This window comes from Nicotiana tabacum, chromosome 6 (genome assembly GCF_000715075.1).
Source record: "Nicotiana tabacum cultivar K326 chromosome 6, ASM71507v2, whole genome shotgun sequence".
NCBI lineage: Eukaryota > Viridiplantae > Streptophyta > Magnoliopsida > Solanales > Solanaceae > Nicotiana > Nicotiana tabacum.
The window spans coordinates 115999721-116143899 of record NC_134085.1 but is presented as its reverse complement, the minus strand read 5'-3'; the positions used below and the strand labels follow the sequence as shown (position 1 = coordinate 116143899).

Sequence of the window (144179 nt, the reverse complement as noted above, 5' to 3'; positions counted from 1 at the left end):
TTACACTACTGTGCTCAATCTATGTGAAATATTCTTTGTGTGACGAGTCAGGGAAGTCGCTTAGTGAAGTTAGCCCTCTGTAGAGTGTGGTTTGATTGCTCAGGGACGAGCAATGGTTTAAGTGTGGGGTGTTGATAGTAGGCTATAACTATGTAGTTTAGCTACTATTTACGCTCTAACTTAGCTGCACTTTATTGATATTTGAATGTTAAATAATAACAAATTGCTCTAATTAAGAACTTTATCCTTTGCAGGAGCAATTCCGGATTATGAGGACGTTAAAGAGTATTTTGGAGTTAATATGGAGCATTGAAGGCCAATCGAAGGTTAGCGCGCATAAAAAGAAGAAAGAAAATGAAGGCAGAAACTCCTCCAGGTGTGCTGTCAATCCGCGGACGCACACGTCAGGCAGAACACTGGGCAAAATGTGCGGTCAATCCGCGGTTGATCGGTGGCCGCACACGGGGTTCCGAAAAAAAAATAGCCCAAGGCCAATTTTGTAATTCCAAAGGTGACTAAACTTGACCTATATGAAGCCTAACTCGCCTAAAAGAGGGAGACTTGTTTTTAGAAGAACGTTGGAGGCAAGAACACAAAAAGGAGCAAGATGGAGAATCATCTACGTGTTTTTCATCATCTTCTTCTTAATTCTATTGTTGGTTATGACTTTTTATATTGTAATCTTATCTAGTAGTACGAGTAGCTAACCCATCATCTAGGGTTGATGGAACCAATTGTTGGATGAAGTCTTGATTACGTTTTAATATAATTGAGCCGTTTTTACTCTATAATTGTTCAACTATGTGTTGTCTTGTGATTAATTGAAGGGCCCTTGATTAATCGTGTCTAGTTATCTTGTGTTGCTTGAGAAAGAACACTTTATTAGATTGTTGTTGAACAACGCCACTTTCGGGTACGTTAAGATATTAATTAGTTGAATTTAAAAGCGGGGTTAGAGATAACGAAGCTTTGGTGTGATATTTATGAGTTGTACAAATTGTCAACTAGAGTAGTTCGAGAGAATGCTTCTAGCAAATTATCGTAATTGATCGAGATATAATTACGGTAAACAAGAACTCATCATCTTTATAGAGTGTTACGACAAGATTATAGCTAACGTGTTAGGAATTAATCCGACAATTGGGGAAATCAATAACCCTAGATCCTTTTACCACTGAATCCAACTTCACTATTACTTATTGATAACTTTATTGCCATCTTTCCTTAGTTAAATAATTTCTGTTAATTTTCAAATAAAATCTTGCATCTGAAAATTGTCTGAGCTTATCATTAGCCTTACTAAAGTGTAGTAAATAGGTTAGTTCCTATAGGATTCGACTCCGAACTCTTGAACCGGATTATATTTGCAGCGACCGCTTAGTCCTTTTTATAAGGCGAAGTTGGGCATGATCAGACAACTAGAAAGTGATCATGGACACTCTGGTACAACACGGGTCGATTATTGAGGATTTGGCCAAAGAAGTGAAGAAGATGAGGAAGTTCCAGGCAAGCAAGAAGCCAGTTGGCAAGCTCAGGAAGGAGGTGACCAGACTTGCGACGGCTAGGGATCTACCTTTTGATATGCTACTTGAACCGGATTATATTTACAGCGACCGCTTAGTCCTTTTTATAAGGCGCAGTTAGGCGTGATCAAAGAACCAGAAGAAGATCATGAACACTCTAGTACAACACATGTCGGTTATTGAGGAGTTGGCTAAAGAAGTGAAGAAGATGAGGAAGTCCCAAGCAAGAAAGAAGTCGGTTGACAAGCTCAAGAACGATGTGACCATACTTGCAACGGCTGGGGATGTACCTTTTGATATGCTACTTGAACCACACCACCCCGTCCTAGATCCACTTGTACTATCTGCATTGGTTGCACCAGCTTGACAGCCTGAGGAGCAAAACCTTATTGCCGACACTGCTGAGGTAGTATGTGCGATGTTTACCACGCCCGCCACGCCAAGATATGATGATGATGAGATACACTTGGCTGAACCAACGGGTGATGATGTTGCTGGGGGAACTGAGATGTCCAAGGATCCTTAGGGAGTTTTCTTCACCCTTGTCTGGCCCCCTTTTTCTCGCAAAATCGGGTTTTGACATTTTTGGGCAACTCTTTTCTGAGAGGGTAAGGAATTGGAATTGGAAGAGTCGCCACCGAACGGATTAAGGTACATTAGGGCACCTACAATAGATAACTCGTACAACCAGTTTACATCACCAGAGATCGGGTAAGGGCTCGAAATTACCTTAAGGGGAAGGTGTTAGGCACCCCTCGAGGTCTACAATGGTGGGTCCCGTAAGCAAATTAGTCTAAAAGGAGAGAAAGCAATTTGGACAAATACAATATTTAATTTATACTAAATAGGGGTATAGAGGATGGTCCTAAGTTTTTTAGCCTATAGGATCATTCCATGCAATACTTTGTAACTCCCTCAAGTCGGGGTGTTACTCATAGCAAAGAGCATGGGCTATCATCTCCTTACTACCCAATTACTATCTTTAAGTTGTTACTTAAGCGTTCTAGTAGTTTCTAGATTGTCCTTATGCGTGCTCTACACGTCCCTTACGTATGGCCCTAGAGGTATTAGGACCTCCATTTTGGATAGTTCTAGACCAATCCTGTATTATTTAAAAATGTGAAATCTAGATGACAAACAAAAAAAAGTAGGACTTTCAGATAAAGAACAAGTATGGGGTCATATTGACCTCAACACATAGGCAACAAAAGCACACAATTGAATCAGCAAACTCTATTAACTTTGGAATCCTATAGGCAGGATGTCTATGTGAGAAAATAGTGTGTAAAAGGCAATTTTATTAAGGCTAGCATTAAGACCTATTTGTTTGCCTACTGATTTTATTCAGCATAAATCTGGGCACTTCAGGCAGTAATATGTCACAATTATAAATCCAGAATCATTATTAAGGCCTACAGATACATTGCCTAAGTGATTGACAATAGCGATTGAATTCAGAATCTGTTAACAGAATCTTATATGCATGATTTCTATGAGCTTATTAATTACAGACCAATAGACATGGTTTCTGGGTGTAGCACTGATTTAAACTCATAAAGATAGATTTTATTTCCTATAGACATGCTTTCTAATTGCTGAACTGACTTAAATCCTATAGGCATGATATCTATTGATTTAAATCCTATAGGCATGATTTCTAGGTTTGAAATTGATTTTAGTCCTATAAGCATGATATCTATTGCTGGATTGATTTAAACCTTAAAGGCGTAATATCTATTGATTGTGTATGGGCGGAAATTAAACAAATTTGCCAGGAATGACAGTTAATTCAAACAACCAGATCCTATAGGCATGCTTGCTAATGCACCTTTGCTGAAAACATGTATAGATCCTATTAACATGATTTCTAATGTGCATAATTGAACGAATGTCCAATAAGCAGGATCTCTAGTATGCAAATACAGAATCGAAATGATCATGAAAGTCCTTAGGCAAGATTTCTAAACACAGTATAGTACTCACACAGTTCAATCAACATAATTAAATCCTATAGGCAGGATTTCTACCCAATTTTAACAAAATATATAAGAAACCCCCCCTCCAGCTTTACTAAATATCCCCAAATCTATTATTACATAGTTATTACATACCAGAATAACTGAATGAAATACATAAAGTTATTAGTACATTATAGGGAGCCTTCATAAGCCCAAATAAACCTGGGAACCAAGCCTTTCCACATAACAGCTTAGAAGCATAGCAATGATTCATCCGCAATACATTAAACCCAGGCTTCCAGTGTGTCAAAATTCCCAAAGAGCCTCAAGGACCCCGGGCAATGCTCACAAAAGAACCACACATTCAGCAAAGAGTTCATAAAAGATTGGAAAAAATTAGTTCCCCAGTGTGTCAGAGTTCAAATGAGTCTCAAGGACCCTAGGCAGTACTCACACTAGGGTGGTTGAGAACCTAAGGGACTAAGAGAATATAAAGAGGGAAGGTCTAGGTTTTTAAAATATAGTTGGATTTTAGAAGAAACTGGATTCAGAACATAGAATTATTGGTGGAACTGCATCAAGGAAACATACAAAATTCATGTTTAAACACATAGTTCAAATAGGTTGAAGCCTAGTTGAGTTGAATACTTATGCTAATATTCAAACAGTCATGATTTAATCATAACAACAATTAGGAAGAAACATTTGAGTTAAACAAACAAGACATGTGAGTTAAGTAACAAGCTAACTGATTACATCTTTATAGTGCAAAGTTCAGAATGGGTAGATGATTAATAAACAGTGCATGAAACAGATTAAACCTTAGGCTAACCCATGAGAGGATTCATGTTATTCAAAGCTAATTAGTCCTAGGTTAATAGTGTCACTAAATGGAATCACACAATCAGGTGAAGGACAGAATCATTCTGAGAATTGCAACATGCTAGTCAAGAAAAACATAGAGAATGGAATTTGCAAAGGTTAGGGCATACCAGTTAAGTGAGGAAGCAAGTAAGTATACCACAGCAATGGGGTTCCAGAATAATTTTGGCCTTGGCTTTCAGCAGACCAAAATTAAGAGATACTTAGCACAGAAATCAAAACAAGAGGGCAAGAGAGAGCTTAAGCTTTTGTTAGTGAGAATCAGAGAGTTCGGGCCTTGTTTAGAGGGAATGGGAAGGGGTTTAAATAGTACCCAATGAAACAGACAAATAAGGTAATAAGTCAATCATACATAAACAAGGAATGAAAATAATTCCACAATCAATTTAAGTCGGCTCCAATCAATTAACAGAACATAATAACATAAAATCAGACGGCTATTACTAACAATTAGGAAGGGTATTATACAGAATCATTCGATATTCAAAATGCCGGATCAAATAAGGTAGGGAGTAATGAGAACAGGTTAATCGAAAAAATAAGGGAATATCAGTACCATACAAAAACGAAGGACTGGAATTTCAGTAAAGATTTCACAAACCCTAATTTGGGGTAAATAAAATTAGTCAGCAATCAACGACAAAGTTAAGGACAAATAAACTAAAATATTAAGAGAAATAATTAAATAATCGAAACCCTAGAAAAATAGGTAGAAATACAAAGACATATAGACGGAAATAATTAGGGTAAGTGAAATCAATTAAAAGTAATAAAGGAACAATAATAGATACACAGAGATGAAACAACAGATTTGGTTCGTTTTCTTTGAAAATTAAAACCCTAATTTTAGGGTAAATGAAATCGGTCAGAAATAGAAATTATAAAAATTATAAACGTAGAGATAGATATACTGGAACATCAAAAGGAAAAATACAAAAGAATAAAGAATCATTTTAGATCTGGAAACATCTAAACCCTAATTTTAGGGTAAGTAAAAATCAACAAAATTAACCAAAGGAAAGCTATAATAAAGATGCACAGAATATATATACGGAAAAATTAAAGGAAAATAAATAGAGAAACTATAATATATTTTGAAAAGATTCGAACCCTAGCTTTAGGGTGAATGAAAAATCAAACCAAATCTTAAAGATTCACACCAAAAGACGAAGAATGAACATAGATGAAAAAGGATAAAGGTTCGAACCAGATTTGGTCCGGAATAAGGAAAATCGGCTTGCCATGTTAGGCAAGCAATTATGTTATGCCATAAACGAGTAACCAACAACGAGAAAGGATCAATAAGGTAAGAAAATCCCCGATTGATTCCATATCTGGATGGAATCGAAAGGGGTTAAGGGTGACGACACTGGGGTTTTGAGAGGAGAAGATGAGAGGGAGTGTATAGAGACGGCGGGTGGGGTGAAATGATTAGGGTTTAGATGGGTTAGGTTAATTTAAAAGGGTTAGGGTGATGTGGACCGTTGATCTTAGAAATCAACGGTCCTGATTAAAGGGATTTCTGGGTCGGGTGGTTTAATTGGGTAGGGGTAATTGAGTATTGGGCTGGTGTATATAATTGGTCTAGGTCCAAAATTAATTAGAAAGGGGCTAGATTTTAAATACCCAATTAAATTAGTAAAATAATTTGTAAAAATAATTAATAAATAATAAAAATGTCATTTGTGCATGAAAATAATTTAAAATACTTACTTAACATTATAAAAATATAAAAAGTCATTTTCTATATAGATAATATAATTATGCATATATATGGGCTATTATTGCAAAATGTGCAATTATAGCCTTAAAATGCAAATGTAATTATGAAAAAGGCAATAAAAATATTTAAGAACTATATGGATATAAATGATGAATTTAGATGATTAAATCATCATAAAAATAATATGAAGGATAATTATTGAATATATGTATAATAAAAAATGCAGAAATAAATGGATTTAAAGCCTTTAAAATTATAGAAAAATTGTAAAACACTTGGGGATGTTTGTAAATGTAATAATAATGTAGCACTATTTTGAAGATATATATGCATATTTAAAATATATGAGGGAAAAATTGGGTATCAATAGTTGTCCCTCTTTACCCGAGAAGGATGAAAGAGTTGTCGGGTAAAGAAATGATGATCGATTTTGACCGAATGGGGTGTGTTGAAAAAATATAGTCCGCACCCTAGTCTCTGAGGTGCCTACATATCCCTAGTTTTACAAGAATCAGACCATGTGTAGTTCTATATCCAACGGTGAATGAAACCGATGGAATTGTTATAGGAATGGTTATGTTTTGGAAAGGGTTCCTTTTGGGAAGGATAGTATCAGATGGGTTTATGTGGAGTTATGAATGTGAATCTGAAGCGTAACGGATGTATCATAGGGCAGATATCTAAACGGTCATAGAGTAAAGGCGAGTAATTGATGGGAATTGGTTACGTTTGAAATAACGGCAAGGTATAAATGGTATGAGCAGAAATCGGAGCGAAAGTTGCTCCCGTTTTAAGAACGGTTACTTCCTGGATTACCTACAAAACTTAAAAACACACCGTATGCAAGTATATAGATTATTGCAAGAATTTTAAGCATGATAAAAATTCCCTTTGGACCATGAAGGTTGTCTTTGGACAATGAGGATGTCGTCCTTAGACCATGACGTCCCAGGCCATCAATCATGAGATAAGGGATTCACCGACCATGAAATGATGTTCTCGGTCCATGAGAATGGTGCCTCTGAGCCATGACGCCTTTGAATAATGATGTGCAGTATTGAGAGATCCTCAGGCCATGACATAGTGTCTTCAGGCTATGAGGATAATGCCTTCGGATTATGATGCCTTTGGACAAGTTGGCTATACATCAGCCTATGAAGTGCAGAGACATGATACCAAAGGTAATAACAAGGCAAAGCTTAGCCTCATGCAGAGTTTGGGGGCAGAGCTTAGCCTTGATAGAAGAAGATAATGCAAAGTTTAGAATAGAGCAACACTTATGCAGAGGGAGACAATGCTTAGTCTCATGAGAAGGCATTGCTTAGCCTTATGCAAATAGGGAGGCAGGGCTTAGTCTCATACAAAGAAAAGGCAATGCTTAGCCTTATGCAAATATAGAGGCATGGCTTAGCCTCATGCAAGGTTTGAGATAGGGCTTAGTCTCATGCAAAGAGAAGGCAATGCTTAGCCTTATGCAGTGGACAAATAGCAAATAGGAGCAGAAGCTGGAGATATGTTTGTGCTTGGCGGTCCGATTGTTATGAAGGTAATGATTTTAAGGCGCATGTACTTGTGGTTATTCCTTGTCCCTGCACTCAAACAAAAATCGTGAATTTTGTGGGGAGGTTGGTTCGTGCCTTTGTCTGCTTGTTTTGCTTTGCTTTGCTTTGGAGACCCTGTTCGAGTTACCCTGGGTAACACCTGGCGGCCATAGAAATAAAGTTTTTGAAAATATGCACTTATTGATGGAATAAAATCATTTTATAAAACATAGTGGTGTATAATATCAAGTAAATTAGATGAATTAATGACTGTGACACTTTTAGAGACATTGCAGCTTCTTTGAGTTAGAATTTTGAGGGTCCTCCTCAAAATTTTGCCCCATCCTTCGGTTGTTCTGTATGTAATGAAGTTTGTTGGATCTGCTCCAAAATTTTGAGAATCCTTCTCAAAATTCTGCTCCAGTTACTTAACCGATTACTGACTGTCTTGCATATGATGACGTCGGCTGGACTTGCTCCGGAATTTTGAGGGTCCTTCTCAAAATTCTGCCCCAGTTTTTGGTTTTGGGAAAATGAAGATTTTATTAAGATGTGACCGAACCCACAGGGCGGCCTACGTATACCCTCTTAAATGGGAATCAGGTCAAGCATAGTTTAGTTTACATCAGATGAAGGAATGTAAACAATCTAAACATAGTATCTCTTGACTGCGTCTGAATTGATAGGTTTTGGCCAGACTTCTCCATCCATATCTACAAGTATGAGTGCTCCTCCTATTAGTACCCTATGAGCCGTGTAAGGACATTCCCAGTTAGGTGAAAATTTCCCTTTGGCTTCATCTTGATATGGGAAGATTCGCCTCAGCACCAACTGCCTCGGTGTGAATTGTCTAGATTTGACCCTTTTGTTGAAATCTCTGGACATTCTGTTCTGATAAAGCTGACCATGACATACTGCATTCATCTTTTTTCCATCTATGAGGGCTAACTGCTCATAGCGGCTCCTTTCCATTCTGCATCACTGAATTCGACTTCTTGTATGATCCTTAAATAAGGAATTTCTACCTTGGTGGGAATGACAGCTTCGGTACAATAAACTAGCAGATAGTGAGTTTCCCCGATTGATGTGCGAACTGTGGTACGGTACCCCAATAGGGCAAAGTGTAACTTCTCGTGCCATTGGTTGTGATTTTCTATCATTTCCCTGAGTATCTTTTTGATGTTCTTATTGGCAGCTTCCACGGCTCCGTTCATTTGAAGCATGTATGTCGTGGATTTTTTGTGCTTGATTTTGAAGGTTTCACACGTGAATTTCATCAGATCACTATTGATGTTGGCGGCATTATCAGTGATGATGGACTCGGGAACCCCAAAACGACAAACAATACGATCCCTAATAAAATCTACGATGAATTTCTTGGTTACAACTTTGTAAGATGCAGATTCAACCCATTTAGTGAAATAGTTAATGGCCACTAAAATGAACTGGTGCCCGTTAGAGGCATTGGGCTCGATTGGGCCAATGATATCTATTCCCCAGGCAGCAAAAGGCCAAGGTGAGCTTGTTGCATTAAGCCCGTTTGGCGGCACTCGTATCATATCTGCATGTATTTGGCATTGGTAGCATTTCTGAACATATTGTATGCAGTCTGTCTCCATGGTCATCCAAAAGTATCCGACCCTGAGTATCTTCTTGGCCAAGATAAAGTCGTTCATATGTGGGCTGCAGGTTCCGAAATGTCTTCTCGAGCAATTTGGAAGCCTCTTTGGCGTCAACACACCTTAATAGTCCTTGATCAGATGTTCTTCTATACAAAATTCCTCCGTTTTGGAATAAGTGATTGGACAACCTCCATAGTGTGTGTTTCTGAGTATGGTTTGCCTATTCTAGGTACTCTCCTTTTGCCAAGTACTCTTTGATGTCGTGGAACCAAGGTTTTCCATCCGTTTCTTCTTCAACATGAGCGTAGTATGCTGGCTGATTATGGATCCTCACCAAAATGGGATCGATGAAATTCTTGTCTAGATGTTGTATCATTGATGACAAAGTGGCCAGTGCATCTGCGAACTCGTTCTGGACTCTTAGAACTTGTTTGAATTCTATCTTTGTGAACGTCTTCATCAATTCTTGCACATGATACAAGTGTGGTAGTATCGTGGTATTTTTCGTAGCCCATTTTCCTTGAACCTGATGTACCAGAAGATCTGAATTACCAATTACCAGCAACTCTTGTATATTTATATCGATGGCCAAATTGATCCCTATGATGCAAGCCTCATATTCTGCCATGTTGTTAGTACATGGGAACCTAATCTTTGCGGATATCGGATAATGTTGACCGATCTCTGACACCAAAATCGCTCCAATACTCACTCCTTTGAAGTTTGCAGCTCCATCGAAGAACATTCTCCAACCATCATAGGCTTCAGCAATGTCCTCTCCTACAAATGACACTTCTTCGTCAGGAAAATACATTTTTAGTTGTTCGTATTCTCCTCCCATAAGGTTTTCAGCAAGATGGTCTGCTAACGCTTGTCCTTTGACTGCCTTCTGAGTTACATAGATGATATCGAACTCACTTAATAATATCTGCCATTTGGCTAACTTCCCGGTAGGCATAGGCTTCTGAAAGATGTACTTCAGAGTTTCCATTCTTGATATGAGGTATGTGGTATAGGCACAGAAGTAATGCCTCAATTTCTGAGTTGTCCATGTCAAAGCACAGCAAGTGCGTTTTAGCAGAGAGTACCGTGCTTCTAAGGTGTGAACTTCTTACTCAAGTAATATATGACTTGCTCCTTTCTTCCTGGCTCGTCATGTTGTCCCAAAACACAGCCGAAAGCCCCGTCTAATATGGACAAATAGAGTAGCAAAGGTCTCATAGGTTCTGACGGGACTAGGACTGGTGGCGTGGACAGGTATTCCTTAATTTTGTCAAAAGCCCTTTGACAATCTTCAGTCCACCTGGTTTCAGCATCCTTCCTCAACATTTTGAAGATGGGTTCACATATTACTGTGGACTGTGCTATGAAGCGGCTGATGTAGTTGAGGCATCCTAGGAAGCTCATCACATCCCTTTTGCTCTTTGGTGATGGTAACTCTTGGATAGCTTTAACTTTTGATGGGTCCAACTCGATTCCTCAGCAGTTGGCGATGAATCCTAACAATTTTCCTGCAGGAACCCCAAATGCACATTTTGCGGGGTTCAGTTTTAAATTGTACCTCCGTAGCCTGTCAAAGAACTTCCTCAAGTCTGCTATATGATCTGTGGCCCTCTTGGATTTGATGATGATGTCGTCAACATATACCTCTATTTCCTTGTGTATCATATCATGGAAGATGGTCGCGATGGCTCTCATATAGGTGGACCCAGCATTCTTTAGACCGAATGGCATCATTTTGTAGCAGTACACTCCCCATGGTGTAATGAAGGCTATTTTTTCTGTGTCTTCTTCGTCCATCCAAATTTGATGATAACTCACGAAGTACTACAAAGGATTGGAGTTCATGTTTGGCGCAATTATCGATCAGAATATGTATATTTGGCAGTGGGAAATCATCCTTGGAACTCGCTCTGTTTAAATCCTGATAGTCAACACACACCCTGACTTTCCCATCTTTCTTTGAAACAGGTACGATGTTGGCTAACTAGGTTGGGTACTCAACTAACCTGAGGACTTTGGCTTTGATATGCTTAGTGACTTCTTCCTTGATTTTTAGACTCATGTCTGGTTTGAACTTTCTAAGTTTCTGCTTCACCGACGGACACATTGGATTGGTAGGCAACTTATGAGCCACTATGGATGTGCTCAGGCCAGTCATGTCATCATATGACCATGCAAAAATATCCTCATATTCTTTCAACAAACGAGTGTATTCTTCCTTCTCTAACGGTGATAGATGAATACTTATTCGAGTCTCTTTGATGGTTTCAAAATCTCCCAAATTGATTGCCTTGGTTTCATCCAGGTTGGACTTAGGTTTGTTCTCAAAATTCTCAACTTCTCTGATAACTTCCTCAGGTATTTCATCCTCTTCTTTTGAGTCACTATCCTTATGTTGCATTGTCTCATTACATGTCACAGTTGTTGGTTCATCTAGGTAAGAAATGGTAATATTGTAGAGGAAAAATGTAAAAGATAATAATAATACTAAATAACAATGCATTAATTAAATTTTGAAAACATCCAAAACAGGTACAGCTCGATGACTCGAGCAATTATTTTGAAACAAATTGCGTCTTTAAAACAAAATACTAGAAATATCTTAAGTGCCTAAAATGGCTATTAAAAACAAGTTAGGCTAATTGCCAAGCTACCCAGGAACTCAACGGTCTGAGAACAACTCCCTTCTCCACGGTCTGAATGGTAAGGCCTTCTTCCTCCTCCTCCTCCTCAATTATCACATTGCAATCCATATCCTCGTCTTCTAGAAACAAGTTCCTTAGCCCAGCCAAAGCTTCTTCCTCCGCAGATCCATATTGTGTCGGCCTGGTGAAATGTCTGACTTAGGTGTTGCACTGGCTGCTCGAGAGGGTAATAGGGACCATGCCATGGAGGCAACCAATCATCATATTCTTGCCATGTATACTGATATCCGAGCCCGAAAGTTCTGCCATGATGTTTCAACTGTATCGGTTAGGTAATACCCTGGAGGTTCTTCCCAAGACCTTTGCTAGGTTCATACCCTGACCATGCCAATATGCTTTCTATTTTGCTACTCCGCCACTTATCTTTCTCAATTGCGTTGACACGCTCAATGTGGTGATAAGTTTCTCCACCCAGCTTTCTTCTATTCTCGACAACCAGGACAGTTTGACTGGTGTAAATGGGATTGCTTCCATCTCCGTAAATAATTACCTCCTGATGGTTCCATTCGAATTCACGGCCTGGTGTAGCGTAGAAGCCACAGCTCCAGCGGCATGTATCCAAGGTCGTCCTAGTAGAAGACTGTACATAGAAGATATATCTAATACTTGAAACTCAACATCGAACCAAGTCGGGCCCATCTGCAAACAAAGGTTAATTTCCCCAATCGTGGCCCTTTGAGACCCGTCAAATGTCTTCACATTCATACTCCCTACTCGTATCTCATGTAAATCTTTACCCAAACATTTCAGAGTAGTCAATGGAGAAATGTTGAGGCTTGAACCCCCATCTATTAAGACTCTGGAAATGAATTTATCCTCAAACAGTAATGTGATGTGCAGTGCCCTATTGTGACTTAATCCTTTAGGTGGTAGTTCACCTTCATGGAAGGTGATCTTGTGACTTTCCAGTACTTGCCCTACCGTGTTGGCCATCTCTCCACTGGTGATGTTGTTGAGCACAGAAGCTTCATTCAACACCTTCATCAAAGCATTCCTATGTGCCTCAAAATTTTGTAGCAGCGACAGGATGGATATCTGGATGGGAGTCTTGTTCAGATGATCAACGACAGAGTATTCTCTTGCCTATACTTTCCTCTAGAGATCATCTGGACCGGTTTCAATGACGGGTTGTTTGGTAGCAGTTTCCTTGTTTGTTCCTCCCAAATTTTCGGGTGTATAGATCCTTCCAGTTCTGGTCATTCCATGTGCGGTGCTAGATTCTTCCATATTTACTTTTCCCTTTCTCCTAGCTTCGGCAACGTAATCCCAGGGTATGGCGTTGGACTTGAAAGGAGGTGTGGGTGCTACTGTCACAGTGAAGGGTGTGGATACTTCCACTTCAAATAGAGCTGGTGTAGTCGCAGGTGCTGTTACTTTAATTTCAAATGGGACTGATGCGGACACTTCAACTTTGACTGGTAGTTGTATCTATACCACAATAGGAGTGAGTGTGACTATAGGTTTAGGGTCATCACCTCCCAGAATAAGCCCAATAAACCCCTCAGGATCCCATTCTTCATAAGTTTCTATCACATTTACTCCTTCACCCTTATGATCTGAGAGGGGATTGTTGCGGACATTGGTACGGCTTCCTTTGCTTGTATGACTTTGGTATCAATCAGGGTTTGAATCTTGTCTTTTAGAGTGCAACATTCATCAATAGTATGTCCTTTCATACCAGAATGGTACGCACATATTTTGTTTGGGTTGACCCATTGGGAGGAGTTTTCCATGGCAATAGCAGGAATGTGGGTGACATATCCGGTAGCCTTCAGCCTTTCATATAGCTGGTCGATGAGCTCAGCAATAGGGGTGTATTAATTGGGTGGCCTGCGATCAAAATTGGGTATGTGTTTTTGATAGTTTTGATAGGTTGGAGGTGAATGGTAATAGGCTGGCTGGGTGTTATAAGTGTGATAGGCGGTAGCGGGTTGAGAATATCTGGGAGGTAAAGGTTGGTATGTGGGTGGAGACGTTTGGTATGTGAGTGGAGATTTTGGACCTTGGGCCACCATTACTGTATCTACTTCTTTTTTCTTTAATATACCCCTGAATATAATGCTTTGTTTGTGGCCTACAATGCCTCGAAATTGGTTACCATCCCACTCTTGATTCCTTATTCAATACTTTCTCCGAGTTTTACGATGTCAGAGAACTTGTGATTTTCGATGACCATTAACCTTTCATAGTATTGTGGATCCTGGGCCCTGACAAAGAATTTGTTCATTTGCCCTTCCTTTAGTGCCGACTTGACTTTTGCAGCTTCTAACCTCCATCGAGTAGCATACTTGCGGAAAGTCTCCGTTGGTTTCTTCTTTAGATTTTGTATGTAGAAGAAATCCGGTGCATTCTCTGTGTTAAACCTGAATTGATCCATGAAGTCCGATGCTATGCTTACCCAATTGACCCATTTCTTGGGATTTTGACTTATGTACCAAGATAGGGCATCTCCAGTGAGACTCCTCATGAACAGCTTCATGTGAATCCTTTCATCTTTGCCAACTCCCATGAGCTTATCACAGTATGTTTCCAAATGCACATTCGGGTCACCCGTTCTGTCAAACATCTCGAACTTAGGCGGTTTGTAACCCTTCGGTAGTTCCACATCTGGCTGAATGCACAGATCCTCATAATTCAGATTTTCAATTCTTTTACCTCCTTCAACACCCTGGACTCGGCTTGTGAGCTTCTTGAGCTCCTATGCCATGTTCTTAATGAGTAGGTCCTTCTCGGCATATTCTGGAGTGTATGAGATTGGCTGAGTAGAGTAAGGTAAGGTTTTCACATATATGGGATTGTTTTGGTGGGTGTCAGGGATTGGAGTGTAGTGGTGATCATTAGTTGAATTTTATGGATCATGGATAGGTTGTGGGATATTCTGAGGAGTATGGTAAGTGGTTTTTGGGTATTAGATAAGAGGATGTTGGTGTTGAGGAGGAGTGGGTATTGGGGGAGGATTGGGATTTTGGGGAGGTGTTGTGTATTGATGGAGTGTGAGAGGATTTTGTGGACGTTGGTTTGGTATGTTCTGAGGAGGTACTGGGTTTTGAGCATTTTGTTGGTTAACGTCTGGGACGTTTATGGTGAGGTAGAGGTTTGTCACGTTGCGGACCTGCTCAAGTTTCCCTTGTAATTCGAGTATTTTCTGTTCCAACCGTAGGACCAAATTATTCTGGGCCGAAGTACTCCGGTCGTCTGAAGTTTCAACATTTTCCACGTGTGCAACATTTCCTTTTCGGAGACCACTCATATCATCCATCTTAGCCTTTACCTTGCTTTTAGGATCACTTAGAGGAGGAGGAGGACCTCTAGATCTGGTGTGATATGTTGACGATGCCAGTATGTACGAACCAACCTTAGGGGATGGGAATAATCAAAATTAAAAAAAGGAAAAAAGGTAAACAAGTTAGTAAGGATTCCGAGAAGCATTTGCAATATTTAAACACATATTGCGGGAATGTAAATTTTCATCCTAATTTGGGGGACCTCGTTGTGCCCAAGGTAGGCCTGGCGACAAGTAGATTTGGAGAGATTTAATACTAATAAATGCCTCATTTCATTAATGTAATCAATAAGACAAACCTAAAAACAACGATAAATAAACGAGTTACTAATGGCATCTGCCTTATTACATTTGAATTCCAAAATGACTCAAAACAGATAAACCTAATCTACTTGGTCCCGGAGGGACCTTCCCCATATTTGTCCCTCTTGGCTCCATCAATCAGATTCCCTATGTCGTGCATGTCCAGCAGCAGGTATGCCCTTGCTAGGTGTCCTCCTTCGTTGTCCTCTGCATTCTGACAGTCTACGACCCTTTTCCTCATCTTCCCTTCCAATTCCATTAGACCTTGCTCCAAATATTCCAACCTTTTTGTCGACCTTGTAGCCATTTCCTTCCACTCATTAAGTGATTCAATGTCTAGTTTGTGTTGTTCCAAATGCTTGGCTTCGGACTCAAGGTCTCTTTTACGCAGCCTCTCGTACTTCATTTGTGCTTCAGCGACCTCATCAATGACTCTGTTTCCTCGACCAATCACTGGCTCGACCATTCCTGCTATGTCATCTTCTAACCATGATGGGTAGAAGTACACATGACCGATGTGATATCGATCTGGCTCGATGGTATCCTTTTCCATGATAATATTCAAATGCCACATATGCTAGGCCTCACATTTGTATGGAATGGTGTCATCCTAAAAATCTGCTCTATAATGACTCATTTTGGAGACTTGTGGTATGACTTGTTTTCTACCAGCTTGTCTCATGACCCTGATAGGAAAATAGGGATGTATTCACCTTAACCCAATCAATGCCAAGTGTGGGACATCCCTGGATCTGATGATGAATTCATTAGTAGGGAACCACTCGAACATCTAGTAAACCTGGTCCTCGGTCAAATTGCTAAAAAACTGTGCCCATTCTATAGCATTCTCTGGTTGTGCAAATCTATCGGGGATAAAGGTCATTCTTTTGGGATGGTGGAAAACTATGTGATCATTCCATGGTCTCCATGGAAACTCTTAGCGGTATTGACCCCTCTGAAGATGTTCTAACAACCAAATCTGTAGTAGCAAGTTGCAACCCTCAAAATATTTGAACCCTTTCTTGCAATGATCCAAATCCCGGTATATGTCTACTACAATCATCGGAATAATAATATAGGTTTGTCCCTCGATCCCCTCCATTAAAGCTTTGGTTACCATGGCCAACCTGGTGTGAATTCTGTCCTTTTGGCTTGGAAACACTATCATACCGAAAAAGCAGATGATGAATACAAAAACTCTACGGTGAGTCCAACCTAGAGAAGTGATGGAGGAAGTCGAAGGGTATGTAGGACTTTTTTAAGCACTCCAAGTCATCATTCTTTCTTAGACCTATCATCTTCAGAAATCCCATAGTAGTACGGTTTTCCGGTACTAGTAAGCCGGGACTATCCCATGGTAATCCAGTGAATCCTCCTATTTCCTCTAAAAGATGAGTCATTTCTATGTTTCCAAAATGGAATACAACTCTTTCTTCATCCCAGAACACAGTAGCAACCTTGATCAACATGTTGTTTGGTTGGATGTCCAATAAGGAAGGTAAATTTCCAAGAACCCTTTTCACGTGATTTTTATCGCTCGGCGAAATGTTTTCCTACTAATCTAACAACAACGGTGGCATACTTCGGACCATACCGAACCTGGAAACTTCGTGCCTCATTTTCTGCAAAAATAAATAGAGTTAGACCCTTGCCCCTTCCGGGTTCGACTACTTACACATTAACGATTAGCATGTCGACATTTATCTCTCCAAATAATGCACATATCGTGGTTACGCCCGTTGGGATTATGGAAATCCCGGTGGACTTTGGACAAGACTTTCTTAGAGGGTTATTATGCGGACACCATATTAACCCATGCTAGGTTTGATCATGATGCATGTATAGTTATTATCAGAGTAAGGTTTCTATAGAAGTTTAGACTGGTACCCTCAAGCGGACAACTTGAGAGGGAAAGGCACAGAACCGTCGACTGCACCGCTGATCAACTAGTTTTACCGCAAATAAGCCTTTCCAAATTTAAAGGGTGATTTTAGGAAGATCGCGGACACTCATCAAGCACCGCCATAGTATTAGTACGCACGAGTGGAATATAATGTTGAGCATGAAGGTATGCAATAAGAAATAACATGTTTCCAAGTACTTGCACAATGATAGAATACAAAATTTAATAATTGTAAAGACATTTAAGAAAGGAAAACAAGGAGACAAGTCAGTTTCCACAGTAAAAAGTGATAAACAGGGAAGAAAAATCATAAATGAATGAGGATAGGCAAATAAATTCACATAGAGTGGGAAGGGGAAGTGGTGTGCAAGTATTAACGGAATAATAAAGACATACTTAGAGACTAATTCACAAACAAGTTCATTATGGTAAGAGCCTGAAGATTTCCTCAGCAGAACCGTCATACTGTCGCGCCCATTTTTCTCGCGCAATCGGGTTTCGACATTTCTAGGACAATTCTTTTCTAAGAGGGTAGGGAATTGGAATTAGAAGAGTCGTCACCTAAGGGATTAAGGTGCGTTAGGGCACCTAGAGTAGATAACTCATACAACCAGTTTACATTACCAGAGATCGGGTAAGGGCTCGAAATTACCTTGAGGGGAAGGTGTTAGACACCCCTCAAGGTCCACAACAGTGGGTCCCAGCCGAACTTAATTTAAGCGAATTAGTCTAAAAGGAGATAAACCAATTTGGACAAATACAATATTTAATTTATATTAAATAGGGGTATAAAGGGTGGTTCTATGTTTTTTAGCCTATAGGATCATTCCATGCAATACTTTCTAACTCCCTTAAGTCGGGGTGTTACTCATAGCATTAGCGCATGGACTATCATCTCCTTACTACCCAATTACTATTTTTAAGTTGTTACTTAAGCATTATAGTAGTTTCTAGCTCGTTCCTTATGCGTGCACTACATGTCCCTTACCTATGACCTTGGAGGTATTAGGACCTCTATTTGGGATAATTCTAGACCAATCCTATTTTACTTTAAAATGTGAAATCTAGGCGACAAACAAAAACAAGTAGGACTTTCAGATAAAGAACAAGTATGGGATCACATTGACCTCCACACATAGGCAACAAAAGCACGCAATTGAATCATCAAACTCTATTAACTTTGGAATCTTATAGACAGGATGTCTATGTGAGAAAATAGAGTGTAAAAGGCAGTTTTATTAATGCTAGCATTAAGACCTATTGTTTGCCTACTGATTTTATTCAGCATGAATTTGGGCACTTCAGGCAGTAATATGTCACAATTATAAACCCAGAATCGTTATTAAGGCCTACAAATATGTTACCTAAGTGATTGACAATAGCGATTGAATTCAGAATCGGTTAACAGAATCCTATAGGCATGATTTCTCCGAGCTTATTAATTACATACCAATAGGCATGGTTTTTGGGTGTAGTAATGATTTAAACTCATAAAGATAGATTTTATTTCATATAGACATGCTTTCTAATTGCTAAATTGACTTAAATCATATAGGCATGATATATATTGATTTAAACCCTATAGGCATGATTTCTAGGTTTGAAATTAATTTTAGTCCTATAGGCATGATATCTATTGCTGGATTGATTTAAACTCTATAGGCTTGATATCTATTGATTGTGTATGGGCAGAAATTAAACAAATTTGCAAGGAAGGACAATTAATTCAATCAATCAGATCCTATAGGCATGCTTGCTAATGCACCTTTGCTGAAAACATGTATAAATCCTATCAACATGATTTCTAATGTACAGAATTGAACGAATGTCCTATAAGCAGGATCTCTACTATGAAAATACAGAATCGAAATGATCATGAAGGTCCTATAGGCAGGATTTCTAAACACAGTATAGTACTCACACAGTTCAATCAGCATAATTAAATTCTATAGGTAGGATTTCTATCCAGTTTTAACAAAAGATATAAGAACCCCCCCCGCCCAGCTTTACTAAATATCTCCAAATCTGTTATTACATAGTTATTACATACCAGAATAGCTGAATGAATTACATAAAGGTATCAGTACACTATAGGGAGCCGTCAATAGGCCCAAATAAACCTGTGGAACCAGGCCTTCCCACATAACAGCTTTGAAGTATAGCAGTGATTCATCCACAGCACATTAAACCCAGGCTTCCAATGTGTCAAAGTTCCCAAAGAGCCTCAGGGACACCGTGCAATTCCCACACCAGAACCACACATTTAGCAAAGAGTTCATAAAAGATTGGAAAAAACCAGCCCCCCAGTGTATCAGAGTTCAAAGGAGTCTCAAGGAATCTAGGCAGTGCTCATACTGGGGTGGTTAAGAACCTAAGGGACTAAGAGTATATAAAGAAAGAAGGTCCAGGTTTTTAAAAGATAATTACATTTTAGAAGAAACCGGATCTAGAACATAAAATTATAGGCAGAACTACATCAAGGAAACATACAAAATTCATGCTTAAACACATAGTTCAAATAGGTTGAAGCCTAGTTAAGTTAAATACTTATGCTAGTATTCAAACAGTCATGGTTTAATCACAACAACAATTAGGCAGAAACATTTGAGTTAAACAAACAAGACATGTGACTTAAGTAACAAGCTAACTGATTACATGTTTATTGTGCAAAGTTCAGAACAGGTAGATGATTAAGAAACAGTGCATGAAACAAATTAAACCTTAGGCTAACCCATGAGAGGATTCATATTATTCAAAGCTAATTAGTCCTAGGTTAATAGTGTCACTAAATGGAATCACACAATCAGGTGAAGGACAGAATCATGCTGAGAATTGAAATAGGTTAGTCAAGCAAAACATAGAGAATGAAATTTGCAAATGTTAGGGCATACCAGTTAAGTGAGAAAGCAAGTAATTATACCACAGCAATGAGTAATTTTGGTCTTGGCTTTCAGCCGGCCAAAATTAAGAGATACTTAGCACAAAAATCAGAACAAAAGAGCAAGAGAGAGCTTAAGCTTTTTTAGAGAGAATCAGAAAGTTCGGGCCTAGTTTAGAGGGAATGGAGAAAGGGTTTAAATAGTACCCAATGAAACAGACAAATAAGGTAATAAGTTAATCATACATAAACAAGGAATGAAAATAATTCCACAATCAATTTAAGTTGGCTTCAATCAATTAACAGAACATAATAACATAAAATCAAGCAGGTATTACTGACAATTAGGAAGGGTATTATACAGAATCATTCGATATTCAAAATGTCAGATCAAATAAGGTAGGGAGTAATGAGAATAGGTAAATCGAACAAAATAAGAAAATATCAGCACCATACAAGAAACGAAGGACTGGAATTTCAGTAAAGATTTCAAAAACCCTAATTTGGGGTAAATAAAATTAGTCAGCAATCAACGCCAGAGTTAAGAACAAATAGACAAAAACATTAAGAGAAATAATTAAATAATCAAAACCCTAGAAAAATAGGTAGAAATACAAAGACATATAGACAGAAATAATTAGGGTAAGTGAAATCAATCAGAAGTAATAAAGCAAATATAATAGATACACAAAGATGAAACAACAGATTTGGTTCGATTTCTTTGAAAATCAAAACCCTAATTTTAGGATAAATGAAATCGGTCAAAATAGAAATTATAAACACAGAGATAGATATACTGGAACATTAAAGAAAAAATACAAAAGAATATCAAATCATTTTAGATCTGGAAAGATCTAAACCTTAATTTTAGGGTAAGTAAAAATCAACATAAATAACCAAAGGAAAGCTATAATAAAGATGCACAGAATAGATATACGAAAACATTAAAGGAAAATAAATAGAGGAACTATAACAGATTTTAAAAAGATTCAAACCCTAACTTTAGGGTAAATGAAAAATCGATCCAAATCTCACAGATTCACACCAAAATATGAAGAATGAACATAGATGAAAAAGGATGAAGGTTCGAACCAGATTTGGTCCGGAATATGGAAAATCGGCTTGCCATATTAGGCAAGCAATTATGTTATGCCATAAACGAGTAACCAACAACGAGAAAGGATCAATAAGGTAAGAAAATCCCCGATTGATTCCATATATGGTTGGAATCGAAAGGGGTTAAGGGTGAAGACGCTAGGGTTTTGAGAGGAAAAGATGAGCTGGAGTGTATAGAGACGACGGGTGGGGTGAAATGATTAGGGTTTAGATAGGTTAGGTTAATTTAAAAGGGTTGGGGTGATGTGGACCATTGATCTTAGAAATCAACTCTCTTGATTAAAGGGGTTTCTGGGTCGGGTAGTTTAATTGGGTAGGGGTAATTAGGTATTGGGTTGGTGTATATAATTGGGCTAGGTCCGAAATTAATTAGAAAGAGGCTAGATTTTAAATATCCAATTAAATCAGTAAAATAATTTGAAAAAATAATTAATAAATAATAAAAATGTCATTTGTGCAGGAAAATGATTTAAAATAATTACTTAACATTATAAAAATATAAAAAAGTCATTTTCTGTATAGATAATATAATTATGCATATATATGGGCTATTATTGCAAAATGTGTAACTCTAGCCTTAAAAATGCAAATGTAATTATGAAAAATGTAATTAAAATATTTAAGCACTATATGGGCATAAATGATGAATTTAGATGATTAAATCATCATAAAAATAATATAAGGGATAATTATGGGATATTTATATAATAAAAATACATAAATAAATGGATTTAAAGCCTTTAAAATTATAGAAAAATTATAAAACACTTGGGCATGTTTCTAAATCTAATAATAATATATGTGCACTATTTTGAAGATATATATATATATATGCATATTTAAAATATATGATGGAAAAATTGGGTATCAACAACCCTCTCTCCTTTCACTCTTATTTTGTTAAGCATTGGGGACAATGTTTACTTTTATTCGGGGGAGGGGGTGTGTGGAGTTTATTTGATTTAATTGTCACATTTTGGATATATTTGGACTGTAATAATTGGATGATTCTATTACTTTCTTATTTTTAGTTTATCTATCCTTTTTTTTTCGAAAACAGGAAATATTTTATATAATACTATTAAAGATAAGTACAAGGGGGTGTCCTTGACGGACTATGATCTTGATTAACCTGGAGAGAACTAGTTGCTAGGGTACTATCTACTAAGTTAAGGCTTGCATGAGAATGTAGTAGAGTTGAGTTGGATGATACATCAACATTGGTACTAGTACTAGTTATAGTAGTAGTGGCAGAAATATCAAAAAGTACAAAATCCTTCAGCGATTTTGGAATTTGCAAAAACGTGGCTGAAAATTTGACATTGTCTTGGGTTGATGTTTGCTTTGCGAGTTCGTGTGCCACTTGGTTGCCTTCACGGTAGATGTGTTGGATTGGTGGATTCCCCAACTTCCTCATACAGTACCTACAATCAAAGATAATATTAGTGTGAGGATTATATGTATCTGAGTCTAGGAGATCAATGATGTTGGTATTGTCTGTTTCAATCACAAGGTGTGTCCAATTATTTTCCATAGCTAATTGAAGTCCATGTTTTAGAGCATGGAGTTCCATGGCAATCGGGGCAGGGCCCATTATGGCCTTACTATAACTAAGAATCCATTGTCTTTGGGCGTCTCTGAAGATCCCTCCAATACCACCTATTGAGTATTTATTATGGAAAGAGCCATCAATATTTAGTTTAACGTGATTAGCAGGAGAGGGATGCCAGCGAGCACTGGAATACGAACTATTATGGGGGCTGATTGCACAGTGCTTGTATTCTAGGGCTCGTGCGTAGACGAGATGACTGGAGAGGATGTTGTTGTTACAGTTGAAGATATTGTTATTCTGGTATTCCATAAAAACTAAAGAGCAAATGGAAGGAACTCTTCCCAGGTTAAGGAGAGATTAGGGATAGGGTGGGAAGTCTGTCTTAAGGTAGTGAGCCAGTGTATGTTGATATTGAGGGTGTTAGTGTTAAGGCCAATAGTACTCCAGAAGTGAGTTGCATATGGGCAGTAAAGGAAGAGATGGGTGATAGTCTCCTCTCCTTGAAGACAAAGAGAACAAATAGGGTCGATTTGCATACCAATATGGTTGAGGTATGATTTTGCTGGGAGTTTGTTGCGCATGCATTTCCATAGGAAGTGTTTGATTTTTGTTAAGGTATTGAGCTTTCATATCCAATCAAAGGAAGGAGGAGTTGTTTGAGAGCATTCATGGTGAAGAAGGGACATGATTAATTTTGTGGAAAAATTTCCATTAGAGGTCAAAAACCAATAGGGACAGTTAGTGAATTTGTTATTAAGAGAGAGATTTGTGGATAGTATAAGATTACTGATTTCCTAGGGTAAATCAAAGGAGAGATTGGATAGATCCCAGTTGTAATTATTGCACACCTCGCTGATTTTCTTGTGAGTGTCGTGAGGAGATAATGGCCCAGAATTCATACTGCGTAGTGATTGATTATTAGGAATCCAAATGGAATCCCATAAATCTACACATGTGCCATTACCAACATTCCAAGCAATTCCTTTTGGGCAAAGATTCCAACCAGAAAGAATGTTACGCCAAATAAAGAAAAAAAAATTCACATTGGTGCGGTTACTATATTTGCCAATTAGGATGCTAGCCCATAGTTTAGAGGGATGTGTGAATAAACGCCATGCAAAGCTGGCTAGGAGAGAAAGGTTTTTATGAGAGGATTTGTGAATTCCTAGACCTCTTTTATCTTTTGGTAAAGTGACTGTGTCCCATTTAACATAATGAATTTTTCTTGATTGAGTGGTGGATCCCCAAAGGAAGTCTCTTTGAATTTTATCGAGACGTTTATGAATAGTTAGAGGTAGGAGGAAGTATGTCATGGAATGATTTGGAAGAGCGTTAAGGGTTGTTTTAATTAGGGTGGCTCTTCCAGCCAAATAAAGGAAGTTAGTTTTCCAATTTGCAAGGCGATTGTTCAAATTATCGATAAGGTAATGGAAGTCAGAATTCTTAGGGCGGCGATTAAGAATGGGGAAACTAAGGTACTTCCCAAAGTTATCACTAGTGGTAATGTTCAAAATAGAAGTGACAATGTTTTTTGAGGTTTGATTGCAATTTTTTGAGCAGATGATTTTTGACTTAAGATAATTAATTTTTTGCACTGGAAATTGGCTAAGATAGATAGGCAGTGATGAATAGAATGAATAGATTTTTCATTAGCTTCTGCCATCAAAGTGAGATCATCGACAAAGAATAGATGAGAGAGAGGGGGGTAGAGGGGCTCAATTTGATGGGGTCCCAAAGTGCAATGCCTACTTGGTAATTTATATAGGTGGAGAGGATTTCCATGATCAATATGAATATGTATGGGAACATAGGATCTCATTGTCTAATCCCCCTAGAAGGGTGAAAGAATTTAGTCTTAGAGCCATTTACTGAGACAACAATTTTTAATGTAGAAATACAAGTTATAATTAGTTTAGTGATCTTTGGAGGGAATTTAAAGAAATTGAGGGCTCTATATATGAAAGACCATTCCATACGATCAAAGGCTTTTTCTAGATCTATTTTAACCAGGATCTTTCCTTTAGTGCCTTTGATTTTTTGGAAGTGATTGATGATTTCCTGAATAATAATGGCATTATCACTAGCTCGTCTACCTTTCAGGAAGCTTGATTGGAAGAGACTAATGAGTTTGCCTAGGAATTGTTTAATTCTATTGGCAATAATCTTGGTGATTATTTTGTAGATGGTATTATATAATCCAATAGGTCTGAAATTTTTGAGGTCATTAGCATTTGGAATTTTGGGAATAAGACATAAGTAGGTGTGATTAATAACTTCTAGGAATTATTGATTGTCGAAGACTTTGTGACAGAAGTCAAGGATTGGTATCTTAATAAGGTTCCAAAATTTTTGGTAAAAGAAAGCGTGAATGCCATCCTGTCCGGGTGCCTAAAAGGGTTTCATGGACCAAACAACTTTAATGATCTCTTGGTCTTGAAGGGGACTATCTAAGGATGAGAGATCTATGTGAGTAGTGGATAATGGATGGTAGGTGGTGTCTTTGAGGCTTGTAAACTGGTGGTCAATTTGGAATAGATTTTCAAAATAAGTAGCCGCATGGTCAATGATGCGGTCATGACTAGTGACCCAAGTACCATCTTCGTCCTTAAAGTAGTTAATTCTATTGGTACGCCTTCAATTTATGACACTAATATGGAAGAATTTAGTAGTAGCATCACCTTGGTTTAACCAATTAATACGCGACCTAAGCTTCCAATGTTCTTCTTCTAATCTAAGCAGATTATTATAATCATTGAGGAGATTAATTTTGAGGTTCTTAAGGAAGTGGCTAGTGGGGTAGTGGGGTGAACTTTGAATACCATTGATTCTGGCCAGAAGGATCTTTTTATTAGAAATTACATCGCCAAAAGTGTTACTAGCCCAGATTTTTGTTTGTTCCCTAAACTTATTAAGACCCTCAATAAAGTTATTACACTGCCAACTATCTTGGACGATATTGCCAAAATTTGGATGGGAACACCAGTAGGTTTCTAACTTAAAATCCTTGTGGGAATTTCTCCTAGAAATGTTATTGAGATTGATGAGGAGGGGGTTGTGGTCTGAATAAATTCAAGGCAGATGGGTGACACTAGTATTAGGGTATTTTTCTAGCCAGAGGTTGTTGCTAAAACACCTATATAAGCATTCAAGAATAAGGCCAGAACTTCTACATCTAAGATTGGACCAAGTGTATTTGGGGCCTTTAAAACCTAAGTCAATGAGATTGCAATGATTGATACACGAAAGAAAAGAGGAAACCCTAGCATGGTTAATCGTTCTACCCCCCCCCCCCATTTTTCATATTGAGAGAGGATATCATTGAAATCCCCACCCAGGAACCAACTACCCTTATACGAGTTAGCAATGGTTTTAAGACTATTCCAAAGAGTAAGGCGATTATTAAAAACAGTACTAGCATACACTATACTAAAAGGCTAAGGTTCATGGTTAGGAAATACCTTAAGCATTGTGTGGATCTCCTAGTTAGAACACAAAATTTGGGACATGTTGATGATGCTGTTATCCCAGAGAATAGCAATCCCTCCAGATTTCCCCTGAGCTGGGACTTCAAACATGTTGGAGAAGTTGAAGCTATCCTTAAGAGGAAGATGGGAAGACGTTCTTGTTTCCAAGAGGGCTACCATGCAGGGGTGATGGTTATCAATAAGATCCCTAAAATTATGGCGGAAGTCATCATTATTTTTTCCCTAATATTCCATATCACGAAACTAGTGGCTCTATTCATTAGAAACTGATTGGAAGGGGTTTGAAGAGAGTACTGACTCATCTAAGGGGGTATAGTGTTCCCATTCAGGGATGGGCTCAGAATTACTGCAAAATTCCTTACTGTTACATTTTGTGGGGCCTGATGTCCAAGGAGCATTTGTAGAGAACTATTGAACATCTGCAAATGTATTTGCTGTCCTCTAGGGCTTGGAAGAGCATGACCTTGGCTTCTTTGAGGTTTGAAATCTCTGTGAATAATGTTATTTCTAGAGGTGGGATTGGCTCCACTCGATCTCCCATCTCTTGCTCTTCTTGTTCTAGCTCGTTGGGATGGTGGAGATGCTGGGCCTGATGCATATCCATCGAGATTGGGAATTGTTGGGGTATGGGTTGCCATGCATAGAGTAGTGGAGTTAAACTGATCATCTCATGTGGTGTGTGGAATGGAGTTGATAAAGAAGATCTGTGTTGCTTAGAGGATTGAAATGAGGAAGGAGGTGTCATTGGGCTTGCATGTTCTGCATTAGGGCTGGTGCCAGTGCTGGGGCTATGGGGTCTAGTACATTGGCCAACCAAAGATGGTTCACATAGTTGGACATGGCTAGATTCATACCCTCCGTGATGAGTTGAGCAAGGACTTGGGGATTTTGTAGAACAACTAGGGTATCCTGGTTGTTGATGTTCAAGGAAAGGAATATTGCCTGGCCCTGAAAGCCTTGTTCTATCCACGAGGATGGTTGGTGTTCTTGTGGGAGGGATGTAGTGATGAACATAGGAGGTGGTTGTTGTGGGTGAGGGGGTGGAGGAAATGCCATTCTCCTCAGTAAGCTTTGGGAAACTGTTGGTGAAAGTGGGGAGAGGTGTGTTCTCCGATAGAGATGTAGGAATTGGAGAATAGGCATTGGAAGGTTCTAAATAAATAGATGGAGAATTTGAAGAGTTGGGGTTGTGCATGCAATCTAATGAGTGCAAATCTTTATCTTGAGATTTGATTTGCATGGCTGGCATGGTTGTTTGGGAAGACAGATGAACGGGGATTGGTTGAGTGCCATGCATGGCCACTTGGCAAAGGGGTTGTGCCAAGTGTATGGAGTCTTTATGTAAGTTTTGCCCACTGACTTCATGCATGGGTGGGGGCATAATTAATTTATAGAGTATTAGATAAGGTAGGATTAGTAGACGGTTTAGGGTTTGGCGTAGGGTTGGCATCTGTAGTGCCACGTGTCGATTCACTAGAGGCTGGCTCTTTTGGGTTCTTCGATGGTAACGGAAGGAGAGAGGTAGGCGTATCAGCGTTTCTAATGGTATCAAGTTCCATACCATCAGAGGAATCCAAATTCATGGAATTAGGATCATCCTGAGATGGGACGCGAATTTATTCATGGTAAGAATAGAATTAGTAGAGGTGTTATTTTTGTTAGAAATACTTAAACCTTTAGTGGGGGAAATACTGGGGATATACACTTGGGAGTTAATTTCTGGAGATGGATCAGAATAAGAACTAGAAGTAGCCAAACCTTTAGATTTGTACATAAACTTTTAGGTGTTAAGGTACTTACCTGTTGAAGCATCGAAAAGTTTGACATTGATACCTGTTTTCGATGTGTTTAATACCTCTGGGAGGGAGTTTTGTTTGGTTATCTTCTGTTTGGGTGCTCCTTTTACTTTTCTTTTTGCAAATGATATTGTGTGCCATTGATTCTGCGTAGTAGCTGATAAATCAGTCTCTCCCGTTCCTTGTTCTTCTTGTGCAATTAATATATGGGCTCTGTGGGTGCATCTTTGGCTTGTGTGTCCAAGTCTTCCACAGAGCTTACAGAGGAAGTTTTCCCTTCATAGATAAGTTGTTGCATATCGCCCTCTGAGTGTGGAGCTTGTACATGCATCTACCCTGAGTAGCTTTCCAATGGTATTTCCTATTTTGCTTAGGTTGATTGAGTCGTAGAATTCAGTAGGAAGCTGGGGTAGTCTTACCCATACTGCTGAGTGTATCTGCGTTGCTTTACTAGCCACAAAGTTAGGTTCCCAGCATCTAACTGATAAATAATGTCCGTTTATGAACCAGGGGCCATTTTTTAGAACCTTAGTCATATTTTCCTTCTCTGTGAACTTGACTATAAAGTAGTCTGAACCCAGGTCGATAAGCGGGAATTTTTTAGATGGTTTACATAGCTCTGTGATTTTTTATTGAACGTAATGATGGATAACTCGTTTGCCCAGTAACTTGATTATGAGTGAAAATTTCCATGGGGAGTACATTCTATCCGTATCAGCATTAGACACAGTGATGCGTTTAAATTGTTGAAGATCTAAAGGTGGAGGGGTGTCTAATGCCATGGAGTCTGAAAAAGGTATTGACATATCGGCTAAAGTGGTAAGGCTATTCAAGTTCTGGATAGATTCTTCCATAAATGCTTGAGGGGTTGGGATTGGGGAGTTAATATGTATGGATACTAGGTTGTTTTCCCCTCCATCTTGGGTTAGGAGTTTGTCTTTGAACGAGAGAATTATTGAAGGAGAAGCAGGTGAATTAATGTCAGGTTTTTTTTAGGGATTTGATTAGTGGAGTTAATGGGATCATAGGTTGGGTTGGGAATAGTAGTGGACATGGAGAAACGTAGGTGGTTGAAGATTGGGGAGAGGGAAGGTTTAGAGAGAAGCATGAATTTCTCTTACTAGCACGAGATTCGCATATTTGTATATGTAGTTTATCTATCTTTAGTAGTTATTGTTCATTGGCTTCTTTATTTTTCCACTTTAGTTCTTGTTTTGTTAGTAGCTTCTTTTTATGCTTTCGTAGATAATAAGCCTTTGATTTTCTTAATGTCACGGTTCTTTTCACATGTTTTTGTGTGAACTGGGTGACTCGTCCCAACGATGGATGATGTGACAACTTTCTTAAGGGAATGAGTCCGTTTTTGTGTTTAGGTAATAATAATAGTAGTAGTAATGAATAAAAGGCCTAATCAAGTCATTCTCATAAAAGAGTTGCTTCATTTGGTACCAACGCATTTAACTACGTACTTATGATTTGAAACAAGGTTTTTGAAAGAAAATAGCTCTAGTTAGTAACTTTGAGACTCTTGAGTTGACTTCAATAATCATCGAGTGGTTTATTGGATCATAATGATATTTAACTTCAGTGTGGTTGTTGTAGGCTCTCGACTCTATCCTCTTTCACGGTCTCGTTGCGTGAGGGGTGAGGTAATTTGTTGCTAGTCCAAGTATCCGTGCGAATGGTATAGAACTTGCCCCGAATGTGCTTCAAGGCGAAATTCTAAGTTTTGCTTGGTTTGAGAAATGATTGTAGGCTTTTCTTGGCCCGTTTGAGCTTCCTATTGCCAACCAATGTCGTTATCCCTAGTCAGCCTCCTTTGATCCTCTAGCCTTTCTCATTTGATAACCATGTTATAAGTCTCTACCCGTTTTGTCGTGATCCTCTCTTTACAGCCGGACCTTCATTAATACTCTTGTGAAATAAGTGGCTTAAGTCATAAGTTTGGAGGGAGAGTTGAGGAATTTGAAAGAGGTATCAAGGCACAAAAAGAGAAAAGAAATAATCTCTATGAAAAGAGAAGGCAAGAAAAGAAAAAGAACAAAAAGAAAAATACAAAAAAAATAAGTGGAAAGGTTGATGGATTAAAAAAGAGGTAATGATCCCTAACATGAGCATTGAGGGAGAAAAAGAATGAAATGAACAAGAAAAAGTGATGTCAAGTCTCTCCAGCCCCCAATAAAAAGAGAATGCTTGGTAATTGTGAGCCAAGAAATGAAAGTGTGGAGTGCTTAAGGAAAGGTGTAACCACTTATCCATACAGTATCCTAACCTAATCCAAAAGCCTTCATTACGACCCGAAAGAAATCCTACTTGATTTCGAACCGAATGAGCTTATATTACTGGTGATCTACATAAGGGGCAAGCCTATGGTACTTTAAGTCGTACTTATGACATTCTCTTGTGAGAGAAGAGTGAACCTTTCATGAATCTTAAGATTTAGTGCTAACGTTTGAAGTGAGATTGGCAAATGGAAGGTAGAGGAGGAAGAGTTTGGAGTCCACTATGATCTACATGATAGAACAAGAGTCATTGATGAGTAAAGTCAATTCTTGAAGCTCAAATGTCATACTAGGGTATATGTGCATGATACTTGACTTGTCACTTTGTTGATAAACCATGAGTAATTATTGGTCCCAACTGAGTATGGATGGCTTACCATTGACTCCCTGAAATGACCTTTCACTTTGAGGAGGTGGGAACTAATCTATTTGCTTGAGGATAAGCAAAGACTTAAGTTTGGGGGAGTTGATAAGTATGGATTTTGACCACTTATTAACATCTTTTTACTTTTATTTTAGTCCGAAAATGTTGATTTATGTTCCCAAAACTAATGAAAGTATGAAAATTGCAGGAATGTTGGAGATTTGGGATCTCATGAAGAAATTTGACTCAAAAAGGAGTATTCCAACTCACAAAGCAAGAAGGGGCGCAACAGACTAGAAGTGCGGTCCGCAGAAGCAAGTGCAGACCACAGATTTCTGTCTACGGTCGCAGACCTGATGTAGAAGCCAGAAGTAATTGAAGAAGAAGTGTGGATGACACACAATATGTGTCGCCGCAAAACATGGTGGCACTGACAAGAATTTAAAAAGTTCAGAGAGTGTGAAAATGACCAAGATTGAAGCCTTTCCTGAAGTGTGGACCGCACATGAATTATGCGGCTGCAGAAGTTGAATTGCAGTCGCAGATCAAATTGTGCGGCTGTAGAATCTATCCACATGCAGACTTAAGTAATATGCAGACCACACATGGAATTGTGCGGCCGTAGAACCTCCCGAAGAGTATTTTTTGTCAGCGAATTTTGGGTTGTAGCTGTTATAGTTTACCATTTTGGGTAATTGTGATTAATTTGGGACAAAAACATCATAGTTTATCATTTTAATTTTATATTATGGGTTTAATTAGTATTTCTTCTTTGTTTTCTTTATTTTTTACTATGAATAGCTAGACATTTACTAGGGTTGTGATCCAACCCTAGTGTGTAAACCTTATGAGTATTTAATTTAATGCTTGTTTATGATTGGGTGTTTGTTATTTATCCTTATTCATGTTTTAATTTTAGAATTAATAGTTGCAAACATTTATTCATGCTTTTTTGACTTGGTCTTTACTTGAGAAAGAGGGACATAGTCTAGGAAAACTTGGCTAACAAAAAAATAGGCTAGTTAAGGATTTGACTAGCCTAATTAAAGGGTTTGAAATAGAGATAGAGAAAATCCGACTTGAGTTCATATCAACTATTTAGCTTGATACCCACTTGGGATTGAGAAAGCCAAATTGGCAAAAATCACTCTAAGATCGAGAGGTATTGAGTGGGTAACTTAGAGTTGAGAGCTCTAATACACCTCGATCAATAAAACAAGTGTTAACGTAATTAACCAATTAGGCGAACACCTTGGCGAAGGTTACATCCCTAGGCTTTTTACCTATTTAAAACAACCAAAAATAATTAGTCAATTTCTAATTTTATTTCTCTAATTGAGCATTAATAGTGTAGTTTATAGAAGTAATTTGCAAAATCAACTTGATTGGAAGTGCATTTAAGATGTTTCGCCTTCACGCATCAAGTATACACTCTAACGCCCATTGTTAGCTCCCTGAGGAAATCAAACCCGACTTATAATTAGGTACTATTCTTCCAACTATGTATTCCACTCATTGTTGAGTGTGGATATGGAGTGGATCACCCTTTCAAACCATCAAGAAGAATAAGACAAGGTGACCCTATGTCTCCTTCTTTTTTCGTCATGTGTATGGAACGACTTTGTAGGCTAATTGATGAAGCTGTTCAGAATAAGAAGTGGTGTGAAATCAGCATCAACAGGTCTGGACCAAATATCTCTCATTTTTTCTTTGCTAATGACCTAACTTTATTTGCCAGAACTGACCAAAAAAATTGCTCTACAATTATCAACACTTTAAACTCTTTTAATCAGGCTTCAGGCGAAAAAATTAACCTCACAAAGTCAAGAGTCTTCTTCTCTGCTAATTGCCAACCCCACCAGATGGAGGCTAACTCTAGCAGCTTATCCATCCAAGCTTCATCCACCTTTGAAAAATATTTGGGATTCCCTATCTTCCATAAAAGGCTAGTTAATAGTGACTTCTAATTCATCATTGATAACATGCACTCCAAACTGGCTGGTTGGAAAACAAATTTTCTAAACATGTCTGGAGGAACTACCCTAGCAAAAGTCTCTCTGAATAGCATACCAAGCCATATCATGCAATTCATCAAGATCCCCTAAAAAATCACAAAGGAAATTGATAAAATTCAGAGGAACTTCATCTGGGATACTATACCCAACAAGAAGAAAATGCACCTAGTAGGCTGGGATACTTTTACCAAGACTAAAAATCAGGGAGGGCTAGGAATACAAAGAGCAGAGTTTAAAAACAAAGCTATTCACTCGAGCCTTGCATGGAGACTCTTCCATAACACTTCCTCTCTATGAGCAAAGACCCTGATTGCCAAGCACTATAATTGGAACCACCCCTCCTAGAAACCCAAAAAAAAAAAGCCAAATCATTTATAAGAGAAGAAATATAATTGGCTGAAAAACATGTAGGAAAGCCATTAGATGGGTGGTGTACAAAGGAGATAGAGTCAGCTTCATAAATGACTCATGGATCACCGATCACCCACCAATCAGGAGCATAATTGAGGGTCCTCTCACCCAAATTGACTTTTCAGTCAAAGTAGCTACCATCTATAATACTGGAGCTTGGGACGCCTCTTCCATATCCTTGAGCATCCTTCCTAACATCAGAGACCTTCTCTCAACTACTTTCATTCCATCCAATCCCATTAATGAGGACAAGATGATCTGGGGCAACACTAGCAATGGCCTCTTCAACATTAAATCAGCTTATAACCTCATTGCTAACATAGCTCCCCGGAAGGTGGAAGAGGATAACAATAGCTACATGCGGATCTGGAATTGAAGGTCCCTAACAAGATCAAAACCTTTATATGGCTCCTATACCATGGAAGGCTTCCTACATGGGCTTATCTTCACAAAATTGGGGTTCATTGTAACCCAATGTGATGTTTCTACAATAATGCTTTTGAGACCTCTGCTCACATATTCTTTGAGTGCCCTAATGCAAAATTATTCTAGCAACTAGCTAACCTCAAAAAGCACCACAATAGCCCAAACTCAGCCCCTTACATTCACTAGTAGGTCCTGGTCTAGAACTTGGTCAACCCTTAGAGGAAAACCATTCAACAACATTCTTAATTGGGAAGACCTCTTTCCCTTTAGCTTCTGGTAGCTCTGGATTACTAGGAATAATAACCTCTTCAACAACAAAAAGGATAGTGTCCCTGCTTCTGTTGTTTTGGCTAAGGCAACTGAGTATATCACTATCTCAGTTAACCAAACACCCATAAAAGAGAAGACCATCTGGGTCAAATGGGTTCCCCTGTTAACATGCCATTACAAGCTCAACATCGACGGGCAGCTATAGGGAATCCTGGGAAGGGGGGTGTGGGAGGAGTCTTCAAAAATTCCAGCGGCAACTAGGTGTGAGCACGTGATTTTTGCCTTACGAAAAACTACTCCAAAATAAATCAAAAAAATAAATTAAATTTCTTTTACTGTGCAATTTTTGAATTTGCATGATGTTTGTTAAATATTTGTCTTATATCCGTAAATGTTTACTTTGTCATAACAAAATGAAAATAAAAATAAAAATATATGTTGCATGCATATCTAGGATTTGATTATGCATTTAATAATTGATTCAAAAAATAAAATCACAAAAATATGTGTCTGTTCTAGTTTTAATATTTCAATGTGTGATTAATGTGTTGTCTATGTATTAATAGGTAATTTATCTTTGTAAGGGTAATTTTATTTTTATAATTTTTAGGAATTTAACAATTAGGAATTTAATTAGAAAATAAAAGAATGGGAAATGATAAAAAAACGGACCTGGGCCAAAGATTTTTTTAAAAACAAAAATCAAGCCCAATCACGCAAAGAACTCGGTCCATGTCAACCAGTCCCATACGGGACTCAAACGACATCGCTTCTGGATTTTTAATCTGGGTCGTTGATTCATTGCAATCAAACGGTCCAGTTCAGCCCCTGCATAAATGAAACGACGACGTTTAGGGCAACTAGATCTGAACCGTTCGTCTATCTTGATCCCACGGTCTTAAAAACTCACCCAGACCCGATCCGTTTCAACCCCGGGTTGACCCCTTTCCTGAACTTAGACCAAACGACAACGTTTGGTTAAGTGGATTGATCTCAACCGTGCATCTTAATTGATCCAACGGATGAGATCAATCCACCTCACCCCTATATAAGGACCAAACCTCTACCCCGGCCCCTAACTTAACACCCCTCCTCCTCTCACTGTTCCTCATCGTTCCCAAACCAAACCCCTAACCCTAGCCGCCCTAGAATCCTACCGCCTGAAACCCGGCGGCATCAACACCGCCGGTCACCAAACTAACACCCTAGAACCCCCTGAACATCCTCTACACAAATCTGACCTTAGTTTCCTTCGAATCAGACCCCAACTCTTCGAATACTAAATCGAAGGTGGGTCTGAAAACTCAAACCTTTCCAATGGCTTCCAAAATAACACCATAGTATCCCCTAGCATGCCTCGTTATGGATCTGAAGTTTGTTTGGTTCGAATCCCCTCAGAACTCTTCGAATCTTCTTTTCAAGGTTCGGACCAAACAAGAACAAACTCAAATCTGTTCTAAACTGACACCAAATGACCCCTAGGCTACCCTCACCCGTGTTTTGTATTTGGTCCCCTCGAATCTGACCAGAAATGGTTAAGTCCCAAATCGAACCTTCAGGAACCCTAGAAATACCAAACTTCTGGATTCTGTCCAAATTGAATAAAAATTGAGGTTTAATCGACCTTAGTCGAAGTATTTTCAGTGGAAAATACTTCGACTAAGGTCTGTTTGATTTCAAACAAAGTTCGAATCCAAGATGAGTCCGAGTCTGTAAATTTAAAGATTCAGATGTATTTTTTCTTATTTTCTTTTTTGTATTCTACGTGTGTTTTGTGTTTGTTTCATTAGACTGTGTAATTTTCACATCTTTTATTTAGATTCTGTCTCCTACCCGTCTATATGATATAATAAGTGAATTGTTTCTGTTGGTATGATTATTTACAATATGTGTAATCGACTCGATTAAGTTCGTCGATTAGTTATATTATGAATTCTCGTTTAATACTGATTGAAATAATCTGTTTCTATAGACTGCTTGTTGACAATTGTTGTAGATAATCAGTTTAATTAATACTCGTCAATTAAATCACCTTTGATTACATTTCAATGAGTCTATCAAAATGAACGCTGTGTATATGTTGATTTCTGAATCAGTGAGTTTCAGGGCATTGTCAGTATATTGACAATGCTCCTGTATTTGTTTGATTTTTGTTCAAATTTAAAGTTCAGTTTGAATTATTATGCTGAACTCAGTGTAATATTGTTGTAATGTTAAGTTTGAATTCAATTTTACAAAAAGTTGGTCAAATACAATGGTGTTAGGAGGTTCATAAGATTGGTTATAGCTGTAAATCAGAAGGATAATTAAGTTTATACAGATTATAGAATCTGTTTTGCAGTAGGTTCAGATTTTTCAGTAATAACATTAGGATTTCAGGGGGTACTATTGGGATTGAAATAATGTGATAGAATAGTGGACTGAAAGTGGAATGTTAATGGCTATAATTTAAGATACTAATGGGGAACAAGGGATAATGGGCTGCTGAAAAACAGGATAATAGCACTCAATAGGATTTAAAGTATTCAAAAGTAGTTTTAATGGAACTTTTCTGATTTTTTTTAAAAGGAGAAAAGGGCCCTGGCAGCACTAGGAGGGTAGAGGACAACCTTGTATAAATAGAGGGGGATTGGGACTGATTTAAGGGAGCTCTTTCAGAAAGAAAAACAAGGAAAAAAAGAGCTTTCAGGCAGATTTTTGAAAGAGAAAAATCTGATAAGAGAGATTTTTTGAGGGCACATTTTGAAATAGAAAAATCTGATAGAAGCAGATTTTAAAACAGAAAGATTTTAAGAAGAAAAATCTGATTTTTGAAAGGAGAAGAAATCTGATTTAGGAATCTGACTTTGTTGGTCTTTTTGGAATCTGTCCGGGTCTGTGTACTGATACTATTTGGTTTTAAAATCTGAAGTTCTTTAAGAAGCTTTACTCTTGTGAATCTGGGTTTCTCGGGTCTTGTTATTGCTCAAATCTGTGGAAATACTGATATTCTGCCAGTATTTTGTTACTGCTGCAACTGCTGAAAATTTACTTCTTCTACCTTCATTTTCAGGTACATATCTCTTAAATTCTATGTTGGAAAGAGATTCAACATGACAAATAAAGAAAGTTTGAATTGTAATACTATCTTCTATTCATTTAAGTTCTTTAGTTAAAAATTTCAGCTTTGGTTTCATGTTGGTTAACCAGTAGTGAGTTCGACTCGATGGCTACAAGTTAATTGTCTTATTTTGAAATTCATATAAAACTTTGTAATAATGTTATCCATGTCAAAATTTCATTAGTTTAGTTATCTTTGAGTTGTGTAAATAGGAAGCATGGCAGAAAGTTGGCTTTTATTTACACTTTATGGTATTGTTAGCTAGGTATAGTATAATATGGAAATATCAAGGAAAAATACGCTATTGGTTAATTTTGTTAGTAAGTTAGTTGTTGTTTAAAGCTAGATGATGTTGGTTGCAATTTGCTATCTTTTGGCACAACCTTGGTTGTGTTATAATCAATAGTTGAAAGACGCGTTAGTATAATCCGCTATGTTCACAATGTCAAATATGATGAGTAATATTGTATACAATATCTTTTTATTAAGTCAACAGGAAGATTTGTTCTCTTTCCTAATAATAAAGGGCCTAGGAACTTATACAATGTGAAAGATAATGCTTAGTAATAATTCATATAGATTGAGAATCAAATTGGTTTATATATATCTATCCCAACTCAATCATAAGCATAATTAATTAAAATAATTTCGCCTATTAGATTAAAAACGAGTATATGAGAATAAGTTGAGATGTACATGCACAGATTGCAACACTTTAAATCAATGGTAAGTAAAAAATAGAATTTGCACTAAATAAAAATAAATTCTTGGAAAATATTTCTTCCCTTTATGAATCATTTTTTTTAAGTTTCATATGCAATTCATTCTTTGGTAGATATATAATGTTGTATTTGCCGAAAATAGTGTTAATCATATTTTTATTCTTTTCTTTGAATTTGAATAGTCTGGATAAATATAATTTACACGCGGGAATTATAATCGACGGGCAACATTTAATAAATTGTGAATTCTTTTCAAGAGTTCAAGGGTATCTTAAATGGATATTTCTCATGATATAATAAACAATTTGGGGAAAGTCCATAATATTACTAACAAAGATTTTGCGCAATCAGGGATGCGTTCGCGCACCCTGATTATATTTTTTTTTTTTAAAAAAAGCAAAAATTCGGATTATGCGTACGCGCAATTTCGAGTGAATATTTAATAAAAAACGAATTTCTTTGGAAAACACTAAATTTATTTCATAAAACCCGAGATGTGCAGTTCATTATTTAAATAAAAAGGGTGATGATGTTCCTGATTTTATTTTAAATTTCGAACATATATTTTTTATAAAAACTATAACATGGACAATTTTATTGTGTACACGTACGCGTGGCATGATCCCCGGTAATTATAAAAAGTATATAATACGAATATACGTACGCGTAATTCGTCCATATAATTGTAAACAATAAGTAAAAAGCGGTAGTAAAATCATGCAATAAAAACGTATTTAGTAAAATCAAGATAATTAAGCCAATAATAAAAACAGTTAAGCGACCGTGCTGGAACCACGGAATTCGGAATGCCTAACACCTTCTTCCGGATTAACAGAATTCCTTACTCAGGATTTCTGGTTCGCAGAATAATAAACAGAGTCATATTCTCCTCGATTCAGGGATTAAAATTGGTGACTTGGGACGCCTTAAAATTCCCAGGTGGCGACTCTGAAATAATTAAATAAATCCCGTTTCGACTGTCCTTCAATTGGAGAAAACTCCCCACGCGCCCCGCGGGCGCGGTAAAATGGAGGTGCGACAGCTCTGGCGACTCTGCTGGGGAGAAAAGGTGTAAACTGTAACCCAGAACTATTGGTTCAGGGTTTAAAGAATTCGAGCTTAAAATATCTGTGTTAATTGACTTTATTTACTATATGATTTTCAACTGTTTATATGATTAACATGCTAAATATTTTTTTTTACCGCTTTAATATTATTTGAATTGTGAATATATACAACTGCTACGAAACCCCCTCTTTCTGAGTCTTCAAAATTTATGGTGCACATGTGCGCGTGGCCCACCTTTCTGTTAAAGTCATACCAAATAAGACGAAGTTGGGACAAGTAACTAGGCCGGGTAGACTTTCGTGCTCCCGGTACGTTGCCCCCGCTTCGGCTCAAACTGTCCGTTTGGGTAAGCCAGGTTTAGAACAATCAACCTCAGGTTTTTCACTTAGAATAACTCAGCCATGTACCGGATCCCTAGTAGGAACGTATATTTGCATCATGTACATTTGGCCTTGGAGACTCAACACAGGGGTTGGGTCTGTCTAGGACAGGTGAACCCGAAATAAAAAGACCATCATGATGCATCCTACTTGCTACTTGTGCATTCATTTGCCTCGAATATGCTTGTTGACCAGCTTAAATGAAATCATGGTGAGAAGAGAGGAATAAAATGGGTTGTTTTAAAAATTTCAAAAAAAAGAAAAATAGTTTTAAATCTTGAAATAAAGGTATTTAATAAATAAAAAAATTTTGAAAATGATTTTGTTTTAGTATAAATTTTCAAAATGAATTTTGACTTTATTAAAATTAAATTTCAGATACAAAATGAGCACCACACAAAGCCCCTCATCCACGAGTACAGAAGAATTTCTATTTTAGCTTCAAATGTGGTGGTATGATTTAGGCGAAGATGGTCAAAAATGGGTCGTCAAGCATTTGGGAAATCTCACGGACATTATGAAAGTTAAACCCCGTGATGATCTGATTGCGGCGTTAGTAACTTTTTGGGACCCTGTTCACAATGTTTTTCGTTTCTCTGACTTCAAGCTTACTCCTACATTAGAGGAGATAGCTGGATATGCTGGTTTTGACGGAAGTCTAAGAAATCAAAGCTTAATATTCACAAAGGCTCCTTCGGTACATCGATTCTTCGGTCTTCTGAACATCAGCAGTCAAATCAGGAAAAACAATGTCATCAATGGATGTTGTTCCTTCAACTTTTTGTATTCAAGGTTCAGAAAGTCAGATGGGTTCGAAATTCATGAGAAGGCCTTACTAACAAGCAAAACAAAGACACTTGGCAGATTCACCGTCGCTTTGCATTCATGGTGGCTTTTCTAGGAATCATGGTCTTCCCAAACAAAGAGCGAACAATTAATATTCGCACCGCGAAAGTTGTGCAAATCCTCACCACCAAAGAAAATCACACCCTTGTCCCCATCATTCTCTCAGACATTTATCGGACTTTGACTTTATGCAAATCAGGAGCAAAAGTCTTCGAAGGATGCAAAATTTTGTTGCAAATGTGGGTGATTGAACATCTCCAACAACAGCCCAAGATTATACAGTATGGGTCAAACAATGATAATTGCATCGAGAGTTATGAGGAAAGAATAAAAAATTATCAGGCTCCAGAAGGGATAGAAGCATGGGTATCTCATCTAAAAGCTTTAACGGCAAATCAAATTGAATGGACTTTGGGATGGTTCCCAATGAGGGAAGTAATACACATGTCAACCTCAAATAGTTATCTGCTACTATTGGGATTGAGAAGCATCCAGTCGTATGCGCCACTAAGAGTCCTAAGACAACTAGGGAGATATCAAATAGTTCCTGATGATGAAGATTTGAGTATGCAAGTAATCGAATTACACCCAGAAGCCGCTATTCCCGAGGCTTTACTTCAGCAGATGTGGAATGGATGTCGATACTTGAAAAGTGATACTCAAGTCCCAAACACTACAAAGGGTGAGATAAATCCTGGATATGCAAGGTGGTTTGAAAAACGGTCTCGCGTGGATGATGTACCAGAGCCTGAGTTAAGAAGGCCAACAAAAAGACCCAATGTTCAAAACTTCAATGATAAAATCCAAGAGCGGTTGATCTGGGGAGAAAAGGAAAAAGGGTACAAAGCAACTATCCATGCCCTAAAAGAAAATCTGAGAAGCCTCAGTTTGGAGAAAGATTTGCGAGCACAAGAAGCTGAAGGCGAGAAGAAGAGTCTAGCTTGTGAGAATGAAAATCTTCATGCTCGATTCCAAAAAATGAAAAGAGTTTCTGAAACGCCAAAGAGGAGCTGGAAGGATCAAAAAACCATCGCCAATCTCTTTGAAAGAATGCAAGATTATGATTCCATTCTTGCGGAAAACGAAAGGGCATTGAGCAAAGCAAAAGAAAGGATCCAGCAATTAAACGAAGAAGCCAGATCTAATAAGGAACGCCAAGATAGGCAATCCGAAAAAGACAGGGCACAATTCAAGAAGGAAAAAGACCATTGGATGCGATCAGAAGACCAGCTTTGTGCGCAACTAGAAGAGGCAAGAAGATGCAACAGAGAACATCAACAAGCAAACCTCGACAGGGAAAGAGCACAAGCAAGATTAGAGCAGGCCAGACTCCGAGCTCTGTTAGAATCAGCTCTAGATCATGAAAACCGTGTCAGAGATATAGCCACCACTCGTCAGCAGCAATTGCAAGACCAAGACCAACGTCTCCAAGGTTTCAGGGCACAAATCCACGACCTGGCAGTCTTCACATCTCAAAGTTATGTAAACTGCCAAGGAATGGATTATGAAAGGTTTACAGATCATGCGCCCACTTTTGCTCGTCATCTAGCAATGGAGTTGGAAAGGATGTATCGTACGCTGGGAGGTCATCCAGGTCAAGCTCCACATTGAGCAAATAGTCAAATAATATACAACACAAGTGGAAAGTGGGGCACATTGTGAGATGTTAAGAATTGTATCTTTTATTTTGATTTAAGTGTGTGTGTTTCAAGACATTTTCTTAAAAGTTTGCAAATGTAATTCCATCTTTGTATAAATGAATAAAGGTGATTGCCTTTAGTCCGAACTACGCAAGGTCTGATTCATGTAATAGCATGATACGTAGGCAATCTCTATAAGATTCGACCACCACGATAAAAGACATATATAATAAATAAAATTGAATAACAATAAAAATTTCAAGAAAGCTGGGACGACACAAGCAGCCGAGCAAATGCATAATAGAAAGGGATTATTTGTCTAGGAGCATTGCATCTCAACGTGTGATTATATATGTGTTAAACTCTCAAAACTAACAAGTTTGTTCATTTTTAGAATTCAAGCAGTTAGTTTCTCTAAAGAGTATACTGGCATATTATCACTATCACACAAGATGAAAAGGACCAATACCCGAAAGTATGTCTATCCCAGATGTTGACACAGGTATGGAGCTAGAGGAGATGGATGTCGGGAAAATGAAAGAAGAGATGTTTAAACTCAAGCAGCAAATGGCTGAGATGTACCAAGCCTGGTCTACAGGACAGTTACCCCCATCTTACCCAAATAACCCTGCTCCATCAATGACCCAAACTCAGGATAATATTACCACTGAATTATCCCCAAACTTCCCCATTTACCAGCATTACCGAGGCACCACCTATCAGACACCACAGTCTCCACCTCCGAAACCAGTTCCATACTTTCCTCCACCTATGACTCCTATTTTCGTAGCACCTCCCCCTGCTACATTTCACAAATCTCCTAGTGAGCCTACATTCCAGGCCCAGGACAACCAATATTACCCCCCGGAGCCTACCCTCAAAGCCTCCGAAATTAATTCAACTGCTCCTCGTTTTGATCTCCCAACCGAAATTGACAAGCCAGCCAAAAATGCTGAGCAAGAAGAGATATTCAGGAAGGTCAAGAGTTTAGAACAATCGTTCAGAGACATGCGACGATTAGGTGGGCAAGTCAGTGTAGCATACAAAGATTTGTGCTTATTCCCCAATGTACAATTACCAGTTGGCTTCAAGATGCCCAAATTTGACCTATACAATGGGCACGGCGACCCAGTAGCCCACTTAAGGGGTTTCTGTAGCAAGATGCGAGGAGCTGGGGGAAAGGATGAATTATTGATGGCTTACTTCAGTCAAAGTTTAAGCGGATCAGCTTTGGAGTGGTATACACGCCAGGACCATGGGAGATGGTACACCTGGGATGACCTGGCACAGGCATTCGCATACCATTTCCAATACAATCTGGAAATCATCCCAGATTGATTATCTTTGACAAAATTTGAGAAGAAACACAATGAAAGTTTCAGAGAGTATGGTTTTCGGTGGAGAGAACAGGCAGCAAGAGTGGATCCTCCTATGAAGGAGAGCGAAATGGTAGACTACTTCCTCCAAGCCTTGGAGCCAACTTACTATGCCCATCTGGTTTCAGCGGTTGGAAAATCATTCAACGAAGTGGTGAAGATGGGAGGTATGGTGGAAGAAGGTCTCAAAACAAATAAAATTATGAGCTATTCAGCAATTAAGGCAACTACTCAAGCTATTCAAGGCGGGGTAGGAGGAATCGGAAGAAAGAAGAGGGAGGAAGCAGCGGTAGTTGATTCAGGAATTTGGTCGGGACCCAGAGGTTCACTGCTTTACTATAATCAACAACGACCTCGCCAATCAGCTTACCACCATGATTCATCCCAACACTACTATCACCCTTCGGAGCCTCATTTCTCTATTAACCATGCTCAAGCATACAATCAGCCACCTGTTCACACCAATTGGCGTGCTCCTGCCACACCAAGTACTTACCCACGAGCCTATCCCGGACCAGGTTTCAGGCCGAGGCCAGCGTTCAGGGGGGAAAGAGAACAGAAAAAGAAAACTTACACTCCATTGGGAGAGTCTTACACTAGTCTGTTCCACAGGCTGAGACAGCTAGACATGCTGAGACCAATACAATCCAAGCTACCCAATCCTCCTCCAAAGAATCTGGATTACACCATTAGCTGTGAATATTGCTCCGGTGCACCAGGCCATGATACGGAGAAATGCTGGCATTTAAAAAATGCAATACAAGAGCTGATTGATACTAATAAAATCGAGGTTCAAACCCCCGAAGCCCCAAATATCAATAGAAATCCAATGCCAGCCCATCAAGAGGCTAATATGATAGAAATCATACAAGCTGATGGGGAGACAAAGAAGCCGTCACAAACTGTCATGATGATCAAGTCTCATGAAGACAAATCAGATAAGCAGTTAACAGAGGAGAAGCCGGTACCTTAGCAGAGCAGAAATGGTGATGGACCATCTATGATAATCGAGGAGGGATCATCGAGCAAAGTTGCCGCAAAACAAGAAAGGCCGAAAGTGATAGTACCAGGGGTTGCTAACAAACCCATTGTATTCGTGGAAGGAGCCCGTACAGATCGGGTTATTATCGCACCTGTAATCCAGTTGTCGGTCATCAACAACAAAGCCATCCCATGGAACTACGAACGGGTGACTGTAATGTACAAAGGAAAAGAAGTCAAGAAAGAAGTGTGTGAGGTGAAAGGCTTGACTCGTTCGGGAAGATGTTTTACGCCCGAAGAATTAAGAAAAACTAAAAACAATCCAACACCAATAAAGAGAGTTGTGACGGAAGAAGAGGTGGAAGAGTTTTTAAGAAAAATGAAACTCCATGATTATTCTGTTGTGGATCAATTAAAGAAGACGCCCGCTCAAATTTCATTGTTGTCATTACTGATTCATTCAGAGGAGCACCGTCTGGCTTTGATGAAAATCCTGAATAAGGCTCATGTTCCTGAAAAGATCTCTGTAAATCATTTAGGAAGAATAGCCAACAGAATCTTTGAGACAAACAGAATTACATTTGCTGATGATGAATTACCTGTGGAAGGTACTGAGCACAACAGAGCTCTTTACCTCACCGTGAAATGTGAAAACTCCGTAGTAACCCGGGTATTGGTTGACAATGGGTCAAGTGCAAACATCTGCCCTCTCTCCACTTTAAGAAAATTAAAAATTAAAGAGGAGAGGATCCAGAAAAATAGTATCTGCGTACGGGGGTTTGATGGTGGAAGCAGAGATTCATTTGGCGACATAGTGTTGGAACTAACAATAGGGCCGGTTGAATTCACAATGGAATTTCAAGTGTTGGACATAACTGTTTCTTACAACTTGTTGTTGGGTCGACCATGGATCCATGCTGCTAAAGCAGTCCCGTCAACACTACATCAGGTTGTCAAGTTTGAATGGGATCATCAAGAAATAGTTGTGCATGGGGAAGAAAGTTTAAATGCTCGCAGCAGTACCATTGTACCGGTCGAGGGAACAGAAAATGACCAGGGACCATGGGTATACCAAGTATCCGACACAGTGTCGGTAGAGAAAATTCCAGAGGGGAAATACCTTCTGAATCCAAAGATATCCTCTGCATCAGTCATGATAGCTTATGAAATGTTAAAGAATGGTTTTATACCCGGCAAAGGCCTGGGCTTATCTTTGCAAGGAATTATACAACCAGTATCTCTCCCCGAGAACTGGGGAACATTCGGTTTGGGGTTCATACCCACCGTAAATGACGTGATAAAAGCCAGAAAGCTGAAACATAAGGCATGGGATCTTCCAAAACCAGCCCCACCTCTATCAAAGTCTTTTGTCAAGACCGGTGCTAAAAATCGCCCGATAACAACAATTCATAAATCCCGGGTCAATCCTGAGGAGGAATTAATTGAAAGATTCGAGAAATTGTTCGATGATATGAATATGTTGGAAAGCGGAGAAGGGTGTAGCAACGCAGAAGTTCAATTCGTTGGGCCAGAAACAAAGCTTAATAATTGGAAAGCCACTCCTCTCCCCATTCGAAAGGAGTCTTGGTAGTTTATTTTGATTTTCTTTCAAGTTTGTTTAGGTTACTTCAGGGTTGTAATCCCAAAGCTTATCTTACAGTTTGTTTGAAGTGTGCAAAATCTTGTTATCTTTCATCATCCAATAAAAAGCAGTTTCCTTTTTATTATCATTCCTGATAGTTTTCTTTTCTTTTTCCTGTACAGTTCTTTTTACGCTGGCTCTAGTGATATGACATGCATGAGGAATCCTCAGCCCAGTCTTAAAAATCAATCTGGTTCCGAAATATTAATTCAAGAAATATATTGTGATTATGAATCAGAATATGATGAAGATGAGGTTTTTGAAGAGATTAGTAAAGAGTTAATTCACTTTGAGGAAAAAATCAAACCTAACTTGAGTGATACCGAGGACATCAATATAGGGGACACGAGTAATATCCGAGAAACTAAAATAAGTGTCCATCTGGAACCAAAGATCCGAGAGGAGTTAATTAAAGCACTCATAGAATTCAAAGATGTTTTTGCATGGTCGTATGACGACATGCCGGGCCTGAGCACTAATTTAGTGGTTCACAAATTGCCCATCGATCCAACGGTGCCTCCTGTCAAGCAAAGGCTGAGAAAATTCAAGCCTGATATAAGTGTGAGAATTAAGGAAGAAATCACCAAACAATTGGAAGCAAAGGTCATTCGAGTCACTCGATATCCTGTTTGGTTAGCTAATATCGTTCCTGTGCCAAAGAAAGACGGCAAAATTAGAGTATGCGTCGACTACTGCAATCTCAACAAAGCTAGTCCGAAGGATAATTTCCCATTACCCAATATCCATATTTTGATCGATAATTGTGCCAAGCATGATATAGGATCTTTCGTGGATTGTTATGCTGGGTATCATCAAATTCTAATGGATGAAGAAGATGCAGAAAAGACGGCATTCATCACACCATGGGGAACTTATTGCTACCGGGTAATGCCATTCGGTTTGAAGAAAGCCGGAGCAACCTACATGAGAGCGATGACCACAGTGTTTCATGATATGATACACAAGGAGATTGAGGTATATATGGACGATGTGATCATAAAATCAAAGCATCAGGCTGACCACGTTGGGGATTTGAGGAAGTTCTTCTTAAGACTTCGAAGGTACAACCTCAAGCTTAACCCTGCCAAATGCGCATTTGGAGTTCCATCTGGAAAATTGCTGGGATTCATAGTCAGTCGACGAGGTATCGAGCTAGACCCATCAAAAATCAAAGCCATCCAAGAATTGACACCTCCCAGGAACAAAACTGAAGTAATGAGTTTGTTGGGAAGGTTAAATTACATCAGCAAGTTTATTGCTCAGCTCACAACAACCTGTGAGCCAATTTTCAAATTGTTGAAAAAGGATGCTGTGGTCAAATGGACCGATGAGTGTCAAGAAGCGTTCGATAAGATGGGTACTTGTCAAACCCACCCGTGTTGGTCCCGCCAGATCCAGGAAGACCTTTGATTCTTTATTTGACAGTCTTGAAAAATTCATTTGGTTGTGTATTGGGGCAACATGACCTCACTGGCAGAAAAGAACAGGCCATCTATTACCTTAGCAAGAAATTCACATCCTATGAGGTTAAGTATACTCATCTGGAAAAGACATGTTGCGCCCTAACATGGGTAGCTCAGAAGTTGAAACACTATTTGTCGTCCTACACTACTTACCTCATTTCTCGTCTGGATCCATTGAAATATATTTTTCAAAAGCCTATGCCAACGGGAAGACTTGCAAAGTGGCAGATATTGCTCACAGAATTTGACATCATCTATGTGACTCGGACTACAATGAAAGCCCAAGCACTGACTGATCATTTAGCCGAAAACCCGGTCGATGAGGAATACAAGCCGTTGAAAACCTATTTTCCTGATGAAGAAACAATGCATATCGATGAGGTGGAGAGAATTGAAAAACCTGGCTGGAAACTTTTCTTTGATGGAGCCGCTAACATGAAAGGAGTCGGGATAGGAGCTGTAATCATTTCTGAAACAGGGCATCACTATCCTGTTACGGTTCAATTGCGATTTTATTGCACCAATAATATGGCTGAATATGAAGCTTGCATTTTGGGGTTAAGGCTAGCCGCAGACATGGGTATCCGAGAAATCTTAGTCATGGGAGATTCGGATCTTTTGGTACATCAAATTCAAGGAGAATGGGAAACCCGAGACTTGAAGCTCATACTATACCGACAATGTCTACATGATCTTTGTCAGCGGTTTCAATCAGTGGAGTTCTAATATATTCCAAGAATCCATAATGAGGTTGCCGATGCATTGGCTACCCTGGCATCAATGTTGCATCATCCGGACAAAGCTTATGTAGATCCGATACATATTCAAGTCCACGATCAGCACGCTTATTGCAATATGGTTGAAGAAGAATTTGATGGTGAACCATGGTTCCACGACATCAAGGAGTATATCAAGATGGGGATATATCCCGCACAAGCCACATGAGATCAAAAGAGGACCATTAGGCGATTGGCAAATGGATTCTTCTTAAACGGAGGAGTTTTGTATAAAAGAACACCAGATCTTGGATTATTAAGATGCATAGATGCCAGACAAGCTACAGCTATCATGTCTGAAGTACATTCGGGAGTTTGCGGACCCCACATGAGTGGATATGTGTTGGCAAAGAAAATCCTCCGAGCTGGTTAATATTGGCTTACCATGGAGCGAGATTGTATCAGTTTTGTGCGCAAGTGTCATTAATGCCAAATACACGGAGATTTGATTCATTCTCCACCATCCGAATTGCACACAATATCGGCACCATGGCCCTTCGTTGCTTGGGGCATGGATGTGATTGGACCGATTGAGCCAGCAGTATCCAATGGGCACAGGTTCATTCTGGTAGCCATTGATTATTTTACCAAATGGGTTGAGGCCAAAACATTTAAATCAGTGACCAAGAAAGCTGTGGTCGATTTTGTCCACTCAAATATCATATGTCGATTCAGAATCCCAAAGGTGATCATCACAGATAATGGTGCTAATCTTAACAGCAACTTAATGAAGGAAATATGTCAACAATTTAAGATTACACATCGCAACTCTACCCCATATCGGCCCAAGGCGAATGGAGCAGTAGAGGCAGCCAACAAAAACATAAAGAAGATACTTCGGAAAATGGTAGAAGGTTCAAAACAATGGCATGAAAAATTACCATTTGCATTATTGGGATACCGCACTACTGTTCGCACTTCAGTAGGAGCAACTCCTTATTTGTTGGTATATGGCACGGAAGCAGTAATTCCTGCAGAAGTTGAGATTCCTTCCCTTCAGATCATCGCCGAAGCAAAGATTGATGATGATGAATGGGTCAAAATCCGTCTGGAACAGTTAAACTTGATTGATGAAAAACGATTGGCCGCAGTATGTCATGGTCAATTATATCAAAGAAGAATAGAAAGATCATACAACAAAAAGGTGCGTCCACGGAAGTTTGAAGTGGGTCAGCATGTGCTGAAACGTATTCTTCCACATCAGGTTGAGGCAAAAGGCAAATTTGCCCCGAATTGGCAAGGACCATTCATTGTGACCAGAGTATTATCAAATGGTGCACTATGCTTAACAGACATTGAAGGCAAATGCATAGACATGGCAATCAATTCTGACGCGGTAAAGAGATATTATGCATAACTTTTTGAATGTTTGTATTTAGTATTATTTCGAAGATTGGAATGACAAAGGCAATTTATTCTGCTATCCAAACACTATACCATTTGTTTCCCCTTCGAGCCATATTTGTTTCTTTCTTACCCTCTCTTGGAATCAATAAAAAAAATCATCACTATTATCTAGTGAACTACGTTTGACCTGATTCCTCAAAGAAGGATACGTAGGCGCCTCACGGCTCGGTCATAGGGTGCACAATATACATAATGAGCACAAAAAGAAACATCAAGCTACCTCAATCACGAAAACTGGGGCAAGAATTGTATTGGAAATAAGAAAAGATTCCAAGAGTTGTAATTTTAAACCCATACCAAAACTGTTTAGCTTTTGATACCTTTCCATTTCCAACCACATACCAAAAAGACGTTTCGATCAATCTTAGAAAAATGCTGAGTCGAACAAATGAAGATGGTTCATAACACTCTGGTACAAACAAGAAAAGAAAGTAAAAATGAGAGAGTCTTATAAGTGAAAACCCACATGGGCACCATAAGGCGATGGAAGTTGAGAGAAAGTAAAATGAGAGAGTCTTATTGGTGAAAACCTTCGCAGGCACCATAAGGCGAAAAAGAAGTAAGAAATGAACAAATGAGGAGGGTTTATCGGTGAAAACTCTTTGAGATACTGCAAGTCCAACAGGTCTGCAAAATGAAAAATAAAGGACTCAGAATTACGGAAATTTTGGGGAAAACCAAAAAAATGAGGCAATTGAAAGGAGATTGATTAAAAGACTGGGTTGATTAATCCAAAATGCATACCCTGATCATTGGCGCCAGTGACTCCAATCAGATAAGTTTATTCCTTTTCCAACAGTCATCCAAATTTGGATTTTTCTTTTCATTCTATAATTGTCGAAATCAGTGTGTTTCGTCACTAATAATCTTACTTTTCTAAAAGCTTTGAGATAAGTTTTATTCCAAACAAATAAGAAGCAATGTCAAGGTATACTACCAAGATTCAATGTTACATGATACAAAATAAGGCCATGAAAGGCGGGAGATAAAAACAATAAGATATGGGAGGAAGAAAAGTAAAATCAAAAGTGGATCAACAATGTCAGGAAAGACATATGATTACGGTTAAAAGGGTTTGAAGGAAAACATACAGAGGGGAATCCTATAATCAAGGATCAATTATAAGGACAAAACAGTCTTTTTCAACCATTCCAAGGCAATAAAAAAGAGACGAAGAGAAGCCTCACCATCAAGATCTGATACCCCAGTTAACCACCCTGCTTTAAACTAACGAAGTTTTCTTTGATTTAAAAACAGGGGCAAAAACAACATTTGTGTCAGGAAAAACCCAATGAAAGAATTAAAGAAATCAGGCGTCCACCTGGAAAATGAGGATGAGAATTGAAGAAGAAATCAGGCGTCCACCTGGAGAATGAGGATGAGAATTAAAGAAGTCAGGCGTCCACCTGGAGAATGAGGACAAAGAATTGAAGAATTCAGGCGTCCACCTGGAGAATGAGGACAAAGAATTGAAGAAATCAGGCGTCCACCTGGAGAATGAGAATAAGAAATTAAAAAGAAATCAGGCGTCCACATGGAGAATGAGGATGAGAAAAGAAGAAGTCAGGCGTCCACCTGGAGAATGAGGATGAAGAAAGAAGAAGTCAGGCGTCCACCTGGAGAATGAGGATGAAGAATTAAAGAATTCAGGCGTCCACCTGGAGAATGAGGACAAAGATTTGAAGAAATCAGGCGTCCACCTGGAGAATGAGGATAAGAAATTAAAAAGAAATCAGGCGTTCACCTAGAGAATGAGGATGAGAAAAGAAGAAGTCAGGCGTCCACCTGGAGAATGAGGATGAAAAATTAAAGAAGTCAGGCGTCCACCTAGAGAATGAGGATGAAGAATTAAAGAAGTCAGGCGTCCACCTGGAGAATGAGGATGAGAATTAAAGAAGTCAGGCGTCCACCTGGAGAATGAGGATAAAGAATTGAAGAAGTCAGGCGTCCACCTGGAGAATGAGGATAAGAAATTAAAAAGAAATCAGGTGTCCACCTGGAGAATGAGGATGAGAATTGAAGAAGTCAGGCGTCCACCTGGAGAATGAGGATAAGAATTGAAGAAGTCAGGCGTCCACCTGGAGAATGAGGATGAGAATTGAAGAAGTCAGGCGTCCACCTGGAGAATGAGGATAAGAATTGAAGAAGTCAGGCGTCCACCTGGAGAATGAGGATGAAGAATTAAAGAAGTCAGGCGTCCACCTGGAGAACGAGGATGAGAATTGAAAAGTCAGGCATCCACCTGGAGAATGAGGATGAAGAAGTTAAAAAGAAGTCAGGCGTCCACCTGGAGAACGAGGATGAGAATTGAAAAGTCAGGCATCCACCTGGAGAATGAGGATGAAGAAGTTAAAAAGAAGTCAGGCGTCCACCTGGAGAACAAGGAAATACAATTGAAGTATTGAAGTCAAAAGCCTGCTCATATGAGAAAGGAGCACACTTAGAATCAATAAAGCAGAGGAGTCCAACAAAATCCCCAGCAAGAAACAACAAGAGTCCCAAACAGATGAAGAAAATACGGGACACAATGAAAAGGAAAACGGAATAAGTCAAATTCCCAAGAATCACCAAGACATCAAGACAACAAGAAACGCAAGGGCATGATCTAGATAAGATTTTATAATTCATGTACCATAGTTTAGTTTAGCTTTTTTGTATTTCCTTTGAAGTAAGGTGTAATAAGGAGGTCAGCAAGCAGTAAAAACAGCACGAAGCAGCAGTAACATCACAGTCCCACGGTAGTCCCAGCTACCCAAAACTTCCCGAACTACATTGACCTGATTCCTTTATAGCCAAGGATATGTAGGAAACCTTTGAAGCAGAGGTTCGGTCAAATCTTTCAAAAAATGCTTCCCACGGAGTATTTGAACGGGCAAAAATCACTCGTATCCGCTCACTTTATCTTTGCACGAAAACTCTTCGAGTTTCCGCACAAAGAGGGGCAGCTGTGAGCACATGATTTTTGCCTTACGAAAAACTACTCCAAAATAAATCAAAAAAATAAATTAAATTTCTTTTACTGTGCAATTTTTGAATTTGCGTGATGTTTGTTAAATATTTGTCTTATATCCGTAAATATTTACTTTGTCATAACAAAATGAAAATAAAAATAAAAATATATGTTGCATGCATATCTAGGATTTGATTATGCATTTAATAATTGATTCAAAAAATAAAATCACAAAAATATGTGTCTGTTCTAGTTTTAATATTTCAATGTGTGATTAATGTGTTGTCTATGTATTAATAGGTAATTTATCTTTGTAAGGGTAATTTTATTTTTATAATTTTTAGGAATTTAACAATTAGGAATTTAATTAGAAAATAAAAGAATGGGAAATGATAAAAAAACGGACCTGGGCCAAAGATTTTTTTTAAAACAAAAATCAGGCCCAATCACGCAAAGAACCCGGTCCATGTCAACCAGTCCCATACGGGACTCAAACGACGTCGCTTCTGGATTTTTAATCTGGGCCGTTGATTCATTGCAATCAAACGGTCCAGTTCAGCCCCTGCATAAATGAAACGACGACGTTTAGGGCAACTAGATCTGAACCGTTCGTCTATCTTGATCCCACGGTCTTAAAAACTCACCCAGACCCGATCCGTTTCAACCCCGGGCTGACCCCTTTCCTGAACTTAGACCAAACGACAACGTTTGGTTAAGTGGATTGATCTCAACCGTGCATCTTAATTGATCCAACGGATGAGATCAATCCACCCCACCCCTATATAAGGACCAAACCTCTACCCCGGCCCCTAACTTAACACCCCCCTCCTCTCACTGTTCATCATCGTTCCCAAACCAAACCCCTAACCCTAGCCGCCCTAGAATCCCACCGCCTGAAACCCGGCGGCATCAACACCGCCGGTCACCAAACTAACACCCTAGAACCCCCTGAACATCCTCTACACAAATCTGACCTTAGTTTCCTTCGAATCAGACCCCAACTCTTCGAATACTAAATCGAAGGTGGGTCTGAAAACTCAAACCTTTCCAATGGCTTCCAAAATAACACCATAGTATCCCCTAGCATGCCTCGTTATGGATCTGAAGTTTGTTTGGTTCGAATCCCCTCAGAACTCTTCGAATCTTCTTTTGAAGGTTCAGACCAAATAAGAACAAACTCAGATCTGTTCTAAACTGACACCAAATGACCCCTAGGCTACCCTCACCCGTGTTTTGTATTTGGTCCCCCTCGAATCTGACCAGAAATGGTTAAGTCCCAAATCGAACCTTCAGGAACCCTAGAAATACCAAACTTCTGGATTCTGTCCAAATTGAATAAAGATTGAGGTTTAATCGACCTTAGTCGAAGTATTTTCAGTGGAAAATACTTCGACTAAGGTCTGTTTGATTTCAAACAAAGTCCGAATCTAAGATGAGTCCGAGTCTATAAATTTAAAGATTCAGAGGTATTTTTTCTTATTTTCTTTTTTGTATTCTACGTGTGTTTTGTGTTTGTTTCATTAGACTGTGTAATTTTCACATCTTTTATTTAGATTCTGTCTCCTACCCGTCTATATGATATAATAAGTGAATTGTTTCTGTTGGTATGATTATTTACAATATGTGTAATCGACTCGATTAAGTTCGTCGATTAGTTATATTATGAATTCTTGTTTAATACTAATTGAAATAATCTGCTTCTATAGACTGCTTGTTGACAATTGTTGTAGATAATCAGTTTAATTAATACTCGTCAATTAAATCACCTTTGATTACATTTCAATGAGTCTATCAAAATGAACGCTGTGTATATGTTGATTTCTGAATCAGTGAGTTTCAGGGCATTGTCAGTATATTGACAATGCTCCTGTATTTGTTTGATTTTTGTTCAAATTTAAAGTTCAGTTTGAATTATTATGCTGAACTCAGTGTAATATTGTTGTAATGTTAAGTTTGAATTCAATTTTACAAAAAGTTGGTCAAATACAATGGTGTTAGGAGGTTCATAAGATTGGTTATAGCTGTAAATCAGAAGGATAATTAAGTTTATACAGATTATAGAATCTGTTTTGTAGTAGGTTCAGATTTTTCAGTAATAACATTAGGATTTCAGGGGGTACTATTGGGATTGAAATAATGTGATAGAATAGTGGACTGAAAGTGGAATGTTAATGGCTATAATTTAAGATACTAATGAGGAACAAGGGATAATGGGCTGCTGAAAAACTGGATAATAGCACTCAATAGGATTTAAAGTATTCAAAAGTAGTTTTAATGGAACTTTTCTGTTTTTTTTTAAAAGGAGAAAAGGGCCCTGGCAGCACTAGGAGGGTAGAGGACAACCTTGTATAAATAGAGGGGGATTGGGACTGATTTAAGGGAGCTCTTTCATAAAGAAAAACAAGGAAAAAAAAGAGCTTTCAGGCAGATTTTTGAAAGAGAAAAATCTGATAAGAGAGATTTTTTGAGGGCACATTTTGAAAGAGAAAAATCTGATAGAAGCAGATTTTAAAACAGAAAGATTTTAAGAAGAAAAATCTGATTTTTGAAAGGAGAAGAAATCTGATTTAGGAATCTGACTTTGTTGGTCTTTTTGGAATCTGTCCGGGTCTGTGTACTGATACTATTTGGTTTTAAAATCTGAAGTTCTTTAAGAAGCTTTACTCTTGTGAATCTGGGTTTCTCGGGTCTTGTTATTGCTCAAATCTGTGGAAATACTGATATTCTGCCAGTATTTTGTTACTGCTGCAACTGCTGAAAATTTACTTCTTCTACCTTCATTTTCAGGTACATATCTCTTAAATTCTATGTTGGAAAGAGATTCAACATGACAAATAAAGAAAGTTTGAATTGTAATACTATCTTCTATTCATTTAAGTTCTTTAGTTAAAAATTTCAGCTTTGGTTTCATGTTGGTTAACCAGTAGTGAGTTCGACTCGATGGCTACAAGTTAATTGTCTTATTTTGAAATTCATATAAAACTTTGTAATAATGTTATCCATGTCAAAATTTCATTAGTTTAGTTATCTTTGAGTTGTGTAAATAGGAAGCATGGCAGAAAGTTGGCTTTTATTTACACTTTATGGTATTGTTAGCTAGGTATAGTATAATATGGAAATATCAAGGAAAAATACGCTATTGGTTTATTTTGTTAGTAAGTTAGTTGTTGTTTAAAGCTAGATGATGTTGGTTGCAATTTGCTATCTTTTGGCACAACCTTGGTTGTGTTATAATCAATAGTTGAAAGACGCGTTAGTATAATCCGCTATGTTCACAATGTCAAATATGATGAGTAATATTGTATACAATATCTTTTTATTAAGTCAACAGGAAGATTTGTTCTCTTTCCTAATAATAAAGGGCCTAGGAACTTATACAATGTGAAAGATAATGCTTAGTAATAATTCATATAGATTGAGAATCAAATTGGTTTATATATATCTATCCCAACTCAATCATAAGCATAATTAATTAAAATAATTTCGCCTATTAGATTAAAAACGAGTATATGAGAATAAGTTGAGATGTACATGCACAGATTGCAACACTTTAAATCAATGGTAAGTAAAAAATAGAATTTGCACTAAATAAAAATAAATTCTTGGAAAATATTTCTTCCCTTTATGAATCATTTTTTTTAAGTTTCATATGCAATTCATTCTTTGGTAGATATATAATGTTGTATTTGCCGAAAATAGTGTTAATCATATTTTTATTCTTTTCTTTGAATTTGAATAGTCTGGATAAATATAATTTACACGCGGGAATTATAATCGACGGGCAACATTTAATAAATTGTGAATTCTTTTCAAGAGTTCAAGGGTATCTTAAATGGATATTTCTCATGATATAATAAACAATTTGGGGAAAGTCCATAATATTACTAACAAAGATTTTGCGCAATCAGGGATGCGTTCGCGCACCCTGATTATATATATATATATTTTTTTAAAAAAAGCAAAAATTCGAATTATGCGTACGCGCAATTTCGAGTGAATATTTAATAAAAACGAATTTCTTAGGAAAACATTAAATTTATTTCATAAAACACGAGATGTGCAGTTCATTATTTAAATAAAAAGGGTGATGATGTTCCTGATTTTATTTTAAATTTCGAACATATATTTTTTATAAAAACTATAACATGGACAATTTTATTGTGTACACGTACGCGTGGCATGATCCCCGGTAATTATAAAAAGTATATAATACGAATATACGTACGCGTAATTCGTCCATATAATTGTAAACAATAAGTAAAAAGCGGTAGTAAAATCATGCAATAAAAACGTATTTAGTAAAATCAAGATAATTAAGCCAATAATAAAAACAGTTAAGCGACCGTGCTGGAACCACGGAATTCGGAAATGCCTAACACCTTCTTCCGGATTAACAGAATTCCTTACTCAGGATTTCTGGTTCGCAGAATAATAAACAGAGTCATATTCTCCTCGATTCAGGGATTAAAATTGGTGACTTGGGATGCCTTAAAATTCCCAGGTGGCGACTTTGAAATAATTAAATAAATCTCCTTTCGACTGTCCTTCAATTGGAGAAAACTCCCCACGCGCCCCGCGGGCGCGGTAAAATGGAGGTGCGACACTGGGTGCTAGGATTTATGGGAAATCTGCCTCACACCACAAACACCCAAACTGAACTTCTTGCAGTGCTGCAGGATTTACAAATTGCTGAGCAAAGAGGATTCATACCCCTTGAAATCAACATTGATTCAACAGAGGTAATAAGAATGCTTAACTCGGGTAATCATGTCTTTGACTCAATCATTTTTGAATGCAGGTCAATCATCCTAAGATTAAGAGACGTGGTGGTGAAACACAGCTATAGGGAGACGAACAAAGTAGCTAATATGATGGCAAAGGAGAGTACAATACATAGATTTTTTTGGTAGATCAAGAACTATGACAGTTCCTCCAGTGTTTGCAAATAAAGTTTTTGGGCAGACATCTTAGGAACTGTTTTTCCTAGAAAAGTTTTGGAATGTAATATAATACTTTTGATCATAGCCCAGGGTTAACTCATACCCCTGAAAACAATGCACTTGTTTAGCAATAGTTGGTAAGATATATATATACATACACATATACATATATATATGTATATATACATATATACATACATATATATATATATATATATATATATATATATATATAATCATCCAGTTAACCAAAAAAAATCACTCAAAAAACTTAAATGTTGCAATATTTTGACGACCCATACTTGGACCAATTAAAAAATAAAAAAGATTATCCATTAAACAAAACTTTTTATTATGGAACCTTTATCCTTATTATTTTCTATATACTAAACTAGTCATTATATAATATTAAAATATATTAGTATTCCAAGCAAAATAAAATTTTACCCTTCAACCATAATCCCTCGCCTCTCATCTTATCCCGTGCTTGCTATACATCAATTTGGTTTTATTTTTCTTGTACAATAATTTCTAGGCAAAATACATAGTTTACCCATTGACCTTGCACGCAAATCTCTGTTACACACGTCTCTACCACAGACAATCTTTTACTCACCCAACTTTTACAGAGTGTGTCTGAGACACACCACTTTGCCCACGTGGTCAGTGCGTATCTTTACCATCAAATGAAGCGCGTGAACATGCAAATTGTTGTATCAGATTTCAATTTTTAAGTTTTTTTAAATTTTTTTTAAATAGGGTCATCTTCTTCCTTGTTTAAAAATCATCAAACTTACCATGGCTGCTCCTTGGCACTTAGACCCAATTCTCTCCGCCCGATCTACTCTTCTCAAATAGATCTTACAAGATTTTTCATATCTCTTCTTGTTGATCATTAGTCTTTAGTTTTGTAGATTTTTTTAAGAAATTATAATTAAAATTCAACAATTAAAAATCTTCGTAGTTCCACCAACCATTAAAGCTTGGCTCAAGCGTATGTACAGAAAATTCTTTTCTTTTCTAGAAAAGTTTTGAACTTTTGTCATGGTTAAGTTAAATTGGATTTTTCGAAAATATCCCTAGCCATTAAAGCTTACCTCAAGCTTTTGCAGATAAGCATATTCTTTAAATTTGTTAATGGGTAAATTTACAAATAATTAAATTGTAAAATTCTTAATCTTCTTTGCTAAGAAATGCACATTCCTCCTTATTATTACTACCTCGCTACTTCAGTTGTGGAAATCGAAAGAACACGAACAGAAATTGAAAGCATAGTGATGGCAGTTATGGTGGACAGAATGAAGAAGATATGGCTATAATTGTAATTTTATGCGCTATCTTTTTATTATTAGTCAGTGACACGTGTTACGATTTTATTGGCGTGTGATAATACACATGCTTTGAAAATCTGGTGAAGACAAAAGTGTGTGTCTTAGACACACTCGACAAAGATTGGGTGTGTAAAAGGTTGTCTGTGGTAAAGAGGTGTGTAACAGGGATTTGAATGCAATGTCGATGGATAAACTATGTATTTTGCCTAATTTCTATATGCTTCTAATGAATCTGCACTAGCTGAGAGCGATAAACCTATTGGATTTTATTAACCAAAGAGATTAAGATTATGAGAAAAAAGATTAATATTTTTTAAACTTGTTCCTTTTATGAAATAAAAGAAATTTAGTAAAACATGAACAAGAAATAAGGACAATTTAGTAAAACATAAACAAGAAATAGAGATAGAGAGAAAGGAAAATATTTTCTTCTTCAATTGTATGTATTTTCCTATCTATTACAAGGCCTTTATATAAGCATCAAAAGTGAAGAAAATATGTCATGGAATATGTCATTGAACATAGACAATATGTCATTGAATATGTCATTAAGCATTTGACATGAAGATCATGGAGGAAGAGTAGACATCCACCATAATATGATATTTATCATAACACTCCCCCTTGGATGTCCATAAATAATGTGCCTCGTTAAAACCTTATTAGGAAAAAACCCTATGGGAAAAAAATCCTAATGAAGGAAAAAGAGTACACATATTTAAAAATACGCCTTTTGGTTACCTCGTTAAAACCTTGCAAGAAAAACCCGGTGGGACAAAATCTTGTAAGGGAAAAAGAGTACACTGCGTATTAACTCCCCCTGGTGAGAGTATCAGTTCACATCCTTCAGCCTTTGCATCTCAATCTTGTACACCAGTTTCTTGAAGGTTGACGTCAGTAGAGATTTGGTGAATAAATCAACCATATTATCACTTGAACGAATCTGTTGCACATTGATATCACCATTCTTTTGAAGATCATGTGTGAAAAATAACTTTGGTGAAATGTGTTTTGTCTTATCTCCTTTTATGAATCATCCCTTCAATTGGGCTATGCATGCTGCATTGTCTTCATACAAAATTATGGGTAGTTTGTCACACTTCAAACCACATTTGTCTCGGATAAGATATATTATAGACCTCAACCAAATACATTCTCGACTTGCTTCATGAATAGAAATTATCTCAGCATGATTAGAAGAAGTAGCCACGATTGATTGCTTAGTCGATCGCCAAGATATGACAGTGCCTCCACATGTAAACACATAGCATGTTTGAGATCAAGCCTTGTGTGTGTCTGACGCCAGTTCTCGGGCATGAGTTGCCCCGTGTAATGTATTATGACTGATGTAGATTGTTGGTTTTGGTTTTCAGGAAAAAATCGGAATGAATTTGAAGGAACAGTCTCAGTTGAAAGCTTTGAATTTGAAAGGTTGACTAAGAGTTGACTTATTTGTATATGAGCTCGGATCGAAAATTTTATGATTTGGATAGTTTCTTTGGGTGATTTATGACTTAGAAGCGCGATCGGAATGCATTTTGGAAGTCTGTGGAAGGATTTGGCTTGAATTGGAAAAGTTAGTATTTTGGCGAATTCCGGTTGATAGATGAGATTTTGATCCGAGGGTCGGAATGGAATTCCGATAGTTGTTGTAGCTTTGTTATGTCATTTGTGATGTGTGTGCAAAATTTCAGGTTATTCGGACATCGTTTGGTCGGATTTTTTATCGAAAGTGTATTTCAGAAGTTTTTGGAAACTTATGCTTGAATTCGATGAGTTTTGGGTAATTTGATGTTGTTTGAGGTGTTTTGATAATTGGAATAGGTTTGAATGATGTTATGAATTATGTTTGCATGTTTGGTCGGGGTCCCATGAGGCTAGGATAAGTTTTGGAAGAGTTTTTGGAAGATTTTTTGCCGTTTTGAGCATAAGCGTGTAATGATCCAAAAGTCCATTTTTTTAGTTCTAGAGATCGACATTTGATTTTGAGACTTATGAAATTTTGATAATGAATTATAGGACGGATCTGGAAAGTTTGGTCTAATTTCATCAAGTCGCGATTGGGTTTTTGACACGAAACATGAGTTAATTGTTTAACGAGCGAAATGGGTATTGAACTGAGCAAATGAGCTCCGAATTGAGTTTCGACTGAAGGGCTATGTTCGTATTATTATTTGTGACTTATAGGAACAAGAATCATCGAATTCCGAGTTCGTATGATGGAGTTAGAGCCTTTTTAGTGAAAAGAAAAGGTGCTGCAATTTTCTGGGCAATTTCTGTATTTTTCGCACGTGTGAACAATAATCGCACATGCATGAACAATATTCGTGTACAGTACCATGTACAGTAAACATGAATGGTATCTGTGTACAGTACCCGTGTACAGTACATATGAACAGTACCCCACATACAGTACAATGAACAGTACCATGAACAATGCCCATGAACAGTAAAATGCATGAACAATAACCGCGAAAATTTCTGGACAGTGTATGATTCGGGCAGTCCGAGAGTTTTCTCATTTTTGGAGCTATGGAGCTCGGATTGAAGCGATTTTCGAAGCAATTTTCCCCATATGGATTGGGGTAAGTGTTCTATATCCAAAAATGATTATATTTAGTGATTCCATGGTTATTTTCATCAAGAATTAGTGAATCAAATGGAAGAAATTGGAGAAAATTTGTAAACTTTTCAAAAACGAAAATTCTAGATTTGGAGGCCGAATTGTTATCGGAATTTAGTAATTTTGGTATGGTTGGACTCGTGGTTGAATGGGTTGTCGGATTTTGTGAATTCTGTCGAATTCCGAAGCATGGGCCCGGGGGCCGAGTTTGAGCAATTTCGGGATTTTGATTTTAAATTGGATATTTTCGAGTGGGCTTCGCTCCCTTAGCATAGTTTAATGATTATGTACTGATTGTGGATAGATTTGGGGCATCCGGAGGTTGATTCGTGCGGGCGAGGCATCACGGGCTAGATTTTGGACCGGATCGAGGTAAATAATGATTGTAAATACTGTCCTGAGGGTTTGAAACCCCGGATTATACGTCGTTGTGTTACTTTGAGGTGACTTGCACGCTGGATGACAAGCGTGGGGTAGAGCACCGCTAGGGATTGTGACCTAGTCCACCCCGAACGAATATTTTAATGCGTATTTGATAGTTAATTATTTGACATTATTATATTTTTGGGTTGTATGCCATGTTGGGGCCTTGTGCCGACTTGTTGAGACCCTTAGGGACATTTTTACTATCTTTCCTCACTCTATTTGTTTGAAAGCATATTCTCAGTCATGTTTTACTTGTTTACTACTCAAATCTGGCTTTATCACTATGTTCTTAAAATGTGGAAATTGTTTTGGGCTGAGTTCCCTGTTTTACTGAGATAGACCGAGGGTCTGATTGTGAGATTGATGACTGAGATAGACTGAGAGTCTGATGGTGAGGTTAATGACTGAGAGAGGCCGAGGGCCTAGTTGTGAGGATTATATATCTATGGATCGGGCTGCACACCGCAGCAATATAGCGTTTGGGCTGTAGGAGCCCCTCCGGAGTCTGCACACCCCAGTGAGCGCAGTCGACTATTTATATGGATCGGGTTGTGCGCCACAGTGATGCATGGATCGGGCTGCACGTCGCAGCGGTTACTTTGATTTCAGTTATTTTGAGAGATATACGGATCGAGCTGCACGCCGTAGTAGTTACTATATGGTACCAATTGAGCGTGAATGCTGAGTGCGAGTACTGATTGGTAAGAGTTGAGTCACGAGTGACAGAGAGGCTAGCCCGAGGGGCGATAGATATATACATGCATATGTTTTTGCCTGAGAGGCCTGTTTATGGACTTATTGATTTCACTCCTCTTTAAAGTGAATTTCTATCGAATATGTTGATTTATTGACTGTTTTCACTCATCTTTATATTGAGCCTCTGTCGGAAAGTTGAACAAATGTTTTAAAACAACTTTTATTTAAACTGGGGTTTATGAGATGTTCAGAAATTAATCACTGATTTGGCATTGGTTATTTCCACTGAGATTTTTAAGTTATGAAGTGTTTATGATTACTGTTTTGTTCGAGGGGCTGTTTTATAAATTATGTTTTGCCTGAGGGGCCGATTATGACTTTAATCTCTATTATTATCTTAAATGGTATTGAACCCCTACCGAAACTGCTGGAAAGTATTTCAAAATGATTTTTACTAAAAGCTGGATTTTAAAAGGGAAGATTGACTCGTATTATGATTTGAAGGCCTGTTGTGTTTATTGAGCCTAACGTGAATGTGGATTCATTGTTTCCTACTGCTCAGCCTTTATTTACTCTTATTACTTGCTAGGTTTAAGTACTCACATTACTCCCTGCACCTCGTGTGCAGATTCAGGTATATCGGAACCCGATAGAGGGTATTGATAGCTCAACCGCGGAGTCATCAGAGTTAGCAAGGTGGCTACATGACGTTCGCAGCACCGCTTCCTTCCCCTTATTGTTGTTACTGTATTTAGTACATTTTTAGACTTTTGTTGTATTCAGACCTTGATAGTTGCTCATGACTAGTGACACCCCGATGTCGGGCTGGTATTTTATTCCGCACTGTTATTCCAGGATTTTATTATGAAACATTGTTTAATTTAAAGACTTAAAAATGACTCTTAATGCTCAAAGTGTTAAGGTGAGTGTTGTGTCGGCTGACCTTGTCTTCACGAGAGGCGCCATCACGACCGGGCCGGTTTGGGGTCGTGACACATAGCATGTTTGAGATCAAGTCTTGTTTGTGTCAGATAAATACTCTACATCGGCATAACCAACAAGATCGGGATTGCAATCATTGCCATAAAATAAGCCCACATTGGTAGTCCCTTTTAGATAACACAATATGTATTTGATTTCACTCCAATGTCTCCTTGTAGGAGCAGAGCTATATCTTGCTAAGACATTAACTGAAAACGTTATGTCGCGCCTTGTAGTGTTAGCACGATACATTAGTGCATCAATTACACTAAGATATGGTACTTCAGGACCAACAAGTTCTTCATTATTTTCATGAGGTCAGAATGGATCTTTATTTATATCGAGTGATCTCACAACCATCGGGGTACTAAATGAATGTGCTTTATCTATATAAAATCGCTTTAAAATCTTTTTAGTGTATGCTGATTGATTGATAAAAATTTCATCTTTCATATACTCAATTTGTAGACCAAGACAAAAAGTCTTTCTAAGATCTTTCATTTCAAATTCTTTCTTTAAACAGTCTACTGCTTTAGGAAGTTGCATGAGAGTTGTAATGATATTTGAATCATCAACATACACAGAGATTATAACAAATTCAAATCCAGATTATTTTATAAAGATACAAGGACAAATTGAATCATTCGTGTACCCTTCTTTCAATAGGTACTCACACAGGCGATTATACTACATGCGCCCTGATTGTTTCAATCCGTATAAGGATTTTTGAAGCTTTATTTAATAAATTTCTTGGAAACATTAATATGCTTCAGAACAATTTTAATCCTTCAATGATCTCCATTATACGCATATCAAATTTTCATGTATTGCCAGATTAAAACCTGAAATGATTATATCCACCATAAGAGAACATGTTTCCATATAATCAATGTGAGGATATTTACTAATTTTCTTATATAACAAGTCGCCTTTATGTTTATCGACTTGAACTTTTTGCACAAGAACACATTTATACTTCTGTTGGCTTTATACTTTCAGGTGTTGGAACTATCCGCCTAACTTCACATTTTTTCAAGTGAACTCAATTTTCATTGCGTATTTTTCATATGGCCAATCATTTATTTGTCCAAATTTCATGACAGATTTGAGTTCAAGATCCTCGTCAATATTAATAATATTGATCGCTACATTATGTTAACAATATCGTCGACGGTCACTTTACGTCGGTTCCATTATTACCTAATAAAGACATAACTTATTGAGATCTCTTTATCTCATTATTTTCAGGTACTTGAGCCTCTCCCATGAGGTCTTATGAAGTGATATGTCGTGGTGCTCTTCTAGGGCACTTGCTTCCTTATTATGACCATTTCGAATATTTGCCCCTCTCCTTTTTCAAGGATTTTTATCTTCGGAACCGATTGGCTATTATGCTTCATGTGTGCCATAGACTCTGTCCCTCATGGACTTTATTCTATTTTGAGCATTAGCAGCTGAAATATGACATTTAACTTTGGGTCAACAAATGCATCTGACAGTAATTTGTAAATGAATTATCACTTGAACTTCAAGTTCATATTTTCTTGTACGAGTATCTATATGTATTCATAATAATTCATTTCACGTATCACTTTCTCAGCTGCCCATTTTCTCCCCCTAATGTTGGGATCACCAACACATTTCTCAACCTTTTTTAGGAACTCATCTTTGTGCATTTTGGTGGCATAATTAAATCATATAACACATCCATATTTCTATATAGAAATTATTTGGTTCCTGACCCTGAACCGATTGTGATAGGGAGAAATTTTCATAACTTGGCTAGATGCGTACAAGTGCTGCTGTATATTAAATAATACATCTCATACCAAAATTCGTTTTTTTGGGAGTTTTGTTCTCATAACCAATGATTTAGCTATAATTGGAGGCATACAATTTCTGCTAAACCAACTTGGATTTAAACCAGTATTATTAAGATAAATCATCATAATTTATATTCTGGAATTGTGCTCTAATAATTTGAGCAAGAAATCTTGCAAAAGCCAAACTGCAAGTTGATAACAAATGCACATGTGACCATAGAATAGATGCATCTATTAAAATCATATAATAGTAAACGGTCCACATTGCAGGTAACTGGGCCCATATATTTATCACCTTTTATTTATTCCAGAAATCAAGGGATTCAATCCCAACCTTAACTGGTATATCATGAGAATAAGCAGCATAAGATAATTCTTGAAGAATCTTCTATTCTTCAATATATGCCAATGTAATTCTCAATTAATTTTTCGCATCATAATTGAACCAAGATGGTCAACCGGTTATGCCAACTAATATTTGTTTTAGTAAATCTCTAGTTTACTTGTGGCATATGATTCCATCATCATGCTTATATTTGTGTAGTACAAATAGAAAGAAAATCGGGTAACCTTTCATATTTACCCGGTATGATTATAGAAATATGAAGATATTCAATTTTCCTTTCATTTATAGTCTCAATATGCCAACCACTTTGACTTATACATTTGAAACTCAAAAAGTTTCTTTTGAGACTTTACAATATCAATGTCATGAATAATTTTATTCATCCGGATAGTAACAAATTAGTTTTTCCGGAGCTCTTAATAACTTTTGTACTACAAGATCTTTTATCATACCATTCATATGGTAAATGTCTCCTTCATGGAGAAACTTATATCATAATAAATTGTCATGGTCAGAATTATCATAAGCAAAATTATTTCTTGCTTTAATTTTGCCTTTAATAACTTTTATAAGGCATGACAAAATAATATTTGGTGTATCACATGTATGCGACCAATGACATATTCATGTAACCACACAATAATATTTATTCTCTTTATTTCACTCAAACCTCCCTTAGAGGTGAGTTGTGTGGTATTCATATAATCATGAATTGCATGTCTTTATTCATTGCTTTTATCACATATTGCCACATTCAATTTTAGGAGTGGATTTGCATTCTCAATGCTTATCACAAGTCACATTCTCTTCAAGGAATGGATCATAATCAGTGACGTGCTTTATTATTTCCATACCAATTTGATGGTAAACATTGCCTTCACATTTTGAAGGACTATTTTGAGAACTCTTATTGTTCTCCTTTTATAATCATAGTGATGATTATTATTATTATTTTGATCTTTGGAACGCCCACGTTCGTTGTTCAACCACTTATCTTCATTTAAACTTATTATGCACTGCTACCACATTCACTTCAAGAATGGAGCAAATCAAGTGGGACAATCATCATGCCTTTAATGAAAAATATATTATTTTTCTTTAGTCATTATATATCATCAATATGGTACAGTGGAACTCAAACCCAATGTCTTACCCATATAAAGGCATGTTAGGCCATAATGAATTGGGACTTAAACCCAACTCTTATCATCATGGAGCATCAAGACTTAAACCCGATGTCTTATCTTTATGGTGCGTTGGGACTTGAACCCATCGTCTTACCCTCATATAATATTTATCACAAATTGTCTCATTCACTTTTAGGAATGAAACATAATTTTGTATAGCCACAAATAAGTAAATAGAAATGATAAGAACTATTATCAACAAAAATATAATGGAGTACAAACTCGTGTATTATTATCTTACATATAAACATTTCAAAACAGAAAGTCACCATGTAGCGTTATTACTATATGATGTGTTACTGCAAATTAATGCATGATGATTACATAAAATGTACACAAGAATTGAAACACATAACTAAATATACAATTTCAGAAAACAAATAATCATGAGTAATAACTATTGCTAGCATATTCTCATGAGTAATAACTTGCTAGCATATTCTCTTTTTATACAGAAGATGTCAAAATAGACTAGTAAAATATAATGATATCACTTTGCCAACTATCAACATAAAAAAACATGTTGCATCTAATTAGATTAGTATGGATCATAATATAATTGACATTATTTTTCCTGTGCCTAAAGCAAAATATTAACGAAATACATTGCCTTTACCAAAATAGAAACCTAAGTATACAGTTTTTCACTCGCAAAATTTTTTCTTTCTCAAAGAAGCAATAGAATCACATCACGAAGCCAAACAAAATCGGAATAAACTCTCAACATAGTATTACTAACATATTAAAATCCTTGAAGTAATATGGCCATTCCTCCAACATGATCATGTGACATAACTATTATGAGTAAGAAAATCACCTTTTCCAAATTAATAGTATTTAGCTTTAACATGCTTGAAATTTAGTTTCATGGGACCTCTAGGATATAGTAGTAATTATTATCTACCTAATATACATGTCTAACTTTTGTAGTAATTATGTTATAATTTATAGAACCACTAAAAAGCTATTTAACGGATCAAATATTAGCATCTGATGTCCTACTTTGTTTCATCCGCTCCAAACTAACATATAACTCCTTTTCATTTTCATGGCGAGATATGGAAAGACCATACGAAATTTTGCTGCAACACTTCAACTTTTATGCCTAATTTTGTGGCTTACTTTGAAGTTGAAGAAGACCAAAACATTACTGAAAAACATAATGTGACTAAAATAGACAATATAAGCAAACTATCAACATGACATATGAAATGTCGTAGGTATGATGATATAATGAAATATTAGAGACTCGTGCTGATAACGTGTTATGAAATAAAAGTAATTTAGTAAAACACGAACAAGAAATAAAGACAATTTAGTAAAACATGAACAAGAAATAGAGATAGAGAGAAAGGAAGAGATTTTCTTCTTCAATTGTGTGTATTTTCCTATCTATTACAAGGCCTTTATATAAGCATGAAAAGTGAAGAAAATATGTCATGAAATATGTCATTGAACATAAAAAATATATCATTGAATATGTTATTAAGCATTTAACATGAAGATCATGAAGTAAGAGTAGACAACTACCATAATATGATATTTATTTCCTGAAATATAAAACTGTCCATTTGTTTTTGAATAACTTCTTTGAAAAGGACTTCTGCATCTTATAAATATTTCGGTGGAAGATATAATTTTTTAGAATCGAGGTTTATTAATTTTTAAATAAGTACGTATCTCAACAAAAAATTTTTTTGACTCAAATCTCGAAAGAAAATGTTTTATACTCCATATGATAGCTTGCTCCAGTCCCGTAGGAAACTTTTGTACACTTCTATGCTTCTAGCATTCCGATGGCATCCTCAAATGATACAAGTCTGCGATAAAAATCTGCCTTGCCCTTGTTACCCGTAGCTTAAAAACAACTTTGTCCGCCTAAACAGGTACGATGGACAGCTGCAGCGTTCCCCTATTCTCAAGAAATGGTCTCACCGCCACAAATCATTGTCGCTCTTCTCCGAAATTCTCCCTTTCACGACTTCTCCAATTTATAGCACTGAATCATCGGTACGCTCTTTGCTTCTAAATTTGTTAATTCTCGTAGCCTTCAACATCATTACACGTTTGATCCCAAAATTGAAAAAGTAGATCTGCTTTATTTGCTAATAAGTTTCCCTAATTCATATTTGTCCAGTTGTGAATGTTCAAAGGTTTTCTTTCATCAAGTAAGGTAATATTTTATTATAAAAATGGCACAAAACAGGTGCAATTAAATGTGCATTACAAAAAGCAAAAGCTCAGTTCCTTTTCTGCACAATGAACTGAGAAAATCTATCAAGCTGTCTAGTTCTGATTATGTAAATTTTAAAGGCTAATAAAACAGAAAAAGGAAAGCTTTTTTTAAGGTTTTAATATATTTGCTTCTGCTAATTTTGATTTGGTGCCTTTTTGTTGGGTGGATCTTTGAAAGCAAAAACAACTCTGCTTCAATCCCAAACAGATTGGAGTTGGCTATATGATTCCTCATTTTTCCATTTAAGCTCAGTTCATTCTATCGTAACATCGTCAGTATATGTATTACAAAGATTCATCATGAACTGACAAATTTTAAGATTCTCTAATTTTGGTCTTCTTGATTGTATACGAGGTTTAGTCCCATCATATCCATAAAACTTAACTTCTACAGAAGAGGAAAGTACTGTAGAGCAGAGTTCCTTGAGAGTGAGAATCAACCAAAACTCAAAGTAAAACAAGTCTTAACCCATAGTTTGCTCTTCTCTATCAGCTCGCAAGATAAATCTGATATAGTGATAACCATCAAGTAAATGATACTGATTACAACTAAAGCATTTGTTGTATGTTGCCAGTAACGGCTTGCTTCTTTCTTATACCAGATTTGGCTATGTGTGTGATTTAATATTAATAAATAATATATGAATAATATGAGGTATCAAGGTTAGTCCTGTAGGTGTGTACATGCAATTTTAGAGGTTTTTGTGCTTTCTTTGATATGTAATGTAAACTTTTAGGAGTTTCATTGTTATAGCAAATGTACGAGTTGTAATAAACAAATAAGGAAATTAACACTCAAATAAAGGATATTGATTTTGCACAATTTGTAGTTATGTTTTCTAGCACTGCCTTAGTGCAAGCATTTATAAAATCTTTGATTACTTATCTAAAAAAAGGAAAAAAGAAAGGATATTGATTACAGCCAGTGCAACATCTCTATCATCATTTCATCAGAGATCAGCGGGCACGCTTTCTCCTTATGCACCATAACAAACTCAATATCCCCACATCCTCCAAACAAGAGTAATATCCTATAGTCAAGTTGTGGCTTCTAGCTGATATCAGATCCATATTGGCAGAAAAGGAATTTGGTCAGCATTTAGCCTTCTCTTGGCGTCCTATGAGGATAATGCAAGAGAGCTGATAGTACCAGAAGAAAGCGAACCAAGTGATAAGGAAATAGTGTGAACTTTGTAAGTTAGAATGCAATACAAAGAGTGGGAAATGTTGTGTGCAAGGATTGAACCTGTAACCAAAGGTCACTTTTGCACCCCCTTAACCGCTGGCCAACACTTCAGCAATGTCAACTACAATAGGTTTTTGCACATTTCTTGAAAACAAGTGAACCCATTTAGGGGTATTTGTCTTCTAAAATAACTTATTTATTTATTTATTTATAGGAAAAAGGACACCTCAGTAGCATGACACGGGTGTGGGTTTCATGGGGGTAATTATAATACCCTAAAAATTAGCAAAATACTTCACGAACCCATAGTGGATATTTGACTAGGCACAAGGTTTAAAAAGAATAAAAGACTTTTATGACATAAGTTAAATGTATATAGATGCCTTGTCATTTCTAGAAGAGTATTTTATTAAAGGTAAAATAGGAAAGTTAAAAGTATATAATTTCCAAAATATAGATGTGCCAATCTTCTTGGAACGGGCTAAAAAGAAAAGAGATTCATATAAAATGAAACAACAGGAGTAATACGTATCTGTGAATGAGTCCGTGTAACGTCGTCAATCCAAGTGCAAATAGCTCCCCAGCAACCACATACCAGAGACTGTGATTGATAGTTTAACAAACCCTTTCATATTTTACGTGTCAATGCCCTTGGCAAATTCGGCTGAACAAATCTCATGTCAATAAGCAAGGAATACCATGGCATTAGAATATTGTGTTTCAAATATTCCCATAGGCAAAGTAGTACGAAAAGTAACGTGTCTCTTTTTGATAAAGTGAAAAATTTTAGGCAGAGAACTGAATAATAACGTCGGATTTCAAACGCAATACTTCTGTAAATATGTACAAGCATATCCATAGTTTAAAATTGGTTATAGGGGTATATGTTATATGAAAGAGACTCTATATTTATATTGAGAATGTCCATTTGCCTAGAAAACAAATGAGGAGAAGTCTATTTTTGGTATTTAGAACTTAAATTTACGATCTTCTGGAAGAATTTCTTAATAAGTATCTACTTTCATGATTATACAAACACAACCTCTTAAGTGGTAATTTATTATCTTAAAGGCAAAACAATGATAATCTTATCATTTAAACCATTAATAGTTGTTCAATATGTCCCTCAAACATAAGCCTTGTTATTTCTATTATTTTCGCTCGTATTAGCTGATTCATTGTGCTATTTATTCCACGATGGTCGTATGAATTGGAACGTGAGACTATGCATGGTTCATCTAATTTGTGATAGGTTGTAAAATAGTGAATCCAAATCAATAATAAAAAGTGAAGTCAATATCATCTACGACAATACTAGTGAGCTGAAAACATATAAGACGAATCACACGACATTGTTGCTTAGCTAGAGCGCCGCACTTATTCATCACAGGTCTCCTATATAGTCATTAAATCTAACATTCATTTAAAGATTAAGGATCGGTGGGTACTGGATTCATTAGCTTGAACGAAAATAATATATAGGCTTCAAGAAATCATGAGCACTTGTATGCAAAGCATGTAACATCTATAAAACATATCTAGGTTATGGTTAAAGCCTAAAGCAAGCATGGATACCTGTTTACTTAATTAAAACAAAAAAAAGAAGGTAATCTTCGACAATTGGCGGGATACCTGTTTACTTAATCAAAAAATAATAATTCTGCAAGTCCAATAAAACTTGGTAATCTTCGACAATTGGTGAGAACATACACATAAATTTTATGGTTTCCAGTTTGATTCATTCTCTCTCTTCCTGTTTTCTTTTCCTTTTCCTTTTTTAGTATCCCCCCTCTGTTCTTTCCTCTTGCTTTATCACATCAGCTTCCCATTGTAGACCTTGCAAACTAAGTGATTTGTCGCCTGTAGGTAATTGAGGCAACTGGTGCTAACTACTATTCTGTTCAGTTCTACTTTTGTCGGTGCTTGTCATTTATAAAAAGGGCAGCACGGTGCACTAAGTCCCGCTATGCGCGGGGTTCGGGGAAGGGCCGGACCACAAGGGTCTATCATACGGAGTCTTACCCTGCATTTCTACAAGAGGCTGTTTCCACAGCTCGAACCCATGACCTCCTAGTCACATGGCAACAACTTTACCAGTTACGCCAAGGCTCCCCTTCGGTGCTTGTCATTTATATGAGCATAAATTGCACTTCACCAGTAAACATCTATCTCTACATTTTACAAGAAGTTGATGTACTTTTTTTTGGGTAAGTAGCAACAAGAGCAGCAGTAGCAGTACAGGGGATTGGTTTAGCAGAAGAGCAGGCAGAAGGTTGTGGAAGCCTAATGTCATTAATTTTTGTTCAATTTTGTTAATTGCATTAGTAAATATCAAAATTGGCCGATTTGTCAAAAAAGTAAAGGTTATGTGGAGATCATAATAGCATGTAGACTCAAAGCCGTAACGAGGTTATATTTCGTGCACTAAAACTACTCTTCCACTACTACACTTAGACTGGCGGATTGATGCTGGTTTAGCAGGAGAGGAGGCAGAAGGTGGTGGAAGCCACTAGATTCATTAATTTTTGTTCAATGTAGTTAATTGCATTAGTAAATATCAAAATTGGCCCATGTGTCAAAACATTAAAGGTTATGTCTGATCATAATAACATTGAGATTCAAAGTTGTAATGAGGTTATATTTCAAGGACTAAAACTGCAGTTTACCCCTTCAAAGAAGCCTCCACTTAAGTGCGTTTCAGATTTGCTCCTATTTCTTATTCATAGATCGTAGATTAAGATGTTATTAGGAAAAGAAAGTAAATCATTTAATTCCTTACTGAAAATAGATCTGTAGTAGTTCTCAGATGAGGGATTCTTCTGTTACAGCCCTTAGGAGAGCTAATCAGGATATCTTTTCATTGCTAAACTCTTATGGATACCTGGGATTAGGAGAGCTAGTCAGGATATCTTTTCATTGCTAAATTCTTATGGATACCTGGGATTCGTGAGATATTTCAGATAAGATATCCTTATTCCAAGCCCTCCTTCTAGCGCTTGAAGACCCAATTTCCTTATCAAAAAAAAAAAGATATCCTTATTCCAAACACTCAACCTCATTTGTAGTGATCAGTTTTGAGGCAATCTAATGTATTGTCTTCTTGCATTATAGAGCCTAGCAGAATCAGTCTGTTGTGGTAATGGAAGACTTATCTACTTTGGAAACAAAGTAAAACTATTTCCTTTTCTCTACTAGTACTACTAGAATAGTAGTAGAACTCATTTAATTGGAAAGGGGATGATGCTTGAGAATCTTTTTCTGCAGCAAAGCAAAACTATTTCCTTTTCTCAAAGTTCGATTGCTCAAATTCACGAAGAAGGCAATTGAACTTCAAGTTTCTTATAGTGCGCAACTCATATACCCGTTTCCCAGTGATTATAATTGATTTTAAGAATGTTCTATCTTGCAGATGCTGAAGCTACAAAGTGAGTGCCCATGGTCTAGATTTTCTTTCCCAAAAATCCCTTATGCTGCTGCAGTTATTTACTGATCTGTAAGTAATCATTGCAAATTTCTATTTTTGTGGCTGATATACATATAGTAGTCTGTAATCTTTGACTTTCAAAATTGTGAAATCATTGCATTTGTTAAATTTAGATAATTACTGTCCTTATTGGCGTTAACTTAGTGAGGTTTGCTAATGCAAGTATATTTTGACCTCGTATTATCTGTATGCCCACAGCAAAAAACAAGCTGACTGCTGATGAAGCATGAGTTTCTGTTGTTGGTTTTATCATTGGATCATAGCATAAAATTGATATTTTTGGTTTGGTTTATGGGAATTGCTTTTATTTTTTCGTTTTGGTTTATGGTGACACCTCCACCACTTGTGTACTTAAGTATTAAAGAGATACACAAATGAAACTAATAATCTGCTGCCTTGTTCTATTGCAGCAAATATTGGAATTAAGAATGAAGCTTAAGAAGATTAAAGTTGAAAGCACAGGAATTTGGTAGTGGGTTTATCTCATCTTTAATGGAGAAGTTTATGACTAATCAACAAAGATTTCCAGTATTGATTAACAATGAATTTTGATTACTTTAGTGAGCCATTTTTGTTAGTGGTGCGATTCATGTCTTCAGTCTTCTTGTTCATCTGTCAACTGTTAACCTTTCAAAATAGTTTTGTGTCACCGAAATATCTCAAAGCTAAAAGGTCATGGGTTTACGGCTTTCCCCACCTCAAGTAAAATGCATTGACTAAGATTTTTGATTCTGAACATTCATGTTGATGTGGTCAATGACCAAACATACAACAACGAATGGAGGAGCAGTCAAATTGATTAAAGTTGTAAAAACAAGCATAACACCTGAGATGACCAAACAATACATAGCTTATGATAAATGAAATTGAGATGGACTGACATAAAGCAGATATTTATGCCAAAGTTGGCCTGAAATTTATAACATTTCTTTACTATTTAATATGTGGGCAAACTCATATAATTCTGGCTCTAAGAACAGCAATGACATCCTGATGCTTAAGAAAATGCACCAGCAACTCCTTCCTTTTAGGCTCCATTTTATCAGCATTATTTTCTTCATCTTCATTGTCATCTGTCCCATCAGATGATAAATAAAGTGGAGGCAGTAACTCCCCTTTATCTAGCAAAGCAAGGCTCTCTTTGTAAGTGCCAAAATAAAAAGAGTACCTAGTGCCAAGAATATTGAGGTGCAGCTTTTCTTGTGTCTCAGGATTATATGAAGTTAGCATCCCTGATATCTCTGTCAACAGTATTTCAGTATCATTATGAAAACCCAGTATCATGCCAAACCGCTGGTGGTCGAGTTGCTGGTGGTTGAGTGCAACATTATATTCCATGCTCCATGACTCAGTGTCTCCATACTGTTTCATTACCCAAATGGAACAACTGCTGCTCCAAATACGTGTATTGTACTGATACACAGCAAGTGATTCCCTACATTCCGCAGCAGTCAGATTCGTAGGTGGTTCATTAACCAAAATTTCTGGTAATGATAATTCCTGGAAAATCTCATCATTTAGATCAAACACCGTTATCAAGTTCTCCACCCTTCTTTCCTCCCCAGTTATCTTGTATGCAGTCCAGTGGACTTTCCCACAAACAACAGCTTGTGTCCAAAAGTACTCTATAACACCATTGTCTGGAATAAAACCATCAAATTCCTTCCAAATTCCTGAACTAAGTGCATATACCTCAACTTTAGGTGGCACCAATCCACCATCACCACGAGCATAGGCCATCCTCACGACCTTGTAATCTCTCGTTTTAATTGCATAGCCAAACCCACAAACAAGCATATAGTTCCCTAAGTTTTCAAGGGAAGACATTGGGAGGGTGATGGATCTGCCTATCATTGGGTTCCAAAGTACCAAAAGATTTTTAGATACAAATAAATCATCTGACAAACAGAGGACGCCATTGCATAGGCCCATGATCCTGTAATAATATCGCACTATGCCATTAAAAGGGGCTGCTATTTTGAATTCAGTTTCAATACCGGCTAATACATCAATGAGTCGAATAGAGTATATTTCCTTCCTTTGAGTTAGTGAGAAGTACCTGATGATTTTACCTGCTGGTGGTTTTTGGAGAATGTTACAGTAGGTGTGCAGCGATATGAATTCAGAGCTTGAGATTAGTGAGTTCCATGATCGCGATATGCACCTAAATCGGAGTAGAGATTTGGGTGGAAGCCTTGAGAAGATTGGAACCATCAATTCTTCAGGGATATAGTCTGACATTTTTCTTGGGGTATGAAATTGAAGATCTTGTTATTTTCTCCCTCACTTTTCTATTGTTTGAGAAGAAAGGTTGGGTGGGGGAGGGGTAGTTAAAGAGAGACTGCTCGCTGGTGAGAGCAGGTTTTTGAAGTTGATTGCTAGTGAAGAGACTTCAAAAGCAAGTTGATGGCAAGAAGACAAGAGAAAGCACTATTTATACAAGGTAAATAGAGCAAAGACAAGAATTTGTACCAGAAAAGTAGATGCTGGCTAATCCAGAGAGAGAATCTGTTTAATTACTTGCTCAAAATCTTTTCTCACATTTGGAAGGTAGGAAATGAAGAAAGCAGAAATTCTTTTGAGCTAACTTATTTGAAGCAGGGTAATAATTGCGGTTCAAACTCTTATTGAGTTTCTTAGAAGAAAAAAATAGTCCAACTAATCACTTACCGAATATCATTTATCTGTTAGTTGACCTTTGACAATCATAATAAACTAAATATATACTTTTATCACTTATGGTAATTGTTTTTTTTTATAAGTTGGTAAGTAGTTGATATAGTGATACTTGCTTACATCGGTAAGATATTACATACCAAATTTGGACTTTTAGGGAGGAAATTTATTTAGTTGTTAATAGTAGGATGATGGAATTTAAAAAAATAAAGGAAGTGAATTTGAACTGTTCTTTTTCTTTGGAGTTTTCTTTGGCCTTCTTACTTTGTAGTTAAGGAATAATTTAAGTTGTTGTAATATACATAAAAGGTCCAAATACACCCCTAATATTTGTGATTTGTTCTATATATGCTCTCCATTTACTTTCGGCTCATAGGAAACCCAATGTTATCTTTTATCTCAAATATGCCCCTCTTAGCCGCATAGGGATATCTGGACCTTTTCAATTGTTTAAGGATATATTTTGACATTTTCAATTGTTCAGGGGCATGCTTCATATTGTTGTAGAGGGTATATGTTAACCAATTAGATAGTCTTGCGATAAACTTGGATATGATGTTTGTCTACATGGGCAGTTGTCGAAGCCAAGCTGGGTAGTTGTTCGCGGGAGGGGAAAATATGAGACGAAATTAAAGGTATGGATCAAAAGGTAAATGAAGGGAAATTGAATACTTTGATTTGAACTTTCTCCCTTCATTAGCTTAGCGCGCACATATTTTTTCTCAAATATGTCCCTCTTACTAATAGGTTTCTACCACATAAAGATCGGTCAAGCCGGATAGGGGTATTTGGACCTTTTCAACTGTTTAGGGATATATTTTAATATTTTCAATTGTTCATGGGCATGCTTCATATTGTTGTAGAGGGTATATATTAACCAATTTGATAGTTTTGCGATAAACTTGGATTTGATGTTTGTCTACATGGGCAATTATTAGAGCCCGTCTGAACATTCATTAAATAAAGGGGCAAATATGAGACGAACTTAAAAGTGCAGGTGCAGAGTATTTATGAATCAACTAATTTGAAAACCAATAGAAACTTTAGGGGTTTATTTGAACTAAAGAGTTTAGGTAAAACTGTAATAAGCAGGCTTTAGAAGGGTAATTTAGGGTTTTTCTATTTAGGAAAAATCAGAATTGGATCTTGTTCGTGTTTAATAAATAATAAAATTATATACTTTTACTATTTTCTTGATGAAAAATTACCTCTTCCCTAACAGTATATAAATCCTGAAAAATTACCTCTTCCCTAACAGTATATAAATCCTAGTTTCTCGGATTAAACAAAAATATCTAACATGATATGTACATGCTTAAACACAAGAACAATTTTTATTCTTGCCTGCTAGTTTCACCTCAATGAACTCATGTGGACACTTCTCAGACGGAGGACAATCTCTCAAATACACATGTTGATGTTGTTGACACATTTTTCTTTTCTTCGCTAAATCCTCTTAATGAAGTTTTCTATGTTGCGCTAAGTTACTTATGGATATATGCATGTTGTCCGGGAACACTTTGGAGTGAACACCCATCCGAACAAGTAGGGTCAATATTTCAGCATTTAGGCCGTAACATTTAGCAACAAAAAATATTTAACCCAACAGGTTATAGATAGCAGATTGATACATCCAATGAACCAGCCAGTACGACAGACAAGCTACTTTCTTATTCTAGGATTAGAAGATCCTCTACCTATTAGCATACCCGTACCGGCAATTAGACTAGCTCTCTCTCCCCAATCAATCGTAGTAACTGGCTGTAAGAGAGTTGACTGTCTACTATCTATGTCGTGCCTTGTCTCGCTAGTTGATTTACATGGATTTTTGTGTAGAAAAAAATGAAAGGAGGTAATGTTAATATTTGAAACCGCATGAAAGGCAAACATTGCTAGCCTTAACCGCAAACGGGGGCTTTGTAGTTAGCCTATAAAAGAGTATATTATCAAGTCTATCCAACTATGACCGTAAGGTGGAGAGGACAACTTGTCTGCAAGGAACTGTTGAGATAGGTTTTTACAATGTTGTTAAAAGTGTGCATTTCCCTGAAGTTCGGTGCAACACTACTTAGATGTTTTGCCTCCTTAGTATGGTTTAGTGACCCAGACCCCACTTATGGGATTACATTGAGTTTGTTGTTGTTGTTGTTACTATGGTTTAGTGAAGGCACCAAGAGGCGAATCTAGGATTTACTGTCTATGAGTTCAACGTTAAGGTTTTTAGTATTGAACTCATTGTATTATTGAAGCTATGGGTTCATATCTACTATTTATTACAATTTTGATGAATTTTTACCCATCAATTTATACACGATATCGAAAGTACTGGTTCAATTGAACCCGGTTATAAAGAGTTGCACCCGCCCCTGAAGGCACCATGAAGATCTCAATGTGAACAATCTCTATTGTTAAAAGGACAACACTAAATAACAAAAATAGATGACAAAAGTACTTATCGGATAAACAGACTAGTGATCAACAATAGGATTAGAAATTTATTGAAAGAAATTTAGTCACAACTCTGAATTAAAGTCTTGCATGTAGATCAAGTTAGAATGATTTTTGAACTTGAATGACATGGTTTTTACTTCATACATCCTATTCAATTTTAGTTTTGAGTTCTTTGATACAAATAATTATTGTTTCATTTATAGTTATTCTTTTTCATAACATATTGATTATATATATTTTTTTAATTTTTTTTCTTGATCTTTGTCTTTCTTCATTAAGCCACACTTTAATTGTGTTTTGAGCTTAAAGACCCTGTAATCACTTATTGCTCTTCTGCGGCTTTGCTTGTGGTAACGGTTTGTAGAAACAATGAGTTTAAGAGATATCCATGATATACTGGTTGATAATACTCCCTCCTTTCCATTTTATTTGGCGGGTTCATAGTATGATGGTCAAATTACTTAATATTCTATGTGAATTCAAACATAGATTCTTCAAATTTTTTGAAATAAAATTTACATAAAATTTCATAAAAAATAGTATGAGTAACAATAGTTAATAATTAAAATATTTTAGAAAATCGAGTTCAAAGAAGAACCTCTTTGACTCGTCACATGGTAATAGTACCCATAAAATGGAATAGAGGGACTGGTAGTTAGATGAGGCTATTAATTGGATTGTGTTATGGTAATAGAGATGGGTTTTTAAATAAGCTATTGGCTCGTAATTTAAGAGACTTCTAGTGAATTGACGGTTCCTGTATGAGCTAGTGCGTGAATCTCTTTTTGGACTTGTCTGTTTATGAGATGATTGGGTTGCTGTGTTTTGGTACAGGAGTCATGATTTTGGTAATCTCAATGTTCTACTGTTTGGGTGCTGAACTGCTTTTGGAAAATGGAGTGTGCGACTGAGAATTTTTGTGGATTTGAAGCATGATCTTTCAAATGCTATTGGGATCAGGAGTAATGGGTAGTGTCTGTTGAAGTAGCATATCAGGAATCTTGATTTGTATGATCAACCACATAAATTTAGGATAGCAATATCGATGATGGGAGAAATAATTCTTCTTGAGCAACTATGTTGAGAGTCTACTGTCCTTTGATGGAAGCAATGAGAGTCTAACGCAGCTGTTATGATGAGGATATTGTCTTACCGCCTCAATTGGCGTTGACACTAAAGTTCGAGCTGTTGAAGTGCTGGTTTTCTGAGTATTCTTTTTGCAAAAAGCAGTTTCCTTAATTAGCTTCTGTGTTCGAACTTTGTACCTCTATATGTTTATGACTAGGTATAAAGCTGAAGATTTTAAGGTTTTTGCATTGAAGAAGCTTATGCAGGATACTTGTGTGTACTCTAGGTGTGTATTGGACAATAGAATTTTTGAAGGCAACAAGAGAAACATTCTGTCTTAAGTTTAAGGTTTTACCTTTTTGCTTTTTGGTGCAAACTAGTACAGGCTATAGATGCCATGTTAGACTTAGACATGATGGGGAAATTGCAGAACTTGTAATTACTTTTTTGATGCACTAGCTTAGTGTTTATTCATCTTTGATAATATACCTTATCATTTAGCAAAACATTGGTGTGTATTGACTAACTTATATTGTCCTGAATAACATAGATTGGGAAATCAGCTGCTTGACAAGGCTTTAGACAAACTGGAACAGGAAATTTGCACAGAGGGAGGGAGGGATAGAATCTGATGGAATAAGAATTACAGGGGTAATTTTTACTGTTAAAGGTTGCCATGTGTTTTGGCAAACAGGAAGTATTGTATACTCCTGGCCATGGAAAAGGATATGGAAAATTAAAGCTCCAAAGTAAATTCTCTCAGCTGTGGATACTGATGTGTGAAGCTTTCTTAACGCAAGACAACTTGATGAAGAGAGGATTTAAAACTTTTGAATAGATGCTTTCTATGCAAAACATTTGCTGCTGCACTGTGTGGTAGCCAGAGATATATGGAGCATGGTCTTAAACATTTGTGGAATTCAAGGGGTTAATGCCAAAGCCAAACAGACCTTAAGGATGCTTTGGTAAGGTGGTGGCTATGGAAAGTGGAGAAAGGAAAGGAAAAAGATACGGTGGGTAGTACCAACCTGTATTTCTAGACACGGAGAAAGAAATGCAAGATGAAAATGCCTTGAAGAGACCTCTGGTACGATCCCTGCACTAAAAGAGCGAGTCTTCATGTCCAGTTCTCAGTTATTCCTCAGGTTGGAGGTACTTATGGGAAGTAATGTTGGAACAGCAGCAGTTGGGCCTGAATAGAACGGAATGGCCCCGGAGAATTTATATAGCCAATTCCATCTAGTTTGAGATTGGGGCGTAGGTATTGAAATCTACTACTATGAGAATTGCTTGATCCTCTTCGTGTAAGTTCTGTACCCCCTTATCTGCAGTTCATAAATATAACAGCACTGTTGAACTTGCGCAGTCGTTTTACTTGTTGGACATTGCTTTTATGATTTTTCTCTAGTATCAAATATCCAAATTTCTATTATGAATTGAAGGATTCTTCATTGTCATTCTAAGAGGGTTTAAGCAAGGTGTACTTTGACTCAACAAATTTTGATTGTAATAAATGGAATAACAAAATGTTGTGACATAGGTTAACAATAGATGCATCAATGTAGCTGCATTTTGTTTTGCTTTGGTCTTGTTTGGGCATTAGTGCTTGAGTGTCCATGCAAAGCAGCTTTTCATTCCCTTGTTTCTACGTGGCACGCTCAACGTCGGCCTCTAAATCTGCAAAACATGTAAGGAGTGAGTCTACAACTCAGTAAGCATCACAGAGTGCCCATTAATAGGTGAGACCAGTCTCGTGTAATCACAGTGACTCGTTAACTATAACTATACTCGAAAGCTAAATTGGATACAACAATAACAATAACAAACCCAGTAAAATCCCACAAGTGGGGTTGATACAATCTAGGTAGCCATCGAGCGTTGGAGGCTACTTTCATAACGGATGGCTATATATATAATTTCGCCAACAATTAAAGACTATACTACATTTAGTGGCTATATTTGTACTATTTAGTTCCCTAGTATAAATAGCCCTTAAGGCTCTTATTTTAGGGTTAGCTTATTTTGATATTGTGAATGAAAACTCATTGAGAGTGTTTAGAATGAATTCCTAGGTTGGTTGATTACTTGTTTAAGGTGAACTTGCAAGGGGACTGCTTCCCCTCGAGGGTTGTTCCTATAGTTTTGGGTCAATTAAGTCTTAAATTGATTGGGTATTTGTTTATTTCAAATGTTCTTTCAATTTCCTTGGTTCTCTACTAAATCTCTATCTTTTTATCATTTTATTTGTGTTCTTATTATTTTGCTTTCGCGTTCGTATCATGGTTGAAAGCTAAACTGGATACGTAAAGTTGAAAATTCTCACCGAGATTAATCGGATGGTGCTAATTCTATACTGACAGTGTGAAAATTACACTCCTATTTAAGTCGTACCAAAAAACATCTATTGGTAGAAGGAAAAAGACATTGAGATAACGCTTCAAATCTTACCTAATAGAGGGTAGAGGGACGAGTTGAGTAAATAAATAACTAAATTACAAGCTTTGATATTTGGGGAAAAACCATAGGGTTTCGTTATTTTTCTATGAGATCCGGGAAAGGGGTCTTACTTCCAAAGAAATCAAGCATACAAATAGTTTAGTCATAAGCAAGATGATGAATGAAACTAGTAATGTTTAAATTCTCAGGTTAATCTAGAAACCCAGTTCTATGTGGAAAAGATAAGCAAGGGTCCATTTTATTCCATTTGCCAAAAGAGTTGAGAAGAGGAGTAGCCCATTCTTGAAAATCTTCATCTTTTAGCCTATATGTAAGCCAGAATTTTAAGATCAAGTAATTACTAAATTTTCTTAAATAGCACGGTATAGCCAATTTTCGGACTAGTCATTCAAAAATAGCCAGCGTTTACGAAGTCAATGAAAAATAACCACTATTTTGCTGCAACAGAGACCGGTCCAGCATAATATACTGGAGTTTGGTGCACCTGTGTATGAACTCGAGCATATTATGCTGGACCGGTATACTTTGCTGACTCCAGTATAATATACTGGAGACTGGAGCACCGGTACTCCAAACTCCAGTATATTATACTGGACAATTATACTTGCTGGATATTATGCTAGAGTTCTAGTGTACTTATGCTGAAACTCCGTCATATTATGCTGGAGTTCCAGCATACTTATCCTGGAACTCCAGTATAATATGCTGGAGTTCAATTATACTTATGCTGGAACTCCAATATAATATAGTGGCGTATTTTCCGGGTTTTGAACAGTGTTTTCGCTCAGATTTATCTTTACATGAAAAATGGCTAAATTTCGATTACTTTTGAAACTGAGCTATTTTTGAACGACCAATTGTAAATCTGACTATTTTTGAATTTCTCCCTCTTTTTTGGGATCTTTATACGAATAGCCAACTAGATCAATTGTTACTTTTCCTAACAGGTATATACATAGATTATACACAAACAGTTATACACATGATACATAATTTATTTATTATACATTCACGTGCCACTTTTAATTTACGCTATTAGATGTCCGGCTATTTAAATTAATTTTTTTTAAGGGTTAACGCTTTAGTTTCAAGAAAAAATGAGAGATAGAGAGTAAAGGTTCCCAAGGGGAGAACTCATCCAAAGAATTGTTAGCAAAGATACCCATGTCATAGCCTCAATCTAATGTCAAAGAACAATGGAAAGAAAACACTGGGGAATTTCCATTAGCAAAAATTTAAGAAAGAAAAATATTAAGTACTAACTTCTCCTATACCAATCCCCCCACTATTTAAAGAGAAAACTAAGTTGAAAAATCAAATCAAAGAGAAGAAAAACAAGCCCAAATCTCCAATTATATTAACACTCCACATTGGCTTTTTGAGCCAAAGGAATAGCACCAATTGCATTGTTATCACCAGTACCCACAGCTCCAGGCAACTTCCTCTTAGGCTTGGCCTCTTGCAACATAGATACAACGTCCCTCATCGATGGCCTGTCCGCCGGATTCCGGCTCGTGCAGAGCAATGCCACCCTCAACAACAACATCATTTCCTCCCTCACCGATAGACACGAAGCGCCAACATTTTTATCCAACACGTCGTGTATCCCATTTTTAGTCTTAATCTTGGACCTAAACCAATCTACAATACTATTTCCATCACCAAATTCTGGTTCCACTGATCTTTTCCCTGATAAAATTTCCATTAAAACCACACCATAACTGTAGATGTCACTCTTCTCATCAACTTGCAATGTATACGCGTATTCTGCATCATTAAACACATAAGCATGATTAATAATAGTAATAACTATGATGTCAATTCTATAATAATGAATAGATAAGAATTATATAGTTTTGTTATCATAACACTTTGTCTGCTAGTGCAAAATATGTTTTGACTTTAGAATATTTAAAGTCAAGGAATGTAGTACTAGTAGCAATAAATCAAAGGGATTAAATACAATTTTCTATGACTAGCTTGACAAAATCTTGGTGGGTCCAAAGAATAACAAAAAGCAAAAGGTTAAACGTAAAGGGGAAGGGAGCAATTCACGCGCAGTACTTCTGAAGCACAACAAAGTCGTTGCTAAAACTGCAAAAAGAGATAAGAAACAGACGGTGGTTCCGCCGCCCTTATTCCTCCACTTAAAATTTAGCTTATAAATTTTTCCCTTGAATTTAATTTTCAAATATATTTATGTTAATCTTCACAATGAAGTAAAGAAATACTTGATAATCCTTTACTTAAAATTTTAGATCACTATTCTTACTAAACTAAGCTAGACACATAGACAAGTTCAGAATTTTGAGTTTAGCTTTTAAGATTTTTACCATCAAAACAATTGTATTTCTAAAATTATGGGTTTATATTTACTATTTGTAGCATCACGTCCAAAGTATAAGTTCAATTGCACAGGCTAGATCCGCTTGTGGCTAGACAAGACTATTATCCTAATAAAAAAGTTCAATCTAGAGATATCAGATTGTGGCGCTCAAATTCAAAAATGAATTAACGACGGAAGTGGACAAAAAACAACAAGATATATCATGCTTTTACTCAAAATGCATCATGTTAATGACATGACACCACGCTTAGCACGCAAGTGACCCCTTTTTCGTCACCCTACAAAACGAACAAAACGGATCTGACAAATATTTTTTGGATAAGCACTCAAAACAGAAAATAAACAAAAATTCCATCAATTAAAATTAAAAATTTAATTAAATAACAAGATAAAAAGTTTAATTCTAGAACTTACCAGGTGCAATGTAGCCATAAGATCCAGCGATTACCGACATAGATTCATCACACTGAATCAATTTAGCAACACCAAAATCAGCAACTCTAGCCTCCATTTCACCATCCAAAAGAATATTACTAGGCTTAAGATCGCGATGAACAATGACCGGATCACAATCATGATGAAGATAACAAATCCCCTGAGCCACCCCGAGCGCGATTTTGTACCTAGTGAGCCAGTCAGCTACCAAATTAGCGTCCTTATTCTTACCATGCAACAAATCGTCGAGGCTACCATTAGGCATGTACTCATACAACAACATCGTACACTCGTTGTTGCTGCAACAACCTAGCAATCTCACGATGTTTCTATGTCTTACGTTGCCTAAAACATCGACCTCAGCTAAAACGCCTTGCCTTTTCCTGATTGTCTCCTTGTGTTTTCCCCATAGCTTTTTCACCGCTATGATCTCGCCACCTGGCATTTCGGCTTTGTACACTGTCCCAGTTGAACCCATTCCGAGGATCTTGTCCGTCATTGTCAAACACTCCAACACATCATCCGCCGTGAAGTTCAACCTCTGAAACGCCGTTAACTTCCACGGCCCAACTTCTCTTTCGCCTGAAAATCGCCTACTGTAATTGGCGTGAAAACATCGGCTCCCGGCTATAAGGACAAACAACCCAATACCAAAAGCCGCAGCCATTATCCAGACTATCGCGCCAGCTGTCTTTTTAGGCTGCGGCTTGACTTCCAGGGCTCCAGCAGCGAGCCCATTGGTCCCGCAAGGTTTTTGAATAACAGTACCACAAAGGCCTTCGTTTCCAACGAAGGACGACGAATGTAGGCTTGAGAATATGGAGCCCGAACAAGGCACCGGACCAGTGAGCTGATTATAGGACACATTGAAATTTTCCAAAGTACTGGAATTGGCAAAATTCGAAGGGATTGTTCCAGTGAGAAAATTATGAGACAAATCAACTTCCGTTATAGAAGGAATTGCAGATATTTCCCAGGGAATGATTCCAGTAAGCGAATTTCGTCGAAAATTCAAGCAAATGAGCTTCTCACAATGCTCAATATCCCAAGGAATGCTACCTGTTAGATTATTTCCTTCAAGTTCAACTTTATACAAACTTCGACACCCTTTGAAATTGGGAATTTTCCCGATTAGGCCACTGTAACTTGCCGAAAATATCTGCAAGCTTGTAGAACTCCAGATATTATCAGGCAACTCACTGTTGAATGAATTCTCTGATATGTTCAAATACTCCAATTTCACAGCATTCCCAAAATCTTTCGGAATTGGACCAGAGAAATTGTTTTTGCTCATATCCAAAAACGTTAAATTGGGCAAAAAACCGAAACCCAAAGGTATTGAGCCGTTGAGCTTGTTATTTTGAATTCTGAACCGCGTTAACACGGTACATTTGGCTAAGGAAGAAGGTAGCTCACCAATAAACTGATTTGAAAACAGGATCAGTTTAACTAAGTTGTTACTGAGACAAAGATTTGGTGGAATTGGACCTGATAATTGATTTGAAGAGACATCAAGTTTTTGTAGCTTAGTATTTGAACCCAACTTCTGTGGTAAAATTCCAGTGAATGAATTATTCCACAAAGCCAACATTTGAAGATTAGGAAGCTCACCAATTCCTTGTGGAATTTCACCTGTTAAATTATTGTTCATCAAATTTAAAAGAGTCAGCTCCTTAAATCCTGAAATCCCTTCAGGAATTGTTCCTGTGAGATAATTGTCGGATAAATCCAACGATTTCAACAATTTCAGGTTGGCGAAAGACAGCGGGATTATACCAAACAAATGGTTCTTGAAAAGAAGCAAAGTTTCAAGCTTTGTCAAATTGCCTAACCCAAAAGGTAGAAAACCAGAAATATTGGCTTGGGAAATATCAAGATAGTTCAAATTTGACAAAGAGGAAAATTCAACAGGGATACCACCACTGAAATTGTTGTAACCAATCTCTATATGTTGAAGCTGTTTCAAGAAACCCAACTCAGGTAAAATTGGACCTGTTAATACATTTCCAGCCAAGTGTAAAAACTTCAGCTTTGAAAAATTACCATAAGTTTTTGGAATTACACCCCCGAAATAACTTCCGCCAAGGTTAAGGTACTCAAGATTAGGAAGCTGAACAATTTCTATAGGCAAAGGGCCTATGAAATCATTACTATAAGCATTTAAGTGTGTTAAAGACTTGAGTCTTGAAATGCCAGGTGGGAACGTGGAATTAAAAGAGTTATGACTAATGTCAAGAGTTTTAAGAAAAGGAAATTCGAAAAGGACTGTTTGGAGAGGACCATAAAAGGAATTTCCACTTAAATTAAGGTGGTGAAGGTGTACTAAGTTTCTGATATCTGTTGGAATTGTACCAGAAAGATTTCGCCTTGAGAGATCAAGTGATGTGATTTGGCTAGTTTTTTTGTCACATTTGATGCCAGACCAAGAACACCAAATATGTGAACTTGGTCTTGAAAAAGCAAGTGTAGGATCCCAGTCATGGAAATTGTTGTGAGGGTCATGAAAAGAAGATTTTAAAGACAAAAGAGAAATGAGTTGTAGAGGAAGATTTGAACTACTAATGGAGAAAACAAGTGAAATTCTTGTTAGAAAGAAGAAAATTGTAGTGAGAAAGAGAGAAAAGGAGTGTTTCATGGTTATGGTGGAATAGGAAATGGTTGAGAAATGGGGTGTGAAAAGAGAGGTAAATTTAAGGGAAGGGAAGGTTTTGATTGTTAGAAATTGCTTTTTTGGAGTGCTAGAAACAGAGAGTTTTTCATCATGATTTAGTTTGCCATCAGTGGGTTTTGTTTGGTGTGAAGAGAGAGAAAAGAAAATTTAAAAAGAAGTCCAAAAATATAAATAAATATTTTTGATTTACTATCCGGTATCCGGTACGCGCATTAGAACCGAACTGTATATTCGAATTCGTGTTGCGTAAGGTCCATTTTGTGGAAAGCTCTTCCTAGCATGATTTTTTTTATATCCAAAACTCGAACTTGAGACCTCTGTTAATGATAGAGGTACTATATTCATCCCACCACAATCCAAATTAGTTAAATAAATATTTGTACTATTCCTTCTTCTTGTTGATCTTTAGTTTCTGCTTCGACTTGTGTTTGTAACTCCCATACTTCTACTCACACAATTCATTTGTTTTCTTTTGCTTTAACTTTCTTTGTATGTCTCTCTTTCCTCAGTATTTTTCCACCTTTTTCTGCTCTCTTAATACTTTTGGTTTTCTTAGATTTCATTCCTCTTTTTCTTTTTAAATTTTTTCCCCACCACTTTTACATCATTCCTTGTTTCCTTTATCTTTAGCCAACCAAAAATTTTGATAATAGAATTTGGGCAGTAGTATAGTGACAATGTTTCACGCAGGATCCAAGAAAGTTTGTTTTTGATTTCTCACTTCTCCACATTATTCCTTTAAACTTATTTGCTCTTTCTTTTTTATTCTTTGTAATTCTAGTTTCTTTCCCTTTTTTCCACTTTGAACTAGTAAATGAAAGCACATTGTGACATTGGATCATGCTAGGAGAGGACCAGTGGACCACATCTTTAATTGGAAAATCCTGCAAAATATTTTTTAAATCATCAGGTGCCTCTGATATTAACTTGATTAATGATGATTAATGTCAATCATTTTTAATGTGGTCACAAGTATATAAACAACATCTATAATGGTCCATTATTCAAGTACTTACTTTAATTGTGTAAGATTTTGAATCTATTATCCATTACTCTCTTCGTGAAGGCAAAGCAAAGAAGGAAGAAAACAAAAAGATAAAGTTCAATGGGTCGAGAATCATGAGATCTTGGGTTCAAATTCTTGCGAAAGCAAAAACAATAGATAATTTATCTTCGTCTGTCCAATAATTGATGGACAAAGTTATATACTCCCCCGTTTCAAATTAGATGACACACTTACCTTACTAGTCCATTTCAAAAAGAATGACACATTTCTAAAATTGAAAATAATTCGATTTTAACTTTTTATTTAACCAATTTTACCATTAATGAGAAGCTTTATAACCATATAAATATCATGGCCTCACAATACCCCTTAAGTTTTAAAGACCACAAGTTTTAAAAGTATTTTTTTTTTAAAATTTTGTTTCGAGTCAAAATACATCATTTAAATTGAAACGGAAAGAATACCTATACTAGTGGAAAGTAGCAGGTATTCTGTGAAATTAGTTAAGGTGCGCGGTTGGTTCGAACACTACGGATATAGAGAAAACAAAAAGAAGAGAGAGGAACCTTCAAAAGAAAAAGAAGAAAATCGTATTATATGTGAACAAGTGTGGCCTTTTTAGAGATAGTACATTGGGATTCATTAAATCTGCTAAGTACCCCAAGTATTTATCTTGATACGCCTGCCATGCACAGTACTGGGGACTGTTTTACATTTAATATTGTTACTTTCAAGTGGGAAATTTTCATTGTACCGAGGTTGTAATTCAAAGTCTAGAAAATGTACAAAATATAGTAAGGATATGGGTGACATGAAACGATGGGCATCATCAATTAAATTCCAGCTATTTTTACACCATTTTGACTTTTGTAAACTTTTAAATGATGGGCATTTTCTACTTTGTATCATTAATGTTTCTAAAGTGTATTCATTCATTGATAAAGAATAAAGCTTTAAACACAATGATTCTCTTCTCTCTAGTGTTTTCCCTCTACCACACTACGAAATGTAGAATCCATACTTCGATTGTACGAGTACTTTTGTTGATAGCTGAATAGTTTTGATCACCTACTACTATTGTACTTTACCTTTACTCATAGTATTAGATCAATTGTGCTTGACATTTGGCTGTGATGCCCACCTCTTGTTAAGGTTATACTTATCACCTTAAAGGGAAAGGGATAAATGTACGACAACTTTAATCATGGTGAAAAGGTATTGTAATTTTATTAAGTATTAAAAATGACAAAACATATAGTTTACTCATCCACCTTGCACCCAAATCCCTATTACACATAGGGGCGTGCATTCGATTTATCGATTCGATTTTGACCCTTATCGATTGTCGATTTGTACATATGCTTATCGTTATCGTTTCAATAAGATTTCGATTTTTTTTATTTTGATTTATTGATTTTTGGGGCTTATCGATTCGGTTATCGATTACACCAATAAGAAAATTTGTGGGATTCCACGGAAAGTATATCGCTATACATCTAGATAGGTTGTTTCCAATAGACCTTCGGCTCAGGAAATTAAACTACATTAATGGTGCAAAATGTCTTTACACTCTTGATAAATACTTATTTAAATTCAAGAAAATTAGTGTAACTGTTTTAGAAGTGTTCTGTTTTCTGGGCATTCAACACGGGTCAACTTCCTTCGAGTGTTGCCACTCGAATTTACATACATGGGTCAACCTTGTCCGTCTTTGTAGCATTCATTCCTAGACTCAGTCATGTCATCCTCTTCACTACTTGATGCTTCAGCCACAATATTGCAAAGAAAAAAGGGAAGACATTTGCAAAATGAGTTTTCGAGAAGATTCCGTAAGCTCTAAGGAGGGGTTGCTTCGAAAGGCATTATTGCCACCAAAAGGGAAAGACATTGCGCGAACGAGTTTTAGAGATGATTCAGCTAGCTCTAACGAAGGGCTTATTAGGAATCCAATGTTGCATACTGGAAGTTGGTATCGAATGGGCTCAAGACAATCCAGCAATAGCATGATGGAATCATCGACCCAAATATTAGTGTTTCCAGAAAAGGTCGTCTATGAACTGCATTTTTTAGTATATCTTATCGATTTATCGATAAACCGATAACTGAAGAGGACAAAATCGAAATAGATAACTCGATAAGGAAAATTTCAAAATCGAAATCGATAAATCGATAAACCGATAACAAATAATCGATTCGATTTATCGATAAACTGATTCGAATGCACACCCCTAGTTACACACCTGTTGACCACATGTTTAATTTTACACACCAAACCTTTCAAATGTGTGCCAATTACATACTACTTTAGCTATGTGTCACCAACATGTTACACACATAAAACAAGCGCGTGAATGATAAAACTTTCATGTCACAAGTTTTATAAAGAATCCAAGTGTCTAACTTTTAAGTTTTTTCCTTTTTACACCAATTAACAAATAATTAACGAAAAAATAAAAAGGGAAAAATAACCCTTCCCTCTCTTGTCTTCTTCCCCGGCCCATACCCCTTCCCCAATCTATGTCGACCCCCCCCCCCCACAACTCCACACAAAAATCTCTTCCCACATTGCTTTATATTGTCCAGATGCCCCTTCCCCTCTCGTCTTCTTCCCCTATCCGACGTCATCTCCCCTCCTCCTATTTCGTCTTCTTCCCTGAGAACCTTCTCCCATTTTGTTTTTTCTTTTGGTTGCTCAAGATTTGAAATTTCTTCTAAAAAAATCAACCATTTTGTTTGAATTTAAGTTTTCAATTTCTTAATTTGGATTTTTGTTGACAAAGTGAGCTTTGTGGTTATTTTAATTTTGCCAACAAAAGATCTAAAATTTTCCTTTTTCGTTATTTTCTTTTGGCTCATCATTATCTAGCTTTGTGAAACGAAAAAATAATGACAGAAAGAAAAGGGATGGTCGAAGATGAAGTTTCAGGCGAAATTCCGATAGGTGATATTTTTTGGGTATGTTGTTTGTGTGCATCTATTAGGTGTTGCAGGTAGTAGTTTTGTGGTAACTGTGGTGGAGTTTTCTTTACAAAGAAGAAGGGGTTGCAATGGTGGAGAAGGCGATGCAGTGGTGGGGAAGGTGATGCACTGATTATTGTTTTTTTTATTTGAGCGGGTCGATTCTGTAAAGGTGTCAGTTGATTAAAAGGTTGCTTTTTAATTCAGAGATGCCCATGTATTCACAACATTGAATATTAACTAGGCTGGTCAAAAGTAGTGTGTAATTGACACACATTTGAAAGATTTGGTGTGTAAAATTTAACATGTGGTCAACAGGCGTGTAACAGGAATTTGGGTGCAAGGTGGATGAGTAAACTATATATTTTGCCTATTAAAAATCTAAGCAAATTGCTTGCATAGGACATTAATCATGGCAGAGACCCACTACACTTGCACTATTTGTAGTATAATTTTACTCGTGGTTAAACGGATTCCTAGAATTAGGGGTTTATGTAGATAGACTAGATAACCACCATCACTTCCTTTTGGTCCGTAGAAGTTTCATATCACCTAGCCGGGTTGTATAGAAGAAACCGACAAACCGCGTCAAATCAATAATACAAGTCAAACTGGAAAAAAATTGATTATGATTTGGTTTAATTTGGTTTGGTGTTGGAAAAAATCAACAATAATTGATTTGGTTTGATTTTAACTAAAAAAGACGAATCGAAACTAAACCAACCCGACATTATATGCATAAAAGTTTTTAAAAATATTTTATATTTAAAAATATATATTTTAATGTAATTTATTAATAGTTCTTAAACTTTTTCATAGTTCTCTCTTTTAACATATTAACTCAAGCTTGGACTTGAATTTTTGAATAGTCCAATATGTTGTATAGCTCATAGACATAGTAACATAAATAAAGCCTAAAGTAAAACCAAATCAATATTAATACTAACAAAGAAATTTAGTTCAATACTAGGAACGACAATAGAATTGAATATTTTTTTAAAAGTTTTGCATTGGTTTAGACAATGAAAATGCATAACTTTTTTTTATTACTTAGTCATGTAATTAATACTTAATACTTATCAGTCGTACTTTGATAAGTTATGTGCCTTTTTATTTTGATGATTTAACAAACTTCATATGAGAACTAGATCAAGAACATGATATAAAGCCTCTCCGCTCTAAGACCAATAAGTCATATATATGACACAAGTTCCAAATGCAATAAGCTAAGGGAACAACAGAGAGAACAAATGAATATCAGTTCTTCCTATCACAATATAAGTCAACTCTTTAATGTGGACTCTTAGTTTACATCAATTGGTATCAGAGCAGGTTCTTTCTATAAGGATAACACCTAGAAAAGATCTTCATGGCTGCTTTACCAAATTTTGAAGAAGGTCAATCAACCTACAATTCACCAAGATTCAATGGACAATACTATGGATGGTGGAAGATAAGAATGACAATTTTATCATGGCTGAAGATTCAGAGCTCTATTATGTTATATCCGACGGACCCTTTGTTCCTATGAAGACCATTGGCGAGACAACTGTCCAAGTTCTAAAGATAAGGAAGGAATATAATGACGTCGATCGTAAAGCCATCGAGAAAAACTTTCGAGCAAATAAGATCCTCGTCTATGGTATTGGACCAGACGAGTACAACCGAATCTCAGCCTGTCAATCTACCAAGGAGATCTGGAAGACTCTCCAAGTTGCACATGAAGGTACGACTCAAGTCAAGCTGTCAAAAATCGACATGCTCACTACTGAGTATGAACTCTTCATGATGAATTTGGATGAGTCCATTCAAGACATGCATATTCGTTTCACTTCCATCATCAATGAGCTTCATTCTCTAGGAGAGAGTATCTAAAGAAATAAACTGGTCAGAAAAATACTCAGTGTGTTACTTGCTTCATGGGAGAGCAATGTCGATGCTATTACAAAGGCAAAAGATCTATAAAAGTTAATGATTCGCGAACTCATTGGAAATTCGAAGACCTACAAAATGCAGATGAAGAAGAAGAAGAAGAAGAAAGATCATGAAAGAAGAGTACCCAGAAAGGAGAAGAACCTGGTTCTCAAAGGAGACAATAGTGACTCAAGTGGTGATGATGCTGACATGGCATATTTGACACGGAGGTTTCTGAAAATGGTTCGTAGAAATGGAGGCATTCCTAAAAAGGGCAGCTCCAGCAGAACAAAAGGCTATGATTGTTGTCACAAATGCGGGAAACCAGGATATTTTATCAAATATTGTCCTCTCCACAAGAAGGACCATTACAAGTACAATATAGGCAAGACGGACAAGATGAACCCGCTCTCTGATAGGAAATTCAAGAGAAGAGATGCGGTTGATAATATTGTAGAACAAGCTCATGCTGCATGGGAAGATTCCTCTAGTGAATCTGAGGGTGATGATGAACAAGGAGATAGCTCCATGATGGCCGTTGAAGGCGAAGCAGCAGAATATGACTCCATATTTGCCCTAATGGCAAAATCTGATGAGGATAAAGATGATAATAACAATGAGGCAAACTTTCTAGACGTTCAAAGAAATCTGAAGTCTTATTATCAAAAGAAGCTGGTATCTTTAGCTAATGTCTTGATTGATGCTTACCATAATCTCATTAATAATAAAAATGCTTTAACTGAGGAAATAGGAGAGGTAGAGCATGAGAGAGATGATTTACTGGTTGTAATTGTTGATTGGAAAGAAAAAATAGAGGATTTAAAGAAAGAAAAGATATTCTAAGTGAGAAATTGAAGAGGTAGAACATGAGAGAGATGACTTGCTGGTAGTAGTTGTGGATCTAAAGTAAACAATAGAGGAAAGGGACAATAATTCCATAAAAACATCAATAGAAAATTGCATGAACTCTTCAACAGGAAAGGAAGTGGCGAGTGAAGCACATCTTTAAGCTTGAAAATGAACTCAAAAAGGCAAAATTGAGTCTTTGTGCTGAATTTTTTTAAAAAACAACTTCAAGAAGATCTAAATAGGGTTAAAAATGATCGAGATAATCTCTAAAGTGGACCTGGTCCTCTGACACAATTTCCATGTATAAAAGTATGGGGGGACATGCAAGGAATCAGATTCCAAAAAGAAAAGACTCCCTACAACCCACATAGCAAGTATGTTATTGTACCTGATAACTGGCTTTGCACTTATTGTGATAACACTGACCATTTCAAATATTCCTATAAAGAAAGGTTTCAGTCCCAGCTGCAAAATAAAGTTTTTGTTGAAAAAGTATCTACTGCTAAGGAACTTGGTTCTCTAAAAAAGAAACGCGCGATGCTTGCTTGGACAAAAAAAAAATAATTCTCCTCTTTCCTCATTACAAGGGAACCAAACTTGTTTGAGTTCCTAAGTCTAATCTCTGATTTCCTTGTGCAGGCAGCAGTGAAAGAAAACAGCCAAAAATAGTACATGGATAGTGGCTGCTTTAAACACATGACTGTAAGTATTGATGATTTTCTTTCACTTAAAGCCCTTCAAGGTGGGAGTGTGTCCTTTGATAATGGCAAAAAAGGATACATTCTAGGAGTTGGAAAAATTAGAAAGACACTCACTAATTCAACTGAAATTATGTATTATATGAATGGCTTGAAATACAATCTGTTGAGTGTCTCTCAAATCTGCAACAAAGGAAATAAAGTGGAGTTCTTATCAAAGTCTTAAACCGTCACCAATCTTGTAACTAATGAAGTGGTTCTGGTGGTAAAAAGATTCAGAAACGTCTATGTTGTAGACTTTGAGTCTCTAAACATATTACATGTTTGAATGTTGTTAATGATGATGCCGAACTGTGGTATAGAAGATTGAGACATACAAGCTTCTCTATATTGAACAAACTAACCAAGAATAACCTGGTTCATGGCCTGCCGAAGTCAAAGTTCAAAGATCACAACGTATATGATGCATGTGTGAAAAAGAAGCAAGTCAGGTCTTTATTCAAAACAAAGAAGGAAATAAGTACCTCAAGGCCACTAGACCGTCTCCATATGGATCTATGTGGACCTATGAGGATACCCGATAGAGGAGGAAAGAATTACATCTTTGTAATTATTGATGATTGTTCCAGATTCACATGGACCTTATTCCTCAAAACCAAGGATGAAACATTTTCTAGTCTTTGCTGCCTTTGTGAAGCTAATTCAAGTGAAGATGAGCTATAATATTGTGAGCATAAGATCCGATCATGGTACCGAGTTTGACAATGCAAAATTTGATGAATTTTGTGCTCAAAATAGTATATGTCATAAACTTTCAGCTCCTAGAACACCCCCAACAAAATGGTGTTGTGGTGAGGAAAAATAAAACTATTGAATACATGGCAAGGACAATGCTAATTTACAGTGGCGTACCAAAGAGCTTTTGGGCTGAGGTAGTAAACATTGCCTACTATCTGATAAATAGGTCCATGATCAGGTCCCTCCTAAATAAGACCTCATATGAGTTGGTAAACGGGAGAAAATCAAAACTGACTTACGTGAGAGCATTGGTTGCAAATATTTTGTTCTCAATAATGTAAGGAAGCATTGGGAAAGTTTGATGCTAAAAGTGATGAAGGAATTTTTTTGGCAATTCTTCACAAAGCAAAGCATATAAGGTCATAAATAAAAGAACTCAATGCGTAGAGGAAAGCGTACATATACTCTTTGATGAATCATACCACTCAAGTGGGAAGGATTCACATGATAAGAATGATCAAAATAGAGAGTATTTAAAGGTTCCTGGAGAATTCATTGATATGGAAAATGGGAAGGCAGATATGATGAGTCAGGTCAAGGAGTATAGTGAAGAAGATGCAGCAGAACCTCTAGCTGATTCAGAGGAACCCAGTCCCTCTATCACAACAACTGAAGCAGAAAATAGAGTTGTTGATGATGTGCAAGGCACCCCTGATGCTGAGCATAGAAGTGGTACTCACACTTCCATGGATGCCAATGATAGGTCTCACAGGGCGGAACCTGGTCTTTCACACCTTGAGACTCAGGTGTCTAACTAGAAGCACAAAATCTCACATCCTCTTCAGAAGGTAACCACTCCTCTGGATTCGGGAATTCAGACTAGATCAAAGTGAAGAAATATATTTTCTTTCTCAATTTTTCTGTCTTAAATTGAGCTGAAAAATATCAAGGTTGTATTGAAAGATGCTGACTGGATACTACTATGCAAGAAGAGCTCCATCAATTTGAGAGAAATAATGTATGGCACCTGGTTCCTCAACCATCAGATAGAAGAATTACTGAAACTAGGTGGGTGTTCAAAAATAAGCTCGATAACTTTGGCAATACAATAAGAAATAAGGCCAGGCCGGTGGTTCAAGTCTATAATTAAGAAAAAGTGATTAATTATGATGAAACTTTTGCTCCAGTTACAAGAATGGAAGCCATCAGAATTCTTATTGCTTTTGCATCTCATTTGGAATTCAAATTGTTCCAAATGGACGTTAAGAGTGCATTTTTGAATGGATATTTGAAGGAAGAAGTCTTTGTCAAACAACCACCTGGTTTTGAATGTCATGAGTATCCTAAACATGTATTCAAGCTTGACAAAGCCTTATATGGATTAAAGCAGGACCCTCGTGCATGGTATGAAAGGTTATCTAGGTTCCTTCTGGAAAATTATTTCACTAGAGAGAAAATTGACAACACTCTAAAGAAAAGAGGGAGGAACCTGCTTATTGACTTATTATGCAGGTCTATGTTGACGACATCATCTTTGGTGCAACAAATGATTCCTTGTGTGAGGAGTTTCCATGCTTATGGGAAGTGAGTTTGAGATGAGTATGATGGAGGAAATAAATTTCTTCCTATGACTACAAGTTAAGCTAACCTCTAAGGGAATGATGATAAGTCAACATAAATACATTAAGGAGCTCCTGAAGAGGTTTGAGATGGAAGGTTCAAAGACCATTGATACTCCCATTGCTACTGCCACTCGTTTAGACACGGATGAAACATGTTCCTTTGTAGATAAAACCATGTATTGGGGTATCATTGATTATCTCTTGTACCTAACAACCAGCAGACCTGACATTTTGTTCAATTTAGGGTTGTGTGCTAGATTCCAATCAAGCAAAGAATCTCATTCGAAAGATGCTAAAAGAATTCTGAGATATCTCAAAGGAGCACAAGACCTGGTCCTCTATTATCCCTCAGGAGACAATTTCAACTTAATTGGGTATGGTGATACATATTATGCTGGTTATCGGTGGATAGGAAGAGCACATCTGACATGGCACATTTTTGGGATCATGCTTAATTTCATGGGGAACAAAGAAATAAAACTATGTAGCCCTTTCAACTGCAGAATCTGAATATGTAGTAGTTGCCTCATGTTGTGCTCAACTACTATGGATCAAGAAATAATTAGAAGATTTTGGTGTATTCTCAAACTGTGTGCCATTGTTGTGTGACAACACAAGTTCCCTCAATATGGCAAAGAACCCAGTTTAGCATACGAGGACAAATCACATTGATGTGCGACACTATTTCCTTAGGGACAATGTTAAAAAGGGTCTCATATGTATGAAGTTCTGCAAAATAGAGGACAAGGTAGCTGATATCTTCGTCAAAGCACTGAGCAGAGAGCATTTTAAAGAAAATTGCCTGGTGCTGGGATTGATCAACTTAAACTTAGAACCTAGTCCCTTAATGACTGTTATGAAAGAATAATAAGGTAAATTGCTAAAAAATATTTTCTGGCAACTTCTAACTTAATTCTATACCGTTACAGGTAGACACACATGAAAATTACAGGATAAACAAGCAGCTCATGACATTGCAGTCTGTTAGAAGAATGATGCTCATATCTGCAAAATTAGTCAGGGAACCTAGTTCCTGTGTCTCAGGCTAGTAGTTCCTCTTACACTCATACGCATTTGAACTGCTAAGCGTGACACGTCATTAAGTATGTCCGCCCTTTTCCCATATGTCTTAAACCCAAACGTCACACCCCGTTACAATCTGATCCAACTACCCATTCCATCATGTCCATCTGTAACTGGTCCCTCCTTTCACTCTAAATAACCCCAAAAGACAAGTCTCTCTCATAATTGTCTACATCAAAGCTATCAAACTCTCTTTCTCTCTGAAACCCCTCTCTTTTGTGCCTTCACTCTTAAAATTAACCATGTCTTTACAACAATCAGAGTCTCCAAATGCCACCACTGAAATCCCTACCGTGTCTTCATCTCACAAAGCACAGCCTTTAGAATCAGAGCCTCATCTTTCACCTACTGAAACCCCTATCTCCTACTAACCACCACCCACTACTTCCTACCTTACTCCATCAAGTTCTGGTTACCATAGTAGTCGAAAAAACCAAACTCCTACGAAGTTTATCGCTTAAACATCTCCCTCCGCTACAACCGAAATAATGAAAGTAGAAAGACCGATGGAAGGGGAAGAAGGTACAAAGGTCTCGAGTCAGCGGGTTGAGGAAGAAAGTGTGGACTAAGTGGCTATCACTGGTCTTGGTGAAGAATCTGGTGTATCTGATACCCCCTCTATTCAAAATTTTGATTTAAACATCCTATCTCTATTAGGTAATGCTCCTCTAGCTCTTACTAATTCTGTATTATTGGAAGATTTGGGTGAGAAAGAAGCTATAAAAAATATGTTGTTTATAGCTACTGAAGGATGTCTCAGTGAAGAGTCTGTGTCTGGTTGTGTGAGTGTTGGGGCAAAGGGGGAAGAAGAGAATAGGGATGGAAATGGAAACCTGGTGCCTAAAGGTGACTTGGTACCAGTCAGTACTACAGAGGAGCCAACATAGGGACCTACTCCCTCTGCCCAAGGAGAGTTCTTTGCTTCTACTTGGGATGAAACTCCATGTTCCATTAAACATCCCCTAGATAGTACTGACCCTCCTCCTTCCCCTCACCTAGATGAAACTCCTTTAGACATTGTATATCTAGAAACGAAGTCTGTGTCAGAGGAAGAAAAAGATGGGAGTGAGGAGGGAAATGACAATATGTCTGTATCCAAGTTCCTCGCTGATATGAGTGTCACGCCACCTTTTTTCCCTCCGCAGAGAGAAGGTCCGGGTTTCAATATTACATGGGGGAAATAACTCATTTCCTTTTGGAAATTGGGTATTTGAAGAGTCGCCACCTAACAGATTATGGTGCGTTAGGGCACCCAGAGTGATTAACTCTTGGATTGGTTTGCATTACCAGAGATTTAGGGTAAGAGCTCAAATTAACCTCGAGGGGAAGGTGTTAGGCACCCCTCTCGATCTACAATGGTGGGTCCCGACCGAACTTATACTTGTGAACTAGTCTATTAATAAATAAATAGTTTTAAATACATAATTACAAACTAGAGTAGATTTTGGACATTACATGACTTAAATAATGAGACAAAGGAAAGGCTTAAACAAATTGTATACATATAGAAAAGTAAAGTTTAAGCAAATAGAATTTGGGAAGGAGGGGTCCTAAGTTAGTTAGCCTACAGGATCACCCCACGCAATGCCCGGTAAACACTCCTCAATGAGGGGCTACATGTGACATTAGTGCGTAGTCATCATATCCCATATCCACCCTTCCCACCCCTTAGCGGTTATTAAAGCGAGTGTCGGTTAGCAATCTCTATTGCGAGCTATTACCTATCCCTTCTTAATGGTCCTGGAGGAGGTTAGGACCTCTACCTACAGGCAGTTCTAGATAGACCCCTAAAGCTTAAAGGAGAAAATACTAAGGCGACAAGCAAGAACACATAGGACTTTTAGCAAATAAAAGCAAGAAGGAGCAAATAAGAGGCTCAGGTTTACCTCCGCAGATAATGCATGTAAATATCATGACTCAAACACATACAAGGGCAGTATTATTAACATGATCCTAAGACATAATGTCTAGGTGAGTATCAGAATACAAGAGACATGCAGATTGGTTTATAACTCAGAAACAGGAGCCTTAATCAGTTTGCCTACTGATTTTAAGCATGTTAACCATTAAGTAGTAAACACAAAGAAAATTTTCTAGTTTTATAGAGGTTGATTACCTGAGGCTTGCCTAGGCGTAGGATAATGCACAATAGTTATCAGAATTACTAAAACAGTTTAGAAGTTATTTTAACCAAAGCATGCTATTCTAAGTTGCAAATATCCAGAGATTATGAGCAGTTCTACTTAAACAGAATAAATATGACATCGTTTTTACATCTTTCATAACCAGTAGTTTAAACTAGGTGTGACTGAGCGAGTATGAACGCGATCCTAGAATAGGGGTATCTAACATGCACATATAAATGCAGAATGATTTTAGGATATGCAGAATTCCTAAAACATGATTTCTAGATCCCCGGAAAGTTACAATATGATTTCAGGATGTGCAGGAGCAACAATTTTAAGTTAGTGCTGTTATTTAGCCTATAACAATGTTTCTAAGTGATAAAATAATGTCTCGTCCGATGTCGAGCCTAGGCTCTGATACCAACTGTTACGCAACGCCTTCCTGATGATATTTGGAAGGGAAACGTAAGGCTAAGCAACCGATGTCAGTGCGGTTGCTGTCCGCCAATGAGGTCCTCGCCGCACGCTAGACTAGATTGTCAGTGCCGTGCGGGAAAACCAATGTCGTGAGCAATTGCGGAAGCTGAGAGAGAATTGGGTTTTGAATGCTGATGATGATTTTATTGATGACTGAAAATGATGATTACAATGATGTGGTGTCGAGGGGGAGAGACACCAGAAAATGTTGATTGAAATGTTTGATTGTTTGGTCCCCCTTAATAATGCTTAAAAAAATAAACCAACATTACAAGACTAGTCCTAATAAAGCTGTAGAAGCACACTGAAATGAAAATGATGTAAACTATCCTATGATTACAATCCGATGGCAGCATCTTTGTCTTGCGGGTCAGGGTCTGCGCGCGCGTTGCTGTGGGCGCGCGCGACACTTGATGTGCTGGCCTGAGGCTGGGCGCTCGTGCTTGGCATCAGGGTCTGTGCGTGAGGCGCTGCTGGAATGGGCCTGCAGCTGGGCGCTGGCGAGGCATCAGGATCTGCGCGCGCGACATTGTCAGGGCGCGCGGCGCTGTTGTCATTGGCCAGCCCTTGGGCGCTGGCGAGAGGCATCGGTGGGGCGACAGAGGCACATGCGCGCTTGTCACTTGGCGCAGCCAAGACCACGGGGCCAACCATGGCGCTAGGCATTGTGAGGCTTGCTAGGCCGCCATGGGGCGCGGCCAAGGGGTCATAGGGCATGTCTGGAAAGCAGCCCATGACATTCTCCCCCACCTGAGTTGGCGCCGTCCTCGGAGCCTTATGATGATGATGATGATGATGATGATGTTTCTGATGGTTGTTGGATGGGAGGTCTGCGCCCCTCTGTTCTTTGAGCTTGCTGTTGTAGCGAAGCAATGATTGCATGCGGCTGACATGGAAGACTGGATGGATCTTCCACCAGGATGGAGTTTTGACCTGGTATGTGGACTTCCCAATGCGTTTTTCAATGGGCAGGGGCCCGATGTATTTTTGTTGCAGGCGAGGGTCATGGGTCCTTTCTGCAAACAAGTACCGCTTTGGGATGCATAGCATTACTTTGTCCCCTGGTTGATGTTGGGCAAAGCAAAGCTTTTGTTCGGTGAACCTTTTTGCCCGCTCTTGGGCTTTGATGAGATAGCTCCGCACTATCCCCATGTTGCGCTCCCATTCGCTCGAGAAGTTGGCAACTCGAGGAGATTTTGGCATGGTTGATGCATTCACCGTTTGCGGGAGAAGCGGTTGCTGTCCGGTAACAATTTCAAAAGGGCTTTTGTTTGTATGATGGCTCTTTTGAGAATTGAAACACAGTTGAGCAGCATCCAGGAGGTTCACCCAATGCTTCTGTGATCCGGTTGCGAAGTTGCAGAGATATTCCTCCAGCATGTCATCGAACAGGTCTGTCTGGCCATCCGATGGTGGATGGATGTCGGTGTTGTGACTCAATGTTGACCCAAAGCACCTGAAGAGATGGGTCCAAAAGTTGCTAGTGAAGCGTGAGTCGCGCCTACTAACAATGTTTTTGGGCAGGCCCCAATGTTTGACAATGTGCGAGAAGAAGAGTCGAGCTGTATCTTTTGCTGAGATGTTTTGCGGGGCTGCTATGAAAGTTGCATAGTCTGAGAACTGATCTATGACAACCATGATGGATGCAAGATTGCCGACTTGGGGCAATCCCGTGATGAATCTGAGGGAAACACTTTTCCATGGTCTCTGAGGGACATGTAATGGCTGCGAGGGTCCCGGCTGTGATGAGTGATCCGACTTGTCCTTGTGGCATGGCTGACAATTCTTCACACGATGATGAGCGTCACCAGTCTTTTGAGGCCGATGACATGATGACTGATTGTTGCTGCGAAGGGTAGCCTGAACCTGGGGTTCATGTCTGTTGACTACCTTCTCCAACTGCATGGCCGAGATGTTTTCAGCGGCCATCTTTATGGGAAAGTATGGTATGGTGCAGGGCTTGGCCCCTTTTTCTCCCATCATCAGGAGCATGTTGGCATATGGTACCGGTATGGTGTTGGTTTGCCTCATGAACTCCAAACCCACTATAATGTCGAAGTCATCTATGATTGCGATGCGCAGGTCGATGCTTCCTTTGTATGGGCCAAGTTTCACTGGGACATTTGTAGCTGTTCCACCCAATGTCTGAGGTGGTGAGTTGATAGCCTTGACGCGGCCTTTGCTCTTTTGCACAACAAGACCTAGGCGCTCTACTTGCGTTGACGACAAGTAGTTATGGGTGGCACCCGTGTCTATCAAGGCGTGAAGGGGCTTGCCGTTCACTTTCAATTCGACGAACATTAGGGTCCTCGCTTGTTTAGGAGCTCTTTCGTCCATCTTTTTTTTCCCTTTCTTGGTGATTGGGACTGATGTTTTCTTGGGAGGACATGCACTGGTCCCCACTAAGGCATGTGGGATAGAGCCAACAATTGCATTGAAGGCGCCTACCTGGTTGTCTTCTGATGTGTCTGATGCGTCTGACTCATCCTCGACAGTCTGATGAGCATTGACCTTTATGTTTGGGCATTCATTGTTCCAATGTGCCCCGCCGCAATGACGACATTCTGAGGGAGGCTTTCTCCCCTGATTGTTGTTGATGGATGCAGCACTGTTGCTGTTGGAGGGAGGAGTCTTAGTTTTGGATGCACTCCGATCTCCCCCACTTTTGCTTGGGCCACCATTGCTGGGATGGTGCCCGTTGAATCCCCCTCGGACAGACGGCTGGGGCCTGTCGTTCTGAGTTCCCAAATGATAGTCGCCAAGGCATTCTGCAGCTTGAATGGCCTTGGGCAGGGTGTCTACCCGTTTTCGCTGTAGTTCCATGCGGGCATGAGGTTTCAAACCTTCTATGAATGCGAAGAGTTTGTCTTTGTCCCCCATGTCGCGTATGTTTAGCATGAGTGCGAAGAATTCGCGCACGTACTCCCTCACTGATTTGGTGTGGCGGAGGTCCCGTAGCTTTCTCCTTGCATTGTATTCCACATTTTCGGGGAAGAACTGCAGGCGTATGGCTACCTTCAATTCATCCCATGTCTGGAGGGTATCTTCACCGGCCTTGATGGCTTCGTATTTGACCCGCCACCAAAGTTTGGCATCGCCTTGAAGATACATGGCAGCAGTCGCTACCTTTTTGGATTCCTCCAAATGGCCCACAGCATCGAAGTATTGTTCGACGTCGAAGATGAAGTTTTGCACTTCTTTAGCATCCCGGGATCTGTCGTATGGCTTTGGCTCCGGTATCTTAAGCTTTTGTGGAATGGGGGTGAGGTTTGCTGCACCCCTGATGTGATGGTCGCCTTCTCGAAGTAGGCTCTGTAAGGCAGCATTGACAACGTTGAGCTTGTCTGTCAAGTCGTTTATGGTTTGCTGCATGGCAGTTAGTCTGTCTGCCTCATGTTGCTGATGGGCTAAATCGTCGGCACGCTCCTGTTGGAGGTCCTCAAATTTGCCATGAATATTGGCAGTTTCAATGGCTGCCGTTTGTCGGTCCTCGTCGGAGTCACGACTGATGTTTGCAATGTCATTTTCCGCCTGCCGCATTCGGCGGTCCAGGTCGTCCAACCTTTGCACTAAGTTGTTGTTTTGATCAGGCACCGTATCCACGATGGGTCGTAATCGGTCAACCGTCTCTTCTAGGGATGCTAGACGCTCCCCATGATTCACCATGGTCAGAAATGGTGATGATGGCAAATGTTCCCTCGTCCGATGTCGAGCCTAGGCTCTGATACCAACTGTTACGCAACGCCTTCCTGATGATCTTTGGAAGGGCAACGTAAGGCTAAGCAACCGATGTCAGTGCGGTTGCTGTCCGCCAATGAGATCCTTGCCGCACGCTAGACTAGATTGTCAGTGTCGTGCGGGAAAACCAATGTCGTGAGCAATTGCGGAAGCTGAGAGAAAATTGGGTTTTGAATGCTGATGATGATTTTATTGATGACTGAAAATGATGATTTCAATGATGTGGTATCGAGGGGGAGAGACACCAGAAAATGCTGATTGAAATGTTTGATTGTTTGGTCCCCCTTAATAATGCTTAAAAATATAAACCAACATTACAAGACTAGTCCTAATAAAGCTGTAGAAGCACACTGAAATGAAAATGATGTAAACTATCCTATGATTACAATGAAAAGGACTTAGATTATTACAAGGAAAAACTAAGTCCGATGGCAGCATCTTTGTCTTGCGGGTCAGGGTCTGCGCGCGCGTTGCTGTGGGCGCGCGCGACACTTGATGTGCTGGCCTGAGGCTGGGCGCTGGTGCTTGGCATCAGGGTCTGTGCGCGAGGCGCTGCTGGAATGGGCCTGCAGCTGGGCGCTGGCGAGGCATCAGGATCTGCGCGCGCGGCATTGTCAGGGCGCGCGGAGCTGTTGTCATTGGCCAGCCCTTGGGCACTGGCGAGAGGCATCGGTGGGGCGACAGAGGCACATGCGCGCTTGTCACTTGGCGCAGCCAAGACCACGGGGCCGACCATGGCGCTAGGCATTGTGAGGCTTGCTAGGCCGCCATGGGGCGCGGCCAAGGGGTCATGGGGCATGTCTGAAAAGCAGCCCATGACATATCTAATGCATGACATGCTTGGAATGTATTGGTCCTAAACATGAATTCTAATGCACATATGGGAAATGTAAACCTAAGGCATGATTTTTACCCATTGATATGATAACATGTATGACTACCCTCTTCTTTTCATTAGCCAACCCCAATATCCGTTTAAAACAAATTATTACAGACTAATATTGCATGAATTACATAAGTAGATAAGAAAAATAAGAAGTTACACTATATGGAGCCTGAAAGTAGGCCCAAATTTCCAGAATTTCTAATTCCAGATTGCCTCGCAGCCTTTCACATAATCTGGGTGTATCAGAGTTCCCTAAAAACCTCAAGGGATTCCGGGCAGTGCTCACACCCAGATTTCATAATCATAGTTGAGTAAGTTCAGTGTGGAAAGGCCAGATCCAATGCATCAGAGTTCAGAGGGATCTCATAGGGATCCCTAAGCAGTCACACATTGGAGGGGCAGAACTTAAGGACCTAAGAGTAGAGTGAGAGTGATTGGCATAGTTTAAAAAGGTTTAAGTAGGAAAATAGTTTGAAAATAGACTTGTTTAAAATAGTTTTGTAAAAATAATAGACGGAGTTATTCAATAAAACAATTTTGAAAAGAGAGTGGAGTAATAAGCAACAGTCCAAATACAGCACCCAAAACAGGTTCATACATAACCAAAGAACATAGAACCAAGGTAGGTTCATCAACCACAAATAGGGGTAATGGGATTTGGGGACACATAGGTCACATAGGTAAACACATAGTTGTAAGAACACTTAAGTACAGAATCAGCAATATGCTAAAGGGGTTAAGGAACTTCAGAATTAACACAGAATCAGGTAACTTAAGTATAGCCAACTACTTTGCACAAAAAGGTTCATTCCTGAAATCAGAGAAACATAAGTAAGGAAGAGTCACAATGGGGTTAACTGAAGGGGGATAATATTTCATAAACATGCTAAGTCTAAGGGAGGGGGCACATTCAGAAGCATGTTGATAAAGCGATGAAGCAAACATATTAGTTGCAAGTTGAACAACAAAACCATAAGTGAAAACAGACTAGAAACAGGATGAATTGAAGTAATAAAGGAAACATGTTGTTTTTGAAATTTTGAACTGAAATTAGGACATACCAATAAGAAGACAGTAAGCACAAAGTGAAGGAGAGCATAATAGTTAGCCTTGGCTTACAGCCGGCTAACTCAGAATAATAGCAAGTAACCAAAGAAAGAGAGCAGAAAGTTTTGAGTGTGAGAGAGTTTGAACTAATGTGTTCGTGTGTCTTTGTTAATAAGAGAGCATATGTATATATAGTTTGAAACTAGGCAGAATAATAAGGTAAGAATCAAAGTCATACAATAATTATGGAACCAGATATCAATTAGTATAAAATCAGTATAAGTACTCCCTTAATTAAGAGAGCTAACTTCAAACGGTAAAGACAAATAAGGAAGGAGATCACATAAGTCTGGAATATAACACATAAGGAAATAATTTTAGCATGGTGCAAATATAGAACATGTAATTAAGGCTAAGTACATAATATTACAATTAAGGAAATAACATAAGAATCATATTTGATAGTATAGTCGACTACAAAATAAGGCAAGAGAATAACTTAGAGGTTGGAAATCAATAAGGAGATCATCATAAGATATTAGTGAAAGGCATCAATTATAGGAAATTACGGGTTCAAATAAGAGTAGTAATGATTGAGAGGAATTAACACAAATTGTTGTAAATAAAGGAAATAATCATAGTATAGGCAAGAAAGAATAAAATCAGAAACCCTAAGAAGCATAGTAAAGTTAAAATCACATAAAGTCAGAAATTCAACTAGAAAAATAGTATTAATTAGAGGAATTAGCACAAATTTCTGTTAATAAACAGAATAAATATAATATAGGGAGAAGAAGAAAAATCAGAAGCCCTAATGAGCATAATAGTGAACAATCATAGAAACATAGAACATATTCATGAATAACAGACATGCGAACAAATTAAACGAACAAATAAGCAAGGACAGTTCTTAGAACCAAGGATTAAGACCAAGAATTAGGGTTTTCAACATAATGAATCAAATAAAAGGAAAAATTTAAATAAACCGTTTAAATATAGTAAACATCATAGAATAATACTGAAAATCAGAGGAGAAGTCATTTTGAAAAGGGGTTAAGAAACCCTAGTTTTGAAGATGAATAGGCGTTTTAGAAAAATCAGAGTGATTATCATGGAAAACAGTAAAATAACTCAGAATACTCTCAGATCTGTTACAGATCTAAGAAGTTAAGAGATAAATTTAGGGTATCAGAGAGAGATAACCCAGAGATGGAGAGATTTCGGCTTAGAAGCCATGGATCTTGTCGGAGAAATAGAAAGGTTTTACTTAGACGGGCCAAGGTGGCTTGAGAATGGTAAGAACAGATCATAGGTGTGAGTTGAACAGCCGTTGTTCCCTTGAGGACCTCAGGGTAGCAAGAATCCGGCATGGGGGGGAGCCTTGGAGGCTTGGGGTGGTGGTGGAACCACCACTGACATCGGCGAACCAACGACCGACGAGTAGGCTCCATGGTTTAGCAGAGAGAGCTTGAGAGAGAATGAGAGGGTGTGACGGTGGAGAGTGATGAGAAAATGAGAGAAATGAGGGTTTGTGGGGGGGGGATAGACTATTAGGTTAATTATGGTAAGAACAGATCTGGTCCGTTGATCAAAATTGATCAACAGTCCAGATTAAACAAGGATTGGGTCGAGTAGGATAGTGGATTGGGCCTTGCGGGTATTGGGCTATTTTAATCAGGTTTGGGTCTGGTTTGATTTAGGCTATAATTGAAATGAAATTAGGCTATTTGTTAAATACCCAATTAAATTAAATAAAACAATTTACAAAAGTAGCTAATAATTGTACAAAATTAATTTCATGCTAGAAAATAGTTAAAAAATGATTACTTAGTATTTAAAAATATAAATGATTAATTTCCATTCAAAAATAGTATAAAATCATATGATTTGGGCTATAATTGCAAAGTTATTGTAATTGTAGCCAAATGATGCCAATTTGGCTAATTATGAAATAATTTGGTTTAAATAGGACAAAAAATAATAAATTTAATCAAGAGATGCTTTTGAAATCATTTGTAATGCCATTTTGTAATTATTTATTGGAAATAAAATATCGGGTAAGTTGATAAAAATATAAAAATATTATGCAAAATACCAATTGCTATTAATGCAAGATTTTGAAGGTATATATGCAATTTTTAAAATATTTTGGGGAAAAATTGGCTATCAACCGCTACCCCTCTTTACCCGGGAAAGATGAAAGAGTTTTCAGGTAAAGAAATGATGGCCAATTTTGACCGAGTGAAACGGTTAGAGAGATTCAGGCCGCACTCTGATTTCTGAGCTACCTACATATCCCTGGTTTTATAGGAATCAGGCCATAGATAGTTCTGGAGCCATCGGCGAAGTGTACCGGTGAAGTCATTACAATAAAGGACGCAATGTCTAGGGCTGTATGAGTGAACGGTTTACATAAGAGGTTAGGTTTGATATGGCTGGGAGAACTGGAGCGGGATCACTCCTGCTTGGATAGACGTTGCCCACCGGGTTACCTGCAAATAAGAATACCGCAAGTGTATATTGTGCATAAATTTAAACATTAACGCAGGTTCTCGTTGGACTATGAATGTTGTCTTCGGACGGTTAGGAATGACGTCCTCAGACCATGATGTCCTGGGCCATGAATTGCTTTATGAGAGATTCGCAAGCCATGAAATGATGTTCTCGGGCCATGACAAATGGTTCCTTAAAACCATGACGCCTCTGAATAATGATATGCAAATTTGAGGGATCCGCAGGCCATGGCATGGTGTCTTCCAACTATGAGGATAATGCCTTCGAATAGATTGGCGATATTTCAGCCCATGATATGCAATAATGATGTTAACAGGACAAAGCTTAGTCTTGTGAAATGAAGGGCAGAGCTTAGGCCGATTGAAAAGCGAGTAGATAGTACTCGAAATAGAGCAATATTTATGCAAAGAGGGACAATGCTTAGTCCAATGCAGATGGGGAGGCAGGGATTAGCCTCATGCACACATGGAGGCAAGGATTAGCCTCATGCAAATATGGAGGCAAGGATTAGCCTCATGCAAGTAGGGAAGCAAGGATTAGCATTATGCAAATACGGAGGCAAGGACTAGCCTCATGCAAGTATGAAGGCAAGGATTAGCCTCATGCAAATGGAGAGGTAGAAATTAGCCTCATCCAGGTATGGAGAGGCAGAGATTAGCCTCATACAGGTATGGAGGCAAGAATTAGCCTCATGCAGGTATAGAGGCAGGGATTAGCCTCATGCAAATATGGAGGCAGGGATTAGCCTCATGCAAATATGGATGCAAGGATTAGCCGCATGTAGGTATGGAGGCAGGGATTAGCCTCATGCAAGTATGGAGGCAAGGATTAGACTCATACAAATGTGGAGGCAAGGATTAGCCTCATGCAAATATGGAGGCAAGGATTAGCCTCATGCAAATATGGAGGCAAGGATTAGCCTCATGCAGATGTGGAGGCAGGGATTAGCCTCATGCAAGTATGGAGGCAAGGATTAGCCTCATGCAAATGTGGAGGCAGGGATTAGCCTCATGCAAGTATGGAGGCAAGGATTAGCCTCATGCAGATGGAGAGACAGGGATTAGCCTCATGCAAGTATGGAGGCAAGGATTAGCCTTATGTAAAATATGGAGGCAGAAATTAGCCTCATGCAAAGAGCGGGTAGCAAATAAGAGTAGTGTATATCTTAGCTGGAGATATATTCAGTGTCTGATGGCCAGATGGATAGTGAATTTTCTTTGTGTGTATATGTTTGCGAGTGCGTTACGTCAAATGTGCCTGCATTCAAAGAAAAAAATGTAAGTTTTGTGGGGGAGGTTGGTTCGTGCTTTGTCTGCTGGCCTTGCTATGCTCCGTTCTGAAAGCCCTTCCGAGTTCCCATAGGTAACACCTGACTATTATGGAAATAGAGTTTTCAAAAATATGCAATTATTGATAAAAATAAAGTTGTTTTAGAAACGTATTGATACATTAAGCAATTTTGATGAACTAGTGATTGTAACACGTCTCAAAGGTATTGCAGCTCACTTATGTCAGAATTTTGAGGGTTCTCCTCAAAATTCTGCCCCAGTTTAGTAGATGATCCGTCGGCTGTTTGTGGATAATGGATCTTGCTGAAACTTCTTCGGAATTTTGAGAATCCTTCTCAAAATTCTGCCCCAGTTTCTTAACTGATTACTGACCGTCTGACACATGTTGGCGTTGGCTGGACTTGCTCCGAAATTTTGAGGACCCTCCTCAAAATTCTGCCCCAATTTCTGATCTTGGGGGAAATGAAAATTTTATTATGATATGACTGAACCCATAAGGCTGCCTACGTATCCCCTCTTAAATGGAAATCAGGTCATGCGTAGTTCAATTACATCAGATGAGAAAATGTAAATAATCTAAGCATAGTATCTCTTGATTGCGTCTGAATTGATTGGTTTTGGCTAGATTTCTCCATCCATTTCTGCAAGTATGAGTGCTCCCCCTGTTAGCACCCTGTGAACCATGTACAGACCTTGCCAGTTGGGAGAGAATTTTCCTTTGGCTTCATCTTGATGTGGGAAGATCTTCTTCAGCACCAACTGACCTAGTGCAAACTGCCTCGGCTTGACCCTTTGTTGAAAGCTCTAGACATTCTGTTCTGGTAAAGTTGGTCGTGACATATTGCGTTCATCCTCTTTCCATCGATAAGGACCAATTGTTCATAGAGGCTTCTTATCAACTCTGCGTTGCCGAGTTCAACTTCCTATATGATTCTTAAAGAAGGAATCTCCACCTCGATTGGAATGATTGCCTCGGTCCCATAAACCAGCATGCAGGGAGTTGCCCCAGTTGATGTGCGAACTGTAGTGCGGTATCCCAATAAAGCAAAAGGTAACTTCTCATGCCATTGTTTGTGGCTCTCTACCATTTTCCTTAGTATTTTCTTGATTTTTTGTTGGCGGTTTCTACGGCTCCATTCATTTAAGGTCTATAGGCTGTGGAATTCTTGTGTTTGATTTTGAAAGTTTCACACGTAGCTTTCATCAAATCACTGTTGAGATTGACAGTGTTATCAGTAACAATGGACTAGGGAACTTCGAATCGGCAAACAATATGATCCTTGACAAAATCTGCGACGACTTTCTTGGTTACAACTTTGTAAGATTGAAACTCTACCCATCTTGTGAAGTAGTCAGTGGCGACCAGAATAAACATGTGCCCATTTGAAGTAGTGGGCTCAATCGGACCAATAACATCCATTCCCCAAAAGACGAATGGCCAAGGTGAGCTTGTTGCATTGAGCTCGTTTGGCGGCACTTTTATCATGTCGGCATACACCTGGCATTGAAAGCATTTGCGGACATACTGGATGCAATTTGTCTCCGTGGTTATCCAAAAGTAACCGGCCCTGAGTATCTTCTTAGCCAAGACGAAACTGTTCATGTGCGGGTCGCAGGTCCCAACATGTACATCCTCAAGTAGCTTAGAAGCTTACTTTGCGTCGACACAACTTAGTAAACCTAGATCAGGAGTTCTTATGTACAAATTCCCTCTGTTGTGGAAGAAATGATTGGACAATCTCTAGAGTGTGTGCTTCTGAGTGTGGTTTGCATGCTCCGGATATTTTCCCTTAGACAAATATTCCTTGATATCATGGAACCAAGGCTTTCCATCTGTTTCTTCTTCAATATGACCACAATATGCCGGCTGATTATGGATCCTCATTGGAATGGGATCAATATAATTCTTATCTGGATGTTGTATCATAGATGACAAAGTTGCCAATGCATCGGCAACCTCATCCTGAATTCTGGGCACATGTTGGAATTCTATCTTTGTAAACCTCTTTCTTAATTCCTGCACATGGTGCAGATATGACAATATCTTGGAATTCTTGGTGGCCCACTCTCCTTTAACCTAGTGCACAAGCAAATCTAAATCACCGATTACCAGCAACTCTTGAATGTTCATCTCGACTGCCATGTTGAGCCCTAGTATGCAAGCTTCATACTCCTCCATGTTGTTAGTGCAGGGAAATCTGAGTTTAGCAGATACCGGATAATGTTGACCTATTTTTTATACCAAAACTACTCCAATGCCCACTCCTCTAAAATTTACAGCTCCATCAAAGAACATCTTCCAACCGTCGTATGCTTCGATAATGTCTTCTCCTAAAAATGATACTTCTTCATCAGAAAAATATGTATTCAAAGGTTTGTATGCTCCTCCCACCATATTTTCAGCGAGGTGATCTGTCAATGCTTGCCCTTTGATAGCCTTTTGAATTACGTAGACGATATCGAACTCACTTAACAGTATCTGCCACTTGGCCAACGTTCCAGTCGGCATAGGTTTCTGGAATATGTACTTCAGAGGGTTCATCCTGGATATGAGGTATGTAGTGTAGGCACAAAAGTAATGCCTCAATTTATGAGAAGTCCATGTCAAAGCACAGCAAGTGCGTTCATGCAAAGAGTACCGTGCTTCATAAGGTGTGAACTTCTTACTCAGGTAGTATATGGCCTGCTCCTTTCTTCCTGTCTCGTCATGTTGTCCCAAAACACATCCGAAGGCTCTATCCAATATAGATAGATAGAGTAGCAAAGGTCGTCCTAGTTCTGGCTGGACCAGAACTGGTGGTGTGGACAGGTGTTCCTTGATCTTGTCAAAAGCTTTCTGACAATCCTCTGTCCAGCTTGTTTCGGCATATTTTCTCAGCATTTTGAAGATGGGTTCGCATATGACTGTGGACTGTGCTATGAATCGATTGATGTAGTTGAGATGTCCTAGGAAGCTCATTACGTCCTTTTTGCTCTTAGGTGGTGGTAACTCCTGAATAGCCTTGACTTTGGATGGATCCAGCTCGATTCCCCGGCGACTGACAATGAATCCCAGTAGCTTTCCTGCGGGAACCCTGAATGCACATTTTGCGGGGTTCAGTTTCAAATTGTACCTCCCTAGACTGTCAAAGAACTTTCTCAGGTCCGCTATGTGATCTGTGGCCATTTTGGATTTGATAATGACGTCGTCCACATACACCTCTATTTCTTTATGGATCATGTCATGGAAGATATTTTTCATGGCTCTCATGTAAGTGGCCTCAACATTCTTCAGACCGAATGGCATCATCTAGTAATAGTATACACCCCAAGGTGTAATAAAAGTTATCTTCTCTGCATGTTCTTCATCCATCCAAATCTGGTGATAGCCCACGAAGCAATCCACAAAGGATTGGAGTTCATGTTTAGCATAGTTGTCGATCAAAATGTGTATATTTGCTAGTGGGAAATCGTCCTTGGGACTTACTCTGTTTAAATCTCGATAGTCAACACATACTCTGACCTTCCCATCCTTCTTTGCAATTGGCACAATGTTAGCTAACCAGGTTGGGTACTCAACCACCCTGAGAACTTTGGATTTGATCTGCTTGGTAACTTCCTCCTTGATTTTCAAGCTCATGTCTGGTTTGAACTTTCTAAGTTTCTATTTTACTGGCGGACACATGAGATTGGTAGGCAGCTTGTGAGCCACTATGGATGTGCTCAAACCGGTCATGTCATCATATGACCATGCGAAAATATCCTCATACTCTCTTAGGAAGCGAATGCAATCTTCATTCTCTGTTGGTGACAAGTTAATGCTGATGCGAGTCTCCTTGATGGTCTCGACGTCTCCCAAATTTATTGCTTCGGTCTCGTCCATATTGTACTTAGGCTTATTCTCAAAGTTTTCAACCTCCCTGACAATTTCCTTGGGTATCTCATCTTCTTCATATGAATCACTATCCTCATATTGCGTTGCCTCATTACATGTCATAGTCACTGATTCATCAGGAAAAGTAATAATAACGTTGTAGAAAGGAAAAGTGTAAAGATAGTAGTGAATAATAAAGAGCAAATGCATTTGATTAAAACTGAAAAATCATCCAGACAAAGTACGGCTCGACGAATCGAGCATTTATTTTGAAACAAGTAAATCTTAAAACAAAATTACGGGAAATCTTAAATGCCTAAAATAGCTATAGAAGTAAAATCTACCAAGCTACCCAGGGACTCGGCGGGCTCGGGATGGTGTAGCGGTCCAATTCCTGAGAACGACTCCCTTCTTTACGGTTTGAATGGTGAGGCCTTCCTCCTCCTCCTCCTCAAATATGGCACTACAGTCCATGTCCTCATCCTCCAAGAATAAATTCTTCAACCCAGCTAGTGCTTCCTCTTTTGCGGTCCCCCATATCATATCAGCTTGGTGAAAAACTTGTTCCAAGCATGGCACTGGTTGCTCGAGAGGGTAGTACGGTCCACGCCATGGAGGTGACCAATTTTTATACTCTTGCCATGTGTACTAGTATCAGATCCCAAAGGTGGTGCCATGATTTTTCAGCTGTATTGGTTTGGTGATACCTTGGAGGTTCTTTCCCAATACTTTGTCGGGTTCATATCTAGACCAGGCCAATATGCTTTCTATTTTACTGCTCTACCATTTATCCTTCTCGATGGCATTGACCCGTTCAATGTGATAATAGGTTTCCCCTCCTAGCCTTTTTCTATGTCCAATGGTCGGGATGGTTTGACTAGTGTAAATGAGGTTACTTCCATCTCCGTGAATGATTACCTCCTAACAGTTCCATTCAAACTTCACAGCTTGATGTAGTGTGGAAGGAACGGCTCCAGCGGAATGGATCCATGGCCGGCCCAATAGAAGATTATATGAGGCTAGGATGTCAAGCACTTGAAACTCAACGTTGAACCAAGTTGTCCCCATATGCAAGCAAAGATTGATTTCCCCGATTGTGGCCCTTTGGGATCCATCAAAAGCTTTCACGTTCATGCTTCCTACCTATATTTCATGAAAACCTTTGTCCAACTTTTTCAGAGTGTCCAATGGACAAATATTTAGGCTTGAACCTCCATCAACCAAGACCCTGGCAATGAATTTGTCTTCAAATTGCATTGTAATGTGTAATGCTCGATTGTGATTCAGCCCCTCAGGTGGTAGCTCATCTTTGTGAAAGATAATCTTTTGACTTTCCAATACTTGCCCCACCATGTTGGCCATTTCTCCGCCAGTGATGTTATTGGGTATATAATCTTCGCTCAGCACTTTCATTAAACGTTCTTATGTGCCTCTGAATTTTGCAATAGTGACATGATAGATATCTGAGTTGGGTTTTTGTTCAGATGGTCAATGATGGAATACTCCTTTGCCTGTACTTTCCTCCACATGTCATCCGGCCCTGTCTCAATGACGGGCGGCCTGGTAGTGGCATCCTGGCTTGATCTTCCCAAGTGTTCAGGCGTATAGACTCTCCCAGTCTTAGTTATTCCTTGTACGACGTCAGATTCCTCTACCTTGGCCTTCCCTTTTTGCCTAGCCTCGACAACATAATCCTAGGGTATTGCTTTTGAGTTAAATAGAGGTGTGGTTGATACTGTCATAGTGAAAGGTATGACCACTTATACTTCAAATGGATCGGGGGTGGCTGTAGGCAGAGCCACCTCCACCTCGAATGGAACTGATGTGGTTACCTTAACCTCGATTGGTAACTGAGTATGTACCACAATAGGAGTAAGTGTGACTGCAACTTTAAAGTTATCACCTTCTTGAATAAGCCCAATCGATCCCTCAGGGACCCATTATTTGTTCGTCTCTATCACATGTACACCATCACCCCTATGATCAGGGAAGGGGGTTGTTGCGGACATTAGGTGCGGCTTCCTTCGCCTGTATGACCTTGTTGTAAATCGGCGTCTGGATCTTATCCTTCAATGTTCGGCATTCAGCAGTGGTATGCCCCTTTATGCCAGAATGGTACGCACAAGTTTTGTTAGGATTGACCCATTGGGATGGGTTTTCTAATGCCACAGCGGGAACATGAGTGACGTAACCGCAGGTTTTAACCTTTCATACAACTGGTCGATGGGCTCAGCAATGGCGGTGTATTGTTTGGGTGGCTTGCGATCGAAGTTGTGTCTTGGTCTTGGAAAGTTTTGGCGAGTTGGAGGTGATTGGAAATGAGATAGTTGGGAGTTATAAGTGTGATGGACAGTAACTGGTTGGCAATATCTGGGAGATGAGAGTTGATATGTGGGCGGTGGTGCTTGGTATGCGGATTGAGGGGTTTGATATATGGGTGGAGGTGTTTGATATGTTAGTGGGGGTGTTTTATATAGTGGAGGTGTTTGATATGTAAGTAGAGATTTTGGATCTTGGGCCACCATTACTGCCCCAACATCTCTCTTCTTTGATATGCCGCCTGATTGTAATGCTTTATTTGTGGCCTATGGTGCCTCAAAATTCGTTACCATCCCGCTCTAGATCCCTTCTTCGATTCTTTCTCCGAGTTTTATGATATTAGAGAATTTATGATTTTCAATAATCATCAGCCTTTCATAATATTGCGGATCCTGTGCTCTGACGAAGAATTTGTTCATCTGTTCTTCGTCCAAAGATGGTCTGACCTTGGTCGTTTCCGACCTCCAACGAGTAGTATACTCACGAAAAGTCTCAGTAGGTTTCTTCTTAAGATTTTGAATATAGAAAACATCTGGTGCGTGCTCTGTGTTGAACCTAAACCGGTCCATGAAATCTGATGCCATACCTACCCAATTGGACCATTTCTTGGTATCTTTGCTGACATACCAGGACAAAGCATCCCCACTCCTTATAAAGAGCTTATTCGGATCTTTTCATCTTTCCCGACCCCGACAAGCTTGTCACAATAGGTCCTTAGATGAACCCTGGGATCACCTGTGCCGTTGAACATCTCGAACTTGGGAGGTTTGTACCCCTATGGTAGTTCTACATCTGGATGTATGCATAAGTCTTCATATTTTCAAACCTTCTATTCCTTTGCCTCCTTTGACACCTTGGACGCGGCTTGTCAACTTCTTGAGTTCTTCAGCCATGTTTTTAATGAGCAAGTCCTTTTCGGAGGATTCTAGTGTATAAGAGACTGGTTGGATGGAGTGAGGTACGGTTTCTACGTATATAAGGTTGCTTTGATGAGTTCCAGGGACTTGGGTGTAATGATGGTCATTGGTGGAGTTTTGGGGATCGAGAATGGGTTGTGGTGTGTTTTAGGGAGTGTGGTAAGTGGTGGTTGGTGGGTACTGAATTGGTTGATGGTGATGTTGTGGCGGAGTTGGTATTTGCAGTGGATTGAGATTTTGGGGTGGAGTTGTGTATTGATTTGGCATGGGAGGATTCTGGTTTTGTGTATTCTGAGGAGGTGCTGGGTTCTTTATGTTTTGTTGGTGGATGTCGGGGACATTGAGGGTGAGTGACAAGTTTGCCAAGTTACGAACCTACTCAAGTTCTCATTGTAATTCCAGTATCTTTTGTTCCAATCTCAGGACTAGATCATTTAGGGCCGAAGTACTACGGCCATCTGAGGTTTCTGCATTCTCAACATTCTCCTTTCGGATACCGCTTAAGTCGTCCATTTTTGCTTTTTCTCTGCCTTTTGTGTTTCTTGGAGGGGGACGAGGTGGAAGGCCTCTAGATCTGGTGTGATAAGCTGATGAGGCCAGTATGAGTGAACCAACCTAAGGGGATGGGAATAATAAAAAAAAAAGCAAAAACAAAAAGGTAACAAGTTAGTGAGGATCCTGAAATGTTTGCAGTATTTAAACACATATTGCAGAAATGTAAATTCGTGTCCTACTTTGGGAGCCTCGTTGTGCCCGAGGTAGGTCTAGTGACAAATAAATTATGAGAACTTTAAATGTTAATAAATGCTTCATTTCATAATATAAAAATAGACGACTCCCAAAAACAATACTAAGATAATAAAAATAAGTCACTACTGGCACTTGGACTTATTACATTATAGGAAAGTAAATAAATCTAGTCTATTTGGTCCAAGAAGGACCTTCCCCAGGCTGAATGCTCTTATCGATCAAATCCTCCTGTTCGCACAGGTTCATCAGTAAGAATGCCTTTGCCAAATGTCCTCCTTCGTTTTTCCTCAGCGTTCTGGCAGTCGGTGACTCTCTTTCTCACTTTTCCTTCCAATTCCAACAGATTGTATTCCAGATATTCCAGCTTTTCACTAGATTTGACGGCCCGGTCACTTGATGGAAGATTCCTCCTCTAGTCTAACAAGAGTGAGGGTATGCTAACCATACTGAAGCTGGGGACCTCGTGCCTCATTTTCTGCAAAGCAAAAGGGTTAGGCCTTTCTCCCCCACTAGACTCAACTATTTATACATTCATGATTAGCATATTGGCATTTAGTTCTCCAAATTAATGCACAGAATGTGGTGATGTCCGTTGGGATTATGGAAACCCTGATGGACTTTTGGATAAGGCTCGTGTTAAAGGATTATTATATGGACAACATATTAATCCGACTAGGTTTGACCGTGATGCATGCATAATTTCAATCAGAGTAAGGTTACTATGGGGGTTTAGATTGGTACCCTCAAGCGGAAGAAAGGCACGAAACCATCGACTGCACCGCTGATCGACTGATTTTACTGCAAATAAGCCTTTCAGAATTTAAGGGTAATAAATAGGAAGATCGCAACCACTCATGAAGCGTTGCTATAGGATTTGATACGCACGAGTGGAGTATGATGTGGAGCATGATATATGCAGCAATTAATAGCATGCAGTCAAGTATTTGCACGTAAGAAAAATAAATACAGTATTTAAATAATTGAAAAGATAGTTACAGAAAAAGAAAACAAAGAGACAAGTCGGTTTCATGAATAAAAGGAACATAAATGCTTAAAATAGGCAGTTAAATTCAAATAAGGGGAAATGGTACGGGATAAAGCATGCTTGGACTAATTCATAAAAATAAGTACATTACGGTAAGAGCCTAAAGGTATCCCCAGCGGAGTCGCCATGCTGTCGCGCCCCCTTTGTTTTCCTCCGCGGAGAGAAGGTCTGGGTTTCGACATTACATGGGGGAAATAACTCGTTTCCTTTTGGGAATTGGGTATTTGAAGAGTCGCCACCTAACAGATTATGGTGCGTTAGGGCACCCAGAGTGATTAACTCTTGGATTGGTTTACATTACTAGAGATTTAGGGTAAGGGCTCGAAATAACCTCGAGGGGAAGGTGTAAGGCACCCCTCTCGGTCCACAACAGTGGGTCCCGACCGAACTTATACTTGTGAACTAATCCATTAAAAAATAAATAGTTTTAAACACATAATTACAAATAAGAGCAGATTTTAGACATTACATGACTCAAATAATAAGACAGGGGAAAGACTTACACAAATTGTATACATATAGAAAAGTAAAGTTTAAGCAAAGGGAATTTGGGAAGGAGGGGTCCTAAGTTGGTTAGCCTACAAAATCACCCCACGCAATGCCCGGTAAACACTCCTCAATTAGGGGCTACATGTGACATTAACGCGCAGTCATCATATCCCATATCTACCCTTCCCACCCTTTAACGATTATTAAAGCGAGTATCGGTTAGCGGTCTCTATTGCGTGTTGTTACGCGTCCCTTCTTAATGGTCCTAGAGGAGGTTAGGACCTCTACCTACAGTCGGTTCTAGATAGACCCCTAAGGTTTAAAGGAGAAAATACTAAGGCGACAAGTAAGAACACATACGAATTTTAGCAAATAAAAGCAGGAAGGAGCAAATAAGAGGCTCGGGTTTACCTCCGCAGATAATGCATATAAACAGCACGACTCAAACACATACAAGGGCAGTATTATTAACAGGATCCTAAGACATTATGTCTATGTAAGTATCAGAACACAAAAGACATGCAGATTGGTTTATAACTCAGAAATATGGGCCCCAATCAGTTTGCCTACTGATTTTAAGCCTGTTAACCATTAAGCAGTAAGCACAAATAATAGTTTTCAATTTTATAGAGGTTGATTACCTGAGGCTTTCCTAGGCATAGGATAATGCGCAACAGTTATCAGAATTATTAATACAGTTTTGAAGTTAATTTAACCAAAGCATGCTATTCTAAGTGTTGCAAATATACAGGGATTATGACCAGTTCTACTTAAACATGATAAATATGACATTGTTTTTACATCTTTCATAACTAGTAGTTTAAACTAGGTGTGACTGAGCAAGTATGAACGAGATCCTAAAACAGGGGTATCTAACATGTACATATAAATGCAGAATGATTTCAGGATAAGCAAAATTCTTAAAGCATGATTTCAGGATGTGCAGAGCAACAATTTTAAGTTAGTGCTGTTATTTAGCGTACACAGGATTTCTAAGTGATAAAATAATGTCAATTGAGATATTGAAACAGTAAACCTAAGAACATGATATCTAATGCATGACATGCTTGGAATGTATTGATCCTAAACATGGATTCTAATGCACATATGGGAAATGTAAACCTAAGGCATGGTTTCTACCCATTGATATGATAACATGTATGACTACCCTCCCCTTTTCACTAGACAACCCCAATATCGGTTTACAACAAATTATTATAGACTAATATTGCATAAATTACATAAGTAGATAAGAAAAACAAGAAGTTACACTATAGGGAGCCTGAGAGTAGGCCCATATTTCCAGAATTTCCAATGCCATATTGCCTCGCAGCCATTCACATAATTCGGGTGTGTTAGAGTTTCCTAAGGACCTCAAGGGATCCCGGGTAGTTCTGGTCACACCTTCTTTTTTCCTACACCCCCCGAAAGGAAGGTATATAAGGGAGTTTTTTCCAACTTAAAGTGACAATCAAAACGGTATCGTTTTTTATTATTCAGAGTCGCCACTTGGGATAGTTTATGATGTCCCAAGTCACCGGTTCAAATCCCGAATCGAGGAAAAGATTGACTCTGTATTACAATCCACGAGCCAGAAATCCGGGTAAGGAATTCTGTTAACCCGGGAGAAGGTGTTAGGCATTCCCGGGTTCCGTGGTTCTAGCACGGTCGCTCAACTGTTATTATTGGCCTAATTATCTGATTTTAAAACACTTTCAAACCTATGTTCATTTTTAATCTTAACCGCTTTTAATTATTTTTAAAGAAAGATTTGCAACGTCATTTAAAATATGTCTTGAACCATGTCACATAAATGCACCTGCGGTTCGCAACACATTCTGTATAACATTGTTGAAATTTGAATTTGGGTCACATAAATGCACACCAAGTTTAGGAAGGTAAATTATTAAAATAACGTGCCTAAAGCAACTACGCATTTGCAACTTTGCGAGGGCCATGAAAATTCGCTAAATGGCACGCCTCGATTTCTAAGGATAAAAATATGAATCAAATAAGAGTCGTACGATTTAAGATTTTTGTCTACATGGCGCGCCTCGAATTATTCTAACCAACAGGTTTCTAAATTAAATTATGAGGGCCATAGATTATGTGATTCAAATGTATGAATGACACGCCTCAATTGCTTTCAAAGGAATTGCATTTAATTAAAAGAATTACAGACAGTCATATTTAAAACTAAAGAGATTAAGTATCACAACCACGCTGTAGGAACCATGCTCATGGGAACCATACCCACGATAATTTATTAAATTGTGCCTAAGAGAAGAAAAAACTACGATGTTTATGAATAATGTAACAAATAAAGTACGTAGAGGGAATTAAATAAACAAAAAAAAACTCAATTCATACTCATGTTCTTGTTCAGGTATTTCACCCAAACCAATTTCCTATAATATGTGGAGAAATTAATATCTAACATGTTTGGTCCCTCCCCAACGTGATTACCCAACATCACTTTAATGAAATTGATTCAAATCAATTATAAATTATCCCTATAGCAAATCACTGTTTTTTTGAACACTATTTCACGAGTTGGCAGCTTTCAAGAAAAATACAAAAAAAGCCAAATACACATTAAACTAAACAGAACAAATAAAAGGGGCAAATAAATAACAAGTCATCATTAAAATAGAATAATGGAGCAATGAATCACACATTAAACCTGGCATTAAGCAAAATGGCGGAAAAGAGCAGTAAAATTAGAAGATAATGTATAAGAATTGACCTCATTGTTAAGATCTTTTTAAACTGATTAACGAAGACAAAACCAGCAACGAACCGCAATCGTAGACTTCGAACGGCGACCTCGACAGAACCTCATCGAACAACGGCTAACCATGACCTCGACGCTCACCGGAAAGCTCAGACTAAATTAGAAAACAGACTCGACTAACTCCATGACAGTAGCTCCCAATCTGGAGTTGTCTCTTGGCTGATGGAAGTGACGATATCAATTGTCGCTGCGTGAGTTCAAGAGTGAAGAAGCAGCAGCGATTCCTCACTTTTATGTGTCTGTGCGCCATGGTGTATGTGCGTGTGTGAAGCTCCGCTCAGTTGTGGGAGATGGGGTCGTTTGGCGTGAAGTGAAGGAGTCAGAGCGATGGTTGTTGCTTCTCCATTAATCCCTGTGTGTTTTTGTTAATTAAGATAGCGAAGAAGCAGGACGGACGGGAGGGTCTGTGTTTTTGTTCCAGTAGAAGAGAGCTAGGGTCGTTTGGGTGGGGAGTTGTGGAGAAGACGACCTGGGTTTTTTTTATGAACGGCGCTACTTCTCTCTTCGGGGGGTGGGGTCGTTTTCTGTCAAAGCTGCGCAGCCCTCAGCTTTTTTCCTCCTCCTTTGTTTTTCAGCTCTTCAATCTCTAAATAGGCAGCAAGTTAGTGCATTTTCCATTACAAATCACCTTTTCCATTTTTAATTATTTCCACTTAAACATTTAGTGTATTTCTAACCCTACCACTTATTAGAAGCTTCTTAGGTAGGTACAAACCTTCTTTTTTTTAAAACAAATAAAACCCAAATTATCCAAGAAAGTTAAATAAATTAACCCTAATAATTATTACAACTAATTAAATACCAAATTAAAGGAAAACCAACAAAATTCAAATCTAAAATTGAATAATGCAAAATAAACTATTTTTTTTGTGATTTTCCTTTTTTTGTAAATCAGATAAATTACTAACTAATTTAAAAATGCAAAATTAAATCCTAAATGAAAATGCAACATATTTTTTGTATTTTCAAGATTATGTAAAAATAAAAATAAGGTACTATTTTTGTATATTTTTATTTAAATTTAGGAAAGATACGTAAGATAAAAATATTTGTAATTTTCTATTTTTATGACGAAAATAAAGTAAAGAAGTCAAAAATAGTTGAAATAGATATATTAGGCTTACATTAAATATTTACATGCTAAATATAAACAATCTTGGGGATGATCAAAAATCACATGTCTATAGCTGCCCCTCTTTGACTGAAAATACAAAGTGTTTTCAGACAAAGAACGACTAGACAGGATTTTTGACCCAACCCTTATTTGAGGAGACAAAAAAACTAATAGGAAGGAGAATGTGACCGAGCCCTGGTATCTAAGCTGCCTACATATCCTTGGCTATAAAGAAATCAGGCCACTTGTAGTTCAGAGGTGAGTGGGATGATGGAGTATGCCGAGGTGGAGAGCCAGTCGAGGTGCCGTTCCGCCGAGGTTCCGATCCGCAGTCCTGTTATTAAAAGCAAAAGAAATTAAAAAGACTAACTAAGTCTGTCAACTATGAGTTACAAGATTCCGATCTATAAGTCTTCTGAAGCTTGATCTTGAGTCTTGAATGGTTCTTCATGCAGACTTTAGATTTGAACCTTAGCGCCTGTTAGCTGCAGGTGCTAGTTCATTCTTCTTCAGCTTTTCGAATCAAAACCTGGCATGTAGTGCGTGTTACCTCAACCATATCTTGAGAAGCTCATATCTTTCATCAACTTCTATATTTGGATTAACTTCTTGCCTTTCTTTTTTTTTTCTTTATTGTGACTAACTTCTGTTGATCACCTCGGACTATTGACTCGCATTCTTACCACGAGCTTCTTTTGTTGCTGACTGGAATTGTAATCTGAGATGTTTTCCCTTTCCTCCAGGTAGATGCCTGACCGCTGAACTTGAATTATACTCCCATGCTCTCCGGGTGGGCTCCTGATTGCTGAAACTTGAATTGTATTCCCTTGCTCTCCAGGTGGGCGCCTGATTGCTGAAACTTGAATTGTATTCCCTTGCTCTCTAGGTGGGCGCCTGACTGCTGAAACTTGATTTGTATTCCCTTGCTCTCCAGGTGGGTGCCTGATTGCTGAAACTTGAATTGCATTCCCTTTCTCTCCAGGTGGGCGCCTGATTTCAACAAAATAGACAAAAACAAAGAAAAATTTCTGCCCCAGTTTGGTAGCTGGGCACATATGTGAGTGTAAACTGAATCATGTTACCAAATATCAATAAGAACTTGAAAGCTGAAACTTGAACTGTATTCCCTTACTCTCCAGGTGGGCTCCTTATTGTTGAACTTGAATTGTATTCCCTTGCTCTCCAGGTGGGCGCCTGATTGCTGAACTTGAATATATTCCCTTTCTCTCCAGGTGGGCGCCTAATTGCTGAACTTGAATTGTATTCTCTTGCTCTCTAGGTGGGCGCCTAATTGCTGAACTTGAAATGTATTCCCTTGTTCTCCAGGTGGGCTACTGATTGCTGAACTTGAAATGTATTCCCTTGTTCTCTAGGTGGGCTCCTGATTGCTGAACTTGAACTGCTTCTCCCTGTTCTCCAAGCGGGTCCCTGATTTCAACAAAAATAGACAAAACAAAGAAATATTTCTGCCCCAGTTTGGTACTTGGGCGCATATGTGAGTGTTAAACTGAATCATATTACCAAATATTACTAAGAACTTGAAAGCTAGGTCCCATTATCCAGGGGGTCCAGACAACTCTTAACTACAACAATTTTAAATCTAAGTTATATTTTCTAAAAGTGTGACTTCCGCTAAATCTTGTTATCTAAGAGGATCTTAAACTATTCCCTATTATCCAGGAGGGTCCTGAAAATCAAAAGTCAAGTTTTATCCTAAGAGTGACATTTCTTTACGGCTGAATTATATTACCCTATAATAGAACTTACGCTAAATCTCGTTATCTAATGGCAATCTTAAACTAGGTCCCATTATTCAGGAGGGTCCTAACAACTCTTAATTAGACGATAATTTTTAATCTAAATTATATCTTCTAAAGGTATTGCTTCCGCTACATCTAACATCAATCTTAAAGCTAGGTCTCATTATTCAGGAGGGTCCTGAAAACTCCTAATTGAATCCTATCTCCCACATGCGAACTTTAAAAACATCTTATATTCCTTGGGGTACATTTATTCTAGATTTTACTACTCATGACTATTTTAAATTTTAAACTAGGTCCCATTTTCCAGGAGGATCTTGAGAATTTACGATCAAACCTGTCTGGTGCTTTGCCTTTCCTTACGGAGGGTTCTCCGAAACGAATGAAATTTTCTGCTCCTGTTTCAATCAAAGAAAATATTGTCAGTTTAAAAATATGGTGGTTGGTTTGTGGCCTTGAATTTTGAGGGCGATTGCTTCTTCACTTCCCATGATCACTTTGATTCCCACTCAAAAACCTTGCTTGTTTATTGACTAATCACTTTCTCTGTCACCCTTATCATGGAAAATACCTCTGATCCATTCAAACCCAATACCATTGACACGTACTGAACTTTTGTGTTTCCCATGAATCCCAAAGCACGTTAATTGTCATCCACTCAGTGCGCATGCTGTTCTTTCCTGACTTAAAACATTTTGATGTGTTAGCCAGACCCCGTTTTGTGCAATTGGAAAGCTGGTGGCAAATTTTGAAGTCATTTCTCACTTGTTTCAACCGCACAGACTCAAAGAGAGGAAGTAACCTAGACAAAAGGCACTGAGTAAAGGATAAAGGGAAGAGATGATTCCTACCAAGAAAACTACAAAGTGGAAACCTATTAGATGTGGATACAAACTCTAATGACCATGACATGCACCTGTGGCCTATTCTGTCAAGTAAGTCTGATGTTCAACTCTTGTTGTACCTTCAAACCGTGAAACTGGGCTTCAATGCTCTGATTATCCAATCTGATTCACAATCCTTATTCGACTTGTAGTGCCCGAAGGGTTTTCACCATCAAGACTCTCTCATTTTGTTCTTTCTCTCAACTTACAGTCGCCTCACGGTGCCCGTGAAAGTTTCACCAATAAGACTCTCTCATTCTTTATTTTTCCAGTTTGGATCAGAGTGTCGCCCTTGATATGAATCACCTATACTTGCTCGACTTGGTAACCCTCGAAGACTGATCAGAAGGTCTTTCTTTGGACCGTAACGTGAGCTTTTGGATAGGGTTAGAAAGAAATGGTATCAAAGGCTCAAAACAATTCAACATGGGTTCAAAATTACAACTTTCGGAATTAGATTTCTTACAACAACCACAACTTCTACCCCAGTTTCTTGCTTGGGGATTTTTGGATTTTATTTTGATGGGACCGAACCGTGAGGCTGCCTACGTATCCTTAAAAGGAATCAGGTCGAACGTAGTTCATGCCATAGAAATTACTTTGTTGTTGTGATTTTTCTTTCCTTTTTCTTCCTCTTTCTCTTCTTTTCTTTTCTTTCTTTTTCTCTTTTTGTTATTTTGTTGTTTTTTCTTTTTCTCTTTCTTTTTCTCTTTCTTTTTCTTCTTTTTTCTTCTTCTTTTTCCTTTACTTATTTCACACTTGCGTTTCTGATCTTTACTACTGATTTCGAAAGAGGGGTATGAAAGAAAATAAATAAGGCTCAAAGGGGTAACGAAGGATAAAGTGTTTAGATAACAGAATAAAATGCCTTCGTCATTCCAATCTCCAAAACATTCCAAGTACAACAACACAATTAAACAAACCAAGGAAAGCATTCGTAACATCTTTTGATTGCGCCAGACTTGATAACCATATCCACGCATTCGCCTTCTACATTTGTTACATACAAAGCACCATTGGACAACACTCTCACTTTCATTACCACGAATGCCCCCGTACAAATTTGGGGCAAACTTGTCGTTATCTTCACCCTGATGCGGCATGTTGCGTTTCAATAGGGTTTTTCTAAGTTCTATCTACCCCAGTTTCACACAATTCGGGCTTGAAGTGATCTCACAATGCCTTTACTTATTTCCCTCAAATGTCACTATCATCTTCAAAATTGTTTCATTGCTTCCTGACTAAACTGACTATTAAAGATTAGGCTGAGAATTATGCGTGCATATCATGTCACTAGGACCAGCATGAAAAGAACTATAAAAGGATAAGAGAACTAAACAAAAATGATTAGACATAGTAAAAAACAAAGAATTGTATTAGACAGACGGTAAAGGGGTTTGAACAACAAAACAAGCAAAATATATCGGGGTACAACCCTAGAACAAACCTAGATAACACTTAATGAGAAACTACAACTGAAGGAAGTAGACAAAATAAAAGGGTAGAAGGGTTTGAATCACAAGACAATATCCGGATTACAACCCTGAAGTAACCCGGACAACAGAAATGACAACAATCTAAACCACCAAAGCTCCTCTCCGGTTGACCAAGAAATAGAGCGTCTTTCCAATTATCAAGCACGGTATCTTAGCCACTGAATTCTGCATCAACAATACTAAGACCTTCACAAATCTCTATCACATTGTTCTTAACAAATTGCTTTTGGGTTCCCTTTACTTTCTCGTTCTTAGGATCAACCTCTGATAGCGTTGAAAGTTTCGCAGCACGTGGACCTTCGAGGACCTCAGAAGAATTCTCATATTCCTTTTCAAAACAAATCATACCCACCATATATGTCTCATTATGCACATGTGATGGACTTTGGCTAGTGTCTACTGCATCTGGACTTTGCACGACAATGTCGCATGCATTAATAAGCTTCTGAATCGCAATCTTCAGATTCCAACACTTCTCTATGTCATGCCCCGGGGCATCTGAGCAATATGCGCACCTTTGAGAAAAATCAAACTTCTTTGGAAGAGGGTTTGGCATTTCTATCTGGGTCGGCTTCAACATGTCCAATTTCCTTAGCCTCTGGAACATACTGCATATGACTCTCCCAATGGAGTGAAGGTTTTCTTCTTCCGTAACCTCTCGTTCTTAAATGCTTGATTGGGCCGAAAACCTGATCTAGGGGATTTTCGGTAGACTCGTGGGGGTAGATAGGCATTTTGTGGAGCTGGGTACTGGGAAAGTGATGTACGACTTTGGGAGTTCTGTGGAGAGAAGTGGCATTGGGGAGGATCATCTGGTGCACAAGGATATCCACGGTGATGATGTCGAGGCTGGAAGTGTTGATTGGGAAAGCCCATCGGATCATCTTTTCTGTTTCTCTTTCTTCCACCCAAGCTTACTGGGATGTTTTGAATGTCTTTCGAATAACTCATGATTTTGCCTAACTTGATTCCCTCGTCTAGTAGCTCCCCCATTTTTAACACATCATTGAAAGGCTTTCCCAAGGCCGGGATCAAATGACTGAAGTAGGTGGGCCCCTGGGCTTTTAGGAAAAGCTCAACCATTTCTTCTTCACCAATTGGGGTATTGACTCGAGCAGCCTGCTCCCTCCATCTGAGCTCAAACTCTCTAAAGCTTTCCTCCGGCTTCTTTTCCATTTTAGATAGGGAGGAGTGGTTTGGGGTAACACCCAATCTTGTATTGAAAGTATCGAACAAAATCTTGAGTCATATCACCCAATGTAGGCCACTTGCCAACATCTTGACGAGCATGCCAGTCCAAAGCTGCCCCAGTCAGGCTCTCACTGAAATATGCCATCATCAAGTCATCTTTCTTTCCAACACCTCTCATTTTACTGCAATAAACCTTCAGGTGGGCTACCGGATCTCCACACCCATCATACAAGTTACATTTTGGCACTTTAAACCCCGCGGGCAAGCGAACGTCAGGGGACACAGACAAATCTTTATAAGTTATGGTACCCTGGTCTCCCATTCCTTGCTTGTTCTTTAAGGACTGTTCTATGCCTTTCAGCCTCCTGGGTATCCCATCTTTTCCTTCTCTTCTTGTGAACCTTTCAGTTTTAACATGAGGCTCATCCCGCGGGCCCTGTTTGTATGAGTAAGGAACCTTGTGGGCAACCTCTAAGGGGTAATATTGGGCATCATAAGCTTGGAGATAAGCGGGTGGATCTGGAGAGTATGGAGGATCATCTAGCATTGTGTCTGGAGCTTGGGTAAGGGCGGCATTTAGGAAGTTAGGTAGTGGCGTGGGTGGTGCCTTCCTAATCATCCAAGCCTGATACATGTCCGCCATGTGTTGTCTCAATATCTTTACCTCTTCAATCAACCCATTGTCCTGTTTGACCAATAGCTTTCGGGCCCCGGTATCAACCAACTCAGTTCTGTTGTTGTCTGCCATTGCCTTTGGACTTTATGTTGTAGAGAGGGGTTACCACTTTAAAAACCACAAACCAACCACACTTCTGCTATGAATATAGCAAATGAATCCACCACGTTAGCATTAGGGCATTTAACATAAGATAATCTCATTATATGTGCAATGCACCTAGCCACAGTTATCGGTTCTAAAATGACTTCGAGGGTACAAAGGTCAGTTGGCATCATCCCAATTTGTTCATTTCAAGCTCTCTTTTCTTTACTTTTCTAGCACTTGCTTGCTCATTTTCCTTCCTCTTTTCCCTTCTAATTATCACTCTTTTAATTCCTCTCATTTCTCACGTCCCATAACTTCAACCGTTTTTTTTCTTTTCCTTTTTCTATTTTTTTTTCTTTTACTAATAATAAAAAAAATGATTCGATCGAACCCTATGTAGGTTGACTATGTATTATGACGCCGCATGAATCAGATCTTTGCGTAGTTCGGGAAAAACGGGAATAAAGTAAACAAACTGACATCCTCCCCTTTTTTCTTTTTTTATCTTAATGACTACTCTGACGAAAAAAGAGAAATAAAAGAAGCAAATCTTTTTTTTTTGAATTTTCTAGATTTAATGTTCTATAACCTACTCCAAACTCAAGCTTAACGAGCATATATTTTTTGCTTCTTTTTTCTTTTTGAAACAAACACTCTATGGGAAATTATTAAGGAAAACCCCTAGAAGAGAAAAAATATTTTTTGATTCTTTTTTTTAGGAAGAAAATCTAAAGAATAAACCACAGAAAAATATTTTGAATTTTCATTTGACATCCCGATGCAAGATTTCGAAACAAGCAATGAAAAAGATAAAATAAAATATTTTTGGATTTCAATTTGATTGCCTAAAAAGAAACTTTAACCAGAAGATAAAGTATATTCTTTTTTTTCCTTTATGTATAATATCCTAAAGTTCTAATGAAAATAATATTTTTTTAATTTTTCATTAATTTCCCAAAAAAGAACCTCAAAAGAAAATCTTTTTGGATATTTGGAATTAATACCTTAAAGAAAACTTTTTAAAGAGGTACTAAAAAAAACAAAAAATTCTCTTTTTTTGATATTTTAGTACTAATATACGAAAGAAAATATAAAAGCAATTTTTTATTTTGAGTTCTAGGTATTAATTTCCTAAATGAAAAACCACAAAAGACTTCTGAACTTCTAGAGTTAGTATTCTAAAGAAAACATCTAACAGAAATATAAAAACGCAAAATCTCTTCTTCTTTTTTTGGGTTTTTGATTTATTACATATTGTTTTTTCAAATACAGAATAGGAAATACCATAACAAAAGACTCGACATTATTGTACAAAACTAGAAGGTAAAAGATGACATAAAATAAAAACAGACTCAATAAACAAAAAAAAATCTCCTTAAGCAACTCCTGGATGAGCGATCCTGACTAGATGGTCCCAGAGTGTATGTCATGCTCAAACTCCGGTAAATAGACCCACACTTGTATGAGAAAACTTTAACCAATACTATGTGACATAATAACACTCCCTGGAAGACATATGCAAGATATGATTGAGGCTATTTTTGCAAAATGACTTATTTAGCCAAAAGATGGCTAGAAGTGCAAAATTTGGCTAAGATTCTGCAAAGCCAAGAACCTAAGATTTACAAGGACCCTATGTGGGTTGCCTACGTATCCCGCCCCGAGAGACGAGAATCAGGTTCGCGTAGTTCGGGAAGATTGGATACGGGCGAGAATAAAGAAAAATAACTAATTTAGAGAAAATATATTTTTTGTCTTTTCCTTGAAAAGGAACAACAACAACAACAACAACAACCCAGTATAATCCCACTTAGTGAGGTCTGGGGAGGATAGTGTGTACGCATACCTTACCCCTACCCTGGGGTAGAAAGACTATTTCCAAATAGACCCCCGGCATCCGTCCCTCTAAGAACTTTCCACCTTGCTCTTGGAAAGACTCGAACTCACAACCTCTTGGTTGGAAGCGGAGGTTGCTTACCATCAGAGCAAGCCGTCTTGTCTTTTCCTTGAAAAGGATGAAACATGCAAAATCTTTTTTGATTTTCTTTTTCCTTTTTTTTTTGTTTTTTTGGAAAATGATGGAAAAATGCAAAATCTTTATGGATTTTTCATATATCTTCTTTTTTTTTTTTGGTCTTTTCCTTGAAAAAGTGTGAAAGAAAATTATAACTAGGCCCCACTTGCTTCATTACACACTTCACCCTCTCTTTTTTATTTTTATTTTCTTCTATTTTTTTCATTCACCCTCAATTATCATTGGTCCGCCAAATGACCCTTTTACCCTTAAAAATGCAACATGTAGCACATAAGATGCATCAAGATGGTCTGTTATTTTGGGTACACCTGTCCTAGACGGACCCAACCTCTGTGTTGAGTCCCCAACATCGAATGCACATGATGCAAATAAGTGTTCCTACTAGGGATCCGTCATGAGGCTATGTTATACTAGGTTTAAAACCTGGGTTTATTTGTTCTAGACCTGGCTTACCCGAGCGGACAACTCGAGCCAGGGGGGGTGCGTACCGGTAACCAAAAGATCATCCGGCTTTGCAACTTTTCTGAACCTTATTCTATTTGGAATAGGACACTAACAGAAAGAAGTCACGACCAGCGTGCACTCCTCAAGAGAGAGAAGAGAGGGATTTCGTAGCAGTTTATATATACAGTTCAGATAATATCAAAACGGTAAAAAAGCAACATTTAGCACATTAGGTCCAAATATGTAACAAAATCAGATAAAGCCAAATATAACAATTTATCTAAGCTCGAATTCTGAACCCTGAACCAGAGATTCTAGGTTCGTCGTCCCCAGCAGAGTCGCCAGAGCTGTCACACCTCTTTTTTCTTACAACCCCCGAAAAGGAGGTATATAAGAGAGTTTTTTCCAACTTAAAGTGACAATCGAAAAGGGATCATTTTTTATTATTCAGAGTCGCCAATTGGGATAGTTTATGGTGTCCCAAGTCACCGGTTCAAATCCTGAATCGAGGAAAAGATTGACTCTGTATTACAATCCGCGAGCCAGAAATCCGGGTAAGGAATTCTGTTAACCCGGAAGAAGGTGTTAGGCATTCTCGGGTTCTGTGGTTCTAGCACGGTCGCTTAACTGTTATTATTGGCCTAATTATCTGATTTTAAAACACTTTCAAACCTATGTGCATTTTTAACCTTAACCGCTTTTAATTATTTTTAAAGAAAGATTTGCAATGTCATTTAAAATATGTCTTGAACCATGTCACATAAATGCACCTGCGGTTCGCAACACATTCTATATAACATTGTTGAAATTTGGATTTGGGTCACATAAATGCACACCCAAGTTTAGGAAGGTAAATTATTAAAATAACGCGCCTAAAGCAACTACGCGTTTGCAACTATGCGAGGGCCATGAAAATTTGCTAAATGGCATGCCTCAATTTCTAAGGATAAAAATATGAATCAAAAGAGGGTTGTACGATTTAAGATTTTTGTCTACATGGCGCGCCTCGAATTATTCTAACCAATAGGTTTCCAAATTAAATTATGAGGGCCATATACTATGTGATTCAAATGTATGAATGACACGCCTCAATTGCTTTCAAAGGAATTGCATTTAATTAAAAGAATTACAGACAGTCATATTTAAAACTAAAGAGATTAAGTATCACAACCACGCTGTAGGAACCATGCTCATGGGAACCATACCCACGATAATTTATTAAATTGTGCCTAAGAGAAGAAAAAACTACGATGTTTATGAATAATGTAACAAATAAAGTACGTAGAGGGAATTAAATAAACAAAAAAAAACTCAATTCATACTCATGTTCTTGTTCAGGTATTTCACCCAAACCCATTTCCTATAATATGTGGAGAAATTAATATCTAACATGTTTGGTCCCTCCCCAACGTGATTACCCAACATCACTTTAATGAAATTGATTCAAATCAATTATAAATTATCCCTATAGCAAATCACTGTTTTTTTGAACACTATTTCACGAGTTGGCAGCTTTCAAGAAAAATACAAAAAAAGCCAAATACACATTAAACTAAACAGAACAAACAAAAGGGGCAAATAAATAACAAGTCATCATTAAAATAGAATAATGGAGCAATGAATCACACATTAAACCTGACATTAAGCAAAATGACGGAAAAAAGCAGTAAAATTAGAAGATAGTGTATAAGAATTGACCTCATTGTTAAGATCTTTTTAAACTGATTAACGAAGACAAAACCAGCAACGAACCTCGATCGTAGACGACCTGGGAATACAAAGTGTTTTTCAGACAAAGAACGACTAGACAGGATTTTTGACCCAACCCTTATTTGAGGAGACAAAAAAAACTAAGAGGAAAGAGAATGTGACCGAGCCCTGGTATCTAAGCTGCCTACATATCCTTGGCTATAAAAAAATCAGGTCGCGTGTAGTTCAGAGGTGAGTGAGATGATGGAGTATGCCGAGGTGGAGAGCCAGTCGAGGTGCCGTTCCGCCGAGGTTCCTATCCGCAGTCCTGTTATTACATCAAAATCAAAAGAAATTAAAAAGACTAACTAAGCCTGTCAACTTTGAGTTACAAAATTCCGATCTATAAGTCTTCTGAAGCTTGATCTTGAGTCTTGAATGGTTCTTCATGCAGACTTTAGATTTGAACCTTAGCGCTTGTTAACTGCAGGTGCTAGTTCATTCTTCTTCAGCTTTTCAGATCAAAACCTGGCAATGTAGTGCGTGTTACCTCAACCATGTCTTGAGAAGCTCATATCTTTCATCATCTTCTATATTTGGATTAACTTCTTGCCTTTCTCTTTTTTTTTCTTTATTGTGACTAACTTCTGTTGATCACCTCGGACTATTGACTCGCATTCTTACCACGAGCTTCTTTTGTTGCTGACTGGAATTGTAATCTGAGATGTTTTCCCTTTCCTCCAGGTAGATGCCTGACCGCTGAACTTGAATTATACTCCCATGCTCTCCGGGTGGGCTCCTGATTGCTGAAACTTGAATTGTATTCCCTTGCTCTTCAGGTGGGCCCCTGATTGCTAAAACTTGAATTGTATTCCCTTGCTCTCCAGGTGGGCGCCTCACTGCTGAAACTTGATTTGTATTCCCTTGCTCTCCAAGGTAGGTTCAACAACCACAAACAGGGGTAATGGGATTTGGGGACACATAGGTCACATAGGTAAACACATAAGTGTAGGAGCACTTAAGTACAGAATCAGCAATATGCTAAGGGGTTAAGGAACTTCAGAATTAACAATGAATCAGGTAACTTAAGGATAACCAACTACTTTGCACAACAAGGTTCATGCCAGAAATTAGAGAAACATCAGAAAGGAAGAGTCACATTTGGGTTTACTGAAGGGGGATAATATTTCATAAACATGCTTAGCCTAAGGGAGGGGGCACATTCAGAAGCATGTTGATAAAGCGATGAAGCAAGCATATTAGTTGCAAGTTGAACAACAAAACCATAAGTGAAAACAGATTAGAAACAGGATGGATTGAAGTAATAAAGGAAACATGTTGTTTTTGAAACTTTGAACTGAAATCAGGATATACCAGTAAAGAAGATAGTAAGCACAAAGTGAAGGAGAGCACAATAGTTAGCCTTGGCTTGCAGCCAGCTAACTCAGAATAATAGTAAGTAACCAAAGAAAGAGAGCAGAAAGTTTTGAGTGTGAGAGAGTTTGAACTAATGTGTTCGTGTGTCTTTGTTAATGAGAGAGCATATGTATATATAGTTTGATACTAGGCAAAATAATAAGGTAAGAATCAAAGTCATGCAGTAATTATGGAACTAAGTATCAATTAGTATAAAATCAGTATAAGTACTCCCTTAATTAAGGGAGTTAACTTCAAACGGTAAAGACAAATAAGGAAGGAGATCACATAAGACTGGAATATTACACATAAGGAAATAATTTCAACATGGTGCAAGTATAGAACATGTAATTAAGGCTAAGTACATAATATTCCAATTAAGGAAATAACATAAGAATCAGATTTGACAGTATAGTCAACCATAAAATAAGGCAAGAGAATAACTTAGAGGTTGGAAATCAATAAGGAGATCATCATAAGATATTAGTGAAAGGCATCAATTACAGGAAATTAGGGGTTCAAATAGGAGTAGTAATGATTAAGGGAAATTAACACAAATTGTTGTAAATAAAGGAAATAATTATAGCATAGGCAAGAAAGAATAAAATCAGAAACGCTAATAAGTATAGTAAAGTAAAATCACATAAAGTCAGAAATTCAACTAGAAAAATAGTATTGATTAGAGGAATTAGCACAAATTTATGTTAATAAACAGAATAAACATAATATAGGCGGAAAAAGCAAAATCAGAAACCCTAATGAGCATAATAGGGTACAATCATAGAAACACATACCATATTCATGAATAACAGATATGCAAACAAATTAAATGAACAAATAAGCAAGGACAGTTCTCAGAACCCAGGATTAAGACCAAGAATTAGGGGTTTCGACATAATGAATCAGATAAAAGGAAAAACTTAAATAAACCGTTTAAACATAGTAACCATCATAGAATAATATTGAAAATCAGAGGAGAAGTTATTTTGAAAAGGGGTTAAGAAACCCTAGTTTTGAAAATGAAGAGGCGTTTTTGAAAAATCAGAGAGATTATCATAGAAAATAGTAAAATAACTCAGAATACTCTTAGATATGTTACAGATTTAAGAAGTCAAAAGATAAATTTAGGGTTTCAAAGAGAGATAACCTAGAGATGGAGAGATTCCGGCTTAGAAGCCATGGATCTAGCCGGAGAAATAGAAAGGTCTTACTTAGACGGGCCAAGGTGGTCTAAGAATGGCAAGAATAGACCGTAGGTGTGAGTTGAATAGTCGTTGGTCCCTTGAGGACCTCAGGGTAGCAAGAATCCGGCATGGGGGAGCTATGGAGGCTAGGGATGGTGGTGGAACCACCATTGATACCGGCATACCAACGACCGGCGAGTAGGAGCCATGGTTTAGCAGAGAGAGAATAAGAGGGTATGACGGCGGAGAGTGATGAGAGAATGAGAGAAATGAGGGTTTGGGGGAGAGGGGTAGACTATTAGGTTAATTACGGTAAGGACGGATCTGGTCTGTTGATCAAAATTGATCAACGGTCCAGATTAAACTGGGATTGGGTCGGGTAAGATAGTGGATTGGGCCTCGGGGGGTATTAGACTGTTTTAATCAGGTTTGGGTCTGGTTTAATTTAGGCTAGAATTGAAATGAAATAAGGCTATTTGTTAAATACCCAATTAAATTAAATAAAACAATTTACAAAAATAGCTAATAATTGTATAAAATGAATTTCATGCATATAAATTAGTTAAAAATGATTACTTAGTATTTAAAAATATAAATGATTAATTTCCGGTCAAAAATAGTATAAAATCATATGATTTGAGCTATAATTGCAAAGTTATTGTAATTGTAGCCAAACGATGCTAATTTGGCTAATTATGAAATAATTTGATTTAAATAGGACCATAAATAATAAATTAAATCAAGATATGCTTTTGAAATCATTTGTAATTCTATTTTGTAATTATTTATTGAAAATAAAATGCTGGGTAAATTAATAAAAATATAGAAAAATTATGGAAAAATATCAATTGCTATTAATGTATGATTTTGAAAGTATATATGCAATTTTTAAAATATTTTGGGGAAAAATTAGATATCAACAATGAGTAGTAGGACAACCTCTAAAGAGGTTGTTCTTAAGAGACCCACTACTAGGCAGCATAAGAAGGTCTCCCTCAAAAATGTCTTAAAGGAGAATAAGGAAAAAAAAAGAGAAAAATATTGGTGAAAGCGAGTAGATTAGTTGATGAGGAGGATCTGCCTCCGACCAATGTTGTGGAAGTTGAAAACGAAGAGGTAAATGAGGAACCTGCTTCCCTTGTTCGTAAATCCTCTAAGAAGACTATGCTTGTAAAAACCAAGAAGGTGTCATATGTGAAGGGTGTTGAAACTAGTGGTGAAGAGAGTGCTAGGAAGAAGGAGTCTAGTGAGAAGGAGAAACTTGCTGGGAAGGAGAAAGGTTTGGGAAGAAGAAGTCTCACAAAAGAAAGCTAAGTGGTTGTGAAGAACCTGGTTCCTCAAAAAGGGCCAGAGTAGATGTGTCTGAGAGTAAAAAGAAAGCAAAGCTGAAGAAACAAGAAGTGATGTGGGGAAGAGTGTTTAATACTGAAATTCTTGACAAGTTAGGCATGAAGAAGTTGGTTGAAATCTGCTAATTTCATAAGTGGACTCTTCTCTTCACTGTTTAGAGTCCAAAGGTGTGTTCGTAGTTTCTATGCTGATATGTTCACTGTGGAGGATGACAACATCTACCTGAAGGTCAATGGGGTGGATTTTGTGATGGATGAAACTGTTCTGGGAACTATTCTTGATATGCCTGCTGAGGAGCTCTCAACTGTTGAGGGGACATGTTACCCAAGTTTTAAGAAGGTTATTCTAAAGCCTCAGGCTGTTCGGCAAGGGGAACGAGTGCACAAAAGGCACTGCTTCCAGAATACCAAATCATGTTTGTGATGGATAACAAGGTCCTGCTAACTCGAGCTAATAGATGATCCATTACATCAATAGGGGACCTGGTTCTTTTGGAGGCATTAGACGGATACACTGTTATTAACCTGCCCGGAATCCTGATTGAACACATGAAGAAAGTGGCAGACAAAGAAGGGAACCATAGGTTGATATATAGGTTCCTGCTCACTAAAGTTTTTGACATTTCAAAGACCACTTGGGAAAAGCAACTGTGGGAACTCGTAAGCAAATATTCTCAATGAATACCTTGGAGGAATGCGAGTGTATTGATAAAAAAGGGGAGTTGGTAACAATTCTATAATTTCTCAGTTGATTGACGCTCAGAGTACTGCTAATGAGGAGATAAGGAGGCTGAAGGCTCAAAATTCTATTCTTGAGGGAAATCTAAGTCAAGCTAGAGAGGAACCTGGTTCTAGCAGCCCTCAGGGTGCAAAAGTTGCCTGCTTGACGGCTGGGAATGCAGAGCTAAGGAAACATGTTGAGAACCTGAAAGAGCAGCTGATCAATGAGCAGAAGGATGCAAATGCTCGAGTGGATGGTCTTCTCAAGGCTCTTGCCCCTTCGTCCTTCCCTCCCTCTTCTAGTGCCCCCCTAAAGTATCCCTTTGTCAATGTTCAGTTTATCGGTCCATGTTCTATCCCCTAGAGTCCTATTTTGATATCTTGTCCCTATGACTGTGGTACTTTTGTAATATTTATTTTGAGGATATTTTGCAATGGCGGTACTATTAATTTTTCTTTTCCTTAAATTTAATGAGCATCTTAGTCCTCTTTCTATGTATATTATACTCTGGTGTTCTGTCTTTAGCTATGATGTGTGCACACAAGGGACATGAGTTAACTTCGCTGGACTCTTTTTGTGTTTACTTGTAAAATTATTCTTGTGATGCCAAAAAGGGAGAAGAAAATTGAAGGGAGAAACAGGTACTCAGGAGAATATGGTTAATCTGCAGGGGAACAATACGGAGATCTGATTCTAAGAGCGAATATCAATTCTAAGTTTTTCATCATCAGAAAGGGAAAATTGATAAGTTATATGCCTTTTTATTTTGATGATTTAACAAACTTCATATGAGAACCAGATAGGGAACCTGATACAAAGCCTCTCCGCACTCAGACCAACAAGTCAAATATCTGGCACAAGTTCCAATGCAATCAGCTAAGAGAACAACAGAGGGAACAGATGGATATTAGTTCCTCCAGTCACTATACAAGAATTAACTTTTTACAGTTGTTAAAGCTGTTGTACAGTACATTCAACAATACATCAGTCACTATTGAAGAATGTTGTGTACTTGACACGTGCTTGTGTCATCCTTAGTGACCTCTCTTATATATTACCAGCATGAGGTAAGGGATTAGATATGCTTGCAAAATCCTAAAACATATTTTACTCTCAAGTGTGCAACTGCTTTCATTTACTCCAGGGCATTGAAGAACAATGCAGCAACAAAATGAAGGACCAGATCCCAACATTGAGTACATCGTGTGTCCTTAGTATTGTTGTATCTTTGTTAATATTTTTCACTTGTAACTCCTTCTCAGCTTATTTAGAAGCATTTCGTAGGATACCTTTGTAAAATATAAATCTTGTGTTTGTGTCCGACTAGAGTTAGTCAAAGTGGTTAGCTTTATAATAGAGTTAATGCAAAGAGGCTTGCAATATAGTTATTGCAAGTAGGTGAGGGATTAAGAGTTTAATTCCTAGGTTATAATAGGTTGTAATCTAAAGTTGCTCGGTTAGTGAAGTTGAAATCCTACGAGTGTAGGTCATGGTTTTTAATCCCGTGAGCTTAGAGTTTTTCATGTAAAATGTTATTGTATTATTTACTTATAACTGTATGTTTTCTGTTGGAACTGATAGAGAACCAGGTTGTCTATACAGTTTGGTGGACTCTTAGTTTACATCATATTTATTTTAGTATGACTTAGAATTTTTAGATTATGCTCATTTTCATTGTGGCTTATTAATAGCAATATTTATTTTATGTGATTTCAGTATTTTTATTGTTGAATATTTTAGTATAATGTCATGACTCATCTCACATTAGTTTGTGTTATTTTCTTGGTTAAGACCTTACATAGTTGTATCCTACTAGGACCAAAGAAATATTTGGAGTACATGTTATATGTTTTGTGTATGAAGGTTTTAGCAAAAAAAAAGTGAAAAACTCGAGAAAAATCGAGTTTGAAAAACCCAATTTTTGTTAGTTTATAAATTTAAAAATATGACACAACTGGTTTGAGGTGATAATTGAAAAACTTAAACCAACCTGGCATGTGTATACCTTTATAGGTTAGAGAACCAAACATCTTTTGAAACTGAAATAATTGGTTAGGTTATTTAACTAATCGACAAGCATATATATCCCACATATGTATATGATCCTCGCTTGTAATGTAAGCAAATATATCATGTTAACTGTTTAATCAAACTTTAGCTATTTTAGGTGAAGTTGAATTGGATTATTTTAATATTTTCGTTGAAATACGCAGGCATGTTCCTTACGTCTGGATTACGAGACGTGCGGGACGGGTCAGATATGGTTCGGGTTGAAAATGGGTAATGAAAAAATGGATCAATTATCCGACCCGACACATATTTAATACGAATAAAAAAAGGTTTAACCGGCGGATAATATGGATTACCCATATTATCCAAGACTTCTTGTATATGATCACTTTTGGGAGAATTCTTAGTCTCTCTAACTCGAGGAACCCCCAATTTGAGGCTTTACAAATGTAAATATTAAATCCATTGGTTATCCATGGTTACTCATTGGTTATCCATTTTCTAAATGGATAATATAGTTCTTATTCATATTTGACCCGTTTTTATAAAGTTCATTATCCAACCCATTTTTTAGTGGATAATATGGGTGTGTTAACTGTTTTCTTTGAAACATTTTGTCACCCCTAGTCTGGACATTGATCTAAAGCTCGATACGATCATATGCGTCATTTTTCTTCTCTTAGGCTATTATTGACCGGCTCCACGAGGCCATTTCGATCAACACACACGGCTAAGCGCTATTGGATGAAACTTTCTCGATCGAAACTAACTACATGCATATATAGTTTCCTAGTGTATTTTATAGAGAAAGAAAAACAGTGAATTGCCCTTTTAAATGATTACTTAGCAGAATAATAATGATAAAGTGGTTGGTTCTAACTGACATTAATCTCTTATTTCATGGTAATAAACGATGTGGGAGGAGGACAAAGGTAGTTAGCAAGTGATAACATGATTTTCATGCTTGCATTGCCATGAAAGTTAAATTTATTACTAGTATTTTTATGTAAATCTATATATTATTAAAAGGAGAGGAAAAAGCCCTCTCCTTAAGCCAAGTGTCAGCCTAGAAAAAAGCCACTTGGCATAATTAGTTATTTAGTTAATAATTAGTTATTGGTTATTGTTTTTGAATTTAAATATCTATAAAAAATGAAAATAAGAAAAAAAATTAACAATTTAAATTGGGGAGTAGTTTCTTCCTAGAAAGTTATATATATATTAATTCACTCATAGATTTTCTTCTAAATTACCTAGAAATATGGAGGTAAAGAATTAATTAAAAAACTATAATTGGAAAAAATAAAAAATATATAAAAACGTAAATTGAGATAACCTATGACTATTTATACTTTGAAGTAAGTTAAAATATAAAATAAACTAAAATTTACTTATGCTATTAAAGATTTATTGACTTCAAAAATTAAAATATTCAAGCAGTAAAATAAGATCTTACAGTATACAATTATTTATAAGATAAGAAAAAACTTAAATATTTGTATCTTCTATATATATTATATTAAAAAGAAGGTAGTGAGGCATGACATTAAGCCAAGGGACATATTCAGAAAATGTCACTTAACATTTTTAAGACATAATCTAAATAGATTTTTAGACAAATTTAATAAGGATTAAAACAAATTAGATTTGATCAAATTTAATTTATGGTAGAAATCAATTAAAATTGACTCACATTCTTATAGTAAATAAATTTTGATAGCTTTCCAAATATAATTATTCACTAACCACTTGATCTGTTTTCTTTTCTTTCATTTCATAATTTTATTATTTTTAGAAATAGTACATAGAGAAATAAAATGATAATGAAAATATTATCATCAGATATAATGTGTTCAAACAAATAAGAAATTAACTTTTATGATTAATACTAAAATAAGAGTGGTAGAAATAGATACTAAATTAAACAAGCTAATGAAAACCACATAACAATGTAATAATATTATTTATTGAACAATAGAATAGCAAAAATAAGGAATAAATAAAGAGAAATTAATCAAATCTTTCGTCATAAAGAAAATAATAAAACTTATTTAAATTTGAGAAGAGAAAGTTGTTATTTATCTATTATGATAAGAAATATCATATTGTGGATAATACCACACAACTTATGTCTAGCAGATAAAATAAGAACTTAAAAATATTTAAAATAAATTAGAAATAGCGTGAGAATATTTATGCTAAGAATTTGTTTAGAAAATAAAATAAAGTGAAATAAAATAATTAAAAATACTATTGATAAATTTAAATAACTTAAGAATTCAAGAAATATTTTAAAAATAAAATAGATATTTATTTTAAGATTAAAAAATTTCTGGATTATCTATATTATATTAAAGGATAGTAATGGATAATAATACTAAATAAAGTGGCACCAAAAATTAAAGTCTTGCTAGATATAGAATTAAAATTTAAAAATATAAAATAAATATCTAATATAAGTAATTTTATTAACTAAAATTAAAAGTCAAATTTTGTATGTTGAAACTAAAAGAGAATTTTTTTTATTGTATGTAATACAAAAAATAAATATAAGAAAACTTAATAGATTTGGAATATAATAATCAAAGAACTTATATATTAATATTTTATACTAATCAAAGTTACAACTTAAAGTCAAATATGATATTATTTTGATTACGGGTAAAATACTAATTAAAAATTTCTTAATAGGGAAGAGACTGTATAAAGAAAAAAATAGATACAATGTGAGAATATTTATACTTTAAATTAATTTAAAATAAAATAAAGTAAATAATTGAATTATTTTCAAAAATATTATTGATAGATTTAAATAGTAAAATAGATTTGAGTAAGAGGATAAAAGCGTAAAATATATTAAATTTCAAGAATAAAAAATATATTATAATTATTAAAAGGATAATAAGCAAAATATAAAGTCAATTAGTAAGCCGAAAAAATCACATGAAAGTATAATAATATTAAATAATAAATAATATAATAATTATAAGCAAAGAACAAAAAACATTGTGTAAAATTTGAAAGAATAAGACTTATTAAAGTTTGAGATAAAAAATAAACTAATACTGAAAATTTTATTAAAATAATATAATTTAATATGTTCAAACGAGACAAATCACCACATGACATAATTAGTAATTTTTAATATTGATAACGAAACGAAATTCAAGTACTAAAATTAACCTATTGGATTATATAAATATAGAAAAAGAAAACAGGTTATTCACCATGAGATTTGCGAAATGGTTTCATGTCT

The 144179-nt window shown here is 37.6% G+C and overlaps 3 protein-coding genes and 2 long non-coding RNA genes across 5 annotated transcripts; 2 read left to right on the top strand and 3 right to left on the bottom strand.

Annotated features, from left to right (window-relative positions):
* The first annotated feature begins 68441 nt into the window (after positions 1-68441).
* Positions 68442-81424, top strand: LOC107805803 (uncharacterized). The gene is made up of 5 exons (XR_012710656.1): positions 68442-68755; positions 72033-72247; positions 72382-72438; positions 73576-73659; positions 80396-81424. It is a non-coding gene; the product is annotated as an uncharacterized LOC107805803 (long non-coding RNA).
* Positions 74062-76093, bottom strand: LOC107805802 (F-box/kelch-repeat protein At3g23880-like). The gene has a single exon (XM_075255209.1). It carries the CDS (start codon positions 75889-75891, stop codon positions 74605-74607), a length of 1287 nt encoding a protein of 428 aa, XP_075111310.1. The 5' UTR covers positions 75892-76093; the 3' UTR covers positions 74062-74604.
* Positions 81425-83501: 2077 nt separating the features above from the next.
* LOC107805804 (leucine-rich repeat receptor-like protein kinase TDR) lies at positions 83502-87859 on the bottom strand. Its single transcript, XM_016629887.2, has 2 exons — positions 85064-87859; positions 83502-84069 (listed from the first exon to the last, which is right to left on the bottom strand). The coding sequence occupies exons 1-2, from the start codon at positions 87717-87719 to the stop codon at positions 83660-83662; spliced, it is 3066 nt and encodes a 1021-aa protein (XP_016485373.1). The 5' UTR covers positions 87720-87859; the 3' UTR covers positions 83502-83659.
* Positions 87860-93162: 5303 nt separating this feature from the next.
* Positions 93163-93594, top strand: LOC142182008 (uncharacterized). Its single transcript, XM_075255779.1, has one exon. It carries the CDS (start codon positions 93163-93165, stop codon positions 93592-93594), a length of 432 nt encoding a protein of 143 aa, XP_075111880.1.
* A 24984-nt stretch (positions 93595-118578) lies between these two features.
* LOC142181732 (uncharacterized) lies at positions 118579-123367 on the bottom strand. Its single transcript, XR_012710655.1, has 2 exons — positions 122820-123367; positions 118579-119014 (listed from the first exon to the last, which is right to left on the bottom strand). It is a non-coding gene; the product is annotated as an uncharacterized LOC142181732 (long non-coding RNA).
* Positions 123368-144179: the final 20812 nt, after the last annotated feature.

Bases quoted from the DNA above. Each gene is read 5' to 3' on its own strand.
- LOC107805802 (XM_075255209.1), bottom strand. From the start codon at position 75,891: ATGTCAGACTATATCCCTGAAGAATTGATGGTTCCAATCTTCTCAAGG.
- LOC107805804 (XM_016629887.2), bottom strand. From the start codon at position 87,719: ATGAAACACTCCTTTTCTCTCTTTCTCACTACAATTTTCTTCTTTCTA. The intron at 84,070-85,063 runs GTAAGTTCTAGA...TTAATGATGCAG, and splicing joins TTATGGCTACATTGCACCTG to AATACGCGTATACATTGCAA.
- LOC142182008 (XM_075255779.1), top strand. From the start codon at position 93,163: ATGGTGGAAGATAAGAATGACAATTTTATCATGGCTGAAGATTCAGAG.